This window comes from Diabrotica virgifera, chromosome 8, assembly GCF_917563875.1.
Source record: "Diabrotica virgifera virgifera chromosome 8, PGI_DIABVI_V3a".
Classification (NCBI taxonomy): domain Eukaryota; kingdom Metazoa; phylum Arthropoda; class Insecta; order Coleoptera; family Chrysomelidae; genus Diabrotica; species Diabrotica virgifera.
In genome coordinates, this window is record NC_065450.1 from 119103084 (window position 1) to 119224979 (window position 121896).

Here is a 121896-nt window from a genome sequence, read left to right on the forward strand (position 1 = left end):
AAGCACTTCTTCTTCTTTTGTCATGCGCTGTAGGACCTCAGTGTTGGTGACATGGTCCACATAAGATATTTTTGGTATCCTCCTGTAGATCCACATCTCGAAGGCTTCAATCCGCTTTTCAGTGGCTTGCGTCAGTGTCCAGGCTTCAACTCCATACAGTAGCACCGGAAGGACGTAGCACCTCACTATCCGCATCTTTGTTCCCAAACTGAGATAACTGCAGCACAGCAAGAATCTCAGCTTGATAAATGTAGATCGTGCCATTTCAATTCTGGATCTAACCTCTTGAGCGTGGTCCCATTGTGAGTTAAGGGTAGTTTCGAGGTAAGTGAATCTGTCGACTCTCTGGATCCCTTCGCTATCTGCCATTAGTGCCCCGGGATCTAAATTTACACGGCTGACAACCATGAATTTAGTTTTCTTAATATTAAGGTTCAGTCCTTATGTTACATTCACAGTTCTCACACGGTCTAATAAGGCCTGTAGATCATTTAGGCTGGTTGCTAGTAATACAGTGTCATCGGTATAGCGGATATTATTGATGTATTCACCGTTCACTCGGATTCCCATCTCTAGGTTTGTGAGGGCTTCAGTAAAAATTTCCTCAGAGTATATATTGAAAAGAGTCGGCGAGAGCACACAGCCCTGCCTTACTCCTCGCATGATCTTCACTTGGTCGGTCAACTGGTCTTCGACCTTGACTTAAGGACGCTGGTTCCAGTATAAATTCATGATGATCCGAATGTCCTTCTCATCTAATCCTATTCTTTGTAGGGCGGTGACCATCTTCTGGTGCTGGCAACGGTCAAATGCCTTGGCGTAGTCAACAAAACAAGCGTAGACATCACAACCAACATCGCGGCATCTCTGAAGTAGAACTTGTAAGGTGAAAAGTGCCTCACGTGTACCCATGGAATCGCGGATCCAAATTGCGTTTCACCGACATTTTCCTCGCATTTCTTGTAAATTCTGGCATGTATGATTTTAAGAAAAATCTTAAGTGCATGACTCATAAGGCTGATAGTCCGGAAATCTTCGCACGTTTTCGCAGATCGTTTTTTTGGTATTGTTACAAACGTTGACAATAGCCATTCCTCTGGGATATTACCTGAATCGTATATGGCGTTGAACAGTTCAGTTAACTCCTTCGTGCTTACTTCACTCATCACCTTAATAAGTTCGACGGGTATTTCGTCCGGACCTGTGGCTTTACCATTCTTAGACTGTTTTAAAGCCGCTTTCACCTCGCTTTCTAGTATTGACGGATCTGTCATGCAATTTATTTCTGGAAGGTTGCCTCGGTAGTCCCAGAAGAGTTCTTCGATGTACATTTTCCAGGTCACCAGCTTCTCCTTAACTGTCGTCGCCAGGTTCCCGTCTTTGTTTATGAGGAGGTGTGTGTTTCTCCTCTTGTATTGACCAGTGGCTTCTCGAATCTTTCGGTGAATATTTATATGATCCTGTTTCACTTGGAGCTCCTCGATTAATTTACATTTTTCTTGCATCCATGTTTCCTTGGCTCTTCGTATTTCTTTTTTAATTGTTTGGTTGATTTCTTGGTATTTCTTCGCGTCCCTGTTCTTCATTAATCTCCTTTGATCCATCATCTGCAGAATGTTATCAGTCATCCATCTAAGTCTTAATTGTATCTTATTCATATATAAATTTTTGAACTGAAACTTAAATTGCAATTCAGGCATTTCTTATACTAGTTGAATAACCGTCGACAAAAAAGTTTATGATAGATACTCCCTCTAGATGTTGAGTATCGCTTCATATTAGGCGAACTCCTTGTAAGCCTAATTCTAGTCGCAGGCCTCCTCTGCGACTTTTTTTGATTCTGGGACCTTTTTCCTCTAATTTTGGTAGTGTTGGATTTCTACCAACGAAGAGCTTTATCGTTATTCGAGAATCTACGTTATTCGCTCTCCGTAGTAGGTATCTACTTTACTACTTTACTCTATTCTTAATTTTTAAAACCACAACATATTCGCTCTATTCTTCCGTTATCTATTCAATCCTCCTTTCTGTTTCGTCACACTAGCATTGTGAGCATTGTCACACTAGCATTTCCTTACCTAAGCTCATCTCCCATTGAACCATCTCGAACTGACGACGCAACGCCGGCACCAGGTGCCCTTGGCAAGTTGTTTACCTGTGTTAGCTACCCTAAAATAGTTATTTATGAAACAGTTCGTGAAGTATGCTTTTTGCGAACGCACGCGATATTTAGAGCACGAGCGACAACGGAGCGAGTGCTATACATCTCGTAAATTCGCAAAAAGTACTTCACGCACAGTTTCATACAATATTTTATCTAAGATAAACAAATAAAAAAACTGTAACTCTTCGCCACTGGAATTCATTTATATTCTACAATTTTTCAAACTTTGACATTTAAAAATTCTAACTACTTTCAATCCACGAAACTGTCAAAACATTTGTTGTAATTTATTGCTCATATTGTCATCACCATGACAACGCGAAAGTTAAGGATATTTGATTATATGAAAATGTCTATTTGATTATATGTAAACAGTGCGAAAAAGTAAGTCCCATTTAAAATACATTGTTACTTCACGCACACTTTAAACCCTTCACGCACTGCTATCTATAATGACAGTTTTCACAAACTAAAAACTTATACATAATATGACATAGAGTAGATAAAATCATTTTTCCACATAACTCTACCGAAAGTATACTTTTCCGGACCTGATTGTATTGAGCAAAGTTGTACTTTTCCTCCCTAGGGAGGAAAGGTAAAAGTGACGTCATGGTATTTCATTCATGAAATATAACTTATTGACGCCCTGTACAATATATATTTCTATTACGTAATTACCTATACATTTTAACGTTTATTTATAAAACACCCTGTATTTTGCAGAATGGTAAAAGACAGTAAATTGTTATTTTGATTGAACAATGTTTACATTAATAATTTGACGTATATTTGACAGTTGACAGTTATATTGTACCTACTTGTTAGTTTTAGTTCTAATAAATTTTGTTGGTTAGTTACATAAATAAATTACCTAAGTAAAAATAAAAAAATTACTTATTTGAGGAAGGTGGAATAACCATATGTATAACATGGGAGTAAAGTACCTTTTCCTCCATTGAATCATTACTGCGCTCCGCTACGCGTCGGGCAGTAAACTTCATTCTCGGGAAGAAAAATAGCACTTTCCTCCCTTGTTATACAAATAGCTATTCCCCTCATTATTGCATTCATTGTCAATCGACCTCGCCAAAAGCCATACTGTGACCTCGGATAGGTCTTCCACTAACTATTCCAATTGCCATAACAATATCATTTTGAAACACTAATTACAACATATTTATCTACCAGATAGAAATTGTATTTTCAACAGTAAAACACAAATGATTTTTTCGAAAAAATCACTTTCTACGCCTGTTCTGTACATTTGTCCCTGTTTCCCCTTTGAAAACATCTGTCAAATTCCTCGGTATGTGGCTGGACCAAGAACTTTCTTGGGAAGAGCAGAGAAAATGCATCAAAATAGGTACTAATAAATCGCGTCTGGGAATCTGACCTCTCAACATTATTGTGCTGTTTTTGTTTCAACAATAAAATTTCCGCGCACAATTCTCACGCATTCTCCCACTTTCTTACTGCGATTGCTTAATCCTTCTCTTCCTGTTCCTCCCTGTCCATGTTCAATTTCGTCTCCTCTTATTCTAGCTTATTTTCTTGCTTATTGTTGGGCACCACCCTTCCTCCCTTCGGGTCGCCTTTCTTCATGTTCCTTTCTCTCCAATATTTTCTTTACATATCTCTGAAATGTCTTCACCAATCTGACGAACTAAGCATCTCCTCCCCGAGTTTTGTGACTGATTACACCCTATTTCCTAGCTCTCTCTCTTCTTTCTCCAATTGTCACAGCAATCTGTTCGGAAACTGTTTCAGTTTCTTTCCCTCTTCCCGCTCCTTCTTATATATAGAAGACCTTCTATCCACACCGTCTGAAAAAATAACTCGACATTACAGGGTCAGATACATTAATTCTAACTAAAAAAACAATACGATGATTGTTTATTTATTTTGATAATTTTATTTTGACCACGGCATACTTTGCCATAATAAGATAAAGTAATTACCAAATAAGACATTTTGTCACGATGAAATAATTTTAATACATACATTACAACTTCTTGTGTTTGTGCAAATTTGTTACTTGTCACATACTACATGTTACATACTTGTTCAAACAAGTAATATTTAGTCCAGAGAAATAACTTATTCCCGTGACTTTGACCCGGATAGGTATCTGAAATTTTTTTTGAGTTTTATAGATCTTGATAATTAAAACCTCGATGATTTCTGCAGTGGGTTCGATGGACTTTTTAAATTAACAATGTAATGCTAAAAATGCAACATTTTAAGAACTGACGTCTATTAGTAAAAAGTAAAGCATTGTTAACAAATTTTGAGGTAATTATTTGAAAAAAAAATTAGAAAAAACATTTCCAACATTGCAACTTAATTGTGGAAACATTGCAATTTTTTACTTATAAACATTTAGAATAATCTTTTCGCATTGCCCGGGAAACAAAAGATTTTTCATTTTTTTATAAGCAAAAAAATTGCAATATTTTGCGATAAAATTCTGCAATGTTGGAAATGGTTTTTTTTATCTTTCTTAACTTATTTTGAACCAAACACTCTCTCTTGTTTATGCTACGCGTAGAATCATTTTAAATCAATTTGATGATTCCCTCTGAAATGTTAACCACATTTTTAACCCTATAACAATTTTTCACGTAATATCAAATAGGTTAATTTTAACAATTACCTACTATTAACATCTATTGAAAATTAAGAAATCTAAGGTTTTTAAATTTTTTAAGCAACAAATTAGTAAATCAACATTCAAAAATCGCCATTTGTAAATTTCAAACGTGTAAATTCATGATACCCTCTGAAGTTTTAACTACATTCTTAACCCTATAACAATGTTTTACATAATATGATGGTATTAGGTTAGTTATTATAATTAATTACCTACTATTAACATCTATTGAAAATTAAGAAATCTAAGGTTTTTTTAGTTTTTTAACCAACAAATTAGTAAATCAATATTCAAAAATCGCCATTTGTAAATTTCATACGTGTTCTATAAATTGCTACCTCAAAATTTGTCAAAAATGCTTTACTTTTTAGTGGTAGACAAAAGTTTTCTAATTTTTGGCCTTAAATTTTTAATAAATTACAGTCCATCGAACCCATTGCAGGAAACATATATTTTGGTTATTCAGGTCCATAAATCTAAAAAAAATCGTGTCGTATACCTGGCCAGGTCAATTTTACCTTAATTTAGGTCAAATTACGTTAATTAGGGTAATTTTCTCCTTATTTCTCTGGGCTAATTACTTCAAATTAGTTTTCCTTCTTAAATATTGTATACATTATATTATGGCATTCTACCATATTTAAAATATATGCGATTCAATATCTAGATTGTTAGTCAAACCCTAAATAATTATGAAATATAATTTTTATTAAATACAATTTTATTATAATTTAAACATGACCTAATAGAAGAAGTATACGAAAAAAATATCAGGAGTAGTTTTTGGTGTTGGTAAAATAATCCTACCTTGGGTTCTTTTTTCATTACTTGGTGGAAGATACATTTTGTATAACTTCTCTAGAAACTTTAATAAAAGTAAAATTAGGAGATACTCGTAATAAACTATATACCATATTTCTGCCTTTTTCCACATTTTTGACAGATCAGAATTAGTTGTTTTGTACATGACTAATTAACTATATTTGTCACTCATAATTTCACCTGTTAATCATCTGTGATGTACTATCAACATACCTGATCACTACCAACTGCAACTGATAATTTGCAGTGTTACAAAACATTACAAATTATTACAAGTAATATTTCTGAAAAAAAAATATTCTAGGTGACCGTATACTGTATACTAAGTGAAACAGGAAAAAAATAAAGAAAATTTAATGAATATATTGAAGAATTACCGGAATCCGAGAAAAAATGATAAATGAAAATGATGGTAAGAAGAACATGGCAAGAGATAATAATTGAAGCCGCCAAAAATAACGGAAAAAGCTTACTAAAATGAAGCCAATTGCCAGAAATAGGAAACAACGGTTAAAACAGCCTCAAATACCACTAAAAACGAAAATGAAATTAAGGAACGAAAAAGTATCTGTACAATAGTCAATAGATTACGTTTTTTAATTTAAATTTAGCATAGCAGTTTACACCAATGTTAGAAAAATTACTATCTAAACTATATCTCAACTGGTGTTTCCACACAAAAGGAATTGAACCTATTCCAGTATCGCATTAACAAAATGTCGGACCATGTAGACAATATCCAATGATGGTGAGTATGAATTTTACGTTCATAATTGCAATATGCATAATAATAATAATATAATAAATATTTTATTCGAAGAATGATAACACTTTATCCAGGTGATTCAATAAAATTGTGTTTTGACTAGGAAAGTTTTGGGGTAGTTCTGATTTCTTTCATTATATATGGATTTTGGGCTGCTGAATCCGAATATGAGGTTTTCGGACAAAATTTCTTGCCGGAACATTGAAAAAATCGCGAAAAATGCGAAAAATTTCAGCTTTTTTCCGTTTTTTTGCTCAAATCTCGAAAACTATTAACTTTTAATAAACTGTCTGTTAACAGAAATTAAAGTACTAAAGTACTTAAAATTATCTACAAATAGCACTATTTACTTTTTTTTTCAGACGAACCGTTCGGTCTAAAGTACAAGTTGAAAATTGCCAATTTTTAAAGATCTCGGCAAAACCCACTTTTTACATTCCAAAATTTAATTTTTTATTAGAATGCTGTTATTTGATAAATTTCTCCTAGTTTTCTGTACAAATAATAAATGTTAGTTCATAGGTATGGTATGTCTCTTGTGACAGCTTCCATGAGTCCATTCTGTCCTAAGAGGCCGGGAATGTCTCTGCTTTTCCCTTAGAGCCACAGAAGATCAGGCACAGATGGAGTCACAGTTTCAGTTGGTGTGAACATTTCCTTCGGATCTGTTATCTTGATTTCTAATAAATCTTGAGGTTTTGTACTTTTAAAATGAATTAGTTGAACAGCTCCCCGACTTCCATAAACCTCAGGCGCGGGTTTCTTTTTATCCGAGGAATGGATTGCTTAGGAGCTACTGCATGTTTTGGTGCAATACAAGAAATGCCACATATGACGTGAAAAGTGTGGTATTCGTCGATTGTATGTACGTTAAAATCACCGTTATCGTACACCTGCTGTGTAAAGCACAGCAGATCAATTTTCTGCGGACCGCAGCGAACAGCTTCTGTATAGGATGAATAAAACCCCAAAGAGGAAACTACATCAACCTATTTTCTTGAGCCGTACTTTTTGTAGAGAAAACGGCCAACCCTGCAAGAAATGATGAGACCAACTATCTGGGCCTTACTGCCGCTACAAGACCAGCAATCGCAGGCGATCCGCAGAAAATTGACCAGCCGTTCTTTACACAACAGGTGTATGAAAACGCTGATTTTAACCCTTTCTATGCCAGGCCTTAATTTGCATGTTGGTCCCTCAATCCCAAAGGTTTTTTCATGCTTAGAGTCCCATGGCCTTATATATACGTCGCATATAAATAAACATAAATGACCAAAACATGTTATTTAATGAGTTTTTTTTAACCAACTTAAACGTTTTCTTTTCAAAAGTACTCATAAGAGAGCAAAACCAACTTGAAAAAATGTAACTAACTTAAAAAAATAATGTAATGTAAATTAACATTAAAAGTTTTCTTTTGTGTGGTACTCCTTAAAACATGACACTACGCAAGGGCCGGCTCCGCACCTTGCACACATGTATCTCGATTCGCTTCTTTTTTTCTGGTCTTTTCTGTGGCTACAAACGCTTCACCTTCTAGCAGCTACCTATAAGCGTTGCCACATATATCTAAAATAAGTGAACAAATATATACGGTAATGGATCTGCATGACCTGTCTTAGGAGCCAACATTTTGAGGCTTTGAGAAGAATAATCTAACACTGTCGGACATATTTTTACGGAATTGGGACACCAATGTCTAGAATTTTATAAGCAACGCATATTTTCGGCTTTGGTAAATTGAGATCATAACACCTTGAACGTATATATACGGCGCGCGGCGGTTGGGAATACAGAACCATTTTTTCAAAAACATATATATGCAGCGTGGGGACAGAAAGGGTTAACGTACATGCAATCGACGGATACCACACTTTTTACGTCATGGGTGGCATTTATTGTATTGCACCAAAACATGCAATAGCTCCTAACCAATCCATTCCTCGGCTAAAAACTAAACCCGCACCTGAGGTTTATGGAAGTCAGAGAGCCGTTCAACTAATACATTTTGAAAGGACAACACCTCAAGGTTTATCAGAAATCAAGATAGTTGATCCGAAGGGAATGTTCACACCAACTGAAACTGTGACACCATCTGTGCCTGATCTTCTGTGGCTCTAAGGGAAAAGCAGAGACATTCTCGGTATTTTAGGATGGAATGGATTCATGGAAGCTGTGAGAAGAGACATACCATATTCATATTATGAACTAACATTTATTACTTGTACAAAAAACTAGGAGAAATTTATCAAATGACAGCATTCTAATAAAAACTAAAATTTTGGAATGTAAAAAGTGGGTTTTGCCGAGACCGTTAAAAATTGGCAATTTTCAACTTGCACTTTAGACCGAACGGTTCGTCTGAAAAAAAAAGTAAATAGTGATATTTGTAGATAATTTTAAGTACTTTAATTTCTGTTAACAGACTATTTACTAAAAGTTAATAGTTTTCGAGATTTGAGCAAAAAAGCGGAAAAAAGCTGAAATTTTTCGCTTTTGTCGCGATTTTTTAAATGTTCCGGCAAAAAATTTTGTCCGCAAACCTCATATTCGGATTCAGCAGCCCAAAATCCATATATATTATGAAAGAAATCAGAACTACCCCAAAACTTTCCCACTAGGGAGCTCGTAGAGTACAAATTCACTGAATCATTACGGTATTTTCCGTAGAACTATGCTAAATACCCACTTTTATCATGGTAGTATAATAATTATCTTATCGTGTCTCTACAGTATTTTTCCTAGAACTATTCTAAATAGTTTCATTATGATATGTAGTATAATAATTATGTCATCGTTTTTTGGTGAGACTTGCTTCATGTAATTTTTCCTTTTGTATTATTTTTCAAATAGACTGATGTTAATATGTTTCCTTATTACCAAAAGATGAGTCTAGTGGAGGCAAATTAGTTCTTGTATAAAAGCATTCTCCATATCAACAAAAATAGCCGAACACATAAGAAATAAAGAAATATGGCCAGCGCTCAGAACAAACAACAACAACTTAAGCAAATACATTAAGAACAAGAAGAGCCATAAAAAGCAATTACACAGTGACGTATACAAACTCCACATTTGTGACTGTCCAAAAACTTACATCGGTCAGACTGGTAGAAACTTTAACAAACGCATAGCAGAACACAAGAGATCTTTTAATAAACAGATTCTACGTATGCACTTCACCTTCTAGTCTAGATCATAATCCTTATTTTAATAACAAGTTCCAACTTATCCATATTCAAAATTAAGAAGGCCTTTAATATAATATGTGGGAATTAGTTTTTGACATCAAATGCCCACTTGTTTGTTGTGGCTACACAACACAGCACTGACTCTGTTTTTCACGAACTGCTCACTTTCTTGTTGTGGCTCCAATGCAAAACACTAAGTCTTGCACAACTTCTCTCATTACACAAGTTCTAACGGTTGAGTCCTCTTGAGCCTTAGATCTGGGGTTGGTTGACAAGAAGTTGAAGTTTTTTATGGTTAGGGTGCTTATAGAGTCTCTCTTTATAGACCAGGGCGCATCTGTAAAAATATTAGTACATTTGGACGTTGAGAGGTGACTCAAATTTTTTTGCAGAAATTGCTTGAAGATAACTCAAATAATATTTGAGTTATCCTCCCTCTTAAAAAGGTCCGGAACATTGTTTAAATAATCAAAATGTCAAAAAATGAAGGAACATTTCGATTTTTTTCTTCGTTTTTTGATTATAACTTTAAAAGTATTCATTTCCGAGAAAACTTGTACTGACATAAAAGTTGCATAATTAAATTTCCAACAATATAGAATTGGTTAAAAATTTAAAAAATGTCACCCTTCTTGCAAAATAGCAATTATTGCGAAAAAAACATACAAAAACAAGTATTCGCATTTTACGTTTTTCAACCATTTATACTACACTTAGGACCTTCATATTTCATTCACAGAAACTCTATGATGCAGTAAAACAACACTGTAAATTTAATTAAGATTGGTTAAATAGATTTTGCAAAATAAATTTTGCAATCCAGCTTTCGCAAAAAAATTCATTTTTTCAAAATGTTACAGGACTGAAAATAAAGCAGATAGCAAGTTGAATTTTTTTTTGCTTATAGAAGTGTCCTGTACCTTTCATTTGCAATTTGCAAAACTAAAATCGATTAACTACCACGGCGTCAGGATTTTTTTAAAATAAACCTTAATTATTGGTGCTACGCGCAGGACAGCGGATAGTTTGCTCTGATTGGGCATTCCAATGACCTTTAATAATGATTGATACATTTTAATTGATTTATATAAATAAATAAATTTGTTTATTGCAAAATAAAAACCCATACTCTATCCTTTGAAATAACACTTTTTTAGCAAAAACTTTCTTTGTTGATATATTTTAACTTAGAGAATAAAAGTTTATTATTTTTAAACATATGCAATTGTTTAAACAATATTTCACAAACAATAATAAAATTAGTTTGATTTTTGTGGAATTAAAATATTAAAATACAACAAAATATAGAGTAAGAAAATAATATATTAGATAAAGATTGGAAGAAATTTTGGTGGAAATCAACTTGTGTGAATTCTACACCGCTGTCCTGCGCGTAGCACCAAAAATTAATGTTTATTTAAAAAATTTCCTGACGCCGTGGTAATTAATCGATTTTAATTTTGCAAATTGCAAAGGAAAGGTACAGTACACTTCTATAAACAAAAAAAAATCAACTTGCTATCTGCTTTATTTTCAGTCCTGCAACATTAAAAAAAAATGAATTTTTTTTGCGAAAGCTGGATTGCAAACTTTATTTTGCAAAATCTATTAAACCGATCTTAATGAAATTTGCAGTGCTGTTTTACTATATCATAAAGTTTTTCTGGGTAGAATATGAAGGTCCTAAGTGTAGCATAAATGGTTGAAAAACGTAAAGTGCGAATACTTGTTTTTGTATGTTTTTTTCGCAATTATTGCTATTTTGCAGCAAGGGTGACTATTTTTTAAATTTTCAACCAATTCTGTATTGTAGGAAATTTAATTATGCAACTTTTATGTCAGTACAACTTTTCTCAGAAATGAATAATTTTAAAGTTATAATCAAAAAACCAATAAAAAAATCGAATTTTTCCTTTCATATTTTGACATTTTGATTATTTAAACAATGTTCCGGACCATTTTGAGTGGGAAGATAACTTAAATATTATTATTTGAGCTATTTTCAAGCAATTTCTGCAAAAAAATTTGAGTCACCTCTCAACGTCCATCTCAAAACAGATCCGCCCTGGACAATTATGTCTCCTGGCAACTTTCTTAATTTCATTTGGAGTAGATTCGTCTTTAATGTCTCTACGTAAATCGTCATTCCGAACATAACAAGAAGCACTTATGGTAGGGGAGCCCAAGCAGGGATTTTTCCAGTTACTCGAGCGCGTCAGATTATCACATGGGGAGAAACCTTGTACCCTGTAAATGTACCCCTACCATATATTGGATCTTAATACAGGGGAGTTCGTTAAGGGGGGTCCGAAAAAAATCTATCCTTACAAAAACTCTAAGATAAGGTAATCTAAGTACATGCAGAACAGTGTATATTTAAAAAATCTGATGTCTATTAAGCAAGAAAGACCATTTCATAAGGGAGCCATGAGACACACCCCATATTTATTTGCTATTTTATTGCTAATTTATTACGCAAATTAAAAATTTATTGCTTCATCCCCTTCAGAGAAACAGGTGGCCATTCCAGCTGAATATTAAGCTAGAAAGGCCAACATTCATATATCCGGAACGAAAGTAGATAGAGAGTTGATCCCGGTGGCCTATTTTATTGCTAATTAATTGCTAATTTATTACGCAAAACAAAAATTTATTGCTTCATCCCCTTCAGAGAAGCAGGTGGCCATTCCAGCTTAATATTAAGCTAGAAAGGCCAACATTCATATATACGGAACGAAAGTAGATAGACAGTTGCTTCCGGTGGCCTATTTTATTGCTAATTAATGGCTAATTTATTACGCAAAACAAACATTTATTGCTTCATCCCCTTCAGATAAACAGGTGGCCATTCCAGCTTAATATTAAGCTAGAAAGGCCAACATTCATATATCCGGAACGAAAGTAGATAGAGAGTTGCTTCCGGTGGCCTATTTTATTGCTAATTCATTACTGAAAGATTGAGTTTACAAGAATTTACAAACTCACCCCCTTCAACCCCTACCGTTATCATCGTTCCACGGATTTCACAAAGAGTGAAAATAATCAGTTTGAAAACTTAAAACCAAGTGGGCATTTTTTTCTAATTAACAGCTGCAGGTCTATGCCAAAAACCAATTTTTTGCTTCATCCCCTAACGAGAAACAATGGCTACTGCGGTTTAATCCTTATGCTACAATACCCAACACTCCTATTTCAGGAACGAAAACAGATAGAGGGTCGTTTCCAGCGGCATATTTTATTGCTAATTAATTTCTGAAAGATATGGTATACAACAATTTGCAAACACACCCCCTCCAACTCCCACCGTTGTTGTCATTCCCCGGATTTCACAGAAAGTCAAAATTACTAGTTTAAAAACCTATGACCAAGTGGGCATTTTTTTCCTAAGCAACTGCTGCAGGTCTACACCAAAAACGATTTTATTGCTTCATCCCCTAACGAGCAACAATGGCTACTGCGGTTGAATATTTAAACTATAACACTCAATTCTCCTGTTTCAGTAACGAAAACAGATAGAGCGTCGCTTCCGGCGGCCTATTTTATTACTAATTAATTGCTTATTTATTACGCAAATTACAAATTTATAGCTTCAACCCCTTCAGAGAAACAGGTGGCTATTCTAGCTTAATATTAAGCTAGAAGAGCCAACATTCATATTTCTGGAACGAAAGTAGATAGAGAGTAGCTTTCGGCGGTATATTTTATTGCTAATTAATTGCTGAAAGATTGGGTATACCAGAATTTACAAACTCACCCCCTCCAACCCCTACCATTATCATCGCTCAACGGATTTCACAGAAAGTGAAAATTACCAGTTTAAAAACCTAAGACCAAGTGGGTATTTTTTTCCTAAGCAACTGCTGCAGGTCTACGCCAAAATCGATTTTATCGCTTCATCCCCTAACCAGCAAAAATGGCTACTGCGGTTGAATACTTAAGCTACAACACTCAATTCTCCTATTTCAGTAACGAAAGTAGATAGAGGGTCGCTTCCAGCGGCATATTCTATTGCTAGTTAATTTCTGAAAGATATGGTACACAACAATTTAAAAACTCACCTCCTCCAACCCCCACCGTTATCATCATTCCTCGGATTTCACAGAAAGTCAAAATTACTAGTTTAAAAACCTATGACCAAGTGTATTGAATACTTAAACTACAACACTCAATTCTCCTGTTTCAGTAACGAAAGCAGATAGAGCGTCGCTTCCGGCGGCCTATTTTATTGTTAATTAATTGCTTATTTATTACACAAATTACAAATTTATAGCTTCAACCCCTTCAGAGAAACAGATAGAGGGTAGATAAACAAAAGTAGATAGAGGGTAGCTTCCGGCGGCATATTTTATTGCTAATTAATTGCTGAAAGATTGGGTATACAAGAATTTACAAACTCACCCCCTTCAACCCCTACCGTTATCATCATTCCTCGGAATCCACAAAAAGTGAAAATAACCAGTTTAAAGACCTAAAACCAAGTGGGTATTTTTTGTTTATTAATTGTTACAGGTCTACGCGAAAAAGGAATTGTTTGCTTCATCCCCGTAACGACCAACAATGGCTACTGCGGTTTAATACTTATGCTACAATACCCAACACTAATATTTCAGGAACGAAAGTAGATAAACAGTCGCTTGCGGCGCTATATTTTATTGCCAATTAATTACTGAAAGGTGGGGTATAGAAGCATTTACAGACACTCCCTCTCCAACCCCTAATGTTATTTTCATCCCCTTAATTTCACAAAATGTGAAAATACCCAGTTTAGAGATTTAAATCAAGTGTGCATTTTTTTGCTAATTAATTGCTGCAGGTTTACGCCAAAAATGAATTTTTTGCTTCATACCCTTACGAGCAAGAATGGCTACTGCAGTTTTATAATAAACCCACAGTACCTAACACCCATATTTCATTTATAATTTTCTTAAATGCTCATTAAGAATATCTGTACAGTTCAATATTGATTTGTAGAGTTTTTTATACTTTAGAGTCCATGTTAAATTGTCGATATCCATTATCACATATCTGTAGCACGTGACCCAATGCTCAGATTTTGTATATCGTTTTTTAATAACTAAATGGTAATATTGGCAGATTCTCTAAAATCTGTACATTTAAAATAAAGTATGCAACGTCCTTAAAAAACGAATATACTAAGAGAGTTGACCATAATTTTTGCATTTATGCGTGCTAATAATAAGCTGCGAAAGAATTTAAGCATAGGTACCAAAAAATTAAAGCAAGTGTTGTTTATTTAATTTTAATTTATTTTATCTTTAATGTACATTAATAATCTGAGCTCTATTTTTTTTCTTTCTTTAACGAAAAATGATTTTTCTAGTAAATCATCGAAGCCCATCCAAGATGTGTTTCCTCTTCGATAGGTATAGGTTATAGTGACCACCTCGATTTTCATTAAAATCAGACAAACTGGTTCCTCCTACACCAGTGTATCCGATAGCACCCATTAATACTACCTGATGATCGTCGTCGTGGGGTATGTTTAAAATTTTATGGAGTGTCTTTAATGGTATGGTTTTAATTTCTTCATGTTCATTATAGACTTGAAAAACCACAACATCCCCTGCAATGAATGTAAATTAATTAACTTTTGTTTTTTATAAAATACCTGTAGAGAATTTGGAATGAAATTCAGTACAAAAAAAGACAAAAAGGGTGGTCATTAGCAAGCACCTAAACAGAAGTGTGAAGGTCAATGTCGACAAAACATTGACCTTCACACTGTAACAAAACAAAGATCTGGAAGGAGTGAGGAGTAACAAGAATAACATACCTTGAAAGCAACCTTGATGAAAGTTTGTACCACTCACTGGAAGTAAGAACACATCTGGAAAAGGAACGTACAGTGTTTTACAAAATGCAAAAAGTTCTATGCAACCTCCAGCTGGATATCTCATTGAGAACTAGAATACATAAGTGCTATGTTTTTTACATCTTTCTCTATGAGGTTGAAGCCTGAGCAATGACAGAAGTAACACAAAAAAAATCCAAGCATTCGAACTCTGGTGCTACCGTAAAATGCCCAGAATGTCCTACATGAGCCATACGACAAATGCGGAAGTCTTTCGGAGGGTGAACAAGGAAACAGAGCTTATGCTTATAATAAAAAAACGGAAAATACAATTTTTTTTTATCGTAAGAAATCAAAAGTATGAACTGTTCCAACTTAACGAAAATAATCAATATCAAAAGGGGACCAGGAAGAAGACGCAACTCTTGGCTTAAAAACCTACGACAATGGACGAATATGACCTCCACAGAACTATTCAGGATGGCTGCAAATAAGATTAAATGGGAAAATGTAATGGTCATTAAAATATTATGAGTAGTTCCACATAAATTCTCTATATTTCTGTCACAGATTGTGGATTTTTTGAAATTTAGGGGCATGCTTCTGAAACCACTCTTTGTTCGTTCTTTATAAATTGTTTGGTACAATATATCAACACTGTCGATGTAAACTTGCACGTTAAAGAAGATGGCCTTAACAGAATTTGTCTAAAGTCCAAAGTAACGTTCCTATTACCTATTTTTGAAAAAGAGATAAGTGTATTTTAGCATGTTTTTAAAGCGAAGGAACATTCCTACTAGCTATATTTTTGAACAAGCGTATTTTAGAATTTTTTGCGTTTTTCTGTACTCCGACTATAATTTCAACACAAAAAAAGATACAAGAAACATTTCCATATGGCATAAACAGAATTTGCCTAAAACCGTAAGGAACTATCCTACAAGCTATTTTTTAATGAGAGATTAGAGTATTTTAGCATGTTTTTTTTTCATTTTTATGCATTTATTTGTAATCTGGCCATAATTACAACGATAAAAAAGTAACAGGTCGGTAACATTTTCGATGTAAAATTTTACACTGAAAAACGTGATACTAACAGAATTTAGCTAAAGCCTGAAGGAACTTTCCTATAACCAATTTTGGAAGGATAGATTAGAGACAAGTGTAGTTTAGCATCTTTTTCATTTTTATGTATTTATTTGCACTCTGTCCATAATATCAACCTGTATTAAATAGTGTGTTGTTACTGCCTTCTGGTTCTAATTAATTAAAAAGACTAAACACGTCGTACTATACATTATATTTTATTCACTGGTATCCAATATCTAAACAATAACATTAATGATTCATAGCGCCTCGCCTTACTACATACTAACTTCTAATAATTATTTGTATATCTATATCCATACTGATTGCTCAGCGTGTTTTTATACCTATCTGAAACATAACAAATATAGTTCAAGTTCACTCGTAATAAACATGTGATACAAACTATAAGCTATTGTTTTTATGTATGTTCAATACCCTAAAGGTTAATAACATCATATTTAAATTATGATTTATACAGAGGGTTCATAATATACCACATCTCCGCCGTTTTTAAAAAAGAAAGTCCTAAGAAGAGAAGAAGAATATCTGACGGTATATTCCTCTTTCCCTTTTACAAAATGTTTATGGTTACCTAATACTATTTTCAAAAATTAAATTTCCTAACTATCCTAACTAACTGTAACATGGTACGTTTCAGAGTTTTTTTTTAATCCTAAAAATTGTTTATTATTATCACTAATTCACTTTCTGTTCCGTCTTGCTTTTTGAGTCTTTTCTCCATTCACAAAACAGTGTCCACATGAAAACAGTGACTAAACTTTTCTAATCTCTCTAAACATTTCTAATATTTCTCTAAACTTCTAATAACTCTTTTGTAGCTATAATAAAGATTTAATCTCTGTTGCTGAATGTCTAAAAATTTCACTTTTTGTGTCCCTTTGCTTACTATCTACTAACACTATTGTAAGATATTGTCTATCCTTAATTCAAATACTTCCATTTTCCGCGAAAATTTAACCTGAATTCATTATCTACATTTAAAAATAAGTTATTTATAATTAACATTACTTTAGAGAAAAAAAAATTTACAGCTTTAATTCTTAGACATAATTCAATGATTAGCTACTTATTTGATATTATTCTTAATTTTGCTTCTTTTCTTGCAATTTTTATGTGTCTTCTTTCATTTTTCCCACATATTTTAATAAAAAAATTATCTTTTTTTCTCTTCTTCTTCTTGTCTGGTACTACAACTATATTTCTTCATTTTCTCCACATAATAACACTTCTACAGTGTACATAATTCATCTTCATATACATCTTTCATATAACAATCATATATCATTTATCTCATATATCATTTCATATAACATCATAATCATCACTTCATATACTAGCTCCGATACCTTCGTTTTATCTTAATAAAAGAGGTTTCACTCGGATGTCTTAGTTCTCCGCCAATATTAACCCGAATTTTCGCCCTGATCTGTACGCACCATTAAGGTGGTATAGTTAACTCACAACACGAAATAGGTATTTTATGCGGTTCAAATTCTTCTAAAAATATCACAACCTCAATCCCTTGCTTTGAGGCCGTTGTTTATTCACGAATAATCATGAATAAAATAGGTACCCTTCAAAACACAGAGTGGGTCTCTAATAAGCGTTCAAGCTTCTATAAATCATTAGTACCTTCCTAATTTGACAAGAGCAGTGGGTTTCTTATTGTCTCTAGTTGCCTCATAATATTTAGCTTATAATATTGTTAGTTCTTCTTCTTATCTATATAGTCCTCCAGATTCTTTATCTCGACTCTTCAGGTCGGTTCGTTAAAAATATATCTCTTGCTTATAGCAATGTTTGTCTTAAAGCTCTTATATCAACGTATGTCATCACTAATCATTATTCATTAAAAAAATATCATTTATCACTCAAAAAAATATTAATTCAGGTTCATCTCATACAAAATTTAACACAAAATCGATGAAAATGTATCTATAGAATCAATAAATATCAATAATAAAAACAAAATGGCTAATAAAAATTCAATAATAGTATACATATTCGATACAAATTCAATTCAAAATTCAAAAACAGCCTATGCAAAAGTTAGATAAAAATATTCAAAATCAGTGCAAATCTCAAAATTTGATAGAATTTTTTTTGGAAAAAATTCGATATTCCATACAATATTTAAAAATAACCGTACTAAAAATCGAAATCGGATAGAGATTTTTCAAATAAATTTAATAACAATTCAAAATTCAATAAAAATTCAAGAATAGCATATATAATAAACTTCTATAAAAATATTCAATTCAAAAATCACTTCATATTTCAAAATTTATAGATATTCTTAAAAAAAATCGATACTTCATAAATTATTCAAACATCAGCAAAGATAAATATTCAATGTTCAATAATAATATAAAACGAGGGAAGCATTTTTAATAAAGATAGACATTCTTACTTACATTTTATTTCCACTTTGTCTTTACACTGTCGCTCACTGGGTTTCCTGTCCATCTTCGCCGTCTCCGTTTCCAATTTGTTGCCGCCATCTCTGCTCCTTTCAGAAGACCTCCTCTAATCTGCAGGATCAGCCATGTATTAAATAGTGTGTTGTTACTGCCTTCTGGTTCTAATTAATTAAAAAGACTAAACACGTCTTACTATACATTATATTTTATTCACTGGTATCCAATATCTAAACAATAACATTAATGATTCATAGCGCCTCGCCTTACTACATACTAACTTCTAATAATTATTTGTATATCTATATCCATACTGATTGCTCAGCGTGTTTTTATACCTATCTGAACCATAACAAATATAGTTCAAGTTCACTCGTAATAAACATGTGATACAAACTATAAGCTATTGTTTTTATGTATGTTCAATACCCTAAAGGTTAATAACATCATATTTAAATTATGATTTATACAGAGGGTTCATAATATACCACAAACCCTAAAAAAAAGTATCAGGTAACATTTTGGATTTAATATTGCAGGATAAAGAAGATGACACTAATAGAATAATTAATACAATGCTCGTAGGAACATTCATATAAGCTATTTTTAAAGTAGATGTTAGTTGATTTTTTCTATAATCCATCTTCATGTGCCGTTCTCGTGATGAATTGATTAAAAATAATACTTTTATACTTAAAAGTAATTTAAGCGAATACCCTTACTGTTCTTAATATTGTATTCAGATAAAAATCTCAAACTAAATCACCACCAAAATGGCGCATCAAAACGGATTGTAGAAAAAGTAATTAAGCTTAAAAAACATCTTAAAATCCACTAATATCTCCTTCCAAAATTGGTTATAGGAAAGTCCCTTCAGGCTTTAGCTAAATTCTGTTAGTATCATGTTTTTCAGTGTAAAATTTTACATCGAAAATATTACCTACCTGATACTTTTTATCGTTGTAATTATGGCCAGAGTACCTACAAATAAATGCATAAAAAGGAAAAAAAAAACATGCTAAAATACTCTAATCTCTCATTAAAAAAATAGCTTATAGGATAGTTCCTTACGGTTTTAGGTAAATTCTGTTTATGCCATATGGAAATGTTTCTTGTATCTTTTTTTGTGTTGAAATTATAGTCGGAGTACAGAAAAACGCAAAAAATTGCTAAATAAATAAACATGCTAAAATACACTTGTCTCTTTTTCAAAAATAGGTAATAGGAACGTTACTTTGGACTTTAGACAAATTATGTTAAGGCCATCTTCTTGAGCGTGCAAGTTTACATCGAGAGTGTTGATATATTGTACCAAACAATTTACAAAATAGCATTTAATGAATGCAAACAAGGATAGGAAAGATAATTCGGACAGATTGCGACATAAGTTTCAATTTCAATTCCCAAAAAAGCTTGACTTTCAGGTCCTAGAGAACGAACAAAAAGTGGTTTCAGAAGCATGCCCCTAAATTTCAAAAAATCCACAATCTGTGACAGAAATCTAGAGAATTTATGTGGAATTACTCATATATTTTATCTTCTTCTTACGGTGCCTTATCCTTAAGGACGTTGACCATTACATTTTCCCATTTTATCTTATTTGCAGCCATCCTGTTCATATTCGTCCATTGTCGTAGGTTATTAAGCCAAGAGTTGCGTCTTCTTTCTGGTCCCCTTTTGCTATTAATTTTGCTTTCGATTATGTTCGTTAAGTTGGAGCAGTTCATACTTTTGATTTCTTACGATGAAAAAAAATTGTATTTTCCGTTTTTTTATTATAATCATAAGATCTGTTTCCTTGTTCATCCTCCGAAAGACTTCCGCGTTTGTCGTATGGCTCATGTAGGACATTCTGAGCATTTTACGGTAGCACCAGAGTTCTAATGCTTGGATTTTTTTTGTGTTACTTCTGTCATTGTCCAGGCTTCAACCCCATAGAGGAAGATGGAGAAAACATACCACTTATGTATTCTAGTTCTCAATGAGATATCCAGCTGGAGGTTGCATAGAACTTTTTGCATTTTGTAATTAATTTAATTAATTTACATTCATTGCAGGGGATGTTGTGGTTTTTTAAGTCTATAATGAACATGAAGAAATTAAAACCATACCATTAAAGACACTCCATTAAAATTTAAACATACCCCACGACGACGATCATCAGGTAGTATTAATGGGTGCTACACATCAGATACACTGGTGTAGGAGGAACCAGTTTGTCTGATTTTAATGAAAATCGAGGTGGTCACTACATAACCTATACCTATCGAAGAGGAAACACATCTTGGATGGGCTTCGATAATTTACTAGAAAAATAATTTTTCGTTAAAGAAACAAAAAAATAGCGCCCAGATTACTCATGTACATTAAAGATAAAATAAATTAAAATTAAATAAACAACACTTGCTTTAATTTTTTGAAACCTATGCTTAAATTCTTTCGCAGCTTATTATTAGCATGCATAAGTACAAAAATTATGGTCAACTCTCTTAATAAATTCGTTTTTTTAAGGACGTTGCATACTTACCCTCTATCTACTTTTGTTCCGGAAATCTGAATGTTGGCTATTCTAGTTTAATATTAAGCTGGAATAGCCACCTGTTTCTCTGAAGGTGTTGAAGCAATACATTTTTATTTTTCGTAATAAATTAGCAATTAATTAGCAACAAAAAAGGCCACCGGAAGCAACTCTCTATCTACTTTCGTTCCGGATATATGCATGTTGTCTATTCTAGTTTAATATTAAGCTGAAATAGTCACCTGTTTCTCTGAAGGGGTTGAAGCAATAAATTTTAATTTTGCATAATATAGCAATAAAATAGGCCGCCAGAAGCGACCAGTTATCTACTTTCGCCCCTAAAATACTAGGGTTGAGTGTTGTAGCTTAAGTATTCAACCGCAGTAGCCATTGTTGCCCTTCAGCGATGGCCTTCAGGGATGAAGCAAAAAAATCGTTTTTGGGGTAGACCTGCAGCAGTTACTTAGGAAAAAAAATACCCACTTGGTCTTAGGTTTTTAACTGGTAATTTTCACTTTCTGTGAAATCCGAGGAATGATAACGATTGGGGTTTGGGGGTGAGTTTGTCAATTGTTATATACAACAAATTTCAACAATTAACTAGCAATAAAATATGCCGCTGGAAGCGACCCTCTATCTGTTTTCGTTTCTGAAATAGGAGTGTTGGGTATTGTAGCTTAAGTATTAAACCGCAGTAGCCATTGTTGCTCGTTAGGGGATGGAGCAAAAAATTCGTTTTTGGCGTAGACCTGCGGAGAAGTTAATTATTTAGAAAAAATACCCACTTGGTTTTAAGTCTTTAAACTGGTTATTTTCACTCTTTGTGAAATCCGGGAAACGATGATAATGGTAGGGGTTGGAGAGGGTGAGTTTACAAATTCTGGTATACTCCTCCTTTCAGCAATTAATTAAAAATAAAATATGCCGCCAGAAGCGACCCTCTATCTGCTTTCTTTCCTGAAATAGGACTGTTGGGTATTGTAACCTCAAGTATTAAACCGTAGTAGCCATTGTGGCTCGTTAGGGGATGAAGAAAAAACATTCATTTTTGGCTTAAAACTGTAGCAATTAATAAGCAAAAAATACCCGCTTCCCTCTATCTACTTTTGTTCCGGAAATGTGAATGTTGGCTATTCTAGCTTAATATTAAGCTGGAATAGCCACCTGTTTCTCTGAAGGGGTTGAAGCTATAAATTTGTAATTTGCGTAATAAATAAGCAATTAGTTAGCAATAAAATAGGCCGCCGGAAGCGACGCTCTATCTGCTTTCGTTACTGAAACAGGAGAATTGAGTGTTCTAGTTTAAGTATTCAACCGCAGTACCCATTGTTGCTCGTTAGGGGATGAAGCAATACAATCGTTTTTGGCGTAGACCTGCAGCAGTTGCTTAGGAAAAAAATACCCACTTGGTCATAGGTTTTAAATTAGTAATTTTGATTTTCTGTGAAATCCGGGGAATGATGACAACGGTGGGGGTTGGAGGGGGTGAGTTTGCAAATTGTTGTATACCTTATCTTTCAGAAATTAATTAGCAATAAAATATACCGCTGGAAACAACCCTCTATCTGCTTTCGTTCCTGAAATAGGAGTGTTGGGTATTGTAGCTTAAGAATTAAACCGCAGTAGCCATTGTTTCTCGTTAGGGGATGAAGCAAAAAATTAGTTTTTGGCGTAGACCTGCAGCCGTTAATTAGAAAAAAAAAATACCCACTTGGTTTTAAGTTTTTAAACTGATTATTTTCACGCTTTGTGAAATCCGTGGAACGATGATAACGGTAGGCGTTGGAGGGGGTGAGTTTGTAAATACTGGTATAACCCATCTTTCAGCAATTAATTAAAAATTAAATATTCCGCCAGAAGCGACCCTATATCTGCTTTCTTTCCTGAAATAGGAGTGTTGAGTATTGCAGCCTTAAGTATTAAACCGCTGTAGCCATTGTGGCTCGTTAGGGGAGGAAGCAAAACATTCATTTTTGGCTTTGACATGTAGTAATTAATGAGCAAAAAATACGTACTTGGTTTTAGCTCTTTAAGCTGGTTATTTTCACTTTTTGTGGATTCCAGGGAATGATGATAACGGTAGGGGTTGAAGTGGGTGAGTTTGTAAATTTTTGTAAACTCAATCTTTCAGCAATTAATTAGCAATAAAATATGCCGCCGGAAGCTGCCCTATATCTACTTTCGTTCCGGAAATATGAATGTTGGCTCTTCTAGCTTAATATTAAGCTGAAATGGCCACCTGTTTTTCTGAAGGGGTTAAAACAATAAATTTTTGTTTTGCGTAATAAATTAGCAATTAATTAGCAATAAAATAGGCCACCGGAAGCAACTCTCTATCTACTTTCGTTCCGGATATATGAATGTTGGCCTTTCTAGCTTAATATTAAGCTGGAATGGCCACCTGTTTCTCTGAAGGGGATGAAGCAATAAATTTTTGTTTTGCGTAATAAATTAGCAATTAATTAGCAATAAAATAGGCCGCCGGAAGGAACTCTCTATCTACTTTCGTTCCGGATATATGAATGTTGGCCTTTCTAGCTTAATATTAAGCTGGAATGGCCACCTGTTTCTCTGAAGGGGATGAAGCAATAAATTTTTGTTTTGCATAATAAATTAGCAACTAATTAGCAATAAAATAGGCCACCAGAAGCAACTCTCTATCTACTTTCGTTCCGGATATATGAATGTTGGCCTTTCTAGCTTAATATTAAGCTGGAATGGCCACCTGTTTCTCTGAAGGGGATGAAGCAATAAATTTTTAATTTGCGTAATAAATTAGCAATAAAATAGCAAAAAAATATGGGGTGTGTCTTATGGCTCCCTTATGAAATGGTCTTTCTAGCTTAATAGACATAAAAATCTGACGATTTGAGCGGGGCGTAAGGAAATGGTTGAGCCACAAGTGAGTCACAAAGTTTCACAAGAAAAAAGCGAATATTTCGAGAAATAAACGTCAGATTAAAGAACTAAAAAATACGCCTTCTATATTTTTTTAAAATCTATCGCATGACACTAAACAACACCTCCCACGGAGAGAGGTGGGGGGTAAATTTTAAAATTTTAAATAGGAATCCCGCGATATTTCGCGAAATAAACATAAGATCAAAAAACAGCAAAATACTCGTACCTATTCAATATTTTTGAAAAATCTATCGAATGACACCAAACACGTTTACTTTAACTTTAAAGTATTAAATAGAAGCAACCATTTTTTATTGCAGATTTGGATTCCTTACGTAAAAATAAGTAATTTTTATTCGAAACATTTTTTCGAATTTTGAATTTATGGATGGCGTTATAATCGGAAAAAACGATTGTTGGAAATGGAAAATTAAATTAAAAAAATGGAAAGTCCCCACTTAAATGGAAAACTTTACTTAATTTTTTTTTGGTTTTAGGACCTAATCTTCACAACACAATAGGTCCCCATAACGCTCGAGTAACTGCACATCTAACATACTTTCCTCCCCTACTACTACAGTATTCCTCAGGATTCGGTTCTGGAGCGTTTCTGTAATTTCTTTTTTTGGTACAGCCTCATAATTGTAGGCCATAGGTCCACACCGGTTTCAATATCTGTTTCTAAATCAGTACTTTGTTCTGGATGGAAAGCTAAGAGTACTTACTTATTAGCCAATACATATTTTTGTACTTTATTTTTAACCGTTCAGTTTTCTTTTTAACATTTGTTCGTTCCATTTGAGTTTGACGTCCAGATTTAAACCCAGATATTTCGATATTTTTGTATTAGGAACAATGCTGTTGTTTAAGATAATTGGGAGATAATTGATTTTCTTGTTAGTAAAGTTAATATGAACTAATTACTGTTCACTAAACTTTATACGCCATTTTTTTACCGGCGTTCTATGCCAATTATTGCATTTTGTAGGTTTACCGTAGATTCTTCTATAGTTGCTCCTATCGTCAGAACTGCTATATCACCAGCAAAAGTGGCTATAGTAGTTAAATATTTTCTCTCTCCGGAATGTCAGATATATACTGAACAAAGTACCCAACTCCAAGAAAGTACCACAAAATTTTGTTCCTTCTACCAAAAATACGAATGCTGCGGTGTTATGTCTTTTCCACCCTGTTATATGGAGTTCAGGCTTGGACACTAAAACAGTCGACCATAAAAAACATCGGAGCATTCGAAATGTGGTACTATAGGCGCATTCTCAAAATATCATGTATGGACCGCGTCACTAACACGCAAGTATGTACTCCAAACTTTAGACAGAAAATGCGAAATTATAAATGAGATAAAAACTAGACAGATGGAATACTTGTGGCACATTATGAGGGGTGAAAAGTACGAACTTTTAAGAAAAATCATGCAGGACAAAATTAAGGGCAAAAGAAGTGTGGGAAGACGAAAAATGGGCGGCTTCATAATCTACGTGAATGGTTCGGGTGTAGTTCGATTCAACTTTTTAGGCGCGCTGCTAACAAAGTCGCAGTGGCCATGATGATTTTCAATCTCCACTAGAAGTAACACTTGAAGAAGAAGAAGACCAAATTTTGTTCTTTCTACCACAAAATGTTGTGGTCCTTCTTGGAGTTGAGAACTTTGTTACCTCTAGACCACATTTGTGAACTACGGATACTTCTTTTCGTGGTATAGTGTCCAAGAACGCTACCTTGTGCAACCCCAACCCCGGAATAGTATTTACATATATTGTAAATAAACTATTGTATTTTTATATTATATTTTATTTAATTTTTTATAATTTTAAATTAAGAAAAAAAATCTTAACAAATACCTACAAATCTTTAGCTAACAACCGCTTCAAACTAAAACCAATTTCTTCTTTTACTAACATACACTGTTGAAAAGATTTTCGAAAAATGTTCAATATATTTTTCAGACTTCATGCTCCCTTGTGCCCGGTAAAATGGACGTTTTCAAAATAGATCAATCGTTAAGCGGTAACTTGGGTAGTTCTCCCACCTCTGAAAAAATTAATCAGCAGGATATTAGCTTTGAGGCGGGTTCCGAATTCAATTTATGTTTTTTCGACACTCCTGAAGATACTCAAGGATTTAGCGATCCTAGTTCTGTTGGTTCCACGACAAATGGTTCACCTCCACCCCAACAATTGACACCTTTACACATTCCCCTAACGGTTACGCCAGTTCAGAGCCCGATTTTGCTTGCTTCTCCTGGAGGAACAACTTCAACGATTACTGTAAAACAAGGTAAATTAAAAACTATTTTATATTATAATATATGTAATATCAAAATTTAATATCTTCAAACTACATACATATATAAAAAATTAAAAAATAATGTGTTCTAAAGTTAACGATAAAATTTAAACAAACAGGCCCACACCTTGTAAATTAATAAATGCGCCAGAAGTAAAATTATGTACAGGGTGAGACAGATAAAGGGCTAATTAGAAATATCTCGAGAACTAAAGGTAACTGAATCAAGAAAATTGGAATTAAGGGGTTTTGAAAAGTGAACTATTTAATGAAAATATTTTCTACTTTCGGTTATACCGAAAGTTGCTTACATTTTCGGAGTCTCCTCGGTGTTTTTTTCTTAAAATATAAGATTTTGTAATATTATACAGGGTAGTGTAAAAAATAATTACGTTTTTTGGTAAATTTCGTAGCAATATTCATAATACCATGTAGAATTGTACTGATTTGACATAAAAAAGTATTTTCATGTTCAAATATTTTTTAATATAGTTTAATATTGTTAAAAACTATTAATATAGCGAACTGTTTAATTGTAGTATACAGGTTTGGTCGAAACTTGGAATAAGTATTTCCTGAGTTTTCTTAAATGGAACACCCTGTATTTTAGTATTCTAGTGAAATGATAATTTATAATACTTTTTTATTTCTTAAGCATTCCCTATACTTACCTGCTTTAATTTGTGAGTTATTCGTGATTCTTTACGCCAAACATTAATTGCGACAAAAATTACGTCAAATTTTATAAGGTTGGCCGTGAAAATATTAAATCAAAAATAATTTTTCGAAAATAAATAAATATTGATCTGGACAGATCCTTAATTTATTAATTTAATATAGGTTGAAATAGCAAAATACATACGTAAAGTCGGAAAAATGAAAGAATACCCATGAATGGCCAATCGAATCCTTGCCAATCGTAATTTCATGCCCCAGGTATTTATATCTACCTACGATTTCTATTTCTTTCCAACTAATGCTGATGTTCTGGTAGGGTACCAAATTTGTCATTATTTTTGTTTTCGAGATGCTTATATTTAAATATTTTCTGTAGCCACAACGAGTTCCTAAACCATCTCTCTTGCCATACCGAGATCCTCTGCTTTTATGACTATATCATCGGTGAAACGTAAGTTGTTTAGATATTCTCCATCTAATTTTATTATTACAAAATATAATATCATAAGATTATCATAAAATACAAATTCTTGAAAACATGTTCTTGTGACGGGTAGTTCTTTCAGGACAACAGACTCGGTAAAACACAGGTTAAAAAATAACATAAATATATTGAGGATTTTTACACACAGTTTAAACTTAAAATAATATGCACAGCAAGCAGGCGGACGTCTGCAAAAGGAAAATAAAATTGTATTTATTACTATCATCAAAAACAATATTCGAATAATACAATAGACTTCACAGTATATACAATAGCAATCACGCTACACGGAATCAATCTATCTACATAATTACTCACACACATACTCGTAGCCCATCACACTTCAATCCAGTGTAATCGCAATCAAACATCGGCACAAAGCTATCCATTCACCAACTCCGGATCGGAGATGGCAGCTACCGCTTACGGCGGTTATAGTTCCGGCAAACCATATTTTTAGTTCAAAAAACCCTTTTCCACGTCAGAGTTCCAACTCACTCCATTGCATAACTGCCGTTTGTTTGAGTTCCTTCCCAGTTCCGTACACCGCTTGGAACTGACTTCATGATTCTCCTTTCTCTTCTTCACTTCCTCTACACTCTCGGTAGCCATCACTCCTTGGTTCCGTCGGAAAGGTGGCACGTAGTGGGGTTGCTCTAATATCGAAGCGCGTACGGTTGTCTTCTGACGAGCTGTTGAAGTACGAACGGAAGGACATCGTTACACCCCCTTCTCTTTGGAAAACCCAAAAATATAGCATACATTTTTTTGTGCCGTGTATGCTACACGACTTAAACTCATCAACGATATGTTCTTCGTCGGTTCTTCGTTACTTCGTAAACTGGTCCAGGATGGCTGTCAAGAAGATACTTCCCTCTGTAGTAGGGATGGGAAAAACCTACCGGTTTAAACCTAAAACCGGTTTTTTTACTTCGCAATAACCGGTTTTGCCGGTTGTTTTTTTGTCCCGGTTATAACCGGTTTTTTCTTTTTAAAGTAAAAACCGGTTATTAGGTTTTTACGGTGATTAGGATAAGGTTAGGTATTATTGTGGATCCCAATCATAATTATTATTCTCAAGTAATTATTCCAAACAAAACCATAATTCAAATTTTTTTTTATAAATACATACAGAAGCAAACTGAAAGTGCAAACTCACATCAGCCTGAAACAATAATTAAGTTTTATTATAATATATTTCGTTGAAAAAGTATTTTTGTAATAATACTATTTACATAAGAAGTTGGTTGAAGTAGACGCAAACATTATCTATTTTTCACACTAGACTCTTGACATTGAAAGTGGGTGAATTACTTTTTCTGATTACCAAAAATAATCTTCTGAGTATGAATATCGAATTACCGATTACGAATACGAATCTCCAAGGATTTCCCTACGTTTTCAAAACGATACGCCCATACAGGAAGTATTAAATGAGTTAAAATGTAAATGTAATTATACAAATATACAAACGTGTTAAAAGAAATACATGATAATTTTTATTGATGGTAGTAAAAATAAAAGATAAATTGCATTATCCAATTTATTTTTAAGTAAAATATTTATGTTGGTATTATTTTTTTTAAATCCCATTTGAAAGAGTCTGGGAAATTTTTTAATAGTTGAAATGGTTGGGTTTAATTGTATATTATTGCAATATGTATATATACGCTATATTATATTTAATAATAATAATCAATAAATATATGATAATAATAAAATAATAAATAAATATAATAATTAATAGAATAAAATGGTTTTATTAAAAATTATATTTTATTTATATTGATATTGATGTTCTTTCGATAGTACTAATTTTGATCATATTGATATCGAGTATCGAGTCGAGTGGAGTATTACAAACTAAAGTGCATTGTAAATGTAACATTGTAACCTATTGGATTAAAAAAACCGAAAACCGGTTTTTGGAAAAACCGGTTTTTTGGCCGGTTATAACCGCCAGGTTAAACCGCAAGCAAAAAAACCGGTATAACCGAAAACCGGTGTTTTGTCAAAAACCGCCATCCCTACTCTGTAGATCTTGGATGGGGCCCCCTCAAATTCATTTGGACAGTGTGGCAAAGTTTTTCTGCAGTAGAAGGTCACATTCTTCCTGTTGGCTGCATCTGCGACGGTTTATCCTTAAGGCATATTCTTTAAAAAGTGTTTGTCGGTTTTCTATTCGCAAACTGGTCTGGGATGACTGTCAAGAAGATGCTTCCCTTTGTAGATCTTGGGCGTGGTCCCCTCAAATCCATCGGGACAGGGCGCCAAGGCATTTCTACAGCAGATGGTCACATTCTTCCTGCTGGCTCCATCTTCGACGGTTGAAGGTATTATCTTGGACAAACATCATTTTCTTACACGGCGTGGTCCCATTAGCGGTGTGGTCTTTTCTCAATCAGGTTCGTTTGGGATCATTCTCGGTTCGGTTCATTTTCGGTTTCTTTGGAATCTAAAAAAAAAGAAACTCAATCCTCTTTGGACGGGTTGTACAAATCCACGACGCGTATGTCGTGGACTTGTTACTGAGTCTGCGTCTTTGCCTGTCTTCAATTTATGACGTTTACTTGTATAATTCCCTACTTTTGCTCGGGTGCCAATTTGTAACGGGTAGTTACAAATTGGTAGGTCTCATTTTGCTCGGGCACTAGTTTGTGACGGGTAGTTCTTCCAGGACAGTAGACTCAGTTTGACACACATTTAAAAATAACATATATGTCGTATGTATTGAGTATCTTTATATACAGTTTAAACTTCTTAAAATAATAAAATAAAATGGCATTCTATCTTCGCCCCATTCCGGAGCAAGCTCCCTAAGCACACCTCTGCAAAATAAAAAGAAAATTGTATTTATTACTATCATCAAAAATATAATAACATTATTAGAATAATACAATACACAACACAGCATAAATACAATAGCAATCACGTTACACGGATTCAATATATATGCATAATTCCACAGGCAGACTCGTATCCCATCATACTTCAATCCAGTGTAATCGCAATCAAACATCGACACAAAGCTATCCATTCCCTACTCCGGATCGGAGATGGTAGCTACCGCTCACGGTGGTTACAATTCCGGCAAAGCATCTTTTCAGGCCAAAGTACCTTTGACACGGCAGAGTTCCAACTCACTCCATTGCATAACTGTCGTTTGAGTTCCTTCCCAGTTCAGTACACCGCGTGGAACTGATTTCATGATTCTCCTTTCTCTTCTTTCTACACTCTCGGTAGCCATCACTCCTTGGTTCCGTCGGAGAGGTGGCACGTAGTGGGGTTGCGCTGATATCGAAGCGCTTACGGTTGTCTTCTGACGAGCTACTGAAGGCCGAGTGGATGGATATCGTTACACTCCCTACTCTTTGAAAAACAAAAAAAAATGTAGCCGTAATACACATTTTTGTGCCGTGTATGCTAGACGGCTTGAACTCATAAACGGTGTGGTCTTTATAGGTTCTTAGTTACTTCGTAAACTGGTCCAGGATGGCTGTCAAGAAGATGCTTCCCTCTGTAGATCTTGGGTGTGGTCCCCTCAAATTCATTGGGACAGTGTGCCAAAGCTTTTCTGCAACAGATGGTCACATTCTTCCTGTTGGCTGTATCTGCGACGGTTTATCCTTAGGGCATATTCTTTAAAAAGTGTTTGTCGGTTTTCTCTTCGCAAACTTGTCTTGGATAACTGTCAAGACGATGCTTCCCTCTGTAGATCTTGGACGTGGTCCCCTTAAATCCATTGGGGCAGTGTGCCAAGGCTTTTCTACAGCAGATGGTCACATTCTTCCTGCTGGCTTCATCTTCAACGGTTGAAGGTATTTTCTTAGGCAAACATTATTTTCTTACACGGCGTGGTCCCATCAGCGATGTGGTCTTTTCTTAATCTGGTTCGGTTGGTATCATTCTTGGTTCGGTTCATTTTCGGTTCCTTTGGAATCTAAAAAAAGAGACTCAATCCTCTTTGGACGGGTTATATAAATCCTTATACTCAATCCTCTTTATACGGGTTATATAAATCCTTATACTCAATCCTCTTTATACGGGTTATATAAATCCACGACGTGTATGTCGTGGACCTGTTACTGAGTCTGCGTCTTTGCCTGTCGTCAATTTATAACGTTTACTTGTGTAATTCCCTAGTTTTGCTCGGGTGCCAATTTGTAACGGGTAGTTACAAATTGGTAGGTCTCATTTTGCTCGGGCACTAGTTTGTGACAGGTAGTTCTTCCAGGACAGTAGACTCAGTTTAACACACTTTAAAAAATAACATATATGTATTGAGTATTTTTAGATACAGTTTAAACTTCTTAAAATAATAAAATAAAATGGCATTCTATCTTCGCCCCATTCCGGAGCAAGCTCCCTAAGTGGACCTCTGCAAAATAAAAATAAAATTGTATTTACTATAATCAAAAACAATAACAATATTAGAATAATACAATACACAACACAGTATATACAATAGCAATCACGCTACACGGATTCAATATATCTACATAATTACACACACAGACTCGTAGTCCATCATACTTCAATCCAGTGTAATCGCAATCAAACATCGTCAAAATGCTACCCATTCCCTACTCCGGATCGGAGATGGCAGCTACCGCTCACGGTGGTTACAGTTCCGGCAAAGCATATTTTCAGGCCAAAGTACCTTTCTCACGGCAGAGTTCCAATTCACTCCATTGCATAACTGCCGTTTGAGTTCCTTTCCAGTTCAGTACACCACGTGGAACTGATTTCATGATTCTCCTTTCTCTTCTTCACTTCTACACCCTCGGTAGCCATCACTCCTTGGTTCCGTCGGCGAGGTGGCACGTAGTGGGGTTGCGCTGGTGTCGAAGCACGTACGGTTGTCTTGTATTAAAAAGTTTAGGTGACATTGGGTCTCCTTGTCTAACCCCCCGTTCTATTTTTATGCGATTACTGTTAGTACAGTCGAACCCGCTTATTATAATACCGGTTAAAGGAATATCCCGGTTTAAGGAATAGAAATTTGAGGCCCCAAAACGTTTTTACTAGGCTTATATAATCGGTTATTAGAATATCCCTGTTATAGGAATACTTTTTCTTGGCACGACGGCTATTCCATAAGCGGGTTCGACTCTATGTAATTTGACATTGATTGTTGCCTGTAGGTATATTTTGTATAATAATTTTCTATACCTATAATTTAGCCTGCATTCTTTAAACGCCTGTGATATTTATTACATGCGGTTAATCGAAGGGAATCCCTCCTCTTACTTAGAAGTATTCTTGTTGAAAAATCCTACTCTATTTCCTTAATTAATAAACATATTTTCTCTAGAAGTTACAGTTCCGCAATAAATGATTTACCCAATGGTAACCAATACCAATATCCTTTTTTTGTTTGCTCCTCTCAGCAATCTAATCAGTCTGATTTGTGTAAAATGCATTAGTTTTCCTTTTTTCCTCCTTCATCTGACAGTGACGTTACAGAATTTTTTAGTTTTACTGTGTAATTTAAAATTGTAGACTTGGGAAATAAAATGTCTTCTGCTTTTGGTACGATTTTTTATTGCATTTCTAAAACAGAAATTAAGCGCCATCCAGAGCAGAAGTCTAAATACAAAGTAAAGTTCTTCTTCTTCTTCACGTGCCATCTCCGCGACGGAGGTTGTCAATCATCATGGCTATTCTGATCTTAGATGCTGCTGCTCTGGATAGTTCGGTTGATGTGCATCCGTACCATTCCCTCAAGTACGCAGCCAACGTAAAGTTCTTGCCAGAAATTTAATTTGCAATTTAATGTAAATCACTGCTTTGGAAAGAGTGTATGGCAGGGGTCGGCAAAAGCAGGCCTGCGGGTCGGATCCGGCCCTTTTACATACTTTATCCGGCGCGTTGAAAAATCCGGCAAGCAATTTTTTTTAATCTCTTTTATTCGATTTTGTTGAAATCAACAGTATTAGTGTGCGTAGTGTTGATATAAATAATACAATATATAAATAATAGAGAGTCTTATAATTTCGAACAACCGTAACCAATCCCTACTTTAAAGTATGCAAAAAGCGGAGGTCCACTGACTACATTTTAATAGAATTGAACTTGCACTTATCTGAGGCAGATTCGTCTCTATCTTCTGCTTTTCTTAAAAGATACTGTATGTTTAAGCCGGCCTTTCAGTCGCGATTTTTTTTTCAACCTTCGATTTACCCTTCATGGTCAGCTGCTACAACTCGTACTTATCATTTTTAAGTATATGCCCCAAATATGTTGTCTGTCTCCATTTAATGGTGGTCAAAAGTTCTCTCTCTGTCTCTCCTTATTCTGTGCAACACCATTTCGTTCGTAATTAAATTCTCCTAAAAAGCAACATCTCAAAAGCTTCCAGCTTTCTTATTAAGTTAACATTAACAGTCCAAGCTTTGGCACCATAAAGAATAATAGAGTGGATATAACATTTTACCATCCGATATCGGATTTCCAGATTGAGTCATTGGTTACACAGAAATTTCCTCATCTTCGAAAAGACTGCTCTTGATTGCTCTATTCCTGATCGAAGTTATGATTTCGGATTTAGATCTTCCGTAATCCAAACTCATAAGTATTTCACTTTGTCCGCTTGTTCAATATCTCCATTTTTTATATGGATACTTGTTATGACTTAATATATTGGACCTTAGTTCTTTAAAAATTAGGTGACATATTTTGCTGGGCACAAATTGTCCGCATATAGACCCAAGTAAGACAATTTATTTTTACTATTATCTATTATTAACAGTCAAAAATCTTTGTCTAAATGCTTTAAAATGCACATCGTACGTACGCGGTATAGTCCTCCGACCAAGAGAGACATTTTGAAAATTTCATTTTGGCTCGCGCTTAAAAGTATTTGCCCACCCTTGCACAGTGTACGGTCTCATTATCAATGTTTGGCACAGATATTGAGAATTGTATGCCAAATATTTGTAATTCTGGTCACAAAACTAAACTATGGGATTTAAAGAAAAGTGCATGCAGTATGCATTTTGAAATATACACTAATTTACGTCACCACAGGCTTAACAAAACTTTTTTTCAATATTGGAATGTTTCTTACAAACAATTCCATTCCATATAATGGATGGTATTTACGTAATATAAAATTTTAACATGGAAGGCCAAGGGGAGTTCATCTTTGACCTTCAGAAAATTCAGAAAAAAAATTTTTCTTAAAATATAGGGAATTTTTTTAATTGCCAAATATGAGGGTATATAGAATGATATTAAAGTTAAATAAAAAAATAATGAGTTTAAAATTGAAAATATTTCTGAATTTATTAAATAAAAACATACATTCTGGTCAAAATTTACCCCCCTTGGTCATCCGAAGGTTAAGGGGGAAAATAGTGGAAAGGTGGGGAAGCATAATTATTTAATTATCTCGTTTAATATTAACTTTACGACATAAATGTATCTAAACAAAAATAGAGAGAATCAATTTTGATCTCTTTCATTGTTTTACTAAAAGCAATGTTTAAGGTTGTAGACTCGTTCTTGTTTATGGCTTGCTTCTCTAGGGTTCGTTAATCGCTTGTGTCTCGTTAGGCTTGCCATAAGCGTATAACCTAAATATTGATTGTAGCACAAACAATCAAAGAAATCGGCGCGGCTCATGATAAGATGACGGTGGCGCGAAGTCTCGCTTTGAATTTTAGAATTACCCCACAAGCCTCTAGAATGGTAGGTCGTGGAACGCCAGACAGATGTTCGATAGGTAGGGAGCTAGCGTAAAAATACATTAAATAGTGATGATAACATTGTACAGACCTGTCGAAGTCCTTTTCCGTGAAAATCCCGGACAGTTTATTTTCAAATCGCACTGTTGCTTTTTGTAGGAGGTATAAATTTGAGATTATAGTATTTTTACTACAAAAGCGATATTACGTAGGTCAAAATTTTTGACGTAAGAGAACTGTCAAAACATTAGAATGTGACTTTTCATTATTGCCATGTTTATTATAAACATGGCAATAATGAAAAGTCACATTCTACGTTTTGACAGTTCTCTTACGTCAAAAATTTTGACCTACGTAATATCGCTTTTGTAGTAAAAATACTATAGTCTAATAACCTTACTATCAAATATGGTATTTTGTCAAATGCATTCTCGAAATCGATGAAACATGTAAACCTATCTCTGTATTAGAGCTTGCAAACTAAAAGGTTCTTCTATGCATCATTTTATAAACTAATATAGGATACATCAGTACGAAGTAGAGAGATTACCAGAACTGATATATTTGATCAATATACAGTGAGGAGCGCGCTAATAACCGGCAAAATACCGCAAAAGATGGAAAAGATAACACCTTGGTGTAACACCTTGTGAAACGAAAAGATATGAAACTAGTGAAGGTGAAAATTATCGTTATAAATGTATAAATTAACATTACATTACATAGATTCCCACCTTTAGACGTATCAGAGGAGTATGGCAACTGTCACTGTGACAGTAGAATTTTATAAAATACTCCTGTCACAGACGTCTAAAGGTGTGAAACTATGTAATGTATCTATTACGTTTATAACGATAATGTCCACCTCCACTAGTTTCATTTCTTTTTGTTTTGCAATGTATTATGTTTTTCATCTTTTGCGTAATTTTGCTGGTTATCAGCTCGCTCATCACATTCTAAAATACATTAATTACTTAATTGGTTTTCACAATTGTTTGATTAATATTAAATACTACACGAGAAAATAAAATTATTTATTCTATACCGATATCAAACCGATATCTAACCGATATCTAATAATTATTTAATTAAATAACCTTTCCATTTTCAGTTTCAACCAATAAAGGAACAGCGGATTGTGAATTTAATTTGGAACCAATATATTGGTACACGTATTTAAACAATAGCTATTTGTATAACAAAGGAGCAAAGTGCCTACTTTTCTTCCCGAGAATTAAGTTTACTGCCCGACGCGTAGCGGAGAGCAGTAATAATTCAAGGGAGGAAAAGGCACTTTACTCCCATGTTATACATATGATTTTTCCATGTCCCTCAAATAACAAACCTTTTTATCATTTTTAATTAATTTGTTTATGTAATTATCTAATAAAATTTATTCGAGAACTAAAACTAACAAGTAAGTACAGCATAACTGTCAACTGTCAAATATATGTCAAATTATTAATGTGAGCATTGTTAAATCAATATAACAATTTACTGTTTTTTACCATTCTGCAAAATACAGGGTGTTCTAAAAATAAACGTTAAAATGTATAGATACTTACCTACTTACGTAATAGAAAATAGAATATTGCACAGGGTGTCAATAAGTTATTTCATCAATGACATACAATGACGTCACTTTTACTTTTACTTCCTCTAGGGAGTAAAAGTACTTTGTCTCTCTAGGGAGAAAAAGTACGACTTTGCTTCCTGCAATGAGGTCAGGAAATGTATACTTTGGATAGATGTAGGTGGAAAAAAATACTTGCGCTGACTGTGCAAGTAATTGGTAAAACATGTATAAGTTTGTACAATAATGAAGAATTAACTCAATATTCACTGGCATTAAAAATTTCAGTATTGTCAAAACATTTTTATGTCTGAAAGAGTATTATTTGTTTATGGAACTGTAGAAATACCAGCAAAATTAAGAGATGTAAGAGAAAATTGAAATTTTACACCAGGAAACGAAGCCGAAAATGTCTTGAAAATCTAAAAATTACTGACCGCACTTTTTAAACTACAATATCTGAGGGAAGTCAATAGAAAAGGCGTTTCATCTTGTGGGTATCGATATTTTTACTGATTTATGGGTTTTTTATTCACATTATGAACATTTCAATATTGTGAAAATACTACGCAATCTAAAATTCTTAAAAACTTCCTCTTTAAAATAGGCTAATGATTATGTCTTTTAGAAAGGAACTACAACGTTAACCGTGTTTTATTATTTCATATAGTCAATGGACTCCTAAATATGGAAAAACCGCGGAGTATTTAAAGAGGTACGTTTTTGAGAAAGGGGTGAATTAGTCCTTAGGCACAGGGCGAATTGGGGTGAGTTCTATGAACTTTTGGTGCAAACACGTCTACAGGAAAATTATTCCAGGTGAAATTTACTATCGAAGTATCCCATTTCAAAGTCAAAAATTCTTTTGTTGACAAAATATATTCAAAAGAAAAGCAAGAAAAAACACAAAAGATAGCAATTTTGTTTATTGCCCCATAACTTTTTCCACGGGAAGATAGGTATAGGCATTGCTTCCGAGAAAAAAACTTCCATTCATTCTCTTTAAAATGACGTAGGGTTAGAAGTCTCTGTGATTTATAGTTTCCAAAATATGATTTTTCAAAATTCACCACTCAGAGCGATTTTAGGACATTTTCCTTGTTACTTCGCAAACATTGTTCTGTAACTTTTTTTTACACAGATTTAGGCAAATGCACTGTTACATTTAATATGAAGAGAAGTCAATTACAGTGGAACCCCGATAAGTCGGCCCCCGATAACCCGGAAGTCCGGCTAACCCGGACCGATTTTCATCAGATAAACATTTTGATTTTCAATATTTTGTATTTTTCAATTTAATTGTGGCTTATTTCCAATCAAAATAGTTAATTATCAGACAATCCTTTCAACAATAAAAGTGTATGTAATATAATATTTGAGAGATAATGTGTCTAGACTCTCTGTGTCGTGTACTTATGTGTGTAATTTGAACACGAGATTAAAAATTACTCATAGTACACGCCGCAGAAACAACAGCCAGCTGTCTGCAGTATCTATTCCTTTTTATTTCAAACTGTCAGCATTGTTTAGGAAAGACTATTTAAAAAATTCTTTTATAAACAATGGTCTTTAGTATTGTGTGTCTTGTATTGTTTGGGTTTGGTTTTTTTTTTAGAATTGTAATGAGTAGGTAATATGTACTGTGCATATTTATAAAAATATTTCATGTTATTTCAATTCTAACGGAGTTTATCTGTAAGTATACCGTATTTTATTAATTTTTACCATATTCTCCGGCTATCTCGGATTTTCGATAACCCGGATCGGTCGTGGTCCCGATTAATCCGAGTTATCGAGGTTCCACTGTATCTTTAAAATGGTTTATCGTAGAATGCTAAAGAACTATTTTTGAGCAAGATATGGTTTTTCAAGGTTACATACTTTTAATGATTTTTGATATATTTACGATTATTTTTAAATTTCTCATTGTAACTTTTTTTATTGTATATTTAGGTATATACATTGTACAATAGAAAATAATAGTATATTGTACAACAAGAGAGAAAAAATACATATTTCTCACGAGCGCAGTAGTTTGTTGGCACGAGGCGAGTGCCGCAGATCAAGCGAGAGAGAAATACGTCATTTTCTCTCGTGTTGTAAACTGTACTTTTTCTATGGATGCGTTTGTGTCAAGAGTTTAAACTTCAAAATTAAATAATTTAGGTGCTTTTTGGTATATTATAAGCCTACATTGAAATAAAATACATATATACACATAGGTATTTAATATTCTTAATATTTATATACTTTATTTATTTAAAATTATAATTCACAGTTGAACAGTCTTAAAAGGTAATTTTTGATAAGTTTTGACAAGTTTGAACATATTTTGTTTGACAAAAATAATTGTGTTTGTATTGTGCATGTTATCATGGAAATGGCGATCATATGTATGTAAACCGGTGGTGAACCCGTGAGAAAAAATATTTCTCACTGCAATGGCCGACTTATCTCACTGCCTGAGAAATTATTCATTTTGAATGTATGTAAGTAGTGAGAGAAGTTTCACATTGTATAGCATCCATAGAAAAAGCATATTTTCTTTACTTTAAAATGGTGTATTGTAAACAATTCTAGGACTATTTGTAAACAAGATATGCTTTTTCAAAGTGTGACATATACACATGCAGTAGGTCCCACTAAGTTGGAACCATATGGAAAACATTTTTATTATTACCTTCATGAAAAAAAGTTATTCTTTATAAAATGCTCTGCATAGTCTAAAACCTAAGATGCAGTAATCGGATATAAAATTTTATTAATAGTGTACGAGGTATGTTAAAAAATATGAATTTCGCTCAAGAGTAAAGTACCTTTATATTTTACAATATCGAAAAATGTTATAAAGAAAAGTTATTTGTAATTAAAAATTAAGTTATAATATGCAGTTATATTCTTCTCATTGAAAAAAAAATAAAAATTTTTAAATTTTTCTCAATTTACGGATACTCTTGGATATCCTACGGATATCTTGTTAAAAAATAGGAATTTTTGCAATACAGCCTTTTCTAAAGAAAATATGCTTTTTTTATTTTACAATGTATATACCTAAATGTACAAGAAAAAGAGTCATAATGAAAAATTTTAAAAATAATCATAAAAAATATCAAAAATCATTAAAAGCATAAATCCTTGAAAAAGCATAACTTGCTTAAAAATAGGCGTACGGCCTTACACAATGGACCATTTTAGAGGCAATTGACTTCTCTTTCTACTAAATGTACCATTGTATACAGGGTGTTTGGTAAAGAATGGGCCATAACTTAACCTTAGATTCCTAAGGTTAAAATAAGTCGATTTAAGCTAGCTTACCTTAGTACAAAAGTTGATAGTAACCGAAATACAGGGTGTCAAAGTTAAACTTTTATTTTATTTATTTTTGAATATTTCCTGACAGGCATGGAACAACAACGCGAAATTTGGTAAATGGTGCTGGTACTGTACACCTTACTAAATTATGTTAAACAAAGGTTTCTGGCTACTACCAGAGGCGTACGACGGGGGAACGTGAATGGTTGACCCTTCCCAAATTCTACGCCACTGACGGAATTGCTATTTTATTGCAATTTTTTCATTCTCCAATACTTTCTATGTAAAAAACATACTCTTCATTTGTAACGATAAAGCCATGAGTTTTTGAGATATTTGAAGCTAAAAACGAAGGAACATAATACATTAATCAAAATAAGTGTGCCTTTTCATTTTTAACTTCAAATATCTCGAAAACTAATGACTTTATCGTTACAAATGAAGAGTATATTATTTGCATAGAAAGTATTGGAGAATCTAAAAATTATGCTAAAATAGCCGTTTCATCAGTGGCGTAGATTTTGGTAAGGGTCAACCAATCACTTTCCCCTGTCGTACGCCTCTGGTATTAACCACAAAGGATTATTTGACATAATTTAGTAGGATGTACACTACCTACACTTTCTGCCAAATACCATAAGGATATGTCAAATAGCTTTATAGTACCGGGCACACAGAGTTTATTAAGTTTTAAATAAAGAATAAATTATTAAAAAAAATACTTTAAAATACTTTGACATATCCATGTCATACTTGGCAGAAAGTGTAGGCACTGTATACCCTACTAAATTATGTTAAGTAATCGTTTCTGGCTATTACCAGAGGCGTGTGACAGGGGAAAGTAAATGGTTGACCCTTCCCAAATTCTACGCCACTGATGAAACTGCCATTTTAGCATAATTTTTAGATTCTCCAATACTTTCTATGTAAATAATATACTCTTTATTCGTAACCATAAAGTCATTAGTTTTCGAGATATTTGAAGTTATAAATGAAAAGGCACACTTATTTTGATTAATGTATTATACTCCTTCGTTTTTAGCTTTAAATATCTCGAAAACTAATGGCTTTATCGTTACGAATGAAGAGTACGTTTTTTCCATAGAAAGGATTGGATAATCAAAAAACTGCGCTAAAATAGCAATTCCGCCAGTGGCGTAGAATTTGGGAAGGGTCAACCATTCACGTTCCCCCGTCATACGCCTCTGGTAGTAGTCAGAAACGCTTGTTTAACATAATTTAGTATATTGTAAAATGCCAGCACCACTTACCAAATTTCGTGTTGTTGTCCCATGCCTGTCAGGAAATATTCAAAAATAAATAAAATGAAAGTTTAATTTTGACACCCTGTATTTCGGTTATTGTCAACTTGTGTACTGAGGTAAGTTAGCTTAAATCGACTTATTTTAACCTCAAAAATCTAAGGCTAAGCTATGGCCCATTCTTTACCAAACACCCTGTATACCTAGAAATGCGTAGAACAAAGTTACAGAACAATGTTTGCGAAATAATGGAGAAAATGGCCCAACAATGCTGTGAGCGCTGAAATTTGAAAAATCAAGTTTTAGTCCAGGGCGCATCTGTTTTGAGATGGACGTTGAGAAGTGACTCAAATTTTTTTGCAGAAATTGCTTGAAAATCATTTAAATAATAATATTTAAGTTATCCTCCCGCTCAAACTGGTCCGGAACATTGTTTAAATAATCAAAATGTCAAAATATGAAGGAAAAATTCGATTTTTTTATTGGTTTTTTGCTTATAACTTTAAAACTTTTCATTTTTGAGAAAAGTTGTACTGACATAAAAGTTGCGTAATTAAATTTTCTATAATACAGGATTGGTTAAAAATTAAAAAAATAGTCACTCTTGTTGCAAAATAGCAATAATTGCGAAAAAACCATACAAAAACAAGTATTCGCATTTTACGTTTTTTAACCATTTACGCTACACTTGGGACTTTCATATTTTACCCAGAAAAACTTTATGATATAGTAAAACAACACTGTAAATTTTATTAAGATCGGTGTAATAGATTTTGCAAAATAAATTTTGCAATCCAGCTTTCGCAAAAAAAATTCATTTTTTCAAAATGTTGCAGGACTGAAAATAAAGCAGATAGCAAGTTGGATTTTTTTGCCTATAGAAGTGTACTGTACCTTTCATTTGCAATTTGCAAAATTAAAATCGATTAATTACCACGGCGTCAGGAAATTTTTTAAATAAACATTAATTTTTGGTGCTACGCGCAGGACAGCGGTGTTCACTTCACACAAGTTGATTTCCACCAAAATTTCTTCCAATCTTTATCTAATATATTATTTTCTTACTCTATATTTTGTTGTATTTTAATATTTTAATTCCACAAAAATGAAACTAATTTTATTATTGTTTGTGAAATATTGTTTAAACAATTGCATATGTTTAAAAATAATAAACTTTTATTCTCTAAGATAAAATATATGAACAAAGAAAGTTTTTGCTCAAAAAAGTGTTGTTTTAAAAGATAGAGTATGTGTTTTTATTTTGCAATAAACAAATTTATCTATTTATATCGAAATGTAATAAAAATTAAAATGTACCAATCATTATCAAAGGTCATTCGAATGCCCAATCAGAGCAAACTATCCGCTGTCCTGCGCGTAGCACCAATAATTAATGTTTATTTAAAAAAATTCCTGACGCCGTGGTAGTTAATCGATTTTAGTTTTGAAAATTGCAAATGAAAGGTACAGTACACTTCTATATGTACAAAAAATGTTAACTTGCTATCTGCTTTATTTTCAGTCCTGTAACATTTTGAAAAAATTAATTTTTTTTGCGAATGCTGGATTGCAAAATTTATTTTGCAAAATCTATTGAACCAATCTTAATGAAATTTACAGTACTGTTTTACTGTATCATATAGTTTGTCTTGTCTGGGTGAAATATAAAGGTCCTAAGTCTAGTATAAACGGTTGAAAAACGTAAAATTCGAATACTTGTTTTTGTATGGTTTTTTTGCAATTATTGCTATTTTGCAACAAGGCTGACTATTTTTTAAATTTATAACCAATTCTATATTGTAGGAAATTTAATTACGAAACTTTTATGTCAGTACAACTTTTCCTGGAAATGAATACTTTTAAAGTTATAATCAAAAAACGAAGAAAATAATCGAATTTTTCCTTCATTTTTTGACATTTTAATTATTTAAACAATGTTCCGGACCTTTTTGAGAGGGAGGATAACTCAAATATTATTATTTGAGTTATTTTCAAGCAATTTCTGCAAAAAAATTTGAGTCACCTCTCAACGTCCAAATGTACTAATATTTTTACAGATGCGCCCTGGTCTATTTCGGAAGCTGTAGCTCCTAGAGACTTTCACCAAACGTCGTTTTAAAGAGGAAGGATGGAAGTTATTTTTCGCTAAAGCAATGCCTATACCTATATCACTGTGGAAAAAAGTTATGGGGCAAAAAACAAAATTTCTTCCTTCCGTGTTTTTTTCTTGCTTTTCTTTTGAGTATATTTTTGTAAAAAAAAAATATTTTCCAATTTAAAATGTGATATTTCGATAGTAAATTTAACCTGAAACAATTTTCTTGTAGACGTGTTTGTACCAAAAGTGCATAGAACTCACCCTAATTCACCCTGTGCCTAGGGACTAATTCACCCCTTTCTCAAAAACGCACCCATTTAAATGGTAGCACTCCGCGGTTTTTTCAAATTTAGAGTTACGTTGATCATATGAGATAATAAAATCCCGATAACGTTGTAGTTCCTTTTAGCTCTCTTATTTTGAACATAATCAATAGCCTGAAATGAGATTTTCTGATTTAAAAAATGTTCATAAACAATAAAGTTATTGCACATTAAACCCAAAAGTAACCATCTTTTTCAATTGTTTATAATTATTAAAATAAACAATAAACATATTTAAAAGATATTTATTTCACAATGTAAGTTTTTATGTAGGCCCTATATATGTGCGAACGATGGGTTGGTGAAATAATTTCTAATCAATTCTATTTGAGAGAAAAAAGGTTATCTCACAATAAAACACTGAAAAACGTTTGTTTTTCTATACTTCCACAAAATTTATTACAACTATGTTATTACTACAGCTGTTTCGGCAAAGTGCCTTTCTCAAGTGATATATTTTACAATGTGTTTGCCTTTTTAAGTCTTTAACTGAAGAGGTTGAGGAGTGGGGAGCTGTTTGTCTCGAGTTGGTCATTCAGAATTATATCTGTATTTTTCAATTTATTAATTTCCATTGATTCTAAAAGTGATAGCTTAAGGCCTTTATTTTGAATATGTAGAATTTGAAACTCTTCATTGAAAGAATGATTATGATCTAGAAGGTGAAGTGCGTATGTAGAAGTGTCTGTTTTTCTATTGTTGAAAGCCCTTTTGTGTTCTGCTATCCGTTTGTCAAAAGTTCTGCCAGTTTGACCGATGTAAGTTTTCGGACAGTCACCACAAGTTAGTTTGTACACACCACTCTGTAGTTGCTTTCTCTTTCGGCTTTTATTGTTTTTAATATGTTTGCTTAAGTTGTTGTTAGTTCTGAAAGCTGGTGTTATTCCTTTCTTTTTTATGTATCTGGCTATTTTTGTTGTTATTTTGCCAGTATATGTGAGAGAGCAGAAGGTACTGGGTTCTTTCTGTGGTGGTGGATACACTAATTTCAAGGCTTTCTTATGGAGTTTTTGGTTTAAAATGTTGTTAACTGTTTGTTCGTTACATGGCTATATGCAGGTGCTTCCTCAATACTTAGAAGGGTTTTTTAGTCTTAATTCCTTCGTAAGATCTCCTATTTTCATAAGTACCATTCTTACCTTATAAACGTTTTAAATATCTGCGCCGTTTTAACTTTACAAAAAAAAGACACCATCTGAAAGGTTATAAAAAAAACATTTAAATAAAAAAGAAGTTTGTACGACCATAGAACTGCTGATTATTTTTGAACTGGAAACTTCTTTAGGGACGTTGTGCGGTTTTTGGATGGGGTAAAAGTATTGAATTGGCGACCGTCATCGCAATCGTCATTGCTTCTGCGAAATAACTTTTTTAAGTGAAAACTTCTTTAGGGACGTTGTGCACTTTTTAGATGGGGAGAAAGTATTGAATTAGCGACCGTCATCACTTCTGCGAAATAAATTTTTGAATTGAAAACTTCTTTAGGGACGTTGTGCACTTTTTGAATGGGGAAAAAGTATTGAATTCGCGACCGTCATCGCTTCTGCGAAATAAATTTTTGAAGTGAAAACTTCTTTAGGGACGTTGTACACTTTTTGGATGTGGAAAAAGTATTGAATTGGCGACCATCATCTCTACGGCGAGACATTAGTAATTTATATACTATGGGTTGAATTGCGTATAAGTTCGACCGATGTTATAATGGTTGGAGGGGGGATGGAGTGTGTACCCGAAGGAGCTTGCGAATCAAGCGCGTGAGAGGCCACACTATTCCTACTCCAATAATTTTAACTGATTAATGTTTAAAGTATTTTTGAAGTGAAAAGTTCTTTAGCGACGTTGTGCCCTTTTTGGATAGTGAAAAAGCATTGACCGTCATCGCTTCGCCGAAATAAATTCTGTACGTATATATGTGTATGAGTAAATAGCATAGGACGCACGCAACGCGTATATAATACCGGGTGTCCACTTATATTTTCCCCCTTTTAACTGCCTATAACTTCTAAACGGCTCAAGATAGAAATGTGCGGTTTTCGCTGAAATGTTTTATTTTAGTAAAAGTTTTGTCTGAAAGGACTGAATTTTTTATATCGCTTTCAAATACGAAGAGAAAAATGGCGGATTTTTGAAAAAAACGTTGTTGACTTTTTTTTAATAGAACACCCAGTATATTTTTTTGTAAATTGAAAGAAAGGTCATTCACCTATCCATAGATATAAAGTTTTTCAAAATCGATTGTCAAATCACTGAGTAATTAATTTTTAAAATGAGAGGTGCAACGTGGATTTCACATACCTAAATAACATAATATGTGATTTCCACATTGCATCTCTCATTTTAAAAATTAATTGCTCAGTCATTTGACCACCGATTTAAAAAAAAATTATATCGTTGGATAGGGAAATGACCGTTTTTTCAGGTTTTTAGGTAAATGACCATTTTTTTGTCGCTTTTAAATAAAAAATGGCGGATTTTTGGAAAAAAAATACGTTGTTGACTTTTTGTATTGAAACACCCAGTATATTTTTTTGTAGCTTGACAAAAACGGTCATTTACCTATCCAGCGATATTAAATTTTTTAAAATCTGTTGTCAAATGACTGAGCAAATAATTTTTAAAATGAAAGATGCAATGTGGAAATCACATAACATAATATCATTTTGCTTAGTTATGTTATTTAGGTATGTGATATCCACGTTGCACCGCTCATTTTAAAAATTAATTACTCAGTGATTTGACAACCGATTTTGAAAAACTTTATATAGCTGGATAGGTGAATGACCTTTCTTTCAATTTACAAAAAATATACTGGGTGTTCCATTAAAAAAAATCAACAAAGTTTTTTTCAAAAATTCGCCATTTTTCTTTTTGTATTGTGCAACACTAAATGCCATACTGCCTCAACATGTGAGAATAAACACTAATTTTTTATTAAAATAAAAAAATGACGTTTTAATAAACCTAATCTAACAAATTACGACATTTTAATAGCTAATCGGGGTTTGACTAGTCAAACCCCGATTTCATAAAATTAAATTTCGACCTTTACCTGACCAACTTAGTCTCTCCTAGGTTTGACTAGTCAAAGTCCGAAACTGTAACTTTATTTCGGGCTTTGACTAAGATCGTCAGTCAGACCTGAGGATTGCCTAGTCAAACCTAGGAGTGCCTGAAATTCGGGCTTTGACTATAACATATATACCAAAAAGTCCTAATTCAAAAATAAAAATCGACCTGTCTGAGAATTTCTCTTGAAATTTGCCCATTCTCGAGATAATGAATTTATGCAAACTCAAACGTCCTCACTTATACCACAGTGTCGCGCCCGCTTGATTAGCAATTAAAAAAACAAAGGGGTTTTCGATGTTTTATTGCAAAAAACTCTTCGGGATTTCATCAATCAATGTTTAAAGAATATCTATAACTTGGCAACACTGAAATTTTTAGAAAAATGTCCGATTTAGGGTTAAAAATGGCCGATTTCGCAATTTTCAAAATTTTTAATCGCATATCTATCAAAAACTATTAACTTAAGAGAAAAATCACTAAAGACTTTTTTTGTTTGGAACGATTCAAAAAACCTAAAAAGAATTTGTTCGATGCAAAAAGAATAATTTTAGGAAAAACCCCTAATCTTTCCCCTCGCCTGGCAAGGTCTTATGCTCTTCAGAATCGCCTGTCATTGTACAGATTTCTTCTAAATGACTTACTCAAACACATACTTAAATTTAAACCTACAGGAGAATGTTTATTTTACCCCCTAAATTTGCACTTTTCGATTCACCTGGTAGATACACGTGAACCGCTGATGCCTGCCAGGTTTTTAGCCTTAGTGTGCTATGAATTATCACTAGAAAAATTTCTAGCCTTACAGGACGACCGTTAGTCGGAGGGTTCACTAGCTCTTAGACTAATTCTCCTTCAGTTATTTTTGATGTCTCGAATTTCCTAAAGCTGTTGTCCGATTTAAGTAATTTTTTTTAATATGTTATAGCCTTATTCTTTAACAATATCGCAGTAATTTGTTGCTAGACGGGTAAATTGTCATTGTATACCGGGTGTACCAATCAAACTGTGATTTTTTCTCAAAGTTCTCGTAATCCTGTGGAATATTCTAGCATTTATAAAATACTGAAATTAGAAGCCAACTATAGCCTCAGATTTTCTTAACATTCTGTTTTTAAATTCATTCGCTTATGTTGGATAACAAAAAAGTTAGGGACTTTAACAACTAGCCATGTTCTTTATCAATACAGGGTGTTTCTAAAGAAGTGTGACAAACTTTAAGGGGTAATTCCGCATGAAAAAATAATAATTTTGCTTCATAAACATATGAAAGCAAATGCTTCGTTTCCGAGATACGGGATGTTGAATTTTTTTTTCTGCTAAACTGACGGTTTATTTATTGCTCAAAAACCGGTTGAGATATACATATTAAATTTGGTAGATTTTAAGAGGTAGTTATTGCGCTTTTTTTAACATACAATGTACGCCAATGGTGAAACTTTAAATATTTATAAATATAACTTTTAATTTTATGTCAAAAAATGCATAATAACTACCTCTTAAAACCTACCAAATTTCATTTGCATATCGCAACCGTATTTAAAGAAATAAATAAAGCATCAGTTTGTAAGAGAAAATTCAACATCCCGTATCTCGGAAACGAAGCATTTGCGGACATATGTTCATAAAACAAACGGTCTTTATTTTTTCATACAGAATTGCCCCTTAACGATTACCCCCTTGTCGCACTTATTTAGAAACAACCTGAACCTGTATTGATGAAGAACATGGCTAGTTGTTAAAGTCCCTAACTTTTTTATTATCCAACACCGGAGGCTATAGTTGGTTTTAATTTCAGTATTTTATAAAGGCTAGAATATTTCACAGGGTGTTGTGAATAGTGAGGAAAAAATACTGTTTGATTGGTAGACCCGGTATACAATGACAATTTACCTGTTTAGCAGCAATATTATTACAGCGATATTGTTAAAGAAGGAGGGCGTGGCCATAGTGCACGCTGGTTTCCGAAGTAAGCGCCGAGTCCGTGTGCTGATCCTTCGTATTCAAACTGGTCTGTCCAAAGTGCACCAGCGCGCTGTTATTAGGATTATTCGCACACGGATTCGGTTTTCTGACTCAGAAACCAGCGTGCACTATGGAAGCGCCCTAAGGCTATAATATATTAAAAAAATCACTCAAATCCGTCAACAGGTTTAGGAAATTCGAGACATCAAAAATGACCCATTTTGTGGTTGTCCCGTTTTCTCTGACGCGCAGTGTATTTTCTTATTATGTATTACAGATTCTACCACCAGCTTAAAAAAATACCGACTATACATAATATTATTATGCGGACTATTATGCGGCGCTTTTACATAATATGATTATCTACATATTAAATAATAGATATTTTTCTATTCTTTCTTATTATATTAGATAATTTTTACAAGATAGTGATTCATTGTCACTCGACATTCAATATTGGTCAAAATTACGCGTCACCTTCTTGAAATTATTGTCGGAATAATCTAAATGGGTTTCATATTTCATTTGCATATCGTTCGTAGGTAGTAAGCATTAATAGCCTTTGTAAAAAATACCAAAGGTGCACTTTGGTACCTTTGCTGCACCTTTGGTGCACTATACCAAGGTATATTTTTGTTATTTGTAGTTTTTTTAAGGACAAGAAGCGTAAGTTTGAGCGTAGAAAGTGTTCGGCTTGCGCCCCTTGGACTTGGCGCCCGGGTGCCTCGCACCCCTTGCACCCCCCGGGTTGAGACGGCCCTGACCGTCATCGCTACGGCGAGGTATTAGTAATTTATATACTATAAGTTCAATTGCGAATAAGGTTGACCGAAGTTCTAAAGGTTGGAGGAGGGATAAAGTGTGTACCCGAAGGGTGCTTGGTTCGTCAGAAGTTCTCACTTCTGTCGGCACTCCCCCGAGTGCCTTAATTTTTTTTTAATTCGTAGCGCAATTGTTTATAAACATTAAGCTATAATTTGGGCATGAAGGAGGTTGTCGATGAAGTTTCAGTTTTCACATAAAATTTAATCAAGTCTAACGTAGACTCTTCTTTTTTTACTTGGAGTAGCTCGTCTAAATAATATAAGTTCACATAAATAATTTCTAACATATTTTTACACCCATAAAACCACGACCTAACCCTAAAAATTTAATAATGAAAATTACATTGAAAATAAATCTGCGGTAACTAAATCTCTAATAAGTTAGATGCAGTTTTAATTTAAATTGAAATGCTTATCGCATTGCTATGTTGTTTTTTTACGCAACCCTCACTGGGTAACAAAATTTTGTGAAATTTTTCTTCAGGCAGTTTTAAATATTTTTATCCTCCTTTATTCTCAAATGCTACTTCATAATTGACTCAAACACATGGGAGTTCTTACGACTTTTATTCAATTTTCGAAAAATTTTTCCTCTGTATAAATTCACGCACACGCACAACTATATCGAAACCATTCTAAAACGGAAAGGGTCAATCCGTTTTAGATAAAGTGTGTGAACTAAAACTTATTCAAGTCTTGGTCAACTTTTGTTGATCAAATAAAATTTGTAAAGTAAACTTCGTGAGAACGCTCCTTAATCCTTTGAACGATTTCCTGATGATAGTTTAAGTGTATCGTTCAAATAAACTCCCCGTCAGAAGTTAGTGATATTATTAAAACGTGTCTACAAACACAAATGGGAATGTTCGTATTTTGAAATAAATTAACATCAGTAGATTTGATTTATGCCAAAAATCTACGAAAAATTTGAAAAGTTTCGTAAAAATGCAAAAATTAAATTTAGAAACTTCTTTTAAAAATCAAACATGTTTTAATATGCAGTGTAGGTCCCTTCCATGAGTTCCAATATACGCTTAATAATTTCTTACTTTCCACTAATAGTTCAGTCGTCCGAGATTTTATCTCCAAAAACGAGACGAACTAGCTGAATTTTGCTGATAATATCAATTTTGGGACCCAAAAAAAAATGCAAAAATATTTGCCACTCCTACACCCGGCTTCATCCTAAAACCCTCCCTCGTAGTGGGGGAAAACGCAAAACATCGATTTACTAAGAATATGTACGCCGTAGAAGAAATTATTTCAAACACGAAATGTACCTAGCTGAAATAATTTTGAACAAAAATGTTTATTAACACTTTTTGTGTAGAATGTCAGTTACGATTATTGTCAAGAAGATGCTTCCCTCTGTAGATCTTGGGCGTGGTCCCCTCAAATCCATTGGGACAATGTACCAAGGCTTTTCTACAGCAGATGGTCACATTCTTCTTGCTGGCTTCATCTTCGACGGTTGAAGGTATTTTCTTACACGTCGTGGTCCCATCAACAGTGACGCAGTGTCGTCTTTTTCGCCGATTCGTGAATTGGTCTCGAATGATTGACTAGAAGGTGCTTCCTTCTGTAGATCTTGGGCGTGATCCCCCCAACTCCATTGGGACAGTGTGCCAAGGCTTTTCTACAGCAGATGGTCGCATCCTTCCTGCACGTTGCATCGGCGATGTTTATTTTCGGTTCGGATCATTCTCGGTTCGGTTCATTTTCGGTTCCTTCAGAATCTAAAAACAAAGAAACTTAATCATCTTTGAACGGGTTCTGTATATATATCCATGGCGTGGATGTCGTGAACCTATTACTGAGTCTGTGTCTTTGCCTGTTGTCAATCTATGACGTTTACTTGTATAATGTCTTATTTTTGCTCAGGTGCCAATTTGTAACGGGGAGTTACAAATTGGTAACTGTCATTTTGCTCGGGCGCCATTTTGTAAGGAGTAGCTCTTTCAGGATGACAGAGTCAGTAAAACATAGGTTAAAAACAAAGTAAATATGTTTAAGGTATTTATACACAGTTCAAAATAAATAAAATAAAATATAACTATATCTTCTGCAAAGGAAAAATAACATTACAGTTGAGTCCAGGAATCTTTACCCGTGCGTCATCATTTAAAGCATACAAAATAAGTCGATGATAAGTCGGAAATTAAAATTTACTAAACGCAACAGCAAGTGACAGTAAGTAACTACTGCTCCTATCACGCGTTAAAATTGAGTAATCAAGTATATGTTTTATCTCGCCAGGTATTAATGACGCACGGGTAAAGATTCCTGGACTCAACTGTATACTTATTACTGTCATTGAAACATAATAGTAATATTAAAACGATACAATACACAACACAATCTATATACAGTAACAATCTCGCTACATGGAATCAACCTATCTACATGTTCAGACTATGAGACATCGCATTTCAATCCAATGCGATAACATTGAACAGCGACAGACAGTCACCAGTCCGTCGTTACTACCGCTCACTGCGGTAACGGTTCCGATGAAACGCCACGTCAATACTGCGGCGCCTACCTAGGCAAAGTACCACCTCAAACCGGTGCATCTCTGCCATTGAGTATTCCTAATTCAACACGTCAGGAATAACTGATCTTATGATTCTCCTCCTCGGTCCTCGTCTTAAATGCGCTCTCCGTGCCACTTCTCCTTCGGTTTCGTCTAGTGGAGTATGAAGAGGGGATGCGTCAACACGGATACTCCTTCGGTCATCTACGGTCGACCGGCCCCGATCGCCAGCTATGCCATCATATCATTACAACAGCTTAGTAATAAATGCATGACACAAATTTCTTCAGGGTCATGTAGGGGGGCTTTAAACTTTGATTCAGTCACTTTCTGACTTTCATAATAATAATTTTTAACCGAGTTATTAAGTCTTGAAAATAGCCATTTTCGCGTTTTTCAAATTTTAAATCGCATATAACTCGACAACAATCAATTTTAGAGAAAAATCAAAAGAGACCTTTTTTGCTCATAATAACCGAAATAATATAAAAAAAATGTACGAAGTGAAAGAATTGATTTTTTGAATTAATTTAAAAAAAAATGTTTAAACAATTTTCCGACCGCGGCACCTTGCCTCTTTTTGAGTAAGTTTGTGCAAGAAAAAACGAATCGGAATAATTTACCTAAAGGGGGCGACGATACAGCCTAGTTATACCATGGGGTCAGAGTGACTATCGACACGAATCAAAGTGTGTTTTATCGGTGACAACTTCAGCTTTCGTATCCAATTTTTGTATTTTGCCTCAAATGACGCCAAGGTTTTAAATAAATAAACGATTCGAGATTTTTGCCATTTTTACGATTTTCGATGAGATTCATAAAAATTATCACTCCCATTGGCCGGTTGCTGTAGAATTTCTTCAGCTATTAATAATACCTTAATATTAAATCAACAATTCTCAACTTAGGTCTGACGACTTTCGCAGGCAGAAAATGTTTTCTTACTCTCCTGCGCAAAAACCCATTTGTGGATTACGAGCTTTTACATCTTAAGCGACGCACTGCTTTAGCGAGGTAGGTCAACAGGTTAAGGAGGTATATTAGCTCACGAAGGTATCAAAATTCTCGATTTTTTAGAGGTTCAGATGAAGGATTTAAAAGCAAATAGCAAAAGAAATTCTTTTGGGAGCTTATAATATATGTAAAAAACTACCTCCAAAAAATTTTTCGTACAATTCGAAGTTGGCAGAAAACAGTTCCACCTTTTTGAAAATGAGAAAAACCGCGTTTTTTTGTAAAAAGAGCACTTTTCAAACGACCGTAGCTTGAAAAGTTGTAAAGCACGAAAAAAACCTTATAAAACAAAATTGTAGATATTTTTCGATTCGTTACTACCTAAATATAGCTGCGTTACTTAAAAGCTGTTTTGTAGTAGTTTGAATATGGTAATTTTTGGTAAAAAGTGGGTCTACTTTAATTTTTACCAAAATGGCGCCTTGACGTTGAACAAAAGTTGAAAAAATTCAACTTAAAAGTAGACGTCAGTTGATAAATATGACGTTTTCAAAATCATTTTCTGCGAAGAGTGATCCTAGAAAAAAATTCTTCAAAAAGCGTTAAAATTGTCAATTTTTTTGTCTTCTAAGGCGCACAAAATGGCTGCTTGAGCTCAAAAAAATCTGAAAAAAATCAGAGAGCCATTATTATTGTAGTACAATAACATACTAAAATTTGGAGAAAATCGGTAGACTTCCCCACAAAAGTATAAAAAAAGAAAAAATGAATCGCTTATTTCAGAAACAACCTAAGTCACATTTTGGTGATTTTGAGTTTATTATACCAACATGTATTTCTATGGGTTCCACACAGTTTAATGCAGAATACCCCTAAGTCCCGTAAGCATAGTGGATTTTATTACGATTTAAGGTATTCATATATTTCTGAAACAAGCTTAGTCCCACAGAAATACATGTTGGTGTAATATACTCAAAATCGCCAAAATGTGACTTGGGTTGTTTCTGAAATAAGTGATTCAAATATTGCTCTAGTATATTGGTAATTTCCTTCGAGCAGCTTTTAGTATTTTGTACTACAACTAAAATGTCGAAGTTGTCAGAATATTGAAGAAGCTCAGTAGGCAAGGTAGGCGCTGTCTAACCTCTTCAAATGTACAATACAATAATAAATTATTTATTAATATAAATTACTTATTTCAAAATTGTAATTTATAAATTTTGACACAATGCTTAAGTATCTAAAATAAAAAAGCTACTTTTTAATTTCTCTTCAAAGTTATAATTATTGTACGCTCCTCGTAGTAGTACTACTGACTTCTAAATTATGGCACTATCCTATGGTCAGGCACTTTAAAATCCGCCTAACCTAAAGAACAGAACAGAATGATATGCGTCTCTCATTCTTACGCTAAGCACAGCGCTGTTTTAACTGTGGCTGTGGCTTGTCTAGCCCTAGTGAACGAGAATTTCCGGGAACTTTTTGGGGCTAGGTTAGGCTACATTTGTTTGCGCCTTCAGCAATGGTTGTCTCGAGCTGCATCTCGGGATAGCCAATTGTATGTTTTAGGATCCTGACTACAAATACTGAAAAAACTAAAAGTGCGAATTTTGTCATGAAATTTGGTACGTGGAGTTAAAATAATATTTGGAACAACTTTTCCAAATAACTTTTTCCGATATCTCTAACGCGAAGCAAAATATCGAAAATTCGCCCTGTTTGTAAATTCGCAGTAGATAGCAAAATTTTAAATCTGTATTTATTTTGATAGCCGCAATATAGGGGTGTCTTCATCTTAAATGAGACACACTGTGTATATAGGTATACGAGTATATAATATGTAGAGTATAGTAGAGTATAGAGTATAGAGTATATATAAAGGTATATGTGTCGCCTACTCGCATACTGAGGTCACGAGCCGCCACTGGCTCATAGGTTGTATCTCAAAAAGAATTAAAGATGGCTGTTTAAAAATACGATATACTACATATTTTAATGATTAAATTTTGATAAATTATAATAAAATTTTGATATAATATATTATTTTCTTTATTTTTTATGTAGTCTCTTTCTCCATTCTTATTTCTTTATTTGCGAGTATTTCTATAAGATGTTAAAACACAGAGAAACTACAGAGATATATCTTTACAAAAATATTGAATAATAAAAATGTTAATAATATTACATATTATTTCAGCAGTTTACGATAAACATTAACTCCCGCAAATATTTACTAATAGAAAAATTATGAATATAATCAATTTTGTGCGGCGTTGTATCCTTGAGAAAATGTTTTATTTTTAGTTGGTAAATAATTGATAACATAAACACTAGCTTTATTTAAAATATCCTATGTTTTACGAACACTTATGTAGATATATAAAGGAAAAAATAAATCTTTATATATTTAGTCAAATAAAAAAAGGTTTTTAATACTTTTGTATATACATAATAAAGAGTTATAAAACATAAATTTAGAATAATAAAATTATAATCGAATAGCAAAAAGTATACCAAAAGTGATAAAATCAAACACAGAGACATATCTTATCGAAAACCAAACCAAGCAATTTACAAGAAAAATCAAAGAACTTCAATTATTAGTATATTATGCAACGAGCATTTAATAATGGTCATTATGAAGCGAGTATGAGGGATACGAAACGAGCCGCCTAGCGGCGAGTTTCGTATAGAGTACGAGCTTCATAATGATAATTAAATGCAAGTTGTATACAAGATTTTTTCTATGATCATTCACAACAAAAAATATGTTCAAATTTATTAATTTTGTAACGTAAACAAATTAAGTAGTTTGTCAGTTTGTTTACATATTGAATACTGCCAAAGCGTAATGTATTTGACTCGCCTTTGGTCACTGCGCGTGTGTCATTTTCATCGCGAATGCCATGTCGCGATTCTATTGGTTAAAAATCTGTATCGTAATGAAAATCTTTATCATAATGAATTTCATTATGATACAGGCAGTGAAATCATAATTGATATAAATATTACAGTATGAGAATAGAAAAAAATATTTCCTAAGTGTAATATTTTTATAGATCTCAAACGACACACGCACCTTGTGTAGCAAACTCATCTAAAATGCAGCAAACTCTGGTTGGTTACTGAAAGAAGAATTTATCGGTAAAAAATATTTTAACGATAATGAGGCATCATCTACAATCAACATAAATACGACACACAACCAACATTACGCACAGAAGGACTAGAATTTAATATCAACCGAGGCTATAACTTCTTTCGAGACATTCAACATATAAATTCCAACTCCACCATTATTCTACATGTGTTATTCAAAACTCAACTGGAACTTGTAATAGTTCCAACTGAAATGAAATGCAATATATTTGGCACTCATAGTAACATAACACGTCTGAGTACGCTAGCAGCGACCTCTATACCAAGCAACAAGAAGTCAGAAGACTTTAATTCGATAGCGAATTATGTAAACCGCAAATCCAATACTCCTGAAAGCTGCCGTATTGGACTAGGAAGGAATAGTCTTTTATTATGACAATACAACAACTTTTTAACCTTTTGGTAGGGGAGCCCAAGCGGGGGTTTTTGACAGTTACTCGCGCGCGTCAGATTATCACACGGGGAGAAAATTTGTAGCCTGTAAATGTACCCCTACCATATACAGGGTGTTAGTAAATAAGTATGAAAAAATTTAAGGGCTAATTCTACATGAAAAAATAATGCCGGTTTGTTCGATAAACATATGTCCGCAAATGATTCGTTTCCGAGATACGGGGTGTTAAAATTTTTATTTTAAACTGCCAATTTATTTATTGCTCTAAGACCAGTTGAGCTATGAAAATGAAATTTGGTGAGTTTTAGAAGGTAATTATTGCGCATTTTTTGATATACAATTAAGAATTTTGTATTCATCATTGGCGCGCATACGGGTAATAGTCAGATTTTTTTAAAGAAAAAAATAGTACGCCACTGAGATATTTCAAATTAAAAATTATTTTTAAGTTCCACAATTAATTTTTGATAAAAAAACTTTCTTGCCTTTTTTTCATATGGTCCACCGTTTTTATGCAGAAAAATAAAACATCTTGACGCGTGTTTTTCATTTCTAAATACATTATCAAGAACTATCCAATATAATAATACTAAACTAGAACAATAACAGAAAATATTACTAATAAGATTGTAACTAGGTGCAAAGCTGCAAGAAATGTTTAAAATGATCTCAAAAATAGTACGCCACTGAGATATGTCAAACTAAAAATCATTTTTAAATTCCTCGTTAAATTTACAACAAAAAATCTTTCTTGTCTTTTTTTCATATGCGACGCCGTTTTTATGCAAAAAAATAAAATAGCTTAACGTTTACAAAGTATTTGAACTAAGTTCTTATGCATATGGAAACCACCCCAAATACTTTGTAATCGTTAAGATGTGTTATTTTTTTGTATAAAAACGGCGCCTCGTATGAAAAAAGGTAAGAAAGATTTTTTGTCGTAGATTTAACGAGGAATTCAAAAATAATGTTTAGTTTGACATATCTCAGTGGCGTACTATTCTTTTCTTAAAAAAATGCAGACCATTACCCGTACGCACGCCAATGATGAATATCAAATTCTTCTGTTACCTGTAAAGGAGATCATTTTAAACATTTCTTACAGCTTTGCACCTAGTTAAAATCTTGTTGGTAATATTTTCTGTTATTGTTCTAGTTTAGTATTATTATATTGGATAGTTCTTGATAATGTATTAAGAAATGAAAAATACCCGTCACGATGTTTTATTTTTCTGCATAAAAACGATACACCATATGAAACAAAGACAAGAACGGTTTTTTATCAAAAATTAATCGTGGAATTTAAAAATAATTTTTAATTTGAAATACCTCAGTGGCGTACTATTTTTTTCTTTAAAAAAATTCAGACTATTACCCGTATGTGCGCCAATGATGAATACAAAATTCTTAATTGTATGTCAAAAAATGCACAATAACTACCTCCTAAAACTCACCAAATTTCATTTTCATAGCTCAACTGGTCTTAGAGCAATAAATAAATTGGCAGTTTGAAATGAAAATTTTAACACCCCGTATCTCGGAAACGAAGCATTTGCGGAGATATGTTTATAGAGCGAACAGACATTATTTTTCATGTAGAATTAGCCCTTAAATTTTTTCATACTTATTTACTAACACCCTGTATTGGCTCTTAATACAGGGGAGTTCGTTAAGGGGGGTTCGAAAAAAAATATATCCTTAGAATAACTCGAAATCGTCAGATTAAGAAAAGAAAAGTTAAGTACATGCAAAACAGTGTATATTTCAAAAATTTGACGATTTGAGCGGGGCGTAAGGAAATGGGCGAGTCACCAAGTTTCACAAAGGAAAGCGAATATTTCGCGAAATGAACGTCAGATCGAAAAACTAAAAAATACGTGTTTAGTATTTTTCAAAAATCTATCGAATGGTACCAAACACTCCTCAAATTCTCCCCCAAATTCCCCCAAATACTCCTCATCCCCCACGGAGAGGGATGGGGAGTAAATTTAAAATTTTAAATACGAACCCCCCCGCGATATTTCGGGAAATGAACATCAGATCTAAAAACTGAGAATTACACATATATTCAATACTTATTTGTGAAAAATCTATCGAATGACACCAAACACGACTTCCCACGAAGGTGGGGTGGCGGGTTACTTTAAAATCTTAAATAGGAGCCTCCATTTTTTATTGCAGATTTGGATTCTTTACGTAAACATAAGTAACTTTTATTCGAGACATCTTTTCGAAAAATGGATATATGGCGCTATAATCGGAAAAAAACGATTGATGGAAATCGAAAATTAAATTAAAAAATGGAAAGTCCCCCACTTTATGGAAAACTTAACTTAACTTTTTTTGCTTTTAGGACCTACTGTCCCCATAACGCTCGAGTAACTGCAAATTTAGCATACTTTCCTCCCCTACGATTTAAAACGGTAAACGGTAGATGTCAGTACACATCTGACTGTTGCTTCTCGTTTCTCCTGATTTCTGCTTCGTATAGGGATCAATGCTAGCGTACTTAAACACGTTATGTCACTATAACGGCCAAACAGATTGCATTTCATTTCAATTTGAACTACCCCATGTGTTCCTGATGGGTGTTGAATAACCCGAAACACGTATAAAACAATGGTGGAGTTCGAATCTAAAGGAAATGCAACTGTCTACTTCCATTTTACCATCTATTCTATAAGTAAAGTGTGCAAAAGGTAGTGTTTTTCATGGGTAAATCGTAGACGATTTGTCGGACTAAAAGGTTACCTATTCCTCTAAAATATAAGATGAAATATCGTCCAATATCTTCCAGCATGCTTGGATTTTCTGTTCACCTAATTCGCTATTGAAGAGAAGGCTCCTGAATTTTAACTTAATTTATCTTTCTGGTTATTAACAATTGTATTGAAAAAAGTTGCCTTAATCTTAATATTTTTAAGTATTTAAAAATATTAAGATTTTTAAAAATATTAAAATACATGGTTGCCCTTTTCTCCTACCGTTTATTCATGATACCTATTCCAGAATTCTGGAATCCTGTACAGGTTTAATGTATGGGTACCATGTGTTTTTGGAGGGACTTTATTTAGATTATTGTTATTATCTCTATATTTTCGTTTCAGAACAACATTACGTCGCCGCAGATTCCAACAGTGCTTCAACTACTAAGTCCTTTGTACCCTGTAAAGTTTGTGGTGACAAAGCATCAGGGTACCATTACGGAGTGACTTCCTGTGAGGGATGCAAAGTAAGTTGCTTTAAAAATAAATAATTGATTTCTAATACGTGTAGAAAATATTTTATCATACAGAACAAGTAAAAACTTCGTTTGTACAATGGTATAAAAAGTTTATTGAAAAACTATTAAAAAGTCATCCAAATGGATTCGCAATACGTTTTCAATCTAGATCAGATCATGTTCAGTGCCTAGAACGAAGTATTTTCACGTTAGAATGAATGCAAAAAGTTAAAATTATGACTAGTTAAAGAAAATGTGGATAATACGTACGTTCTATTTAGTAGATGAAACTAGCAACCTTATAAAGTTCCATCTACTAAGCAGAACGTAAGTATTATCCACATTTTTCTTTAACTAGTCATAATTTTAACCTTTTGCATTCATTCTAATGTGGAAATACTTCGTTCTAGGCAGTGAAGATGATCTGATCTAGATCGAAAACGTTTTGCGAATCCTTTTGGATGACTTTTTAATAGTTAATTTTTCAATAAACTTTTTATACCATTGTACAAACGAAGTTTTTACTTGTTCTGTATGATTTTTAATTATGGTATACAGCCAGCTACTGGGATTTTTCCATTGATTTTAAAATAATTTATATTTTAAATTACTTTTAATGGGAAATAAGCCACAATTTTATCAAAAAATGATTTTATTAACGTTTCGAAGCCCAAATCGGGTTTCGTTGTCAAAATACAAAATAGTCAAAATACTACTAAAATAAACAAAAATGTGGTTGCTAAGTAAATTTGTGGCTTATTTCCCATTAGTGGTAATTTATTATACAAATGCCACAAGAAAATAGCTTCAGAACAACATTAATTTATATTTTGATGGTAGTAGTAGCCCAGTCGGGATAGCATTTGACCTTGCATTACGAGCTGCCCCAAATTTTATTTTTCTAATCTTTAGGGAATGTCAATAGTAGTGTAAATTTAAAATCTCGACTGAATTCCGCCGTTGTGTTAGCCGCCATCTTGATTTTAAACGAGAACCGTTTTTGCTCAATATCTCCGCCATTTTCAACTTTTCGACAAAAATTATACAAGATAAAATTGTTGAAAATGTGATTTTCTATAATTTATTATATTACAATCTTTTTCGTGGGGTCGATATTATCCGAGTTTTGGCGGAAAATAGTGACAGAGCATAACTATTGAATTATCTCGTTTAATACTAGTTTTACAACAAAAATGTACTTATATAAAAATGAAGAGAATTAAATTTTATACAATTTTGATCTATTTCGTTTTTTGGTAAAATCGATATTTAAGGTAGTACGTATGCGGTAAAAGCGAGAGCGTAAGACCTGATTGATTTTATAGCAATTGCTTTTGTTCAATATCTACGCCATTTTCAACTTTTAGACAAAAATGGCTGAAACTAGAATTACTACCATATAGTCATGATGTGCGCAAGTCAAACTAGAGCTCAATGGTACCTAGAGCATAAAACATTGGATATTTTAAACATCCATGTTTAATTTCACATTTTTCATCTATATTCCTATGACGGATCAATTGTTAAGAGGTTTTACTCACATATTTTTTATTTTGGTGGTTAGCATGTTAGATTCACGCAAACACTGATGATGATCGGTCATCCGATCGAAAACTAGTTGTGTTCTGTGATGTAGCCCGTTTTAGGGATTTTAACAAATATACCTTTTATAAAGGATTTTATCGTTTCTGTAATATATGGTATACAGCCAACTACAGGAAAATTTTTTCCTCGAGGAAACTAGAATTGTTCCAAATATGATTTGCTACAATTTCTTTTTACCAATTTTTTTCGTGCTGTTGATATTTTCCGAGTTATGCGGGAAAATAGTAAAAAGGGGTCGGGGAGAATAATTTTTGAATAGACGGCCGGAGTGATGACGTAGAAGTGTCAATTTTTATTGACATAATATATGTCAGATTTTTACCAAACCTTTCTAAACAAACGTTGTTTAGTGTGTTTTTTCAGTTTTTACAGAGAATATTTCCGTTTTCTGCAATGTGTAAGTGTTGTTATAATTACTATAACAATTTTACAAGGTTTTGTAAATAATAAAGCATGATGTTTTATATAAATAGCAATAAAATGTATGTATGGGTGAAGTAAAGTTTAGGAGACCGAATTAAGTTAGTGAAATTAAAAAAACACTATAATTAAACATAAAAAATAGCACAGGAAGCAAAATTTTAACTTTATACTAATTAAAAAGTCTTGAGATTCGGTAAACTCTATCATTTCAACGTGTTTACAATCTTTGTTTGGAAAGTGATAATAACACTGAACATAGCCGAAGTTGGCCGTGACGTCACACTCCGGCCATCTATTGAATCTTGTTTCTGAGCTGCCCCAAATTTCATAATTCTATCCTTTAGGGGAGATGCATAACAGTGTAAACTTAAAATCGCGACTGAATTCCGCCGTTGCGTTAGCCGCCATATTGATTTTAAATGAGATCTGTTGTTGCTTAATATTGTTCAACTTTAAGACAAAAATGGTAGGAACTAAAATTTTTAGAAAAGCAATTTCCTACAATTTCTTTTCCACAATTTTTTTATGCGATCAATATTTTCCGCTTAACTCGGAAAGAGTAAAATTTAGAATGCATTTGAAACGTCTCTAGAAGAACTAGAGAATAAGATTCAAAAACAGTTTGCGGCTACATTAATTTTACCTGTGGCTTAAATTAATAAATAATAAGCGAAGGGGCCCTCAGGGACCTCTTGCCAGTTAGAGGGTTAAGTTCACTCAATTTTATTAACTAGCGTGTTTATTGTTGAATTTGTCTGTCGATATTTCAAGTTTCATCATTCCTTCCCTCTTGTCTGACACTGGTTCTTTCGAAAACCTGCAGGAAATCGCAATTGCAACAGTTTCACTCCTTACACATTTTGTCAAAAAGTTTAAAATGGCTGAGATATTAAACAAAACAATTGCTGTAAAACCATACGGGTCTTACACTCGCGCTTTTACCGCATACGTACTACATTAAATATTAATTTTGGCAAAAAAATGAAAGACAGCAAAATTATGTAAAATTTAATTTTCTCCATTTTTTTGTAGGTACATTTTTATCGTAAAGCTAATAATAAACGAGATAATTCAATAATTAGGCTCTAACTGTCACTATTTTACGCCATAACTCGGAAAATATTGACCGCGCAAAAAAATTGTAAAAAAATAAATTATAAAAAATCACATTTTCCACAATTTTAGTTCTAATAATTTTTGTCTAAAAATTGAAAATGGCGGAGATATTGAGCTCAATCAAGATGGCTAACGCAACAGCGGAATTCAGTCGAGAATTTAAATTTCCACTACTATTGGCCCCCCTAAAGATTAGAAAAATAAAATTTGGGGCAGCTCTTAATGCAAGGTTAGGCCTGTTCGTCTAACCCGACTGGACTATAAGGCATGTAGTTATGACGTTTAATGTTTTCTGTATTTTCACTAACAATGCTTTATTTATATTATTGAATACGCGCTTTTTATATTACCAATTAAGACTGATTTATCTTACGACGGGGACGGAACGTAGAAGAATCGTGTGATATGAAAGACTTTGGCTAGTAGTATTTATAGTACACCGGGACGGAGCGACAACGGAGACGTGCGCCGTCTATTGTTCCACGGCCCGTGTCGTCCACACCCCGTCCTAACATAAATCCGGTTTACACTTTTAATAAAGCGTAGTTTCACATTTTTTATAAGTATTTATTAACGATCAGAATTAAACATTCTATAAGTTAATTTGATAACAAGCACAATAACTTATATGAACTATAATATTGTGCAATAAAATGGCGTTATGAGGTATATCACCCAGCGGTTTCACCTCAGTTTCAGCGAAGATCTAGGGCCATACCCTTCGCAGTCTTCTGTTGTTTAGTGGCTGCAGTAGTGGTAATATTAATTGATTAGGATGGCCTTCTAATTTCTCATGGTGCCTGTTGGCTCTTTCTTGAATCACTGTGCTGACTAACGGGGTTCGAAATGTACCACCGGGCATTTGCGATAGTGCGTAGAATTTTTGATTGGGTTCTTTGGAATATTTTTGTATTTAATTTGCTGGCACAACTCCATAGTTCGATTCTATACGTCCATATAAGTCTGATGACTGTTTTATAAATGAGCAGTTTGTTCTCAAATAATGAACAAGATTTTCGACCTATGAGCCAATTAATTTCTATCGCTTTCAACTCAATTTGTTTCTTATTCTTTAAAATGTGTTTAAAATCAAGATGAAGCCCCAGGTATTTGACGATATTCTGTAGGGGCATGTTGACTTGATTACGGCTAATATTTGGGCATTAGTCTTTCCTCAATGTGAAAGTTATATGTGTGGACTTAGTTTCATTAGCTTTTACCTTCCATTTCTTTAACCACTGTCCGATTTGGTCTAGGTGTTCTTGAAGTTTTAATGCTGCAGCTGTTGGATCCTCTTCAGTTGCAAATATTGCTGTGTCATCAGCGACAGGTCCAATGGTAGTTTGTGAAGAGGTTGATAAATCGGATCATGGCCTATTTTACCACTAGACCCGTGAGGCACCTGCCTCGGGCCCGTATTTTATTGGGACCCGGAAATATCACCAAAAAAATTTTTATTACAATAACAAAATAAATTTTAAAAATGCTTTCATTTTACGAACAGGAAATGATAAATGATAACAATAAGAGTTATAACTTAACAATGTTTAAATGTTTAAATATAAATTTTATTTATTAAAAATTTTAATTTCTGATGCAACTATATTTCTATTAAATAATAATTAATACATTTAAAAAAGTTATTATTATGTATTAAATTATATTTAGGGGCCCGAAAATTTTGTAGTGTCTCGGGCCTGATTTGAAGTAAAATGGGCTCTGAATCGGATGTGTACAGTACATAAAGTAGTGGACCTAGTATACTACCTTGTGAGACTTCTGAATTAAATGAAATTGAAATCGAAATGATTATCATCACCGAGCAGCTAAGACGGATAAACAGAGAATTCGGACTTCAGATCAACACCGGAAAACAAAACTCCGTCTCCCAATCGGATGTTGTATTATCTTTACTTTATCTACAGCTGCTCTGTAGAGTTCTTTAAACCAGTCCCTTAAACTTTTCAACCACGAAATTCTGCTTTTTCCTATTTACATTCCTTTCTCCTCTTAGAGTTGGTCCTCTGCAGCGTACTATTGGATTTAAATCAGTCCGTTAAACTGTTCAACCATGAAACTCTCCTTCTTCCTATATACTTCTTCCTCCTCTTATATCGTTCCCTGTATTATCAATTTTAGCATTTCATATCGACGCCCCCTCATTACGTGTTCTTGAATATTGTAACTTGTTTATTTTTATTGTGTGTTATTTCGTATTATTTGTCCAGTTCTCGCAATACTTCCGTTTTCGTTTTCTTCTGTGTTCATGCTATTCCAAGCATTCTTCTGTATCACCGCATTTCAAATGACTGTAGCTTATTTATGTTTCTTGCTTCAGTGTCCAGCTTTCAAGTCCATATTGTAGTGTCGAGAGTTTGTAGCATCTCAGAGCTCTTACTTTCAGTTCTAAGCTAAGGTCTTTAATACAGAGAAGTGTTTTTATTTTTACAAACGCATTTCTTGCTATTTCTATCCTAATCCTTATTTCTGTTGTTTAATCATTAGTTTCTAAAATCCAAGTTCCGATATTTCTATTTATCAACCCTATCTATTGGTACATCTCCCAAATATATGTTTGTTTGTACAATAAAGCAAAAGATGAAAAACGTAATACGTATTAAAATAAAACGAGATGAAACTAGCAGAGGTGGGAAATTTAGCGATAGAAACCTATAAATTGACATTATATTGATAGTCACCCACCTTTAGATGTATCGGAGAAGTACTATATCAACTAGAACTGTCACTGTCACAGTGGTAGTTGCCAAACTCGTCCAATACGTCTAAAGATGGGAAACTATCAATATATTGTAAATTTATAGGTTTCTTTTACTAAATTTCTCACCTCTACTACTTTCTCCTCGTTTTATTTCAGAGCGTGTTATGTTTTCCATCTTTTGCGTTATTAGCACGGTCATCACTGTATATTTGTTCTCTTTGTACGAATATTTAGTCTTTTTATATTCCCTTTTAGTCCATATTTTTCACAAATACTGCTTGGCTTGTCAAATAGTAGTTGGAGTTGTTAAACAGCGCTTGCGATAATTACGGTGTCATCGGCATATCTCATGTTGTTAATAATTATTATATTAATTATATTATTCCTTCACTTTTAGATAGTAATACTGCTTTAAAACTCGATTCACTATACAGGGTGTTTCATTGGGAAAGTAACATACGTTAACTGTAGAAAGAGGACATTTAGGCGGTCTCAAAAATACCATACTTAATGGGTCTTACTCCATTAATAACAAAGATACTGGGTGTTTTATCTATTTTGCCATTTTCTTATTTGGTTCATAACTTTTTAACCACACCGTATATTTATTTCATATTTGGCACGCAAATATCCTTTAAGGTGTACAATAAATTAATTTATTTACAAATGTAAAAAATCCAGGCCCGGATTAAAAAATATTAAAAAAAATTTCCGACCCAAAAACAACACCCTGTACATTAAATTTTTTTTAAATGGATTTTTTAGTCGAAAAGAGGATGAAAAACTAAATTAAGTGTTATACTTTGAATTTTCGGCAAAATGATTTTTCTGGTCAAATTTTGAATTTGAATTCTGAAATTATGTGAATTGCGAGAGCTCTAAGTAAAAAAAAATTAAATACAACTAAAAACTTGTTAACCGCACTGTATATTTATTTTATATTTAACACGCGAATATTCTTTTAGGTGTCCAATCAATTATTTTATTTACAGTTAAAAAGAATCCAGGTCTGGATTAAAAAATATTGTAAAAATGTTGCGACCCCAAAAAACACCCTGTATATTAAATTTTTTTAAAATGGATTTTTTAGTTGAAAAGAGGATGAAAAACTAAATTTAGTGGTATACGTTGAATTTTCGGCAAAATGATTTTTCTGGTCAAATTTTAAATTTGAATTCTGAAATTATGTATGTGAATTGCGAGAGCTCTAAGTAGAAAAAAAATTAAATACAACTTACAACTTGTTAACCGCGCTGTATATTTATTTTTTATTTAACACGCGAATATTTTTTAGGTGTCCAATCAATTATTTTATTTACAATTATAAAAAATCCAGGTCTGGATTAAAAAATATTGTAAAAATGTTCCGACCCAAAAAAACACCCTGTATATTAAATTTTTTTAAAATGGATTTTGCACTTGAAAAGAGGATCAAAAACTAAATTTAGTGGTATACTTTGAATTTTCGGCAAAATGATTTTTCTGATAAAATTTTGAATTTGAATTCTGAAATTATGTCAATTGCGAGATCTCTAAGTAGAAAAAATTAAAATGCGACTTAATTTTAATTAATACCATTATTTAATCTAAATTGGTAAAATGTTAAAACATTTCAGTGTTTTTTTATTATCTGTGACAAATAGTTTATGGCGAATATTCATCTTTAAATAATGAATAAATAATAAAGAGTCAATAGAATACATCACTTTAATCAACAAAGTATCTAAAAATTATAAAAAAAACAGAGAAAATTTGCAGCATAACTATTCAAAATTACCACAATCAAAATTATTGTTATGTGTCAAAATGTTAATATTTTACCAATTTAGATTAAATAATCGTATTAATTAAAATTAAATCATATTTTAATTTTTTTTTACTTTGAGCTTCGCAATTCACATAATTTGAGAATTCAAATTCAAAATTTTACCAGAAAACTTATTTTGCTGAAAATTCAAAGTATACCATTTTTAGTTTTTCAGCCTCTTTTCAAATGCAAAATCCATTTTAAAAAAATTTAATACACAGGGTGTTTTTTTTTGGGTCGGAACATTTATACAATATTTTTTAATCCGGACCTGGATTTTTTTTATTTGTAAATAAATTAATTGATTGGACACCTAAAAGAATATTCGCGTGTTAAATATAACATTAATATACAGTGCGGTTGACAAGTTGTAAGCTGTACTTTAATTTTTTTCTACTTAGAGCTCTTGAAATTCACATAATTTCAGAATTTAAATTCAAAATTTGACCAGAAAAATCATTTTGCCCAAAATTCAAAGTATACCACTAAATTTAGTTTTTCATCCTCTTTTCAACTGAAAAACTCATTTTAAAAAAATTTAATGTACAGGGTGTTGTTTTTGAGTTGGAAAATTTTTCCAATTTTTTTTAATCCGGACCTGGATTTTTTACAGTAGTAAATCATTTAATTTATTGTACACCTTAAACGATATTGGCGTGCCAAATATAAAATAAATATACAGTGTGGTTAAAAAGTTATGAACCAATTAAGAAAATGGCAAAATAGATAAAACACTCAGTATCTTTGTTATTAATAAAGTAAGACCCATTAAGTATGGTATTTTTGAGACCGCCTAAGTGTCCTCTTTCTGCAGTTAACGTATGTTACTTTCCCAATGAAACACCCTGTATACATTTAATCGTAATGGAGGCATAATACATCCCTGATTAACTCCTATCCTGAGCTCACTTTCTGAATTGGGTTCGTTATATATTACGATTTGTGCTCTTTGATCCCAGTAAACGTTTGTTATTATTTTTTTGTCTCTTTTGTCTATGTTTTTTGTCTGTGGAATTTGGGCCAATTTTTCATATCCTACTCTGTCAAATGCTTTTTTAAGTTAACAAACTTACACGTCCACATTCATATCCATGCATCTTTGAGCTATCACATTAAAAACAAATAACACCTCTCTAGTCCGTTTCCGAAACCATACTAACTGTCATGTATTCCTTCTTCAAGTTTTTTATTTATACCTATTTCAAAGTTTTATGGTTTTATTACCATAATTTATGTATATTAAGCTTTCTACTAGGATTTGGTCTGGACTTACTGCTTTGCCATTTTGCTGTTTTTTAATGCGACTTTAATTTCCTCTTTTATCTTTAAAACCAGACCTCCTACTTCTACTACCATCAACCATCACTGTTCTGTTGTATTGTCTTTGAACAACTTATTGATGTATTCTGTCCATATTTTTAATTTTTCGTTAGTAACTAACACCAGTTACCCATCTGTATCTTTGAGTATTCCCGATTTTTGTTTTTTATTGCTGTGAGTTAATTCTCTAATTTTTTATGTGTGTTAAAACTATCATGTTTTTCCTGGTTGTCTTCTATTTCTGCGCATTGTTCTTTTAACCATTCTTCTTTCGCTTGCTCAATTTTGTATTTTATTTGTTTATCCACTTTTTGTATACCTGATTATCTTTGTTTTTATGTTGCCACCTTTCTTCCATTAAACCTAAAATTTCCTCCGACATCCACTGTTTGTTCTTGCATCTGGATAGTGTCAGAATCTCTTTTTGACTTTTATCTATTTCTTTCTTTAGTAATAACCAGATTGTATCTGTTTCAGTATTTTTCAGAATTTGTTCTTTAACATTTATTAATCGATCATTGATTTCATCTGTCAGGCGTTGTCTTATTACTGGGTTCCTTAATTTTCTTGTATCGATTTGTGCACCTGTTCTTCGTTTTATTTTTACATTCTGAACCTAATTTTGGTCACTATTAGGTTTCTTACTGACTTACTCTGTCTTCTTGATTTGCAGGTGAATTCCACGTGTATAGTCTTCTCTTTGTCATTTTAAACAATGTATTCATTAAATAGTACGTTCTTTAGCGGTAAAATATTGCAAAACCTCTAAATTTTAAAGAACCGCTTGGATTGACATGAAATTTGGCATACACATAGCTAATAAGTCAAAGAAAAAAAAAGTGATATTGTGCCTATGTGTGCTTTTGCCCTGGGGGTGAGTCTCACCCCTTATCGGTGGTGAAAAAATATATGTACAAAATAAGTTCGGAATTCGATAAACTGACTAACTCTAAGCAACTTTTGTTCTATAGAGTTTTTTTCACCAAGAGTCAATATTGTTATTTGCGAGTGAATTTGTTCATTTTTAAACAAAATATCCAAGGTTTCAGACGGTTTTTCGCAAATAACTCAAAAAGTAAGTATTTTGGCGAAAAAATATTCTTAATAAGAATATAGCTTATAAAAAAATAAAAAAATTGTGCATATATTAAGTCTGTAGACCCAGTACAAGCACAGTTGTAGCTAATGAAAAGTAGGTTCTTATTCTTCAAATTTAAAATCGAATATTTCATCGAGAAATAACTCACTCAATTGAAATAACACTCATTTCAATTGTTTTAAAGTGTTTAAAGGTTTATTTTTGTTTTTTAAAAAACTTCTAACCTTAAAAGTAAGTGAGTTATGCTCAAAATATTGTTGGTACCTTTTATTTCTTGGTAAAAAGAATCGCGAAAAGCACCCCCCAATTAGCATATTAAATAAAATTAATCGTTACCGATTCACAAGTTACTTTGCTTCTTTGTTATTTATACGATCTGTAAGTCTCAGCGGTTCAAAGTGGAACGGCTGGTTTTGGAAAGGCTGTAGTTAAAATGACTTGAACGAGTCACTAATCCTGAGTGAATGCAAACTTTGAACAGCCATAGCATAACCAATTTTTGTCTAACAGGAAAACAAAAAGTCCAAAATATTTAGAAAAGCAAAACATACAATTTATTACTTCTTGAGATTTTTGGTATTACTAATAATTTTTAAGTTATTTTGAAAAAGAGCATTTTTTTCAAGATTAAAAATTTTAAAAATTTTATTTTAAAACCACTTTTTTCCAAAAATAAGTACGTTGAATCCATGAAACTTACATACAGACACACCATAAATAAAGCAACATGTGAAGCGGTAACGATTAATTCTATTTATTTGTTAATTAGGGGGCGATTTTCCCGATTTGTTTATGCCTAATCAAAACGGACCAACTGTATTTTGAGCGTAACTTGCTCACATTTTATGCTAGAATATTTTTTTATATAAATAGACATAAATCTTTTTAAACTCTTTAAAGAAGATGTAATGAGTTTTTTCCAAAAAGTGCTTCATTTTTTGGTTATTTCACGTTGAAATATATTTGTTTGAAGTTTGGCGAATATGAACCTATTTTTCTTTAGCTATAACTCTGCTTCTACTAGGTCTAGAGACTTCATGTATACACCATTTTCTTCACTTTTTTGCAAGCTATACTTCTGCTAACAATGGTTTTTTTCGATAAAATACTTACTTTTTGAATTGTTTGCGAAAAATTGTCTAAAAACGTGTTTGTTTTGTTGAAAAATGAACATATTCACTCGCAAATAACTCGAAAAGTATTGACTTAGTAAAAAAACTGTATAGAATAAAAGTTTCTTAGAATTAGGCATTTTATCGAATTTAGGACTTATTTTGAACGTATGTTTTTCACCCCCGGGAAGGGGTGAAACTCACCCCCAAGGGCAAAAGCACACATCGGCACAATATCACTTTTTTTCTTTGACATGTTGGCTATACGTATGCCAAATTTTATGTCAATCCAAACGCTTCTCTAAAATTTACAGCAAAAACCGTCAAATAATGTAGGTACTAACAACAAAATTATTGTTTTGACAAAATTCCATAATTCTATCGCCCCTTTCGTTTCTGTTGCCCAGACCGTATTCTCCTGTACACTCTTCTATTTCTTCTTCCCCAAAGTTTGTGTTTAAATCTCCCATATCTGCTATTGTAACATCCTGCATTTTAATTAATTTTAAAATATAGTCTATCTTTTCGTAGAAAGTTTTACCAGTCCGCAGTTGGGGCATAAACTTGTATGTTTATTTTGGGTTTGTTCTGGTTTAATAGTATTAGTAGGTATAAATCTATTGGGAGTATGAGGTGAAATTTAGTACTGCTTCATCAATGTTTTTGTTTAGTATTATCCCAACACCATACCCGTGTGAATCGTCTTGACATCCTGAATTTTCTCAAGCAAGCAATCACCCAACCTGTGAGACCTTAGAACCCAACCCCTTACAATGATATTCGAATCAATACTCCAGACCATCCCTTCCCCCCGTATAGCACTCTGATGCGCTATAGGGGCACACTATCAGCCAAATGCTCTTCATGTGGGAGTCCTGGGTAATCGACCACCAACATAGTACCCTAACCGATTCAAAATTCAGGCCAGCGTGAGTCGCTCTATTCCTGTTATCTTCTGGTGACTTATCCGTGAAACTAAAATTGCTTGGTTGGGTCCCAAGTCACTGCTCTGGGCTAGACCCAGTTCAGTGACTTGGAGCTCAAGTGTTTGCGCCCTAAGTGCCCGGGTTTTTTTGGCTTTTTGGGTGGCTAGCGCCGGTTTTTGTTAGTGTTTTCTATATATTTTTGTTGGCCGAAGCCGTTTTATATGCTTTTTTTTTATTTCTTTAGTAGGATGTCTCTGAAAAAAATAATCATGATTAGTGGGGCCTACATAATTTGCGCGCATTTACGTTGATAGAACTACGAACTATCGTGTTATATTTTATTTTCTTTATTCTCTTTATTTTATTTATTTTACTTTCTCTTTGAGGTATATTTTATTTATTCCTGTTTATTTGCTTTCTCTCTCATCATCTTTGTTACCCTGGCTTATTGATGAATTTTCTCAATATACCTACGCTATAATAAATATATAGCCCAACCATACCAGTAACATCAGATGAATGCTATAGTCTATGACTTGGTATATGGTTAAATGACGTAGTTTTAATTTTTACAATTACGTGGATGCATAAATATATTTAGCAATTAAAAAGTTCACAAAAATAATGATTTTGTTGTAAGTTACAGATGTAGAAAGGCTAGTTGTTCATTTGATTTTTTTTTCAATGAGCACTGTAGTCATGATTTCAAAATGGAACCACACTAATTGATTATTATTACCACGTTAATTTTTTTTAAATCAGCGGAGAATATAAAGCTGATAATAACAAAAATAAACAATTTTATTAAATGTTTATTTTTGTGGTATTATAAAATACAGTTGTTTCTATCATAGAAATTAGCAACTTCCATATACTGTAAACTCGTCTCGTTCATTGTTATATTTCATAACCTCACGGAAAAATATTTCATAACCTCCAAATTTTAAAGAACCGATTGGATTAACATGAAATTTGGCATAAACATGGAAAACATGTCAAAGAAAAAAAAGATATTGCGCCGATGTGTGCTTTTGCCCTGGGGGCGAGTTTCACCCCTTCTCTTCTTCTTTGGCTTTTACAACTCTTCGTGAGCCTTGGCCGCGTTTACTATTGTCTTCCATTGGTTCCGATCCTGTGCTAATATTTCCCATCGTCTCACTTCCATCTTCTCCAGGTCTTCTCTGGCTGCATCTTTCCACCTTTTTCTAGACCGTCCTGCCGGTCTTCTACCGTCTGGTCTAATGAAATATTTGAACTTTAAAATCACACCTAATTTTCTCTTTTTTTTTCACTCCTGTAACTTATTAAAATAAACATTATCGAAGTTTTAAGGGTATTAAACCCTAGCTTAGCTTTAAAAACATTGTCCAGTGCGACGCTTAGCAACGGGAGTTGATTAAAAGTTGTAAGAAGATACAGACGTATTTTTTTATTGCTCTACGAAAGTATTACTCCAATTATTCATTTTACAATCGAAAGTTAACAACAAAAAGTCTAATTATAAATCATAATCAAAGGGAGTTTCGGTCCTCGGTAATAGTGTAATATTTCATTCTGCGTTTAAATTTTTTAAAAATACTTATTATTAGTTTTCTCAGAATTCGAAAAAAATTAACCCTTATAATACCATTCTTTTTTACATACGTGCGATATCAAGCGGGGTGCGTTTGCCATTTTTTTGTGTTTTCTCTGTAATTTTTTCACTTTTTATGTAAACCGGTACTCAGTTTCACCGAATAAACCATCACGTGGCGCTTTACAAAATGACGCATACCTTACACGGATTCTTGATAAACGATACTGAGTGACCACGTATCAGGTCTGTACTACTAGGCGGTCGGTGCAACTGCAACATAAGACACAAGCTCCGAATAAGAGTAGTGGGGATATAAAAAGTACAATATGTGACGATTTTATGCGTCTGTTAGATTATAACAACTTAAAAAAAATTGGTATACGTAGGATACCAAGCAATAGGGTACGTAGGATACTGCAGTTCACACTCTAAAATCCTCAATAATTCGCGCGATAGAAAAAATTCATGTAAAATTTTAGGTAAAATATCACGTTAATAAATAAATATGCAGGTACGAAAAAGAAGAACAAAAGCAAGAAACAAATGGATTAGATATATACGAAAAAGCACGTATGGGGTGCATTTGCACCCCGATTGGTATTATAAGGGTTAATGTATTTAAATAGCATTGGACTAAGATTTCGCGCTTACCCCCTTAATGCCGAATAACTATCAGTATCATCATTATATGCATTTGCACTCCGCTTGGTATTATAAGGGTTAATACATTTAAATAGCATTGGACTAAGATCTCGCGCTTACCCCCTTAATGTCGAATAACTACCAGTATCATCATTATATGAATGTACCAACAAGTCAAAAAGTCATGATATTAACTCATGCAATAGTTAGCATTATATACCTATTATTTTATATTGTATTTAAAATGTTTTTTTACAACCGTGTTAAAAATGCAATTTATCTACTCTATGTCATATTATGTATCAGTTTTTATTTTGTGAAAACTGTCATTATAGATGGCAGTGCGTGAAGGGTTTAAAGTGGGCGTGAAGTAACAATGTATTTTAAATGGGATTTATTTTTCGCACCCTTTCAATGGGTTTTTTGGCACACTTTCATATAATCAAATATCCTTAACTTTCGCGTTGTCATGGTGATGACAATATGAGCAATGACTTACAACAAAATTTTTGACAGTTTTGTGTTTTGAAAGTAGTTAGGATTTTTAAATGTCAAAGCTCTAAAAATTGTAGAATAGAAATGAATTCCAGTGACGAAGTGTTATAGTTTTTTTATTTGTTTGTCGAAGAGTAAATAAAATATTGTATGAAACTGTGCGTAAAGTACTTTTTGCGAACTTACGCGATGTATAGCATTCGCTCCGTTGTCGCTCGTGCTCTAAATATCGCGTGCGTTCGCAAACAGCATACTTCACGAACTGTTTCACAAATAACTATTTTAGCACTCCATATGAGCGTTAAAAATGCTACTTTAAAGCACTAGTGCTTTAAAAATTTTAAGGCACTGCAGTTAAAAGTGAATTGTCAAATTGTGAAACGTCAAAATATTTATATTTCGTTTATTAACATTAATATTAATAATACAACTTGCGCAATTTAAAAAAGGTGGTTTAAAAGGTTTTCTAAAATTTAATTTAAACTGTATTATTGCATTTTTAACACGTTTGTAGAAAAAAACTATTAAAATTTGTTAGAATGTACAACAATAAAAGTAAGATGTTATTCTATAGTTATGGTTTACGTATTGACAATAGAGGCAGTTTTGATGTAATGTCAAGAAAAATATAAAAATGGAATGTCAGTAAAGTTCAAGTAAAAGTTTTGTAGATATTGTCCTGTAGTTGAGAATGAATAAATTGTAATTGTTAATATATAAGACGTTTGTAGAAAAAATATTGTATGATATACGTGTTAAAAAGTACATTTTAAGGCACTCGTGTGCCTTACTTTCACATGCGTGCCTTAAAATTGTACTTTAACACTTATATCATAAATAACTATTAAATGCCATTGTGCGCAAAATGATGTTAAATTTTGATTTAATATGCTTTGTTTTTTTTTCTAATAGGGATTTTTCAGAAGAAGTATTCAGAAACAAATAGAATATCGATGCCTACGAGATGGCAAGTGCCTAGTGATACGATTAAACAGAAATAGATGCCAGTACTGCCGGTTCAAAAAATGTCTTGCTGTAGGAATGTCTAGAGATTGTAAGTATATAAATAAAAAATTATTATTTAAACGATATTACCGGTGGAGAGTGCGGACACTGTGTGCAGATAGTATACATATACACTCTATATTCTATACAGGATGTAACTAAAAAACAGGTCATTAATTAAATCATATCTTCTGGGACTAAAGATAGTTCGATTGAACCTAATGTACCTTAGTACAAATGTGCACATAAAAAAAGTTACAGCCCTTTGAAGTTACAAAATAAAAATCGATTTTTTTCAATATATCGAAAATTATTAGAGAGTTTTTATTGAAAATGGACATGTGGCATTCTTATGGAAGGAACATCTTAAAAAAAGTAACAGTGAAATTTGTATATCCCATAAAAATTTTATGGGCTCTTTCCCCTTAAACCCACCCTTCCAAACTTTTGTGTACGTTCCAATTAAATTATTATTGTGGTAGCATTAGTTAAACACGATGTTTTTAAAACATTTAGCCGCTTAGCGTTTTTTCGTTAAGCCAGTTTTTATCGAGATGTAACTTCTTTTTTAATATGTTTAGAATACTTCAATTCGTAATACTTCAATTGCTTTTAACCCATTTATGCCCAACGGGTCGTTAACGACCCAACTATCAAAAATATGTTTCAAGCAAATATGTCGAATTTATCAGTCGCTCTTTGTTTACAAGTTCATTCCTGACTATGCAAGTAAGAAATTTATTTAGTGCAAACCGTTTATTTCGCTCGTAGTGTTCGTAGAGTGTACGTCAAAATAGAACTTGAATAATGTTCGCAGCATGGCTTAATTCAAACACTTGTAAGTACATTTAAATAAATTATTTTATTATTTAAATTCATTTTATATAGTTAAACATAAGTTGTATTAACACACTATAATATTACTAAGTGCATAGAAATCGGCCAACTTAAAAATTTGGTCATTTTTGATGTCTCATATTTCCTAAACCTGGTGGCCGATTTAAATGATTTTTTGAACATGGTATAGCCTGATTCTTTAACAATACTACTGTAATAGTAATGTTGCTGAACAGATAAATTTTCATTGTATACCGGGTGTACCAATCAAACTGTGTTTTTTTCTCAAAGTTCGCATCACCATGTGGAATATTCTGGCATATATAAAATACTGAAATTAAAAACCAACTATAGCCTAAGGTTTTCTTAACATTCTGTTTTTTGATTCATTCGTTTATGTTGGATAGTAGAAAAGTTAGGTACTTTTACAACTAGACTTGTTCTTCATCAATACACGGTGGGTCTAAATAAGTGTGACAAACTTTAAGGGGTAATTCTGCATAAAAATATAATGACAGTTGGCTTTATAAACGTATGTCCGCAAAAATGTTTTGTTTTCGAGATACGGGATGTTGAATTTTTTCTTACAAACTGACGATTTATTTTATTGCTTTAAAACCAGTTGAGATATGCCAATGAAATTTGGTGGGTTTTAAGGCGTAGTTATTGCACTTTTTTGATATACAATTAAGCATACACCATGAGCGCGCATGCGTGTAATATGGCCGATCATATTACCCGTATGCACGCTAATGGTGAATATAAAATTCTTAATTTTATGTCAAAAATCCGCAATAACTATCTCTTAAAGCCTACCAAATTTCATTTGCAAATCTCAACTGGTTTTAAAGCAATAAATAAAATTTCCTATTTTACCCACCTATTGTTTGTAGATTTGGAGAAGGCATACGATACGGTGCCTTTGAAAAAACTGTTTCAAACATTGACGAAGGTAGGTCTCAGTAGAGAGTATGTGGATGCTATCGCAAATATATACAAAAATGCAAGAAGTGTCGTTAAAGAAGGAAACTTTATATCTGAATCATTCCCTATATCAAAGGGGCTTAAACAAGGATGTTGTCTATCTCCGACTTTATTTAAAATATATATTCAATCATCACTAGAGCAGTGGATGAAACAAGTATCCGGAATGGAAATAGACATAGGCAGTGGTAAATGTCTAACAACTTTGTTTTTTGCAGATGATCAGGTAGTCGTAGCGAATGATGAGGAAGACATGGACAACATGTTTAGAAAACTAAAGAAAGAATATGAAAAATGGGGCCTCAATATGAATATGTCAAAGACAGAGTATCTTAAAATAGGGGATGATGAAAAAGATCCAGAGTTAGAAATTAGAACCACGAAAAGATGTAATGAATATAAATATCTCGGATCTATAATATCTAAAGAAGGCACTACCAAAAGAGACATCGAAAAGAGAACGCAGCAGGGCAAAAAAGCGCTAAACATTCTGAGCTCTCTACTGTGGTCTAAAGATATAAGGCAAGAAACGAAATTGACAATCTATCGTACCTTGGTAGAGCCTATTATGACTTATGGGGCAGAAGTTTGGCAGATGACAAAAAAAGATAGGAAAAGAATAGAAGTAGTAGAAATGGATTATCTAAGGAGAGCGTGTGGTATATCTAAAAAAGATCACATCAGGAATGAAGATATTAGAAGGAGGACACATACTGTATATTCCAGTGTAGATAAAATTGAAACTAGACAACTAGTGTGGTATGGTCACTTGAAACGAATGAATGAAGATAGATGGCCAAAGAAAGCTTTAAATTACATACCACACCAAAGAAGAAGAAGGGGAAGACCTTCAGTTGTCTGGGAAGAAAATGTACGGCACATCATGAAAGATAGAGCCATCAAAGAAGACGAATGGATGGACAGAAAACGATGGCGGTCGAAATGCGAGAAGCGGTAGAGGCTGTAGGAACCTCGCTGATAGATAGATAGATAGATAGAAGAAAAAATTCAACATCCCGTAGCTCGGAAACGAAACATTTGCGGACATAAGTTTGTAAAGCCAACTGCCATTATTTTTTCATGCAGAATTACCCCTTAAAGTTTGTCTCACTTATTTAGAAACACCCTGTATTGATGAATAACGTAGCTAGTTGTTAAAGTACCTAACTTTTTTATTATCCATCTTAAACGAATAAATCAAAAAACAGAATGTTAAGAAAACCTGAAGTTGGATTTTAATTTCAGTATTTTATAAATGCTAGAATATTCCACAGGGTGATGCGAACTTTGAGAAAAAAACACAGTTTGATTGGTACACCCGGTATACAACGCAAACTTATCTGTTTAGCAACAATATGATTACAGTGCTATTGTTAAAGAATCAGGCTATAACATGTTCAAAAAATTACTTAAATCGGCCAACAGGTTTAGGAAATATGAGACATCAAAAATGACCAAATTTTTAAGTGGGCCGATTTCTATGCACGTAAGTTAAGTATGAAAATAATCTGATATGTGTCATAAATATAATATTATATTTTGATGTGTCGTTAACGACCCGTTGTCATTATGACATATCATAATGAGAAAATGTTTTTTAGTAAGAAACCATTATCTACTGCAGAAATTCTGGAGGAAATAGAAAAAATTGAGAATAGTGACACTAAACCGGATAAATGTTTGGGATAAATGGCTTAAGTCAGAATTTCACATCACAAATGTTTTGATGCCTTCTGGACGAAAGAAATCGGCTCCTTTTATTGGTACATACGGTTTAAGTCTACCACTGTTGTATTAACATGTTATCTAATGAGTATGAACTGAGCCAATCCAAAAAGCAAGCGTATTATCAGCAAAATAAAAACAAAAAATTCAAATACATCAACCATTTGTAATTTCCTAATGCAACAAAGAATTTAGAAGACATAGTTCGTACGTTATTGTCTAATTATGGAAAGTCGTTCTATCCGTTCTACTGGATCTCAAAATATTGCAATAATTCCTGCTCCATTCCCATCAACACAGTATCTAATTATTATTACTGGTGCTCAAAGAAGAAGATGTCGTGTATGTTCAAATAAAACTACAAAAGCATGCGATAAATGTGAACCACTCCACGATAAATTTGTCAAAAATTATCATACAAACTATTTTAAGCGTTAAGTAATATAATTAAACTATCTCATTGTTTTAAAAATAAAATGTAATCGCATAACAATTATTATTTTTATTGTGTACCCATATGTGCCCAACGGGTCGTTAACGACCCAGCATGTTTTTCAAAAATCAGTTTTTGACAAATTTTTTTAGTAATTTTTCAATGCATTTTAGGATATTTTATTGCATTCTTGAGAAAATCATTGATATATTTGGAAAAATAGTTCTGGGCATAAATGGGTTAAATAGTCTAGTAGGTTCTTTTGGTTTACTGCTTTAATATTTTGTCCTAGCACTACAAATAAACCAGAAGCTGTTTTAAAACGACTTGGTTTATATTTGCATTTGTCTCATTTTATGATAATATGTTTTACTGCTAAGTTTGTATTAAGTACACTGCTCACATATTGGTAGCTTATTTTTAGAGGTGTGAGTATGTATGTCTAGTGTGGCCTAATCGTACCCGATTCTCTACTACGTTCATGACATTTTTGCAAATAGGTTTGTCCCTACAACCGTGTGTTGTAGTTTAGTTTAGAGGGAATTAAAATAAAACAGATAATACCTATAAATCGAAACAAAAACGGAGGAATATGTAAAATAAATAAGCAAGTCAGAAAATGACAATTTAGAACATGGGGCATAATTAAAAATATTGTAAAAGTAATAGAAAATAACACTAATCAAGAAACAACAAAAGCCATGGTTCACGATGAATGTAAATTAGAAATAGAGAAACGCAACAAACTCCAATTGGAAAGTTTAAGACTAAAAACAAAAAAGCACAAAAACACGTTACATAGAGGTAAAGAGAAAATAACCAACTCATATATATATATATATATATATATATATATATATATATATATATATATATATATATATATATATATATATATATATATATATATATATATATATAGGAACTGGTAACTGGTAGGAAAAATGAAAGAATACCCATAAGCGAACATATAAAACACGCTGTATTTTCCTGTCACCGTGTCACACAAAAGATTGGCCAGCGCAAGTACATGTAATAATTATTGTTACATGTACTTGCACTGGACAATTTTCATTGTGACACAAAGTGACAGGAAAATACAGCGTGTTTTTTATGTTCGTTCATGGTTATTCTTTCATTTTTCCGACTGTATATTTTCAAAAAACCTTTTTACCACATAGTGGTGTAAGGCGACAATACATTACATTATGTTACATTATAATACAATACAAAAACAACTTAATCTTAAATTTAACTAATAACTGCTATACATTTATGTTAACTGCTATACAAATTTGACCCATTCCTTCTTATTTCTAGCCAGCGTCCTTGCTTCTATCCACGTTGTTCCCCTTTTCTCGATTATTTTGCCTAGTGTTCTATCCCATGTTTGTCGTGGTCTACCTTTCTTCTTTCTTCTTTGCTTTTTTGCCTACCAAATTTCTTTCACCGGTTTTGTCTGATCCATTCTCTGAAGATGACTCCACCAACTGAGTTGCCTTCTCTCTATAAATTCTAACGTTGACTCGATTTCCAGATCTTCTCTTATTTGAGTGTTTCGTAGTCTATCTCTTTTGGTAACTCCTCGAACTCGTCTAAGGTATTTCATTTCTACTGCCTGTATTTTACTCTTTTGTCGTTCTGTTAGTACCCATGACTCGCAACCAAAGGTCCAATAACCAATTCAATAACCAACTCATACAGAAGTAAAAAACTTCAATTTGTACATTAGTATAAAATAGTTTATTAAAAAACTTCTTAAAATGTTATACGTCTTAATGTTATTGATAACATAATGACCTAGTTACCTTTTGACCCACTTACCACGCGTGGGAGTCATATGTTGCCCTAGGGCCGTATCCTTAGGAATTTTATCCATCCTTTGGATTTTTCGATGTGCTCATTTATATAAGACTTTTGTCTGTTTTTTGAAAGGCTTTGACCTTTGTATTTTTTGGTTGGCTCACCATGTTCTTGTAACACTGATGATGCTCTTGTTACAGAGCGAAAACGTTTTGTTTATATGTTTTAAACTAATGTAGGGCTTTTTAAACTAATATACTGTTGTGATCTTATTTATTTATATGTGATGCTATTCTTATATGTAATTTAATTTAATTAATGCATTAATTAATCAACCAGATCACATATCAATATGTTTTCAATCTCAGGGCGAATTATAAAATTACTTACTTTCGTGACTTCTAAGTATTTCTCAGTGGTTCCTAATCGGGATAGGAAAAAATAAAATAATACACACATATGGATTACAATTATAAATCAAATTTTGTTTATTTTATATAAATGGCAATCACTGCTTAATATTTGTTAGATCTTATATTTATTTAATACAAACATTTAAAAATGGGAATCTTATTTCCTTTTGGTTTCCAATTTAAAACTTTTATTAATAATGAAACTATTAGGATTTATTAGCAACAAATTGATTTAAGTTTGATGAAAATCTTCTGATATTAGCGATTATGTTCTTCAATTTTTAATGTGGTATTTAATACAAAAACCCATACATTCATGTCTTGACAAATGAGACTGACCTTTATCTGGTGAACTGCGAATGTCCTCACACAAAACCCGTTTCCTCCTACCCTTGGTTGCGATGAAAAACTCGTCCTGGCCTCCAGTAATGTTCTCCTTTGAAAACAACCTCGTACAGCTCTCGTTCTTGCTTTTCTCGTGATGCCGTGTTCTACCTTTTTCGAACCACTTCAATCAGCCAACCGGGATACTCTTTGCCCAAGGAGATTCTTTTCTCTCGACTCGGCCTACCTCTCGTTCCGATGGGTACTCAACACTCACGGAACTATACCGGCGTTTTCACTCTTCGTACACTACCGTCCACCACTGGACTTCTCCTCTCCACCGCTCAAAACATTCTGATCTCTCATCCTCATTCATTTCCCTACTTTCTAAATATCCCTTCCAGATTCAAAAATCAACATTCCACCACAAATTATAATTCGCCGTATTCCTCAATACCAACTTTTAATCTTTCTAAATATGTTTAATGGATTTCAAGAAAAAATAATCATTTCCCAATTTAAACTTACTTTCTACTTTTTACAAAACTTAATGACCTATTATCTATTTCACTGAGTCTTATTTAGCGTAGGCTAATGATCGAATCTTCCGCGAACACTATAATGGTCCGCGTCACTCAAACTTGTTTGTCTTGGCGCATTGTTACCGAGTTTCGTCCGCTTCTTCGAATCACTTTCTTAAAAACTAAATATAATAATTTGTTGTATACAGGTTGTTCTAAATTTACATGCCCGTGGTTGAGAAAATTGAAGATCTTTTATATTAATTTAAATTTTGCTTATAATTATAAAATTTTAATTTTCATATCAAATAGGAATATAACAATACCTTTTACCAAGAGGAACATTTTTTATTAAATTTCACTTGTAATTAATGGTATACAGCCAACTACAGGAATTTCTTCCTTGTGGATTCTTAAAATGTCTTCCAAATGGATTGCAAAGCGTTTTCGATCTAATTGGATCATCTTCAATGCATTCTGCTGAGTAGTTGAAACTACCACACTATCTAAAGTGTTAACCTCAAAATATATGGTTTACATAGTATTAATTAACAAAATATATTGACTCGATGTTAATGGATTAAATTGTCATATAAATGCTAAAAGGGCAACATGGTTCCCTGCTCGAAAAAAAATGCTAGGTTCTTGCCAGTTTAATGGGCACAGACCAACTAGGATTTTCCCATTGATTTTATAGAAAATAACTACTAGTGGAAATACAAAAAACTGAAAATAAAGTGAAGGTAAATAATAAACTAAGAGAAACATTTGCAGTGAGAGAAGGGATACCACAAAGAGATCATTATTGTTTTTTAATGTAGTGTTAGAAATGGTATTAAAAGAGGCTAAAACTAACAAATCAGGTCACATATATCATAAAATAAAAATCATCAACGTTTGGCATTTGTAGTAATTCTATCCAGAAGCAAGAAATAATAAAAAAAGGTAATAGAACGATTAGCAAAAGTTTTCCGAGAAAAAGGACTCTATATAAACGAAACAAAAACGAAGAGCATGGAATGGACGGACAAGGAATTTGAACAGAGGTAATATTTAATGATAACAACGGATGAAGGAAAAATGTATAATTTTGAACAGATAGAGAAATTTGAATATTTAGAGACTATATTTTCGAGGAAACCAACTATCCGGAAGGAAATACACAAAAGACTAATGTCAGAAAATAGTTTCATGTGTGCATTCAATCGAAGCCTCGGAAGCAAAAATATATCTAACGCAGCTGAATTAAGAACTTATAAAAACTGTAATCAGACCAATACTTATGAATGCCTAAGAACTATGAGACTCATCATCATTCTCTTTGCCTTATCCCTATGCGGGGTCGGCTTCCCTAATTGCATTTCTCCACACAATTCTATCTTGGGTCATATCAATGTCAATCCCCTTTACCAACATGGCCTGCCTTATCGTCTCCCGCAGGTCTTCTTTGGTCTTCCTCTCCTACTCCTTCCAGGAATCTGCACTTCAGCTATTCTTCGTATTGGGTGATTAACGTCTCGACGTTGAACATGACCAAACCATCTTAACCTACCCAAGTAGCAATTTTACGACCTGCAACCAATTTTGTCCTAATGGGACGTTCAATTTAAGGACAAAATTGGTTCACAATAAGCCTTAACCAAGGACAACGTCTGTTTATCCTATGGACCAACGTTGCTGCTAATAAGTAATATAATCTGATGACCAACCGACATCGGGAATAACGACGTCAATTATTAGGATAAGGTTTGACGTTAAGCTGACGTCGGTCTTAACCTATCTGTAGTATAAGTGCAATTAAGTGGCATACATCAACGACTACTCAACGTCGGGAATTACAACGTATTTTTTAGGATAGATGCCAACGTTCAGAGGACGTTGGTGTTTTATCGAGTATGGTAGACGTATTTTTCGGGAAGACGACAACGACAATCCAACGTTGAGAATACCAACGGTAATTATTAGGTTAAGGTTTAACGTTAAGCTGACGTCGGGTATAACCTCTATACTACAATGTAATTTACTGGAAGACATTTAACGACTGCTCAACGTCGGGGATTACAGAGTATTTATTAGTATCGAACCAAACGTTCAGGAGACGTCGGGTGTTTTCTTAGTAGGTATATGGTAGATTGCTGCGTGTACTTGCTGGAAGGTGAGAACGACAATACAACGTAGGTAATAACAACGTAGTACTTAAGTAAAGTTGTATACGTTAACCTGACGTCAAAGTTTTTTTATAAGATAACTGTAATTTACTAAAAAACGTCGACGACTATCGAACGTCGTAAAGTAAATTTTCGACAATTGGTTGTTTAGTTTCCAACTACAAAAGGCTAGGGCATTAGGGCCTATCTGACTTGACTCATCTTGACTTATATGACTATAATATGACAGATATTATTATTCTACATTGCATAACATAACCTTACTTTTTTACATTTGGTTTTTCTAGTTTTTCTATAAACAGTATATTAACAATAACAATGTATTGAATGAAAAACCTATATAGTTAAAAAAATATATAGTTGTTCTTGGAGAAAAACAATGTTTCAAAATGAAGGGGAAATGCATGGAAAAAAGAAATCAAAAGCTTTTAGACATTCAACATCTTTTTACAGACAAAAAGCTAAACTTATGAAAATGGCACATACAGAACCTGAAGAGCGGTCCACCAGATTAAGGCGTGTTCACGACGACGACCGGTCGTCGGGAGTCTGTCGTCAAGACCAGGTTGTTTGCGCTTACTTTAGGACGTATTAGGTATACCAATAGGTACAGTGGCGGCCCGTGAGGTAGTGCCATAGAGCCATGGCACTACCTTGCTAACTATCCATAAACATATTTTTTATCTTCAAAACTTTTTAATTCCTATTAATTTTTTTGTGTGTATTTCTTTTGATCTTCATAAATTATATAAAATATGGCAACTATGGGCGCAATACAATCCCTGCCGACAGCGGAGAGTATTCGACAGGAGAATCTCCTTCGCGCCGAAGTCAGTACTGGCACGAGTAAAGAGAGAAAGATTTTACGAGCATTATATGTAAGTGACGGAGAAAGAGCTATATTGGACTATTAGTATACCTTAACAGAATCTCTGTGCCAGGCACGAGGGTATGAAGCCAGGTCTATTTATTTTGAGTTTCTTTACGTGCTGGTTTGTCGCTTTTATTATGTATATTTTCTGTTAAAAAGTTTTTGTATTTATAATTAAACTTTTAGTGCATCATGATCGTGGGTATTTTGATAATATTTTGATTATTTATTAAGTTTAATTTATTAATTAACAATAAAGATTAGTATTTTAAAAAATTTTTTGATGGTTTTTCGCTAGAAAAAAAAACTACAAATGTTATAAGGTGTTGTGGAGCTTTCGAGTTAGCTTTAAGAGGTCACGACGAAAAAGAAAATTCAGAAAATAGAGGCATATTTAAGGAGCTGGTCAATTTTAGCGCCGAATTAGACAACGACTTAAAGGTTCATATTATTCAAAGTACCAGATCTTTCAAAGGTCTACCTTCTCCGGACATTTAGTTGCTTCTAATTTATTTATGTCGGAGAAGTTTTCTGCTTATAAGCATCAGTTCTCCGAATCATTTCTTAATGAACCATGGAGACAATTTTAATTTTTAAGCAAAACTCGGTTTAAAACTGAATTAGATGTAGGTAGGTACTGTATTAGCGAGACGAATTAAGTACTACCTCTGGGGCTGTTTCGCTATCGGTTTTATTGTAGAGGGAAGGTTTAAAAAGCACATTTGAAGAAACTATTAAACTTTTAAGTATTTTAGTTACCATTCCTATATCAACATCTGAAGCAGAACGTTGTTTTTCGATGTTTACATCGAAACCTAGTGCTTTAGGTATGCTATCTGCAGAAAAGCATTTTGTAAATTGTATTGATAATTTTAATTATAAAGTCATTGAAAACTTTGCAACCAAAAAATAAGAGAATGAACTTTATATATCGTAAACTTTAAAAGTGACATTACAAAAATTTGTGCATGTGTGTGAATAATGAAATAGTATTATTTTTATAAATTGGTAAATAGAGACTAAATCGTAATAACAATTTTCAAGCACTATCAGCAGTAAATGCTGGTGGTAGGTTAAGAGGTTTTTATTATTAATTAATTTACGGAACTGTTTTGATCAATGTTGGACAATTGCTTGGCACCTCAGATCAATAAACTTAAGATATAAAAGTATCCGCGCATATTTTTTTTTAGTTTTTGTTGTCAGTATACCTTTTTTTGACAATATCGTGAATCCGTCACTAAAAATTTTGGCGGCTGCCCGAGTTGTGGCACTACCTTCTTAAAGTGGTACGAGCCGCCACTGAATAGGTAAATTCGAGGTGTGCAAGGTAAAAATAGGTTATACTAAAGGTCGGCAGGGGGTGTCCTTGTCCAAATCAGTTAAAATGTAGTGCAATTTAGGTCGCGAGTCAAATCCGCCTTTAATGAAAGATCAGCCATTTTTTGAAACATAATGTTTGGCAATTTTTTTGCTAGATTTTAATGAATATTTGATTTTAATTAACGAATTTTGTTTATATATAAATCAAGGATAATTTTGTATGGGTTTAGACATAATAATATTATGTTTTTTTAATTACGATGGTTATTTCTATTTTTACCGTTTTGTTCGATTTAACCTGTAAATTTCTGAGGCGCTTTCAGTTTTTAGCAATTTTTATACCTAGTTTAACAGTACACTTCCTTGCGTTTGTAAATTTTCGACCGCATTATGCAATGAGGCAGACGATTAATAAAATAATTATACAAGTCACTTAGGTTATATTCTGAGTAGAATAGGAACCTACTTAAATAAGTATCAACAGGCCGTCAGGCATCTTAGTTTCTGATGATTTAATATCCTCCAAGATTATTAACCTATTTGGTAAAAATGAAGTGTGTCGGCCGTACTTCTGTGGTAGAGAATTTTATACTATTACTTTACAAGACCAAAGTCCTAAAAACTAACGTAATTTGACAATAAAATATCTCGAGCTGAGAAGTCGAGAGGGGGACGTCAAGGCAACCCGTATTTCTATTCCCCACTTAGGTGCAGATAGCGGTTTTCTGACCGTCGTCGCAACGTCGCGTATGAACGTTGGGGCATTTAATCCAACGTTAAGACGTCGTAATATTACGTCAAATTGCTTCTTGGGTATGCTCTCTCATTTTGGCATCAATTGGTGCCACACCTAGACTTCCCCTAATATACTCATTTCTAATTTTATCCTTCTTTGTCACTCCACTCATCCATCTAAGCATTCTCATTTCCGCCACATGCATTCGTTGTTCCTCTTTCTTCTTCACTGCCCAACATTCAGTCCGTACATCATAGCCGGTCTTATGGCTGTTTTATAGAATTTTCCCTTCAATTTTCCCTAAGAACTATGAGACTATGGAAAGAAAAATACTTCTTAATCTTTAATCGATTTTATGCTCCATTTGTCAATTTTTGTAGATTGTGTTATCATATTCAAATTTATTTCTCTCAGTTAGTGACCTAATAGGTTCAGGCATAAAATCTCATAATTTTAGTGTTAAAATTTTAAAACCTTATTATGTACTCTTCCATTTAGCCACATTCGATATCCAGCATATTGAAATGTTTACATTCATTTTATTTTTTTAGCTGTTCGATACGGCAGAGTGCCAAAGCGGTCAAGGGAAAGAAGTACCGACGAGCCATTGAGAGTGACAACATCAGATGCGGATCAATCGGATGCTGAAACGAAACAATTAGCCGTATACGACATGATCCTTAGTGTTTCTCAAGCTCATCATGCGAATTGTGGGTATGTGCCTATATGTGTATAATTTGGAAGATTTTTTAAAATATTTTCGAAAAGAACATTTGAGTCGCAATGTTTTATAACGTTCATAAGTCCTGTGGCCTTAACGAAGGCCAACAGTTTCCTTATTGGTAGTTTTAGGAACTCTTTTTGTGCTTTATGCTTCATTCATCTTACTGAGTTTGTGTAGGTGTTTTCGACAATGTCTAGTCATCATTTCGGTTACCGTTTTAATCTCTCATATATTGAGGTTCATCAAATGAGTTTTTTATCAATATTTTTGTTTATTTTTTTAGCTTGGATTTGCCCCCTGAGTGGCTCTCCATTTATTTTTATTATTTTTTATCGGCCACTTCTGAATTTTGTTTATTGCCTCATCTTTGGAGGTGCCACACAATCTGCTCGGTCATTCGAAACTGCAAAGAGATCTTTGCAGTTCCTCACTAGTTTTGATTTGCAGTTCTTTAATGCGAGAACAGCCGCCTGGTTATCTGTGTGAAAGTTGATTCTCTTTTCTTTTGGGGTTCCCATTTATGATTTCATCAATGCAGGCCACCAAAGCATAAACTTCAGCCTAGAACACAGTTGAACCTTGGCCTAGGCTGTAAGATTTAATATAAATATAATGAATCAATGGGAAAATCCCAATAGTTGGCTGTATACCATAGTTTAAAAAACCAATACAGAAGTAAAAACTTCGAGATGTATTCTGGTATAAAATCGTTTATTTAAAAACTATAAAATGTCATCGATTGCAGAACGTTTTCGTTCTAAACAGAACATCTTCAGTGCATCCTGCCGAGTATTTTGAAACTAGCACACCGTAAATAGTGTTAACATCATCATATATGGTTTACATAATGTAATATGTTAAAATTTTATGACTACAAGTCGATGTTAATGGATAAAGTGGAACACATGCTAAAAGGGTGCCATGGTTCCCTGCTCGAAGATACTAGGTACTTGCCAATTCAATGGGCACAGACCAACTCAACTACTAAAGTGCAGTTGTACTGAAGAAAGGGGGATTAGAAGGGATAGAAGTAAAGTGGGAAGAGACAGAGGCAAACTGCATAGAGTTGGCTAGCTAGAGATGCAAGAAAACCACTTGACACTCAAGGATGGATACGGCTCGTTTGCATGCCTGTCGAAGAACAGTAGCTCTATATAGATAGTAATGATGACTAAAAGATGAAATAATAAGATAAGAATAATGTACTGAAACTGAATGAAGATGGATAATTGCTAAAGACGAACAAAATAAATAAATCTAACAAATCATGGGCGCCATGAAAATGATCTTCGATCATTTTCCCAGGTATCTTATACTGCTGTCAAATATTAAATATATCAAACCTGTAATAATGAACATAAAGGAATAATAAAATTTATGATATACAAAATAAATACATATTTATTAAAAATAACTACTAGATTTTTAACAATCTCTGAGTTAAACAAGTTCATATTATGTGACTCTAACATGACAAAAGTTTGCAAAAGTTATGTTCAACCTAAGATAACAACAATGTTACCTGTTACAAAATTACAGGTATAAGTACCTCTCACTAACATATAGGGTACAAAATTACATAAGTCTTCTACCAAATGGTTATAGTACGCCTGCTACGTACAACTAAAGGAAACTGACAAAGATGAAAATACTACAAATAAATAGGCCCAAGCCTCACTAAGGGAAAATACAGTAATGAATAAATAAAGTTAAATATACAATTGACTAAAGTAGAAATGAAGTTGAGATAAATACCGACGATGACCTAAATTAACCGAACAAATGGAATAAAGCGAATAACAGTAAAATATTTGGGAAACAAGCTAGTAATATTAAAAAATAAATTTACCCGAATTACATAAACCAATATCAAAGCAATAATAAAGTAATGAATGGGTTGCTTTTTTCTTTACTACAACAATAATAAAGTATTAAAAACCTAATTTTCTCTAGGCTTATTCCTGTGCACAAGAAGTTACCGTAGATACAAAGTTTGGGAACCAAATAATCTAATATACAAATATGTCAAAAAAAAACCAGAGGTAACCTAAATCTGGAAAAAAAACATAGTGTATTTAACAGATAGTCTGAAATATAAAAAAAACCAATAGTTACTAAAACACCTCACTAAATGTTCCCAAACGAGGTTGCGGTTGCATCCTAGAAAATGATGCACCAGGATAGTGCGACCCCATGACTCCTGTAGGCCCAGGTGCCAAGACGAAAACTGAGCTGGAACGCTCCCATAGCTTGTTCCCAAAAAGACGTATTCCCATGATGACTTGACTGTGGCTGTAGTGGTTTCTCTAGGTGGTCAAATAAGGTCTATGACTTCATGGTAGGGTTTCTCCCAAATTGGCCAGAGTTGGTCTGTGCCCATTGAATTGGCAAGTACCTAGTATCTTCGAGCAGGGAACCATGGCACCCTTTTAGCATGTGTTCCACTTTATCCATTAACATCGACTTGTAGTCATAACATTTTAACATATTACATTATGTAAACCATATATGATGATGTTAACACTATTTACGGTGTGCTAGTTTCAAAATACTCGGCAGGATGCACTGAAGATGTTCTGTTTAGAACGAAAACGTTCTGCAATCGATGACATTTTATAGTTTTTAAATAAACGATTTTATACCAGAATACATCTCGAAGTTTTTACTTCTGTATTGGTTTTTTATAAATATAATGTTTGCCCAAAGACTCCTGATACAGTACCATGGGCAGTTTTAGATCCATCAGTAAACCACATTGAGCCCCCATTAATATTTGGGACTTTTTGTTCTCTAGATGGTATATTTATGTTAACTTTCTAAATGAAGTGAAAGACAGGTATGTTTCTTTTCGATACAGAGGTAGCTCTGAACCGAAACCACTTTCTAGTAACATCCTTAATCTCTAACTTTTACAATTTATAAGACAAGAGACGACAAATAGAGAAGGCGAAAAGGACTCTACAATATGCAGTCACATTCCGCCTTATTCGTCTAGGAAAAGGTCCAAAAGATAGTTCCTAGTACTCAAAATATGAGTAAAGCTAAAAGTGAAAAACGTCTAGAGACATAAGCTCTCTTTCACATTTATCTTTACTCAGATTTTGAGTACTCGTCCGACAGCGTCCTACAAGTGGATTATAATGTTATTTTTATAATAGGGACTTGCATAAAATTTTTAATTCGAAAAAGATGCTATAAATTACAACAGAATATAATTTAAAATATATATTAAAGAAAAAAAGTTGTTTTTGTCTTTCGTTTGGCCCCTAAAGACGATTAAAATCGAGAGAAAGTTCAAATTATAGCGGCCAGCCCAAAACGAGCCCTCATTGGTCGTGACGTCATATCATTGTAAAGTTTAAACTCAGCACCATTAGTTCATTAAGTTTTGTATTCATTTACTTGTTGTAATCATTTTATGGTTTATTTCAGTTTTATAAATCTATAGATGATTGCTGTGAACTACATATTTCATAATATTTGAGTGTTTTGGTTAAGACTTTTTTTTAATGACCGAAGAGGGTTTTTCTAAACGGCAGTCTAATTACTTACCCATTGTAAATATGTTTATAGTGGCCAGGTGGCCACATATTTTCAAATGAATGAAAATTTTTCACAAAATTGATATTATAGATTAAATTATTATTTTTATCTTTTACATACATTCTGTATTCAAAAGCTCTATGATCTTTTTGTTCAAAATATACTTGATTTATTAAAAAAACTATTAAGCAGACAACATATATTAAAACAACAGATACTTACATTAGAATTAGCTTCGCATCCATGAACACCTTGAGAATGAACTAAAATGTCTTTAATGTAACGTAAAAATGTCTTTTTTTTGTAACTCCGTTTCTTATCGACTGATAATCTAATAAATATTTTATTGGGGGTTTCAATGATTTTAATTTAACATAACGGTATTAAAGAACACTTTCATAATATTTACTTTTATTTTCCATAGTAAAAAAACACACACAATTCAATACTATCTCTTCAAAAACTGTGTTAGACTCCAAAGTAAACAAAATCGTATGTAATTTTAAATGAGACGTTAGAAATTTCATACAAATGATGATAATATGACGTCACAAAGGTTCGCGCGCTTTTTAGATCGTTTGAAATGATTTAAATACATATAAGATGTTAAATTTGTACTTCTAAGTTATTATGAGGCTTTGAGGCGTGAAATTTTGGAAATCTTATTTTTTAACGAAACTGAACATTTTTATGTAATAAAATAAAAATGTACAAGTTCCCTATTCACCTCAAATACGCAGTTTGGTTTCGTTTAGATTCAGGGGTGTTCATTTAGCCCCACTGAAGACGTCTATAGACAGAAACAGCTGTCTGGAGATGGTAAACCACCTCTGAATCGAAAAGAAACATAAGCTGTCTGTCACTTTTATCTTTATTCGGATTTTGAGTACTCGGAAATATATTTCGGACCTTTTCCTAGACAAATAAGGGGTAATGTGACTGCATATTGTAGAGTCCTTTTCGCCTTCTTTATTCATCGTATTTGGTCTTATAAATAATTGTAAAAGTCAGAGATTAAGGATGTGACCAAAAAGTGGTTCCACGAAAAGTTTTCAGATTTAAATTATTATTTATTATTATTGTAATAATGAATTTTGCATCTGGGACTTTTCATCTTTTCTTTAAGAGATGTCGCTACAGCGTCCTAAAAGTGGATTATAATGTTATTTTTGTAATTCACCTTAAATACGTAGTTTGGTTTCGTATCGATTCAGAGGTGTTCACGTAGCCCTACTGAAGACGTCTAGAGACAGAAACAGCTGTGTGGGGATGGTAAAACACCTCTGACTAGAAAAGAAACATAAGCGGTCTTTCACGTTTATCTTTACACAGATTTTGAGTACTCGGAACTATCTTTTGGACCTTTTCCTAGACGAATAAAGCGGAATGTAACTGCATATTGAAGAGTCCCTTTCGCCTTTTTTATTCGTCGTATCTTGTCTTATAAATTGTAAAAGTTAGAGATTAAGGATGTTATCAGAAAGTGGTTCCACGAAAAGTTTTCAGATTTAAATTAATTATTATTTATTATTATTTTAATAATGAATTTTGCACCTGGGATTTTCATCTGTTCTTCTCAGTGAAGATTAGTTCTGGTGTCATCATATCTGAGTACATCATAAAGATGAATTCATCAAGTATAGTCGCAGTAGTACTACATAATTCAAGACTCCTGTTATAGTTAGAAATTAGAAAGCTTGTCTTTGTAGGGTGGTGAGAAAGATCGCACAATATTGCAAAGCCGTCTTTTCCCACCAAAGTACTGAACCATAAGTAACTGTAAGTCGTATCAATGATATGTATAATTAACAAATTACCCCTGCACTCCCAGAAGAGTAGCGTAACCCTGTTAGTTATATTGTTAATATTATTCTTCTTCTTCCTCTTTATAAGCAATTCTGTTTGTTCATTAACGGATTGATACCTCTATGGAAGGTCGTCACTCCATCTTTTGCGCGGTCGGCCGATACTTCTTCTACCGATTGGTGATTTATCTCTTGCTATTTTGACTACACGTGTCTCCCCCATTCTGGTTATGCGGTTGTTCCATTCTCTTTTTCTATTTAGTGTCCATTCGTTTATACACTGTATTGTAAATTTGAGTGCTCCAATTGAGTTTGGAATCCAGTGTGAGCCCTAGATACTTGACCTCATTGGTTCTTTCTAGTTAGCCCTTAAATAATTTCAGCTCACTCAGTCAAGTAGGCTTCCTCCCTCTTATTAGTGAAGGCTACTAATTTTGTTTTGGAAAGGTTCACAGAGAGGTTCTCTTTCAGACACCAATTCTCTATATTAAGAAGAGCATATCTCATCTGATCCGCAACAGTACTAGTGAATTTTCCCCTAGTCACTATTAAAATGTCGTCTAAGAAACTCTGGACCCAGATTTCTTATTTGCCCTCAGGTTCATAGCGGCTTTCTGGGGTAAACTTCTTTTGAGTTCCGACATCAGATTGTGCAGGGCGGCTTCAGCTGATTTCCCGGCTTGATAGGCTCATTGCTGCTCATGTAGTGGGTTGTCATTAAGATTATTTTTCTTGATGTATTCATTCAAGATGTTTTCCATGGTTTTAAACATGAATGAAGTCAGATTTATAGGCCTGTAAGGCTTGTTAAGGTGTAATCTGTTTTTCTGGTTTAAAAATAAACGTCATACTCACTCTTCTCCAAGCTTTGGGAATATATACCAGAGCATGGCTAGCTCTAAATATTATGATCACGGACCTATAATAATTATTTCCTGTGCTTCTTGAAGTAGCCTAGGAAGTATGCCATCCGGTCCCGCAATTTTGTATGGTTTAAAAGATTTAACAGCCCATGTGACCGTCTGAGAACCAAAGATCACTTTAGAGGTCAGACAGTCACTTCTGGTTGGCCTAAAGTTTGCTTGATGATTATTACCACTAGTCAATTGCACCGACCCTGAGAAGTGCTTTAAAATATGCTCTACAGCCTCTTTCTCTGAGTCCGTATACTTCCCATTGGGCAATTTAATTGACTTTTAGGTTATTGTCACCGGTTTTGATCATTATGTTAACCATGGCACTTTCAGGTACACTTTCATGTTTTCACAGTATTTTGGCCTTTTAGAATAATTCCGTACCCTTGTTCTAAGATGTATTCTACTAAAGGATTCTCAACCGATCACCTTAGGATCTCTATAAAGAATTGTTTCTCCATAAATCTACATAGAAGGCTTTGGTCGATCAATGATTCTGCGGCTGATGTCCCAAAGGTAAACTTATAATCCTTATTCAGCAAATCAACTTTGGAAAGGTAGTCAAAAAGCAACTTACCTCTGTTGTTTATATCTCCGCTACCACAAACGGTACGATGGGCGTTGGCGTTGGAGTCGACGTCAATAATAAGCTCCGTGTACTTATTTTTGATATATTCTAGATTCTCTAAGTTAGTTCCTGGAAGTTGTCCTTTAGAATCAATAGGCGCAACAATCATCTCTATAACCAATCTATTGCAATTCAGTTTAATTTTGGCAGCTGCCATGTCTCCTCTACATAAAGTTACATAACTGGTACCAGGTTAAGGTCAGACCTACAAAAGATACAAGTTCGTATTTTAGTGTCTGTTACTCCCAAAATTAGTTCCGATTCCTTAACATTTAGTTTCCGTAACTTACCATTACTTATCCACGGTTCTTGAATAAGCACCATCTCAATGTTCTTCCCAACTATTTTCTGGCACAATAGTACCGATGTTGTTTTTTTTGCGTTGCAAATGGATCTATACGATCTTAAAATTGCTGAAGGTTATTCATTTTTGGAGTCTCCAGCCAGTGGTTGTGTAATTTCTTGTACCTGCATAGATTCACTTTCGGCTTCCTGCGGTTTAGAGGTAGGTAATGGTTGCAGGCTTTGGTTCCCCAATGTTCCCCATCTGTGTTGTTTTGCCCCCTTCCAAGATCATCCTTCTTCAAGATCTCTCTTCGTCTTAATCACATCTGGGAATGTATAATATAATTTTACACATGCGTACATCGGACACCTCTCTGCAATAGAAAGTCTATGTACATGCAGATTATAGTTTATACCGTGACGCCATCATTTTTTTTATTATTCTTGTAGTATGTTGTCTTGTTGTATATTATTATTGGTTCATGTATTTATAATATTTCTATTTATTTTAGGTACACGGAAGAACACACTAAGAATATATCACGAAAACCTATAATTCTTCCTCCCGCGAGTCCTGAATCAGATAGTGAGGTTGCTTCTTCTACTGCTGAATCCATGGAAATGGAAAGATGCTGGTTATGGCAACAATTTGCTTCTAACATTACGCCGTGCGTTCAAAGGGTAGTTGAATTTGCTAAGAGGGTTCCTGGATTTTGCGACTTAGGACAGGACGATCAACTTATTTTGATTAAAATGGGATTTTTCGAAATTTGGTTGAGTCACGTTGCGAGATTGACCTCTAATACTTCAATGATGTTTGATGATGGTACTACAGTTAGCAGACAGCAGTTGGAGACAATGTATGATGTAAGTATTACAATATATTTAAACTTGCCATCAAGAAGATAATTTTAATTTTATTCAACAATTTTATGCTATAGGTATCATTCAAATGGTATATACAATGGAATTATGCAATATCATTCAAATCAAATATACCAATAAATCATTTATATTCATTAATAACACATTCATCATCATCAATCAGCCAATCGCGCCCACTGCTGGACATAGGCCTCCATCAGTCCTTTTTGTGTTCTTGTGTTCTAGCTAAGTGCCCTGCTCAGTTCCACTTAAGCTGATTATTTCGGTGACGTCTTGAACTCCTGATATTTGCTTGATTTGGTTTGTTATCAGGTCTCGAAGGCTCACTTCCAGCATTGCACGTTCCATGGCTCGTTGTGTAACTTTGAGTTTATTCGCGGATTTTTGCGTCAGTGTTAAAGTCTCTGCTCCTAAGTTTGTACGGACAAAACCGGAATGGGAAGTTTCATCGCCGCCGGTTCATCGCCGCCGGCTCATCGCCGCCAGTTCATCGCCAGTCCATTTCATCGCCGTCCGTTTCATCGCCAGTTAATCAGTTGATTTTGTATTATGGGAGATGACACGACACGACGTTAAATTCAGTTCAAAACTTATGACAATGAAAAAGATAAAAACTATTATTATATTAATTTACTGATCTATCTCTACTTCCCCTAAATTTGATACTTCTTTTTCTTGCAGTACCGTCTCCCATCGGAGGTTGGCTACCATCACAGCCATCTTAACTTTGTTGACTGCAGCTCTGAACAACTGTATTGAACTGCACCCATACCACTCCCTTAAATTTCGCAACCAGGAAATCCTCCTACGTCCCACATTTCCCTTTCCCGAGATTTTTCCTTGGATTATGAGTCTTAACAGAGAGTACTTTTCTCCTCTCATTATGTGGCCTAGATACTCCAGTTTTTTCGTTTGTATGGTTTTTATGACTTCGCATTCCTTCCCCATCTTCAGCAAAACATCTTGATTTGTTACTCTTTCTATCCATGGTATTTTCCACATTCTCCTGTAACACCACATTTCGAATGCCTCAATGTTTTTGATGTTTATCTTTTTAAGTGTCCAAGCTTCCATGCCGTACAGCAGAACGGAGAAAACATAGCATCTTAACATTCTCGTTCTTAAGTTTATATTTATATCCCGGCTGCATAGGAACTTTTTCATTCTGACAAACGATTGTCTCGCTATCTCAATTCGCCTCTTGATTTCTCTTGTCTGGTCATTAGTATCAGTGAAGCAAACCCCTAGATATTTGTAGGACGTAACTCTTTCAACTGGCTGATTATTTATGGTTAAATTTACATTGGTGTATAGCTTCTTTGTTACAATCATGAATTTAGTCTGTTTGATGTTCAGTTTTAGACCATACTTATTGGTCTGAGTGTTTATGTTTTCCATCAAATACTGTAAATTTGCTAGGTTATCTGTTACAATTAGCGTGTCATCAGCGTATCGTATATTGTTAATTAACTCTTCGTTAATGTTCATACCAATGTTTTGCTCTAGGAGCGCTTCCTGACATATTGTTTCGCTATATATATTGAATAGTAGTGGAAAAAGCACCCAACCCTGACGCACACCTCGACGAATCTCAATTTCTTCGGTTAACTCATTATCAACCTTGATTTTTGCTGTTTGTCCCCAGTACAAACTGGATATGGTGTTAACGTCGCGACTGTCGATGTTTTTGCTTCTTAGGATTTCATACAGCTTTTGGTGTCTGACTTTATCGAAGGTTTTCTCAAAATCTATGAAACCTACGTAGAGGTCTTGGTTTACATCCAAACATCTTTGCATTAACACACTCAGACCAAACAAAGCTTCCCGTGTTCCCAGTCTACTTCTGAATCCAAACTGTGTGGCGCTTATGTCCTCTTCTAATTTATTAAATATTCCTTTGTGAATTATTTTTAAAAATACTTTTAGTGTGTGGCTCATCAATGCTATAGTTCTGTGGTCTGAACACTCTCTGGCGTTATTCGTCTTTGGAATTGTGACAAAAGTAGAGGAGAGCCATTTCTTTGGTATAATGCCTGTTCTATAAATTGTGTTAAAGAGGTTCACCATTATTTCAAGTGTGTCGTCGTCTATAAGTTTCAACAATTCTACAGGAATTTCAGCTGGTCCTGCAGCTGTACCCCCTTTTATGTTCCTTATAGCGTATTCTATCTCGCTTTTTAGGATTTCAGGCCCTGTTGTGTCGTCTGTAGGTTCTGCCACTGCTATTTCTGGTCTTTCGTCTGCAAAAAGTTCTTCAATGTATTCTGTCCAGCTTGCCAGTTTTTCATTTAAATCTGTAATTATTTTACCTTTTTTGTCCGTTACGATGAATGCTTGTTTCACTTTTTTACCTGTTATTTCCTTGATCTTTTTATGTATGTTAAAGCTATCGTACTTTCTTTCATATTCTTCTATTTCCTTGCAGTTTTTTAGAACCCACTTCTCTTTGGCTTCTCTAATTTTTCTCTTAATCTCACGGTTCACTTTTTTTTGTATTGTGTCTTGTTGGTTTTATTTCTTCGTCTTTCCTCCATGAGGTACAAAATTTCGTTTGTCATCCATTCCTTTTTCTTAATTTTGCTTGGAGCTAAGGAGCCTTCATTAGCTGTCATAAGGGCCTTTTCTATCTCCATCCATTTGTCCTCTACATTGCCTGTGTTCCTATTTTTTGCAGCGAGGTTTCTAAGATTGTTGTTTACCTGCTCTCCCGTCCTTTCCAGTATAGTTGCGTCTTTCAGTTGCTTTACGTCTATCTTTTGTTTAGTTGCATTTTTCTGTAGTTTCTTGAATCTTATATTTACTACAGCCACCACCGGATTGTGATCCGATTCTATATCAGTGCCTGGATAGGTTTTTGTAGACGTGATGGAGTTTTTAAACCGGCTTCTGATTAGTATATAATCGATTTGATTCTTGACGATGTTGTCTGCATTATCCCTTGGTGATGTCCACGTGTACAACCTACGGTTTGGCAATCTGAACATTGTGTTCATTACTACAAATTCTTTTTCTTGGCAACATTGTACGAGACGTTCACCTCGGTCGTTTCGTTGTCCAAGTCCAAATTCACCAATGCATCCATCAGTTTTCATCCTACCAACTTTAGCGTTGAAATCGCCCATGATTACGGTGACCTCTTCTTTTTTGGTCGATTCCAGAATGTATTCTAGTTGCTTGTAGAATTCTTCTATTTCCTCATCCTCTTTCTCTGCTGTCGGTGCATAGACTTGAATAATGTTACTTTTTCCTTTGTTCGACTTTAGTTGGATTGCTATGATTCGTTCTGAATATGGGGTAAAACTTAGTACTGATTTGTTGACTTCCCTTTCGACTATTATTCCGACGCCATAACGGTGGTTTGTATCATCAGTTCCCGAATAGTAGAACATGCCGTTTCTAGTTGGACATCTGCCGGATCCTTTCCACTGTACGTCGCTGATACCAAGTATTTTCACATGTAGTCTTTCCATTTCTGTTGTTACGTTTATTAATTTCCCGGCTGCATACAAGCTTCTTGCATTCCAAGTAGCTATTCTCATAACTTTATTTTTAAGTTTCACGACTTCGTTCGCCACTGTTCCCCCCGGAGATCCGATTGGGGAACATTTTACTCCGGAATATTTCGTTTTGAACATTACCATTGATGGTTTTTTACAAGGAAATCCATTTGGATATTTAATGCAGTGGTTTCCCGTTGCCTTCTGCATCCTGATGCCGTTGACCACTGTCTTGGTCCCTTCGCCTTCGAGACCGATTTCTCAGTCTCAGGACAACAGAGTGCCCTGCCATTTGGCCGGTAGATGGAGGATTACTTATACCGGTAATCGCTCGGTTACTAGAGGGTGTAGTGGAAGGAAATATAGTGACCCGTCTGCTTTCGGAAACCTAATCGCCATTAGAGGTCAGAAGAAACAAGAGTTAGCCAAAAGAGGCTGATAGGAAAGATTAAAGACATTTTACTCAAGACAAGTTGAAAAAGAGTAAAATGTGAAGGCCCTTATGATGTGCCAGGTGCGCTTCATAAGCGTAAGAGTATCGATACACTTTGTGTTCCCGCTCATACCTCGGGGTGTTGACTACAGACTGTATGGCTCGTCCAGCATGCCATAGCGTGGAGGATGGGGTACACGACATTTTTACAATGTAGATACTCCAACTCCATGGCCTGACCCCAAAACAAAATTGATACTAAATAGTATTAAATTTGTAGTGTTAAAGGGCCTTGTAGAAATATATATGTTCAAATTTATGTAGTGTCAGGTAAGGTTAGGTTAGGTCATTTCCTAGAATTCCTAATTAATATTAAAAATAAATAATAAATTTAACTGTAGAAAATTGGTCGGAAATTTGGAATTAAATCAGTTAGCGATTAATTAACTGGCGATGAATCAGCCGGTGATGAACTGGCGGCGATGAAATGCCCTAGACCGGACAAAACACATTGGAAAGACATAATTAATAAGGCACATGGAAATTGCACTTTTTAGGATCGCTTAGTTTGCCAAATTCTGTCCATGTCAGGTCTATTCGCCTCTTAGACAAGGCGAAAACGGCGGGTTCGAAGGGAAAAATATTCCCATGAGATTTTTTTGCATAATCACATTCGTGAGATATCCCAGAATAAGGTTCAAGAAGTCGCCCATGTGAAAAGTGGGCCAATTTTTTTTTAACAATTTTTTTTTAATCATATTGCAAGAATCAATATTTTTGGCCTGAACAATTTTTTCTTTAATTTTTTGGACCATACTGGACAAAAAAGGTATCTTATAATTTTTCTCTAAAGTTGATCGTTTTCGACTTACAAGCAATTTGAAATTGAAAAAAACGAAAAATGGCGATTTTCAAGGCTTAATAACTCGGTTAAAAGTTATTATTATGAAAGTAAATATATGACTAAATCAAAGCCCGCCCTACAAGATCCTGAAGAAATTTTTGTCATTATTTTATTACTAAGCTGTTATTTTTAAGTAATAATAATAAGCTCCATGCACGTGTGCGGGGCTGTAAATGCTGAGTGCGAGAGAGAAGCCATTCCAGCAGTCCAATTGTGCATCTTACTCGCACTCACATTTACAGCAGCGTCAATAAGATCTAACCACTCATTGTTATTAATTAAAAATAACAGCTTAGTAGTAAATTAATGACACAGATTTCTTCAGGATCATGTAGCGGCGACTTTAAACTTTGATTTAGTCACTTTCTGACTTTCAAAATAATAATTTTTGACCGAGTTATTAAGTCTTAAAAATAGCCATTTTCGCGTTTTTCAAATTTTAACTTGCTTATAACTCGAAAAATATCAACTTTAGAGAAAAATTATAAGAGACCTTTTTTGTCCATAATGGTCCAAAAAACTTAAAAAAAATTAGTACGGGCCAAAAATATTGATTTTTGCAATTGGATTAAAAAAAATTGTTAAAAAAAATGGCCCACTTTTCTCGTGGGCGACTTCTTGAACCTTATTCTGGGATGTCTCACGAATGTGATTATGCAAAAATATCTCATAGGAATATTTTTCCCAACGAACCCGCCGTTTCCGCCTTGTCTATATGTATTTCATGTGTTTGATTGTCACTGCTTATTTTGATCTCATGTCCCAGATCTTTGCATGTGTCTGTTTGTTGTATGGTATAATAATTGTCATTCATTATATTTTCGCCATTTGATTTGTCATAAGTTTAGTTTTCTCGGTTTATTTTTAATCCTGCTATCTCAGAGAGAGTTTTAATCGAATGTATCATAGAAACTGTATCTTGTAAGTTTTCTGCGATTAGGTAATACAACCGCTATCTGCAAACGTCAGATGATAAAATATAACCTTTCTTCATTTATATTGATGCCCATATATCTTGCCATTGAGTGTTCTTAAATATTGACTCTAGAGCTGCCGTGAACAATTATGGTGAAATATTGTCTCCTTCTCTTACTCCTCGACCTAAGCTAATTTTTTTTTCTGTATCGACATGGAAGAATATCCTGTAGCTGGCTGTATACCATTAATTACAAGTACAATGACAAATTTTTCTTGATAAAAGCTATATTTATTTAAAAACCCTTAAAAGGGCCACAAATACCACAACAAAACGTTTTCGCTCTCTAAAAAGAGCATCATCAGTGTTACAAGCCTAACATGCTGAGCCGCCCAAAAATATAAAGGTTAAAACCCTTTAAAAGTTGACTAAATATATTACATAATTAAATAAATTATGGAATCCAAAGGATGGATATAATCCCTATGGATAAGGCCCTAGGGCAACATATGACTCCCACTTGGTACGTGGGTTTCTAGGTAATAATTAGGTCATCACATTGAGAGAGGTGAAAGAGAGCATTTCACTCTTCTGAAAAATACGTTTTATCTAGGACCGCAAAGTTGGTTTCGTGGTGGCGATGAACTCCTTAAATTCGACTTAAATTCTTACCCGGCGAGTGACTTTTTTAAGTTTGGAAAGAGATTTGGCCCAAATTTGGAGATTACGGTGGATGAGACAGCAGTTCGTAGCTCAATTTGATCAATTTCGTCATGGTAACGACGGAGGTGTGAGCCGGTCCCTTTTCATGGTGAAAGAACACATTTTTTCTTCAAATATAGATTCATTTCTGCAATAGGTAACTTGCATAAAATTTTAAATTCGAAAAAAATGGTATAAATCACAACAGAACATAATTTAGAACCTGTATCAAAAATAAAAAAAGTTTTGTTTGTCTTTCGTTTGGCCCCTAAAGACGACTAAAAATTCAACTTATCCCAGCCACCCCAAAACGCGTCGTGACGTCACAGGGTTGTATGTTTACATTCTACACCAATTGTATGTATAATTTTAAATTAGACATTATAAACGTCAGTAGAAAATACAGTTATGTGACGTTACAAATGTTTTTGATCGTTTGAACTATTCATAGAAAATGTGTACTTTTACAAAATGGTTTTATTTTCAATAGTAAACCTTCTTTCCTTTCCTTCAAAAACTGTATCAAACTGCAATCTCAACAAACTATATTTTATTACAATGACATACGATAAATGTCATTAGAATATAAATATTTTTCCTTTATTCCCCGACGACGATCTGGCTAAATACCCAAGTAGTTGGAGGCCAATAAACTAAAGAAGAAGAAGAATATACGTAAATATAACCGTAAACTGAACCACATAGTCAAACTCTGTGACGTCACGGGTCGTTTGAACTATTTTAAGATAAAGAAGACTTTAAATTTGTACTTCTAAGTTATTATGAGTTTTTGAAGCGTGAAATTTTGGAAATCTCATTTTTATATAAAACTGAACATTATTATGTAATAGAAAAAATGTGCAAGTTCCCTATTCTGTGTCAAATCTGCCCAATAATTCGGTATAGTAGAGCTTTGTGACCATTTTGGCCTTTCCCAGGAAGTCGGTGTAGATCACGCCTTATCAATTCCAGAAAACGGTGGCCATCATCGTTCCTGCCGATAGGACAGTCTTCGCCTTCTTCGGAGCACGTTCAGGAGTTTCAGTTTCTTGGATTCTGGTGTGTACCAGTGTATCCATGTTTCGTCGACAGTCATAAAACAACATAGAGACTCATTCTTATTACTGCTTATAGTCTGTTCGCTAAACTCAGACGCAACTTTCTAGATATTTTAGTCGGTAATTTTGCCAATTTTAGCAAAATTGGCAAAAAATTAATTTTTAAATAGTTAATAATCACTAAATATTTAGTAATTTTGCCAATTTTTGCAAAATTGGCAAAAAACAAAAAAAATATCGACTAAAATATCTAGCCAGTTGCGTCTGAGTTTAGCGAACCGACTATACTGTTTCAGCTGTTGGCGGTTTGCCAATACGAGATCGTGGATTATTTTTTCACGTTATCCTTCGAGGTCCCTTTTCGGGGAATATGGGCGTGACTTATCAAAAACCGACGTACGATCACGTTGAAACTGATTAAACCAATTTTTGTCCAATCAAGGGCACCTACGTATTTCATTAATAAATAAAATTGGCATTATTTTCAGGGCGATTTCACACAATCCGTAATTCATTTTGCCGCAAGTTTCAACGCTTTGGCACTCAACGATACTGAGGTAGGACTATTTTCGGCTGTCGTTCTTCTAACAGCGGACCGACCCGGCATTACAGATGTAAAGACAATAGAACAACATCAAGATAAACTAATAGAAGCTTTAAAAGTTCAGGTAATATATTCATTAATCAAATAGGTACATTTTCTTCAAATAATTAAAAACTATTATACAGGGTGTAACAAAAATACAGATCATAAATTAAATCACCTATTCTGGGACCAAAAATAGTTCGATTGAACCTAACTTACCTTAGTACAAATGTGCACCTAAAAAAAGTTACAGCCCTTTGAAGTTACAAAATAAAAATCGATTTTTTCAATAGATCGAACACTGTTTGAGCTGCACAAATTTTAATATAATTTCTTTTTAGGATGTTTATGCCATAATATTGCCACATGTCCATTTTCATTAAAAAATCTTTAATAGTTTTCGATATATCGGAAAAAATCGATTTTCATTTTGTAATTTCAAAGGGTTGTAACTTTTTTTGTGTGCATATTTGTACTAAGGTAAGTTAAGTTCAATCGAACTATTTTTGGCCCCAGAATATGTGATTTAATTTATGACCTGTATTTTTGTTACACCCTGTATATCTTAAGACCCATCGCATACATACAACTTTTAGTCGAACAACTATTTAGTTGTGTATTATAAGTCTGTAGGAATATATTGAAGTGCGCATACTGTCAACTCGATAGTCGCTCGACAAAAAAATCAAAAGATCTCATCGATTGCCTTTTGACTGAAAAGTCGCACAACTCTCGACAAACAGCTCAATTCTCATGGTAGACCAGGGCGCATCTGTAAAAATATTAGTACATTTGGACGTTGAGATGTGACTCAAATGTTTTTGCAAAAATTGCTTGAAAATAACTCAAATAATAATATTTGAGTTATTCTCCCTCTCAAAAAGGTCCGGAACATTGTTTAAATAATCAAAATGTCAAAAAATAAAGGAAAAATTCGATTTTTTTCTTCGTTTTTTGATTATAACTTTAAAAGTATTCATTTCCGAGAAAAGTTGTACTGACATAAAAGTTGCGTAATTAAATTTCCTACAATATAGAATTAGTTAATAATTTAAAAAATAGTCGTTCTTGTTTCAAAATAGCAATAATTGCGAAAAAGAACCATACAAAAACAAGTATTCGCATTTTACGTTTTTCAACCATTTATGTTACACTTAGGGCCTTCATATTTCACTCAGAAAAACTTTATGATACAGTAAAGTAATACTGTAAATTTCATTAAGATCGGCTCAAGAGATTTTGCAAAAAAATTATTTTTTCAAAATGTTACAGGACTGAAAATAAAGCAGACAGCAAGTTGATTTTTTTTGCGTATAGAAGTGTACTGTACCTTTCATTTGCAATTTGCAAAACTAAAATCGATTAACTACCACGGCGTCAGGAATTTTTTTAAATACACATTAATTATTGGTGCTACGCGCAGGACAGCGGATATGGGCATTCCAATAACCTTTGATAATGATTGATACATTTTAATTTTTATTACATTTCGATATAAATATCTCCATCTAATTTACCTACCGTTGCACGTCATCCGCGTCATAGATCGTGACGTGACATGATACCAACACGAAATATTTGGAGGGTATGTGTGTTCTGTTTTAGAATCACTTTGCCGAGTACACTGGCATTACAGCCACTACACATATTTTATTATATACGCGTAGAAATAATATTTAAAGATTTTTATTATTGTTAACTTAAAAAAATACACAATAATATGTTTCATTTAATTTGTATAGATGGATTATAAAGCGTTTTTATGAAGCACATTTGTTCGGAATACACTGTAACTATAATCGAACGAAGGTGATATTTTGGCATAAATTGGTAACATTTATTTGACAGTTGCGGTGATGACACTTCATATTTGTTTATATTCTTTACTGTAAGTATTTGTTTCATTATATTTACTGTTTTTATTATGTACTTTAACACGCTTTAACGTAAGATTATAACTTAATTCTTGTTTTCTATTTCTAAAGTTTTTATTTATTTACATTGAATATTAATTTGTTTTGCTGTATAATCCACTTCCGCAAAAATTGTGTGATGTATTTGATTTAAAATGAATTCAAGAATTTTTTGTAATTGGGCAACAATGTCAACTTAGATCTCTAACGTAGATAATGACGTGCAACGGTAAGTAAATTAGACGGACTGTAAATAAATTTGTTTATTGCAAAATAAAAACACATACTCTATCCTTTGAAATGACACTTTTTTAGCAAAAACTTTCTTTGTTCATATATTTTAACTTAGAGAATAAAAGTTTATTATTTTTAAACATATGCAATTGTTTAAACAATATTTCACAAAAAATAATAAAAATAATAAATTTAAAGATAAAACCCATAACTAAATTAAAATTCATGGTGACGTTTCAATTATTATTTTAATCATCGTCAGAATAATAAGTTTCTTGAGCGGATGCTTTAAAATATTTTAAAGGAACAAACAATAATTAATGAAAACGTAAAAATGACATTGACAATCATTGGGTTAAATCAGTAATTTCAAAAACGCCATGTCTTGTTGCGTGTTTAAGGGTGGCTTCAAAAGAAATATGGATAATGCCTCCTTGATGTTGAGTTCCGTTGGAGAACTTGCATGACCAATGATTGAGAAGTCCTTACGACTAATAGGGTGGTCAGAATCAGTCATATGTTGGAATACCGCTGAATTTGGAATTGTTCTTGATCGTATTCTTAAGTGAGGAGTGACACCTAAGTGTTCGCAACATCTGACATTAAAGTGACGTCGAGTCTTCCCGACGTACGTAGCTGCACAGCTACTACATTTGAATTGGTATATAATGTTAGATGCGAGATCAATAGGAATCATGTCTTTCACATGGAAACGAGATCCTATTCTTTCCAAAGTCGTGAAAGCAAATCTTAATTCTATAGAGGGAAATACTTTTTTAATTGTTCTACGGATGTTGCGTCGGATTTGTAAGCTGTGGTAACCAGTATATGGAAGTTTGATAGGTATAGATCTTTTCTTTGATTTCTTCTACTTTGCTGTTTGGTTGGAATTTGTTATTGAAAAAACGTCTGATGTATCTTTCTAAGAAGTTCAACGAAAAACCATTTTTACTTAAGATCACCTTTATGTTTTCTAACTCTTCATGTAGGAATTGCCAGGTTGAACAGATAGTGAAAGCGCGGTGAACAAGTATATTGATTAAACTTGTTTTGTATTTGTTGGGAATGAAGCTATCTGCGTTTATATACAGGCCGGTGAAGGTTGGTTTTCTATATATTAAAGTGGAAAAACCTGAAGGTGATCTGAAGATGTTAATTCCTAAGAAGGGCAGATTTCCATTGACTTTAATTTTAACAACCTTCACCGGCCTGTATATAAACGCAGATAGCTTCATTCCCAACAAATACAAAACAAGTTTAATCAATATACTTGTTCACCGCGCTTTCACTATCTGTTCAACCTGGCAATTCCTACATGAAGAGTTAGAAAACATAAAGGTGATCTTAAGTAAAAATGGTTTTTCGTTGAACTTCTTAGAAAGATACATCAGACGTTTTTTCAATAACAAATTCCAACCAAACAGCAAAGTAGAAGAAATCAAAGAAAATATCTATATCAAACTTCCATATACTGGTTACCACAGCTTACAAATCCGACGCAACATCCGTAGAACAATTAAAAAAGCATTTCCCTCTATAGAATTAAGATTTGCTTTCACGACTTTGGAAAGAATAGGATCTCGTTTCCATGTGAAAGATATGATTCCTAGTGATCTCGCATCTAACATTATATACCAATTCAAATGTAGTAGCTGTGCAGCTACGTACGTCGGGAAGACTCGACGTCACTTTAATGTCAGATGTTGCGAACACTTAGGTGTCACTCCTCACTTAGGAAGACGATCAAGAACAATTCCAAATTCAGCGGTATTACAACATATGACTGCTTCTGACCACCCTATTAGTCGTAAGGACTTCTCAATCATTGGTCAAGCAAGTTCTCCAACGGAACTCAGCATCAAGGAGGCATTATCCATATTTCTTTTGAAGCCACCCTTAAACACGCAACAAGACATGGCGTGTTTGAAATTATTGACTTAACCCAATGATTGTCAATGTCATTTTTACGTTTTCATTAATTATTGTTTGTTCCTTTAAAATTATTTTAAAGCATCCGCTCAAGAAACTTATTATTCTGACGATGATTAAAGTAATAATTGAAACGTCACCATGAATTTTAATTTAGTTATGGGTTTTATCTTTAAATTTATTATTTTTATCAAGTTTAATGGTGTGTCCTTATCTACATAAAAATAATAAAATTAGTTTGATTTTTGTGGAATTAAAATATTAAAATACAACAAATATAGAGTAAGAAAATAATATATTAGATAAAAATTGAAAGAAATTTTGGTGGAAATCAACTTGTGTGAATCGAACAACGCTGTCCTGCGCGTAGCACCAAAAATTAATGTTTATTTAAAAAATTTCCTGGCGCCGTGGTAATTAATTGATGTAAATTTTGCAAATTGCAAATGGAAGGTACAGTACACTTCTATAAGCAAAAAAAATTCAACTTGCTATCTGCTTTCTTTTTAGTCCTGTAACATTTAAAAAAAATGATTTTTTTTTGCAAAAGCTGGATTTCAATATTTATTTTGCAAAATATCTTAAACCGATCTTAATGAAATTTACAGTGTTGTTTTAATATATAATAAAGTTTTTCTGGGTAAAATATGAAGGTCCTAAGTGTAGCATAAATGGTTGAAAAACGTAAAATGCCAATACTTGTTTTTGTTTGTTTTTATTTTTCGCAATGTTTGCTATTTTGCAACAAGTGACTATTTTTTAAATTTTTAACTAATTCTATATTGTAGGAAATTTAATTACGCAACTTTTATGTCAGTACAACTTTTCTCGAAAATGAATACTTTTAAAGTTATAATCAAAAAACCAATAAAAAAATCGAATTTTTCCTTCATATTTTGGCATTTTGATTATTTAAACAATGTTCAAGATCATTTTGAGTGGGAGGATAACTCAAATATTATTATTTGAGTTATTTTCAAGCAATTTCTGCAAAAAATTTGAGTCACCTCTCAACGTCCATCTCAAAACAGATGCGCCCCGGACTATAGTACATTTGGACGTTGAGAGGTGACTCAAATGTTTTTGCAGAAATTGCTTGAAAATAACTAAAATAATAATATTTGAGTTATCCTCCCTCTCAAAAAGGTCAGGAACATTGTTTAAATAATCAAAATGTCAAAAAATGAAGGAAAAATTCGATATTTTTCTTCGTTTTTTGATTATAACTTTAAAAGTATTCATTTCCGAGAAAAGTTGTACTGACATAAAAGTTGCGTAATTAAATTTCCTACAATATAGAATTGGTTAAGAATTTAAAAAATAGTCGCCCTTGTTGCAAAATAGCAATAATTGCGAAAAAAACATACAAAAACAAGTATTCGCATTTTAGTGGAGTCACTGAAGGTGGATATGAGCTATTACCTCCGATTTCGTTGAACCTCCATCGATTTGCATGAAAATTGGTGAGTGGTTAGAGGATATCTCAAGGAACAAAGGTGATATGGTGCCAACTTGCGCTTTTACCCTAGGGGTGGATGCCACCACCCCTTCTCGGGGGTGAAAATTATTTTATTAAAAATAACCCCATAATTCGATAGAGGGACAAATTTCAAGCAAAATTTGTTATATAAAGTTATTAAAATAAATCAAAACTTTTTAAGTTAATAAAGACCAAAGATTTTAATTTTTCATGAGAAAAATGCATGTTTAACCAATTTTTCATCAATAACTCAAAAAGCGTAAGTTTTTATAAAAAAGTGATAAATAACAAAATTGAAGCTAATAAAAATGAAATAAACAACTTACTAGAAAAACCCTTTAATATTAACTAAAAGTGAGTTATAGGTAATTGAATGTAGGTATATTTTTTTCGGCGAGTTAAAAACTTAGTATTCAAGCTGAAATAACGGGACATTGATGCATTTTATAACAAAAACTTATTAAACATTTGTCAAAGTACTTAAAAATATCTATCAAATGAGCCACTGAACATGTTGATAGCGTTAAGATTTATGCTCCAAAATTTTTGCAAAATTTATCTTTTAAAAATTTTTCTAAAACATGTTATGGTTTTTTTTTAATAACTCCATTCGTGTTTACGATATCAGGTTCGTCTAAAAACTGTTTGAAAGTTAATTCCAAGTGCTATTTAAGCACGTCAAACCTAATCTTTTAAACCCCTTACGTTTTTAAAAATAAAAGGTTAAATGGCCCCGGTTGCATGGTTCCCACAGCAAAATTTAAGATTTAAACGTTTCTATCTCGGTTATTTTTGACCCTATAGAAATAGTAAAAGAGGTAAAATATTTGGCACAGAAAAAACTAAAATTTGGTTATATATAATTTTTTACGTGTATTGAGTATTTTTGGAGTACTATCAAAAGAATATGAGAATTACAATAATTTTAAAATAAATTATTTTTTTAAATTATATCTTTTTTCAAAAATATGCATTCTAAACCGGTCAAAATTATCAAAAACATTACTTATGCTAATATAAAGAAGTTCTTCTAAGGATTACTATAAATTTTAATTTTTGTGGAAATGGCGTATGTTTTATTTTTCAGTTTTTCCTAAAAAATTCGAAACGTTTCTTTTATTTTCATTATAACTTACTTAATTTTGGCGCCATTACCTTGTTCTAAAGCTCATTTGATAGGTATTCTGAAGTACTTTGACAAATGTTTAGCAGGAATATTCTATACATTGCATCGTTTTTCCGTTATTTAAGCTTGAATACTTATATTTGAGTACTCGTCGAAAAAAATACACATTCAATTGCCAATAACTCACTTTGAACTAACATTAGTTTAGTTCTTTATGTGACTAGACTAATGTATTCAGTATTTTATTATCTTCAATTTCAATGCATCTAAGACGTTAGTTGGCACTGGATGGGCCTTTTTCATACCTGCTACTAAAACAGAAAAAATATTTAAGTTAGGCCATGATTTTTCTATCTTCAGTGCTGAAGTCATAACAATTTATGAGGCCCTGCAATATTTTAAAGAATCAGAAGATATATCTGCAACAATTATTTCCGATTCACTCTCTGTTCTTCTTGCTATTCAAACTATAGATTTTCCCAATAACAATTCAAATATTTATATCCTACTAATTAAGAAAATCCTTTTTGAAATTCATAAAAATAAAAGAAGAGTGAACTTTTTATGGGTTAAGGCTCATATAGGACTAACGCATAATGAATATGTTGATAGTTTGGCTAAAAAAAGCTATTGAATATGGTACTTCACATAATCGTAAGTTTTGCATATCTGACTTAGTTAACACTATTAAGCATCGAGTTAAAAATCAGTGGAGTCAATCATGGCGAGATCTTTGTAAACAATCCAAATCTCAGTATTCACTGATTCAACCTTCTGTTCCAAATATATATTGGTTTAAAAATTATGTAGTACCTCGAAGATATATAACAACATTAATTAGAATGAAGTTTGGACATGCATGTTTCCCTCTACATCTAGCAAGAATTAAAGTTTTTGATTCAAATCTTTGTACAGAATGTCAGAAGGTTGGTGACTTAAATCATACTTTCTTTGAGTGCGCAAAATATATTCCATGCACATATAATTTAATCCAAGATTTAATAAAATGTAATGTTTTTCCACCTTTCAATGTATCCTATCTATTGTCTCTGAACAGCAAGAACATATATGATTGTTTAATGAAATTTATCTGTGAAACTAAAATTAACCTCTAAACTTATTAATCCTGATAATTTGGTATATTATGTACATATGAAAAAAGAAGAAGAAGAAGATACATAATGGAAAATGTGGTGAGCAACTTGGACAGTCCATAGCGGCCAGCTTTTGAACTGAGTAGAGAGCTGTAGAAGAGTTTGCAATGGAACTCTAAGGACCTCATTGCCTTCCTTATGTATGAACAGAAAACAAAAAAAAAGTTGTGACTGGCTAAATGACACCCAAGTCTATGCCATAAAAAAAAATTCAGTACTTTCAACTTTTTTGTAAAAGCTTATAGTTTTTTATTTATACGTGAAAAACTGATTTAAAAACATGCATTATTTTACGAAAAAATAAAATCTTTGGTCTTTAATAACTCAAAAAGTGTTGATTTATTTTAATAACTTTATATAACAAATTTTGTTTATAATTTGTCCCTCTATCGACTTATGGTATTATTTTTGATAAAATAATTTTCACCCCCGAGAAGGGGTGGCATCAGTGGCGTAGCTGACAGACCCGCAGGGCCCGCAAGGCGGGGGGCCCCGCCGTTAGGAGGGGCCCCTTAAAGCCTTCAAGCTTAATACTTCTACTTTCTTTAAATTGGGGACCAAAACATATTTTCCTAATAAGCATCAAAATAGGGAATTTGGAAGGAAATAATGAACCGGGTAATTGGCGTAACTCTTGCTCTTTTCGGGTACAATTTAGCGTTTAGTACTTTCGTGGACATGTTGGTCAAGATATTTCGAAACACGATCTGCTTAATTTTATTTTCCGGTATGTACCTTGCGATGAAAATAATTTATCTTCTAAAGAAGTTGTTGAAAATTTTTTGGAATTTATTCACATGTTAGACCAAAGTGCAGAAGGTCTTGTAAATGAAATTTTAAAATTTATACAATCAAAGCACCTTTCCGTACACAACTGTAGAAGAAAGTTGTATGATGGGGCAAGGGTTATGAGTGGTGTATATTCAGGCGTATAACTGACATTGAAAATAGAGCTTCCTATGTTCATTGTGCATCCCATAATCTGAACCTAGTGTTGAATGATGCCGTTGTTGGTGTACAGGAGTTGGCTTTTTTAGGATTTAATTAAAAAAATTGTGTGGTTTTAGTGAAAGTATTAAAAGCTAGGATGTACTATGTACTATTATGACTTTGGATCCATCGCGTTTGCCAACACTTAAAAGGTTATATAAAACCCGGTGGTCATCCAGACATGATGCTGTTATGGCTTTGCGTCGAGCTTTCCGACAAGTAATGAAATCTTTAACGAAAATTTCAATGCTATCTAAAACACGATGAAAAAGTAGGTATAAATTAATGCCTTATTAGAGCATATGAATAATTTTGAATTCGTCGTTAACATTACTATTCAATCTAAAATACTTAACTTTATTAATCTAACATCAACACGTTTGCAATCTGAAACGGCAGAGTTAACGGTCGCCCTTCAACTTTTTGAAGAAACTCGTGATAATCTTCTAGAAAATTTCAATGCTATCTAAAACACGATGAAAAAGTAGGTATAAATTAATGCCTTATTAGAGCATATGAATAATTTTGAATTCGTCGTTAACATTACTATTCAATCTAAAATACTTAACTTTATTAATCTAACATCAACACGTTTGCAATCTGAAACGGCAGAGTTAACGGTCGCCCTTCAACTTTTTGAAGAAACTCGTGATAACCTTCTAGAAATGAGAAAATTTGTTTTCCAAAACTTTAGCAAAAGCAGAAGGAAGTGGGGTATTCCAATGGGGGGCCCTTCAACTTTTTGAAGAAACTCGTGATAATCTTCTAGAAATGAGAAAATTCGTTTTCCAAAACTTTAGCAAAAGCAGAAGGAAGTGGGGTATTATACCGCAATTTAAAAATAAACGGATAGTTAAGTAAAAAAAATAATAAATATAAAAATTTTGCGACAAAAAAATAACTACGAATAGTTTTGTCGGATTAAGATACATGCTATAATAGGTTTTCATGTATATTCATAAACTAATCAAGACTTATTAAAGAAAGGCCAAATATTGTCATATACACATATTTTAGTAATTATACTGTTATTATAGTTGCCGTTATGATTATAATACGGGGGCCCACAAAAATTGCCGCGGGGGGGCCCCGCAATCTTCAGCTACGCCACTGGGTGGCATCCACCCCCAGGGTAAAAGCGCAAGTTGGCATCATGTTACCTTTGTTCCTTGAGGTATCCTCTAATTACTCACCAATTTTCATGAAAATCGATGGAGGTTCAACGAAATCGGAGGTGAAAACCTTCAGTGACTGCACTATTTTACGTTTTTCAACCATTTATGCTACACTTAGGACCTTCATATTTCACTAAGGGCCGGTTGTTCGAACGCTAATCAAAAATGGAATCAACTGATTATTATCAAATATTTCATTACTATCAAATTAATTTATACCTCCTTTATTACCTACTTAGAAAATAGATTAAATACAATCAACTGATTGGCGTACGAACAACGGATTTTGTTATTTGATGGTTGTTAAGGGGACTTGATTATAATCAACTTCTTGATTAACGTTCGAACAACCGGCCCTATGGGCCGGTTGTTCGAACGCTAATCAACAATGATCACTATCAAATATTTAAGTACTGTCACAACTGTCAATGTCAACTTTGGTTGGGTTGCTGAAAACACAATTGATTATAATTATGAGATTAGTTAATCAATTAACATAACAAGTATTAACATAATTGATTAACTAATTTTATAATTGTAATCAATAATTATGTTTTCAGCATTAAGTTGATATTGACAGTTGTGAGAGTAATTAAATATTTGAGAATGATCATTTTTGATTAGCGTTCGAACAACCGGCCCTTAGATAAACTTTATGATACAGTAAAATAAGACTGTAAATTTCATTAAGATCGGTTTAATAGATTTTGCAAAATAAATTTTGCAATCCAGCTTTCGCAAAAAAATTCACTTTTTTAAAATGTTGCAGGACTGAAAATAAAGCAGATAGCAAGTTGAATTTTTTTTGCTTATAGAAGTGTACTTTACCTTTCATTTGCAATTTGCAAAACTAAAATCGATTAACTACCACGGCGTCAGGAATTTTTTTATATACATATTAATTATTGGTGCTACGCGCAGGACAGCGGATATGGGCATTCCAATGACCTTTGATAATGATTGATACATTTTAATTTTTATTATATTTCGATATAAATAAATAAATTTGTTTATTGCAAAATAAAAACACATACTCTATCCTTTGAAATAACACTTTTTTAGCAAAAATTTTCTTTGGTCATATATTTTAACTTAGAGAATAAAAGTTTATTATTTTTAAACATATGCAATTGTTTAAACAATATTTCATAAAAAATAATAAAAGTAGTTTGATTTTTTTGGAATTAAAATATTAAAATACAACAAAATATAGAGTAAGAAAATAATATATTAGATAAAAATTGGAAGAAATTTTGGTGGAAACCAATTTGTAGTCCAAGTTATAAAGCTTAAAATAGAACAAAACCTCGCAATTTTTACAGAATGGATCGATTTGCTTTAAAATTTGAGAATAAGTAGTGGATAGTCCAAGGATCAAAATCTATATGACGCTAAAAGGCGCTTTTACCATGGGGCTGGTTGCCACCCCATCTCGGGGGTGGAAATTTTTTATTATATTTTACCGAAAAAGTTGATAAAAACATTCATTTTAATCAAAAAATGTTCTATACATTTTTTTGATAAAATTAATAATTTTAGATTTATTCGCTTTCGAAAGTGTTAGTTTTATATTGAAAAAATCAATGTTTTTAATCGGTTTTCTGCTAATAACTCAAAAAGTTTTCGTTTTATCAAGCCAACTTTGCTTAACAAAAATTTACCTTTTGAAAAAATAAACAAAACCCTTTTTTTAAATTTTCTTTAAGACCAATAGTAATCTAGCTATACTTTATTATGTTAGCTCTTCTTTATCAAATGCTAAATATGGTAGTTTCAAAGTCAAAAGCCGGCAAAAACTATTAATTTTATCAAAAAAATGTATAGAACATTTTTTGCTTAAAATGAAAGTTTTTATCAACTTTTGCGATCAAAATATAATAAAAAGTTTCACCCCCGAGATGGGGCGGCAACCACCCCCAAGGTAAAAGCGCCTTTCGGCATCATATAGATTTTGATCCTTGGACTATCCACTACTTATTCCCAAATTTTCAAGCAAATCTATCCATTCTGTAAAAATTTCGAGGTGAAAAGCTTCAGTTCCTGGACTATTGTGTGAATCGAACACCGCTGTCCTGCGCGTAGCACCAAAAATTAATGTTTATTTAAAAAATTTCCTGACGCCGTGGTAATTAATTGATTTAAATTTTGCGAATTGCAAATGAAAGGTACAGTACACTTTTATAAGCAAAAAAAAATTCAACTTGCTATCTGCTTTATTTTCAGTCCTGTAACATTTTAAAAAAATGAATTTTTTTTGCGAAAGCTAGAGTGCAAAATTTATTTTGCAAAATATCTTAAACCGGTCTTAACGAAATTTACAGTGTTGTTTTAATATATCATAAAGTTTTTCTGGGTAAAATATGAAGGTCCTAAGTGTAGCATAAATGGTTGAAAAACGTAAAATGCGAATTCTATATTGTAGGAAATTTAATTACGCAACTTTTATGTCAGTACAACTTTTCTCAGAAATGAATAGTTTTAAAGTTATAATCAAAAAACCAATAAAAAAATCGAATTTTTCCTTCATATTTTGACATTTTGATTATTTAAACAATGTTCAGGACCATTTTGAGTGGGAGGATAACGCAAATATTATTATTTGAGTTATTTTCAAACAATTTCTGCAAAAAAAATTGAGTCCTCTCAACGTCCATCTCAAAACAGATGCGCCCTGGACTATGGCATTAGATGGCTTCGCGCATACATTCGACTTAACAGTTGTTTGACGATCGTTCAGTTGGGAGTATGTAGATGTTGTTCTGAATCTATTTCCTTGAGGCATTTTTATAATTAACTATTTAGATGGGAAATAAGCCAAAATAAGTTGAAAAAAATAATTTTATTAACGTTTTGACGCCCAAATCGGGTGTCGTTGTCAAAATACAAAATACTACTAAATTAAACAAAAATGTTGTTGCTTAGCAAAAAATTTTTCTAGGTAATTTATTTAATCTGACTCATTTATATCGGCAATCAGACATATATTATACATTTTAAAGTAGAATACTTTAAAATGATATTGCCAATATTTATGAGTTGCATTCCTGGGACGACTTTACTGAAAATCCACAAGGAAAAGAAAAAGTTTTCCTGTAGTTGGCTGTATACCATCAATCACAAAATTGGAAAGAAATCCTTTGTAAAAGGTATAAATTTTTTTTATTAAAAATCCCTTAAAAGGGCTACATCACAACAAAACGTTTTCGATTTTTATAAAAAATCATCATCAGTGTTCGATAAACTGGATGCTAGCTGAGCCACAAAAGAAAAATATCTGGGTAAAAACCCTTTACATAAAATATAGATGCCTTAAAAGTGCATACTTCAATAAAAAGGCCTGTGATGGTCACATGGCAAACAGGATAATGCCCTAAGGTAAGGTATACAGGTTTCCCAACTCGTGGGATCCAAATTGAGTTGATCACATTTCAATGACTTAATGGCAACTGGAGTTATGGTCGAAACGTTAATAAAATAATTTTTTTCAATTTAGTTGGGAGTAGAGCCGGGCAAAATCAGTAACAGTTGTTTTTACCGGAACTATTCTTACTAGGTATTCAAAATACAAAATAATTTTAGAAAAAAACTATAAAAAAAATGTAAATGTTACAAAGATTGGTACTAATAAATATAATTTTAGCTTATAAAAACAAAATACAACTCGAAAGAAATGTTTCTCGAAAAATATAAACTTCTAACAATAAAACACTGAAAACGTTTGTTTTCTATACTTCCACAAAATTTATTACAACTAAGTGACTACAGCTGTTTACAAGTGATAATATCACTTGAGAAAGGCACTCTGCCGAAACAGCTGTAGTCACATAAGTAGTTGTAATAAATTTTGTGGAAGTATAGAAAACAAACGTTTTCAGTGTTTTATTGTTAGATAAAATGAACTTCCATCAAGTAACGGTCGAATCCATCAATGAAATATAAACTTTGTGGTTTAAATTATAATTATTAAAAAAATCTAGATATGAGAGAGTATATATTCTTTGATACAACTATCGACTGTATGCGTATGCGCACCCTACACGACTAAATAGTTTAGTCGAGAACAAATCGCAATACCCTCACGATTCGACTAAATAGTTGTTCGACTAAAAAGTTGTACGTATGCGGAGGGCCTAACTTTGAAAAATAGGGGTCTTCATGGTGTTTTTGTATATTAGTCCATTTACCCACGGTTTTAGAACTAGACTAATTAGAAAGAACTAGATCTATTAGGTGAAAAATTTACATATTTGGCCTAGATCTCAGAGGCCACGGCCCACAACAAGTGTGTGGTTGAAAAAATTGCTCGAAGGTGATGTTTGTACCCTAGGGGTATTAACTGTATAGTCGGTTCGCTAAACTCAGACACAACTGGCTAGTGATTTTAGTAAGTAATTTTGCCAATTTGGTAAGATGGGCAAAAAAAATAATTACTAAATAGGTAATCCTTATAATACCTAGTAATTTTGACAATTTTGGCAAAATTGGCCAAAAACAAAAAAATTACCGGGATAAAATCACTAGCCAGTTGTTGAGTTTGCCGACTATATCTGAATGTTTTTTGTGTTATTTTGTGTTAATTTGTTTGTATAATCTGTATCACAGATGTGGTTGTATAAATTAAGTCTTTTAAAGTTTTGTAGGTAGTGTGTTTTAGTGTATTGTGTGTTGCATATATATTGTCTACATATTGTAGTGATTTGTTCTTCGACTTTTTTTTATTCCGCTATTGTTGATACGTTCTTGTTGTTGACTTATTTTGGTTTTGGCAACCAAAGCCTGCTGCATTCTGCTAATGGGGTTGTCCGACTTTCTCTCTTTCGTATATTTCATGATTATTGATGCACCTTTCCATTGTACCTACTCTGTGTCCCTTATCCCTGATCCCTTGATGTATGTTTCATGCAGTAGTTTATAGATGCAGTATATAGAAGCAAAAAAACAGTTTTAGAGCCTTAAATATATATTTGTTTTGTTGTGATTTCAGTAATATCTCCTTTAAACGTTATTTTTATATTTTTAGGTTGGACGTAATCATGCAAGCGAACCACAAATATTTTCCAATTTACTTATAAAATTACCAGAGCTGAAAAATCTGGGAGCTAAACACACAGCCCATCTCGACTGGTTTCGAATGAACTGGACGAAGCTCACGCTACCTCCTCTATTTGCGGAAATTTTTGACATTCCTAAAACAGAAGACGATCTCCAGTGACATACTAGAAGGTTAAAAGAAAATGGCGTACGATTCCGGAAATAAATAAGTTGAAAATGTGATCGCCGTGAATCTTGCTGTTTTATGCCTCAACTTGCTCAAATTGTGCTACAAGGCTGAAAAAAGATTGTGGAGAAATTTATTTTCTCTTTTAGATGAGTCATATAAAATAACTAGGATTTTTAGGGATCTTCTGAAACTATAAAAAGGGGATGATTTACTAACAATATATAACTTTAAATTGTTACGAAGTGATGTGGAACTATTAGTCTAAGATCCCACAGCAAAATCACTACGTTCATAACTTAGTTAAAATCACATTTTTCTATTTTAAGATATAAGAATACATTGATAACAGGTTGCCGGTCACAAAGTGGCTACAAATAGTTTTAATTAAATTAATAAAAATTCATTAAAAAAAATTCGTTCATAACGTAGATTCATGTTTTTTTATATCAAATGAATGCTAATTTCTTTTTTTATACGACGATATAAGGTTGATTGTGAAAAATGGCTGCAAATTAGGGTTGCCAGCTGTTAAAAACGCGAGGTATCAGATATAAAGTGAAAGAGAGCTAGCGCGCAATGCCACTGGCCTTGTTTTGATCTTAAAAACTTCAAAATAAAAAGACCACCGACTCCAATAGATACCTTAAATATTTAAAATGTGTAGGAGAACCAATGGTAGTAAAATGTTGTTTTGTTGACTCTGAGTTACAAGGCTCTGCTCCAAATAAACACAAAACAATAGGCGACCGACAAACATTATATCATATACCGACATAATCCTTTATTATCATTTTTAAGATGAACAATAATATATTGTTGTTATCGTTACATGAATAATAACACATACTATTGAGACCGTGCAAGTTTGAAAGAGGGACACCAGGTTTCATAGCTCAGAAATATTTGTAGCATTTTTAATTATATTGCCAAATTATATTAGTCCTGGTTACTGGATAATTGTCAAGGTCATAGCCCAAAATATAATAAGAAGAAAAAGTAAGATTGCAGTTATGTTATTAAAAGGTAAACGTTGTACTACAAGCGAAATACCATTAATTAAATTCACTTTAATAATTGCATATCATATCGATATTGTGGAGCAACATATAATTTTTACAATTTATAACACATCATTTTCGAAATCACATTTCCTTCAATGACAGTAGGTATGAAATATACGTCAATTTGACAATTTCAATAAACAATATGAATTATTTAAGAAATATAATATGTTAAGAAAGTTGTAAGATTTCTTCGCTACTGGCGCACGATCGTTTCTCGTATCCCCTCCAAGTACTTGCACGCAGCGAACAAACTTTTATTTTGATAATACATACTTGAAGTGTACAATTTGCAACGCATCAAGTAGCCAGCTAATAATGACAAATATTCTTAGATATAAATAATTATTGCTAATGTGCAATTTTTAAATTTATGTCAAAGATTAATATTTTAATAGTGTAATATCTCTATTATTAGGTCGAAATATAACAATCTAGGTTGTGTTCTATCTTCCTAATTACTCTCACATTGCGAAAAATTTCAACTACATAATATATTATGTAGTAGGTATATTATATTCTAAAAACAAATGTCGGTGTTCTGAATGAAAGC

At 33.2% G+C, this 121896-nt stretch overlaps 1 protein-coding gene across 1 annotated transcript; it reads left to right on the plus strand.

Annotated features, from left to right (window-relative positions):
* The first annotated feature begins 26238 nt into the window (after nucleotides 1-26238).
* Nucleotides 26239-120710, plus strand: LOC126890367 (ecdysone-induced protein 78C). Its single transcript, XM_050659243.1, has 7 exons — nucleotides 26239-26652; nucleotides 60082-60206; nucleotides 75950-76091; nucleotides 88732-88894; nucleotides 96592-96946; nucleotides 104963-105142; nucleotides 120082-120710. Exons 1-7 carry the CDS (start codon nucleotides 26349-26351, stop codon nucleotides 120271-120273), a joined length of 1461 nt encoding a protein of 486 aa, XP_050515200.1. The 5' UTR covers nucleotides 26239-26348; the 3' UTR covers nucleotides 120274-120710.
* Nucleotides 120711-121896: the final 1186 nt, after the last annotated feature.

What these genes read in the sequence shown, in the direction of transcription:
- LOC126890367 (XM_050659243.1), top strand. Translation starts at nt 26,349, where the DNA reads ATGGACGTTTTCAAAATAGATCAATCGTTAAGCGGTAACTTGGGTAGT. An exon ending in CTTCCTGTGAGGGATGCAAA is followed by an intron (nt 60,207 to 75,949) that starts GTAAGTTGCTTT and finishes TTTTTCTAATAG; the next exon opens with GGATTTTTCAGAAGAAGTAT. An exon ending in TGTAGGAATGTCTAGAGATT is followed by an intron (nt 76,092 to 88,731) that starts GTAAGTATATAA and finishes TTATTTTTTTAG; the next exon opens with CTGTTCGATACGGCAGAGTG.